The 144,179-nt window shown below is 44.9% G+C and overlaps 2 protein-coding genes across 5 annotated transcripts; both read left to right on the top strand.

Annotated features, from left to right (window-relative positions):
- Nucleotides 1-29,691: 29,691 nt before the first annotated feature.
- WLS (Wnt ligand secretion mediator) lies at nt 29,692-70,288 on the top strand. Its single transcript, XM_056532765.1, has 12 exons — nt 29,692-29,889; nt 44,491-44,766; nt 48,382-48,506; nt 49,414-49,575; nt 52,165-52,301; nt 54,102-54,270; nt 54,355-54,452; nt 56,636-56,699; nt 58,312-58,455; nt 61,563-61,646; nt 63,129-63,282; nt 69,731-70,288. Exons 1-12 carry the CDS (start codon nt 29,784-29,786, stop codon nt 69,838-69,840), a joined length of 1,629 nt encoding a protein of 542 aa, XP_056388740.1. The 5' UTR covers nt 29,692-29,783; the 3' UTR covers nt 69,841-70,288.
- Nucleotides 70,289-72,118: 1,830 nt separating this feature from the next.
- On the top strand, nt 72,119-91,305 carry DIRAS3 (DIRAS family GTPase 3). 4 transcript variants are annotated; one of them, XM_056532767.1, is made up of 2 exons: nt 72,119-72,209; nt 89,623-91,305. In XM_056532767.1, the coding sequence occupies exon 2, from the start codon at nt 89,719-89,721 to the stop codon at nt 90,313-90,315; it is 597 nt and encodes a 198-aa protein (XP_056388742.1). In that variant the 5' UTR covers nt 72,119-72,209; nt 89,623-89,718; the 3' UTR covers nt 90,316-91,305. The 4 variants fall into 4 exon arrangements, with proteins under 4 accessions (XP_056388742.1, XP_056388744.1, XP_056388743.1 ...); XM_056532769.1 differs by lacking the exon at nt 72,119-72,209 and adding an exon at nt 84,113-84,243; XM_056532768.1 differs by lacking the exon at nt 72,119-72,209 and adding an exon at nt 84,246-84,382.
- Nucleotides 91,306-144,179: the final 52,874 nt, after the last annotated feature.

Here is a 144,179-nt window from a genome sequence, read left to right on the forward strand (position 1 = left end):
GGCACAAACTACGTTGCGTAAAAATCACCAAGGAAAATCCTCAACAAATCCTCGGCAAAAACTGACACGCTGTAGATCTGACATCTCATAGTGCCGCCTTAAAGGGGTATTCCAGGAAAAAACTTTTTTATATATAGCGACTGGCTCCCGAAAGTTAAACAGATTTGTAAATGACTTCTATTAAAAAAATCTTACTCCTTTCAGTACTTATGAGCTTCTGAAGTTAAGGTTGTTCTTTTCTGTCTAAATCCTCTCTAATGACACCTGTCTCGGGAAATGCCCAGTTTAGAAGCAATTCCCCATAGCAAACCTCTTCTAAACTGGGCGGTTCCCGAGACACGTGTCATCAGAGAGGATTTAGACAGAAAAGAACAACCTTAACTTCAGAAGCTCATAAGTACTGAAAGGATTAAGATTTTTTAATAGAAGTAATTTACAAATCTGTTTAACTTTCTGGAGCCAGTTAATACCACACTGAATTGTTCATCTACATGTGGATAGATTTATGCAAACCTCATCCACATATATTATACTATACATTTTTGCAGATGTCTGATGCGAAATCTACTCAAAAAATCCACAACAACATGTGATCTTAGCCCTGAAGAGCAAAGGAAAGGAAAAACTCAGCCGGGACTCCTGACTCCAGGGAGTCAGACTCTCTCTACTAAACAGGTAAATATACATACAGTCATGGCCGTAAATGTTGGCACCCCTGAAATTTTTCAAGACAATGTATTTATCACAGAAAAGGATTGCAGTAACACATGTTTTGCTATACACATGTTTATTCCCTTTGTGTGTATTGGAACTAAACCAAAAAAGGGAGGAAAAAAAGCAAATTGGACATAATGTCACCAAACTCCAAAAATGGGCTGGACAAAATTATTGGCACCCTTTCAAAATTGTGGAAAAATAACATTGTTTAAAGCATGTGATGTTCCTTTATACTCACCTGGGGCAAGTAACAGGTGTGGGCTTCATAAAAATCACACCTGAAAGCGGATAAAAAGGAGAGAAGTTCACTTAGTCTTTGCGTTGTGTGTCTGTGTGTGCCACACTAAGCATGGACAACAGAAATAGGAGAAGAGAACTGTCTGAGGACTTGAGAATCAAAATTGTGAAAAAATATCAACAATCTCAAGGTTACAAGTCCATCTCCAAAGATCTAGATTTGCCTTTGTCCACAGTGTACAACATTATCAAGAAGTTTGCCACCTGTAGCTAATCTCCCTGGGTGTGGACGGAAGAAAAAATTTATGAAAGGTGTCAACGCAGGATAGTCTGGTTGATGGATAAGCAGCCCCAAACAAGTTCCAAAGATATTCAAGCTGTCCTGCAGGCTCAGGGAGCACCAGTGTCAGCGCGAACTATCCGTCAACATTTAAATGAAATGAAACGCTATGGAGGAGACCCAGGAGGACCCCACTATGGAGGAGACCCAGGAGGACCCCACTATGGAGGAGACCCAGGAGGACCCCACTATGGAGGAGACCCAGGAGGACCCCACTGCTGACACAGAGACATAAAAAAGCAAGACTACATTTTTCCAAAATTAACTTGAGTAACCAAAATCCTTCTGGGAAAATGTCTTGTAGACAGATGAGACCAAGATAGAGCTTTTTGGTAAAGCGCATCATTCTACTGTTTACCGAAAACGGAATGAGGCCTACAAAGAAAAGAACACAGTACCTACAGTGAAATATGGTGGAGGTCAATGATGTTTTGGGTTGTTTTGATGCCTCCGGCACTGGGGGCCTTGAATGTGTACAAGACATCATGAAATCTGACGATTACCAATGGATTTTGGGTCGCACTGTACAGCCCAGTGTCAGAAAGCTGGGTTTGCGTCCGAGATCTTGGGTCTTCCAGCAGGACAATGACCCCAAACATACGTCAAAAAACACCCAGAAATGGATGGCAACAAAGCGCTGGAGAGTTCTGAAGTGTCAGCAATGAGTCCAGATATAAATCCCATTGATCACCTGTGGAGAGATCTTAAAATTACTGTTGGGAAAAGGCGCCTTCCAATAAGTCATGGTCCAACATTCCGGCTGAGAGGTGTAAGAAGCTTATTGATGGTTTTAGGAAGTCACTGATTTCAGTTATTTTTTCCAAAGGGTGTGCAACCAAATATTAAGTTAAGGGTGCCAATAATTTTGTCCAGCCCATTTTTGGAGTTTGGTGACATTTTGTCCAATTTGCTTTTTTCCCCTCCTTTTTTGGTTTAGTTCCAATACACACAAAGGGAATAAACATGTGTATAGCAAAACATGTGTTACTGCAATCCTTTCCTGTGAGAAATACTTCATTTTCTAGAAAAATTTCAGGGGTGCCAACATTTACGGCCATGACTGTATATAGATATATATATATATCTGTATGTCAGTGTTTTTCAAACAGTGTAAAGTAAATAAGTGTATTTTTGATACCCAAATTTTTTTTAATAGATAAAATAAAGATAAAAGTTTTTTTTTAGTAAGTCTCAGTAATTCATGAGTGCCTATTGATCTATGTACGAGTGGAGGAGTGTTGTTTTCTTTTGTGAGTTTTAATTCCCTACAATTTTTTTCCACGGTATTTACTAAGGTTTCCCTATATTTTGCACTTTTCCCTTTTTTTTACACCTGCTCTGATCTGTCGGGTTTTCCTCAGCTCTAATCCACCACACTTTCTGTGGCAACCTTAGTAAATATGTTGTTTTTTTGTGAAAATGTCGGAGATACGCCCCCTTTTCGGCGACCTTGCCCACTTTTGCCAGCGGCAACGCCTCTTTTTCGGGTTTTCTCAGTAAAATGCTGAGTGAGGATGGGTTCACACTGATTTTACTGTACGGGAACTGGATCCGGCTGGGGGGAGTGAAACCGGGCGCTCCTGTATCCCAACTGGACCCAGCCCGTATTTAATTTCAATGAGCCGACCGGAGTGACCGGTGACTAATTTTTGCCCCGTATCTGGTTTTCTGACCGGACCTAAAACCGTGGTATGCCGCGGTTTTAGATATGGTCACAAAACCGTATACAGGGGAAAAATACAATACAGTACAGTAAAATTGTACTGTGAACCCAGCCATAGTCGGGTTTACAATAGTAAATCAGGGCCAATATGTCATAATTCCCATGGTCTCCAGGGGGCGTGGCTATGCTGCCGTGGGTGGGTGAATAGCATGGTGGAAAGGATTAACTGAATAGAAATACTATCCACCCACCCAATGCAGCATAGCTGTGCCCCCTTGGAGACCATGTGACTTATGACATAATGGCCCTGATTACCGATTGTAAACCCAACCTGTTTTGCCGGGTTGTGTGCCAGAATTTGGTGCATTGAGCCACAAATTGTTTTTGTGCCAGAATTTGCATCAGGATTTATGCCCAAAAAACACCCAACCAACTCTCCATTTTACTCAGATAACCTGAAAAAGGGGCGCAACTGCTGGGAAAGGGGGTGTGGTCAGCTAAATGGGGACATGTCCCCAAAATTTTCAGAAAATCCCAACATATTTACTAAGATTTCCACAGAAAATGTGGTGGATTTAAATTCTGGAAAACCCGACAGATCAGAGCAGTCAAAAAACAAAAAGCGTAGGGAACTAAAATCCACAAAAAAAACTCCACTCTTAGTAAATCAGGGCCATTGTCTCAGGCCGCAAAGAATGCTGGGAAAAGTCAACAGTAAAATAAATAGACTTGCACTACAGCGCTTCCAGGTGTCGGTTCTGTTCATGAAAATAGGATAAAGCTGCGCACGGAGGTAATAGAAGCAAATTACCCAGTATTATATCTTGGCATCATGGGCTCAAAAGTAAAAAAATAAATAAAATAATCCTGGAATACCCCTTTAATAAAACTGGTGCAAAAGAAAATCTGAGCAGTGATAAGGATGTATATTAGTTATACACCTCCCCTCCATCGATATCTGTATACTGCTGCTGCTATCTCTATGGGATCATGACATATAGTAGTTATACACCTCCCCTCCCAGCTCTATCTGTATACTGCTGCTGTCTCTATGGGATCATGATATATAGTAGTTATACACCTCCCCTCCATCGCTATCTGTATACTGCTGCTGCTATCTTTATGGGATCATGATATATAGTAGTTATACACCTCCCCTCCAGCTCTATCTGTATACTGCTGCTATCTCTATGGGATCAGGATATATAGTAGTTATACACCTCCCCCCCCCCTCCCAGCTCTATCTGTATACTGCTGCTATCTCTATGGGATCAGGATATATAGTAGTTATTCACCTCCCCTCCATCGCTATCTGTACACTGCTGCTGCTATCTCTATGGGATCATGATATATGGTAGTTATACACCTCCCCTCCAGCTCTATCTGTATACTGCTGCTGCTATCTATATGGGATCAGGATATATAGTAGTTATACACCCCCCCCCCTCCCAATTCTATCTGTATACTGCTGCTATCTCTATGGGATCAGGATATATAGTAGTTATACACCTCCCCTCTAGCTCTATCTGTAAACTGCTGCTATCTCTATGGGATCAGGATATATAGTAGTTATAAACTCCTCTCTAGCTCTATCTGTATACTGCTGCTATCTCTATGGGATCAGGATATATAGTAGTTATACACCTCCCCTCTAGCTCTATCTGTATACTGCTGCTATCTCTATGGGATCAGGATATATAGTAGTTATACACTCCCCTCTAGCTCTATCTGTATACTGCTGTTATCTCTATGGGATCAGGATATATAGTAGTTATACACCTCCCCTCTAGCTCTATCTGTATACTGCTGCTATCTCTATGGGATCAGGATATTTATAGTAGTCGAACACTTCCTTTTGCCCAAAGGCTGTCTGGGGGTTTGGAATACACTGATGTAAATGAAACTTCACCTGTTTCCCTCTCTTGAAATGTAAAGATATGGAAATGACTGTGGAACAGAATGTAAAAATAAAAAAATAAAAAAATTTGCTTTTCCCTCTAAGAAGCCCGAAGGGAAAAAAAAAATTAAGGGGGAAAAGAATTCTGAAGGATATTTTCTGTGCCCTTGTTCTGCCAGCCTGCAGGTAAAAACCAGTCATGACCGCGGCTCCGATGCCACAATAGGGACAGTCCGAGAAAAGCGACGTCCGTGTCCTAGTTCGTTCCGATACATCAAACCAAACTCCTCTGCCGTCTGAATCGCTTCCCTTTAGGGTTTCAAAAGAAAATCAGAATATATGTCGCATTAAAGCCCAGAATACGTAGCTCAATGTATTCCGTCTCAGCAGGAGATCTGGGGATTAATCAGGGTGAGTGCTGTGAATTTTAGAGAAAGCTTCTCCTTTCAGCTTCCCAGCGGGTGGTGGGGGATATAGCTACAGTACATGAAAGCAGACGCCTCAGATCTTCCCATCATTACTGCTGCATTCCTGCAGAGTCAATTGCACTTCTTTACTATCCTCTGCCACCCCCCCCCCCCCCCCCCCTCTCCTTAAATACACATCACCCATCTCCTCACCTCCTGCCTTGTGAGCTACAGATGTACATGTGGTAACCTTGGGGGATAAAGCCTTGTGGGGTGTACGGTAGTTAGGGTGTTGCTGTTCAGAATAATAAAGGGCGCTGTTAACCATTGTAACTCGTGACGCCAGGGTGAGGGTTAAATTCAGTAATCTTGATAGGCCTATTGCCACGCTTCCCAAGAGCAATAGGTGAATGTAGAATAAAGGATTGTCCACAACCACTGTTAACTGAAAACTTGCAGGAACTTTTACTGAAGAATTTCTGTACATGCAGCAGTAGTAACAGTCCAGATAACAGAGTCTCTATACATATAGCTTGAGCAGCGATTGACAGTTTGTTGGGATCAGATAAGCTCAATTTGGCTTCTCAGAGATTTTATAGCAGAGATCTGCTGAATTTAAGGGTGCGTTTAGGTCCAGTGATCTTGCGGGGAGTAGCGGGAATTGCTTAGTATAACCGCTTTGATATAGGCCGAGGCCGCAAGGCTTTGGCCTAGTAAATTGTCTTGTAAGCTGCGGAGGTCCTACCTCATCCAGAATCAGAAACCCAAGAGAGCGGTCAAGATGGCGCAGGTCCCTTATATGGGCAGGGGCCGGCCGTTTTGGATTGGTCAATAACAACTGTCACTCAACGCTACAGTGCATTGTGGGTGAACACGTCATGAGAACCACCAAAGGTCCTGTAGCAAAACCATAGAGTTCTAAACCTAATCACATGACCTGATCACATAGTCACTGAACGGGTAGGCAATTGAATATATACATATTTATACTTATATTTATATGAATTTCTATACAAATATAAACTAACTAAGGGGTGACAAGGGGATAACTATAGAAGAGGGACCCTAGGGACTCTGACTATGGGGACCTCTACAAAGGTACAGTATGAAATACGGTACCGGGACACCACATACAGCTGCTATGTTTTCGGATAATGCCAAACGTAAAGTCATCTGATAAAAAAGGCAACTGTATAGGACATAGACCATAAGGGCAAGGTCACAGAGGGACTGCGGAATGGGCTCTCCGCTGCGGCCAGGTAGCTCTGTGTGTCTGTTCATAGCGGCGAATTTCCTTCTGTGACTGCTGGCGGCACATTGGTTATTATTTTTTTCTACTGTGATGGCAGGGTCACACGGGGCAGCGGATGCGCCTTCACAGTAGAAAAAAATAAATAACCGATCCAGCACTGGTTGTTGATGCAGCTTTATTTCATGAAGTTACTAGCTGAGTACCCGGCGCTGCCCGGTTTTTCCTTCCTCATCCTTGTTGGGGAGGAAAATCAACAAAGGAGGAAGCTTTTGACTTCATATCCCGTCCTCATATCGCGTCCCCATATCCTGTCCTCTGGTGGGACTGATTTGTGATGAAGATATCGTAAGCTGAAAAGGGAGGGGATGTGGCTTTGTGGAAAAGGGTGTGATTTGCAAGCCAGACCAATGCACAAAAAGGGTAGAAAAGAAAAGGGGTGGGGCTTAAACAGCGAGCATGTCTTTGTGAGATTGGGTGTGGCTTGCAAGCCAGATTGACACATTCACCAGGAGATGCAGAGCGGAGCTTGTGGAGTAAGGTACTGGAAGTTCCATATACTTGCATGGGACTTGAAACAAAAACCCATCTTTTATATAAGGGTGTAGGTTAATTAAGGGTTAATTTAACTATCATATATTTTTATTTGACATATAAGTAATAGGTGACCAGGTATTATCAAAATATCTCCAACCGTACAGAAGTTATGCTGGAACATACATTTCCCATTGATTTGCATGGGACTTTAAACAAAAACCCCGAGCCTCACAAATGAGGGTAATTAACTGTTAAATTAACTTTCCTATATTTTAAGTGGACATATAAGTAACATGTGACCAAGTATTATCGAAATATCTCCAGCTGTCTGGAAGTTATGCAGTAACATATATTTCTCATAGACTTTTATGGGACTTTAAACAAAAACCCCGCCCCTGGCAAATGGGGGTGAGTAAGGGTTAAATTACCTACCCTATGTTTGTTGTTGACATATAAGTAACATGTGGCCAAGTTTCATGTTAATATCTTTAGCCGTTTGAACATGATTGTGGAACATACACACATACATACATACATACATACACACATACATACATACATACACACACAAACACATACAAACACATACACACATACATACACACACACATACATACACACATACATATACACACACATACATACATACACACATATATAAATACATACATACACACATACATATACACACACATACATACATACATACACACATATATAAATACATACATACACACATACATATACACACACATACATACATACACACATATATAAATACATACATACACACATACACATACACACACATACATATACACACACATACATATACACACATACATACACACACACACACACACACGCATACATACACACATACATACATACACACATACACACACACATACATACACACATTTACATACACACATACATACATACACTCATACATACATACACACATACACACCTGCATACACACATACATACATACACACACATACATACACACATACTTATACACACACACATACATACATACACACATACATACACTCATACACACATACATACATACACATACATACACACATACATACACACATACATACATACACACAAATACACAAATACACACACACATTTACATACACGCATACATACATACACTCATACACATACATACACACACATACATACACTCATACACACATACATACACACACATATATACATACACACATACACACATGCATACACACACACACATACATACACACACACATACATACACACATACATACACATACATACACACATACTTATGCACACACATACATACATACACACATACATACACACACTCATACACACGTACGTACGTCCGTACATACATACATACACACATACTTACACACATACACACACACATTTACATACACACACATACATACACTCATACATACATACACATACATACATACACACATACACACATGCATACACACACATACATACACACATACATAAACACACATACACATACATACATACATACACACATACACATGCACACACACACACATACATACACACACACACACATTTACATACACACATACACTCATACACACATACAAACACACATACATACATACACTCATACATACACACATACATACACTCATACACACACATACACACATACACACGTACGTACGTACGTACGTACGTACGTACATACACACATACACATACACATGCACACACACACATACATACATACACACACACATTTACATACACACACACACACATACATACACAGATACATACACACATACACACATACAAACACACACACATACATACAAACGCACATACATACACACACACATAACATATACACACATACATACATACGCACATACATACACACACACACATAGGGGAGTTTTATCAAAGTTGTCTTTGTCCCGCATCAATATAGACCAAACTACAGAGCATTAGTCCGGTCTATTGTGCGCCTAATTCACCAGAAGGCGCACGGCTCTTGACAAATTCTGTGCACAGACTTCGGGATCTATGCTTTAGACTGTATTTAAACCTGCTCCGGCATGGTCTGACATTTCGGCGTACTTTCAGCCAATGTGACTTGTCGCCAAAAAGTCGCTTTTGATAAATTCAGCACCAATGCATTTTTCTGTCTAAAATAGACTGGAATACATCATGTTCTAAAAATCCTCAAAAGCAAAAATCGCGAAAAAGTCACACATATTTAGACTGCGACTTTCTGTGCGACAAATTTAGACAGGAAAAAACAGTCTATATCCTTTGATAAATCTCCCCCATTGAGTTTTATATATATAGATAAGTGAACAGCAGACACGTCTCACAACATGGTTCCGATTTTGACGCATTTCGAGCACATGCGCTCTTTGTCAAGAGATGACGACCCAGAATACATTTCACCTTAAATATCCTCACTACAGGTGTAAAAGATTAAAAAATCACTAGTACAAAACCAAGTTAACATATATACCATCACATCTACCAGCTCATGTAGGGCCCATTCACACTATCCAATTGTCAAGCATAATTCCACTCGGAAATTCCAATGCAGCAGCCTCCCATGGTTTTTGATGGGATTCTCCTGCACCATTCATTTCTGGATTGTTCTTTCCGTAGAGGATTTTCTGCTGTGGGTATTCTAGGTTTTCTCACTCCTTCAAAAAAAAATAATCATTTTTTGGCATAATTCAATAAGGAACGGTGCCTGTTCGGGGCGGTCCTAGCGTTGGCTTGTTCTGCTGCCTGCTTCCCATACAATCTCCGCCTGAAGATACTGTAGAGTAAATGGCCCAGAAATTGTGGTAAAATAGATAAATTTTTACTCCAAAACAGAGAAGAAACAGCCAAAAATCACTATCTTCAGTGAAGGTGTATAACTACTATAGATCCTGATCTCATAGAGATAGCAGCAGTATACAGATAGAGCTAGAAGGGAGGTGTATAACTACTATTTATCCTGATAGCATAGAGATAGCAGCAGCAGTATACAGATAGAGCTAGAAGGGAGGTGTATAACTACTATTTATCCTGATAGCATAGAGATAGCAGCAGTATACAGATAGAGCCGGAGGGGAGGTGTATAACTACTATATATCCTGATCTCATAGAGATAGCAGCAGCAGTATACAGATAGAGCTGGAGGGGAGGTGTATAACTACTATAGATCCTGATCTCATAGAGATAGCAGCAGCAGTATACAGATAGAGCTAGAAGGGAGGTGTATAACTACTATTTATCCTGATAGCATAGAGATAGCAGCAGTATACAGATAGAGCAGGAGGGGAGGTGTATAACTACTATATATCTTGATCCCATAGAGATAGCAGCAGCAGTATACAGATAGAGGGAAGGCATATAACTACTATTTTTATCCTGATCCCATAGAGATAGCAGCAGTATACAGATAGAGCTGGAAGGGAGATGTATAACTACTGTATAACCTGATTCCATAGAAATAGCAGCAGCAGTATACAGATAGATCTGTAGTGGAATTGTATAATTACTATATATCCTTATCCCATAGAGATAGCAGCAGTATACAGATAGAGCTGGAGGGGAGGTGCATAACTACTATATATCCTGATCCCATAGAGATAGCAGCAGTATACAGATAGAGCTAGAGGGGAGGTGTTTAACTATTATATATCCTGATCCCATAGGGATAGCAGCAGCAGTATGAAGAGAGAGCTGGAGGGGAGGTATATAACTACTATATATCCTGATCTCATAGAGATAGCAGCAGTATACAGACAGAGCTGGAGCGGAGGTGTATAACTATTATATATCCTGATCCCATAGAGATAGCAGCAGCAGTACACAGATAGAGCTGGAGGGGAGGTGTATAACTATTATATATCCTGATCCCATAGAGATAGCAGCAGCAGTACACAGATAGAGCTGGAGGGGAGGTGCATAACTTCTAGATATCCTGATCCCATAGTGATAGTTGGTAACTGATAGCCAGGTAATTTTGGAAGTCAGGAGGATGTTACCTTTTGTGTCTGCACCCAATCAGGAGCACATCCCCTTCCATAGCTGTGATGAGCAGAGACCAACAATATGTGCTGGGGCCGGAACGTTATATTCCAGAAATGAGAGATGACGGCATTCTGCCAGCTACAACAATGCCCTTATAAAACATTTGGGAGATTGATAGGGCTATAACATTTATTAATTAATATCAAGGGCATCGCTGCACAGACCTTTCTCTTCTCTGTGACACTAATTCACTCTGGTTTTACTAATGTGGGTTCAGAAGTAGCAGAACAAACCATATCTCTTGGCTGCGTTCTGGCTGGAGATGAACCACAAAGCTCAGCAGTTTTATTTAAAGGGGAAAACATTTTTGTTATTTTTTTAAAAATCAACTGGTTCCAGAAAGTTATACAAATTTGTAAATGACTTCTATTAAACTTTTTTAATCCTTCCAGTACTTATCAGCTGCTGTATGCTCCATAGGAAGTTGTGTAGTTCTTTACAGTCTGACCACAGTGCTCTCTGCTGACACCTCTGTCCATGTCAGGAACTGTCCAGAGTAGGAATACATCCCCATCGCAAACCTATCCTTTTATGGACAGACTGGAAAGTTGCCAGACTGGAAAGAACTACACAACTTCCTATGGAGCATACAGCAGCTGATAAGTACTGGAAGGATTAAAAATCTTTAATAGAAGTAATTTACAAGTCTGGAGTACCCCTTTAAGTATTCAGGTCTTCTAAACCTGTGTGTAACTAAAGCTTCAATCTTGGACCTAAGATTAAAGTAATTCTAACCTAATGAATTTGGTTCATTTGGCCAACATGTTATGTGTATTAAGGGGGTACTCTTAGTTTCAAACTCTGGGTGCCGACTTCGGGGGTTGCCACACCCCCTGTGCCATGCCACCTCCTTCGTGACATCACACCACGCCCCCTCAATTGATGTCTATGGGAGGGGGCGTGGCAGCCACCACGCCCCCCTCCCATAGACATCAATTGAGGGGGCGGGGTGTGACATCACAAGGGGACGTGGCCATGACGTTGCGACCACTGCTCCAAGACTTCTGAACCGGATGTTTTAAAGGCTGGAGCATGGTAGTACCCCTTTAAGGGTACGTTCACACGTACGCAGATTTGATGCGCAGGATTTTCTGCTGCAGATTTCAATGTAAACTAAATGACTGAGCGCAGCTTCTAATCGGCAGTTACACATCCTGCGCATCAAATCTGCGCAGGAGCCTGTATGTATGAACATACCCTTAAAGTGGTACTCCGGTGGAAAACTTTTTTTTTTTTTTTTTATCAACTGGTGCCAGAATGTTAAACAGATTTGTAAATTACTTCTATTAAAAAAATCTTAATTCTTCCAGTACTTATTAGCTGCTGAATACTACAGAGGACATTCTTTTCTTTTTGGAACACAGAGCTCTCTGCTGACATCACGAGCACAGTGCTCTCTGCTGACATCTCTGTCCAATTTAAGAACTGTCCAGAGTAGGAGAAAATCCCCATAGCAAACATATGCTGCTCTGGACAGTTCCTAAAATGGACAGAGATGTCAGAAGAGAGCACTGTGCTTATGAAGTCAGCAGAGAGCTCTGTGTTCCAAACAGAAAATAATTTCCTCTGTAGTATTCAGCAGCTAATAAGTATTGGAAGGATTAAGATTTTTTTAATAGACGTCATTTACAAATCTGTTTAACTTTCTGGCACCGGTTGATTTAAAAAAAAAAAAAAGTTTTCCACCGGAGTACCCCTTTAAGACTCTATTCACACGTACAGTATTCTGCGCAGATTTGATGCACAGGATTTCAAGCTTAGTTCAGTCATCCAGTTTACATTAAAATCTGCAGCAGAAAATCATCTGTGCAGAATACTGTACGTGTGAATTGATCCTAAGAAAGCTTAAAGGGGTTATCCAGGAAAACATTTTTTTTTATATATATCAACTGGCTCCAGAAAGTTAAACAGATTTGTAAATTAAGAATAAATTGTATTTGTGTATCGGCGCACATAAAAGGAAATACAATTTATTCTTGAGCTTATTCTTTTTATTTGGGCCCCAGCCAGGACCCTTATTGTTGTATCTTGGCTGCCTAAAAGGGAACCGTCTCTGCGCCAGTGATTATATACTACAGGTTTGTAAATTACTTCTATAAAAAAAAATCTTAATCCTTTCAGTACTTATGAGCTTCTGAAGTTAAGGTTGTTCTTTTCTGTCTAAGTGCTCTCTGATGACACGTGTCTCAGGAACCGCCCAGTTTAGAAGCAAATCCCCATAGCAAACCTCTTCTAAACTGGGCGGTTCCCGAGAGCATGTGTCATCAGAGAGCACTTAGACAGAAAAGAACAACCTTAACTTCAGAAGCTCATAAGTACTGAAAGGATTAAGATTTTTTTTTAATAGAAGTAATTTACAAATCTGTTTAACTTTCTGGAGCCAGTTGAGATATATATATATATATATATATATATATATATATATATATATATAAAGTTTTTTCCTGGATAACCCCTTTAAAATGAAGGCTTTTTTTTTTCTTAAAAACAATTGCTCAAAAAATGCTAACACTTCTGTTTAAATAATGTCAGTAAAAACCTGAAACTGCCGATCGATCAGTAGACGGTTATCGTTTCCACGTTTTCTTTTTTTTTCATGAAAATCCCTTTTGCGGGTCTGTGTTCTCTGCAGTAAGTCGGTAATTATTCCCGTCGAGCTTATTGACTTGGAATATTCATGACTTAATTAAAAAGAGTCGGGACAGGACCCAGGCGTAACAAAGATACCCAGCGTAATTGGTCTGGTTGCTGTCAGTAGCGTTCGCAACAACAAGCTCCGCGACGCCAACTGCTGCTCATTAGCCAAAAAAAAATAAAAAATAAAACGCTGCCCTGTTTAATCAGAAATGATTATGTTCTCCGGTCCAGGCCAGCAGGGGGTTAAAGCTGGTGCTTCTAATCTAACAAAAGAGTCATTTTACAAGATGGCAAATGTTTGGCAGGAATTTACACGCTGTCCTCCCAAATACTGGACGGGATCCAAGTCAGCGGAATTCTCTCATCATCTGCAAAGTCCGGCCGGGAATGCTAAGAGACGCCGGAAAATTCTGTATTATGTGTATGGGTCACTTACCGGGACTGCGGCGGCGAAGACAGAACCAAAGGATGCCCTGCAAATAGGGTCGCCACATTTCTTGCAAAAAATAAATAAATACCGACCATGCTAATTTGCATAATTAATTATATATGCGTGACATCACAGGATACGAATATGTGGGGGGAAATTTTGTCCTATTCTGGCCCCTATAACTTTTTTCTTTTTTTCTTTTTTTTTTGCGCCCCGATCTGTAGTTTTTAACAGTGCCGTTTTTGTTTTGATGGGACTTTTTGATGTTTTTTTTTTTTTTTTATTAAATTAGGGAGTTGCAGTTAGTTACTTACTACAACTCCCAGCATGTCCTGATACAGCCTGTGGCTCAGCAGCTGTCCCAAACAAAAACTACAACTCCCAGCATGTTGGAGTATAAAGTAGTATATAGTATAGGACAGGTCAATGTTTCCCAACCAGGGGTGCCTCCAGCTGTAGCAAAACTACTACTCCCACTATGTTGGACTAAATAGAAGTATATAGTATAGGTCAGTGTTTCCCAACCAGGAGTGTCTCCAGCTGTTGCAAAAACTACAACTCCCAGTATGTTGGGCTATATAGTAGTATATAGTATAGGTCAGTGTTTCCCAACCAGGGGGCCTCCAGATGTAGCAAAACTACAACTCCCAGCATGTTGGGCTATATAGTAGTATATAGTATAGGTCAGTGTTTCCCAACCAGGGGTGCCTCCAGCTGTTGCAAAAACTACAACTCCCAGCATGTTGGACTATATAGTAGTATATAGAATAGGTCAGTGATTCCCAACCAGGGGTGTCTCCAGCTGTTGCAAAACTACAACTCCCAGCATGTTGGACTATATAGTAGTATATAGTATAGGTCAATGTTTCCCAACCAGGGGTGCCTCCAGCTGTTGCAAAAGTACAACTCCCAGTATGTTGGACTATATAGTAGCATGTAGTATAGGTCAGTGTTTCCCAACCAGGGGTGCCTCCAGCTGTTGCAAAAGTACAACTCCCAGTATGTTGGACTATATAGTAGCATGTGATATAGGTCAGTGTTTCCCAACCAGGGGTGCCTCCAGCTGTTGCAAAACTACAACTCCCAGTATGTTGGACTATATAGTAGTATATAGTATAGGTCAGTGTTTCCCAACCAGGGGTGCCTCCAGCTGTTGCAAAACTACAACTCCCAGCATGTTGGACTATATAGTAGTAAATAGTATAGGTCAATGTTTCCCAACCAGGGGTGCCTCCAGCTTTTGCAAAACTACAACTCCCAGCATGTTGGACTATATAGTAGTATATAGAATAGGTCAATGATTCCCAACCAGGGGTGCCTCCAGCTGTTGCAAAACTACAACTCCCAGCATGTTGGACTATATAGTAGTACATAGAATAGGTCAGTGATTCCCAACTAGGTGTGCCTCCAGCTGTTGCAAAACTACAACTTCCAGCGTGCCCGGACAGCCATTGGCTGTCCGGGCATGCTGGGAGTTGTAGTTTTGCAACAGCTGGAGGTGCTCTTGTTGGGAAACACTGGTATAGCATATGGTGCAACATTCCAGGAGTTGGAGGATTGGTTGGATAAATACCGGCAGGTTGGCAATCACTGCATACAGACCCGTTACATTATCTCATCTAGACATGAGGGATCCGCAGTAATGCCAGAATTTTTTTTTTTTTTTTTAATGATTTTTACATTTTTTTTAATTCACCCTTTAACTTTGCGCAGTCTTGGATGGATCCCCGGCTCTATATCCCAGAAGATGACTATAATGCTCGTCTGACATTGAACGACACATGAGCTTCACTGCAAAATTCTAATCGGTTTCTATTGTAATTTTTCGTACATAATTATGGGAGCAGCCATCTTGCCTAAGAGATATCCTTTACAACACACCTCCATGGAGCTGTCCCATTCGCATTAAAGGGGTACTCCGGTGGAAAACTTTTTTTTTTTTTAAATCAACTGGTGCCAGAAAGTTAAACAGATTTGTAAATTACTTCTATTAAAAAAATCTTAATCCTCCCAGTACTTATTAGCTGCTAAATACTACAGAGGAAATTCTTTTCTTTTTGGAACACAGAGCTCTCTGCTTACATCACGACCACAGTGCTCTCTTCTGACATCTCTGTCCATTTTAGGAACTGTCCAGAGCAGCATATGTTTTCTATGGGGATTTTCTCCTACTCTGGACAGTTCTTAAAATAGACAGAGATGTCAGCAGAGAGCACTGTGGTCGTGATGTCAGCAGAGAGCACTGTGTTTCAAAAAGAAAAGAATTTCCTCTCTAGTATTCAGCAGCTAATAAGTACTGGAAGGATTAAGATTTTTTAATAGAAGTAATTTACAAATCTGTTTAACTTTCTGGCACCAGTTGCTTAAAAAAATAAAAATAAATAAATACATTTTCCACCGGAGTACCCCATTAATGGTATAGGGTACTGGGCATGCTCTGTGACCACATTCCACAGGAAGTGGGAGGCTGAGCTGCGATCTTCATCTATTGTCTCCTCCATCTACTGGTGTCGCCTTGCACTATTATCCTGTAGACATCACTTTTCTGTAGCCTCCTCCTCCTTATCATCACAGACTGAACAGGAATTGGAAAACTACATCACCAAAAATTCCTAAAAAATATGATAAACATAAAAACTTCATTTAAAGGGGTACTCCGGTGGAAAACTTTATTTTTTTTATTTTTTTGTAATCAACTGGTGCCAGAAAGTTAAACAGATTTGTAAATGACTTCTATAAAAAAAAAAATCTTAATTCTTCCAGTACTTATCAGCTGCTGAAGTTGAGTTGTTCTTTTCTGTCTGACAAGAGTGCTCTCTACTGACACCTCTGTCTGTCTCCCAAATCCCCAGAGCAAACCTCTCCTGCTCTGGACAGTTCCTGAGACGAACAGAGGTGTCAGCAGAGAGCAATGTTGTCAGACAGAAAAGAACAACTCAAATTCAGGAGCTGATAAGTACTGGAAGGATTAAGATTATTTTTTTTTAAATAGAAGTAATTTTCAAATCAGTTTAACTTTCTGGAGCCAGTTGATATGAAAAAAAAAGTTTTTTTACTGGAATACCCCTTTAATGCTACAATCCCATTGTACATAGGTAAAGTTAATTATACCCGGCAATGAGTCGATGATATGGCGTTTGCCTCATTGGGATATTGTTGCTACAATCGTGTCATGCGGAGATTATATTGTGTCAGACCATATATATCCCAGACATGATGTCATTGCAGCATTGAGGAAACATTCATCAGTTCACTGAATCTCCACAATCTCCAGTCGTCCTTGCGATATACAATAGTTACTATGCTGAACTCACAGGAATCGGGGCTAAGCCTCACTATAAGCAAAGAACCTAAAGATCCAGCAGACCCCACCATTCAACCATAGTGATCTGGACTATACATATAATACCAATGCTGCATACCACAAGTCCCAGCAGTTCCTATGCTCCTGGTGGCTCCAGGGTTAGATAATAGCAGTATACAAGGAGGAATATTATCACCATATGTGTTGCCATTGTACTGTTACTGACCAAATCCAGTATACTGAGACCAATATTACCAGCAAACAAGGGACACATAATACCGCTACACCAGGACCACTACTATACTGAATAAACTCCATTATATACCGACTAATATTCCCCCATACAGTGACCATGTAGTGATAGATATGAGCACTTAACAGGCTCTGCAGACTATACAGGTGATCATACACAGGCCCCCTCTGTGCTCCTATATAAGGCCCCCTCTGTGCCCCTATATAGTAGTCAGGCCCCCTCTTTGCCCCTATATAGTAGTCAGGCCCCCTCTGTGCCCCTATATAGTAGTCAGGCTCCCCTATGTGCTCCTATATAGTAGTCAGGCCCCTCTGTGCCCCCATATAGTAGTCAGGCTCCCCTATGTGCTCCTATATAGTAGTCAGGCCCCCTCTGTGCCTCTTTATTGTAGACAGGCCCCCTCTGTGCCCCTATATAGCAGTCAGGCCCCCTCTGTGCCCCTATATAGTAGTCAGGCCCCCTCTGTGCCCCTATATAGTAGTCAGGCCCCCTCTGTGCCCCTATATAGTAGTCAGGCCCTCTCTGTGCCCCTATATAGTAGTCAGGCCTTCTCTGTGCTCCCACATAGTAGACAGGTCCCTTGTGTGCTCCTATATAGTATAAGGCCCCCTCTGTGCCCCTATATAGTAGTCAGTCCCTCTCTGTGCCCCAATATAGTAGTCAGTCCCCCTCTGTGCTCCTACATAGTAGTCACGCCCCCCCCCCCCTGTGCTCCTATATAGTAGTCAGACCCCCTCTGTGCTCCTATATAGTAGTCGGCCCCCTCTGTGTCCCTATATAGTAGTCATGCCCCCCTCTGTGCCCCTATATAGTAGTCATGCCCCCCTGTGCTCCTATATAGTAATCAGGCACCCTCTGTGCCCCTATATAGTAATCAGGCACCCTCTGTGCCCCTATATAGTAGTCAGGCCCCCTCTGTGCTCCTATATAGTAGTCGGACCCCTCTGTGCCCCTATATAGTAGTCGGCCCCCGCTGTGCTCCTATATAGTAGTCGGACCCCTCTGTGCCCCTATATAGTAGTCAGGCCCCCTCTGTGCTCCTATATAGTAGTCAGGCCCCCTCTGTGCCCCTATATAGTAGTCATGCCCCCCTCTGTGCCCCTATATAGTAGTCATGCCCCCCCTGTGCTCCTATATAGTAATCAGGCACCCTTTGTGCCCCTATATAGTAATCAGGCACCCTCTGTGCCCCTATATAGTAGTCAGGCCCCCTCTGTGCTCCTATATAGTAGTCGGACCCCTCTGTGCCCCTATATAGTAGTCGGCCCCCGCTGTGCTCCTATATAGTAGTCGGACCCCTCTGTGCCCCTATATAGTAGTCAGGCCCCCTCTGTGCTCCTATATAGTAGTCAGGCCCCCTCTGTGCCCCTATATAGTAGCCATGCCCCCCTCTGTGCCCCTATATAGTAGTCATGCCCCCCCCCTGTGCTCCTATATAGTAATCAGGCACCCTCTGTGCCCCTATATAGTAATCAGGCACCCTCTGTGCCCCTATATAGTAGTCAGGCCCCCTCTGTGCTCCTATATAGTAGTCGGACCCCTCTGTGCCCCTATATAGTAGTCGGCCCCCGCTGTGCTCCTATATAGTAGTCGGCCCCCTCGGTGCCCCTATATAGTAGTCGGACCCCTCTGTGCTCCTATATAGCAGTGAGGCCCCCTCTGTGCTCCTATATAGTAGTCCACCCCCCTCTATATATAGTATAAGGCCCCCTTTGTGCTCCTATATAGTAGTCAGGCCCCCTCTGTGCTCCTATATAGTATAAGGCCCCCTCTGTGCTCATATATAGTATAAGGCCCCCTCTGTGCTCATATATAGTATAAGGCCCCCTCTGTGCTCATATATAGTATAAGGCCCCCTCTGTGCTCATATATAGTATAAGGCCCCCTCTGTGCTCATTTATAGTATAAGGCCCCCTCTGTGCTCTCTTATATAGTATATGGCCCCCTCTGTGCGCTCTTATATAGTATAAGGCCCCCTCTGTGCTCTCTTATATAGTATAAGCCCCCCTCTGTGCTCATATATAGTATAAGGCCCCCTCTGTGCTCTCATATAATATATGGCCCCCTCTGTGTTCCCATATAATATAAGGCCCCCTCTGTGCTCATATATAGTATAAGGCCCCCTCTGTGCTCTTATATAGTATAAGGCCCCCTCTGTGCTCTCTTATATAGTATAAGGCCCCCTCTGTGCTAATATATAGTATAAGGCCCCCTCTGTGCTCATATATAGTATAAGGCCCCCTCTGTGCTCTTATATAGTATAAGGCCCCCTCTGTGCTCTCTTATATAGTATAAGGCCCCCTCTGTGCTAATATATAGTATAAGGCCCCCTCTGTGCTCATATATAGTATAAGGCCCCCTCTGTGCTCTTATATAGTATAAGGCCCCCTCTGTGCTCTTATATAGTATAAGGCCCCTCTGTGCTCATATATAGTATAAGGTCCCCTCTGTGCTCTTATATAGTATAAGGCCCCCTTTGTGCTCTTATATAGTAGTCAGGCCCCCTTTGTGCTCTTACATAGTATAAGGCCCCTCTGTGCTCCCATATAGTATACGGCCCCCTCTGTGTTCCCATAATGTAAAAGGCCCCCTCTGTGCTGCCATATAGTATACGGCCCCCTCTGTGTTCCCATATAGTATAAGGCCCCCTCTGTGCTCATATATAGTATATGGCCCCCTCTGTGCTCTTATATAGTATAAGGCCCCCTCTGTGCACCTATATAATATAAGGCCCCCTCTGTGCTCTTATATAGTATAAGGCCCCTCTGTGCTCCTATATAGTATAAGGCCCCCTCTGTGCTAATATATAGTATAAGGCCCCTCTGTGCTCATATATAGTATAAGGCCCCCTCTGTGCTCATATATAGTATAAGGCCCCCTCTGTGCTCATATATAGTATAAGGCCCCCTCTGTGCTCATATATAGTATAAGGCCCCCTCTGTGCTCATATATAGTATAAGGTCCCCTCTGTGCTCATATATAGTATAAGGCCCCCTCTGTGCTCATTTATAGTATAAGGCCCCCTCTGTGCTCTCTTATATAGTATATGGCCCCCTCTGTGCTCTCTTATATAGTATAAGGCCCCCTCTGTGCTCTCTTATATAGTATAAGGCCCCCTCTGTGCTCTCTTATATAGTATAAGGCCCCCTCTGTGCTCATATATAGTATAAGGCCCCCTCTGTGCTCTCATATAATATATGGCCCCCTCTGTGTTCCCATATAATATAAGGCCCCCTCTGTGCTCATATATAGTATAAGGCCCCCTCTGTGCTCATATATAGTATAAGGCCCCCTCTGTGCTCTTATATAGTATAAGGCCCCTTCTGTGCTCTTATATAGTATAAGGCCCCTCTGTGCTCATATATAGTATAAGGCCCCCTCTGTGCTCATATATAGTATAAGGCCCCCTCTGTGCTCTCTTATATAGTATAAGGCCCCCTCTGTACTCACATATTGTATAAGGCCCCCTCTGTGCTCTCTTATATAGTATAAGGCCCCCTCTGTGCTCTTATATAGTATAAGGCCCCCTCTGTGCTCTTATATAGTATAAGGCCCCCTCTGTGCTCATATATAGTATAAGGCCCCCTCTGTGCTCTCTTATATAGTATAAGGCCCCCTCTGTACTCACATATTGTATAAGGCCCCCTCTGTGCTCTCTTATATAGTATAAGGCCCCCTCTGTGCTCTCTTATATAGTATAAGGCCCCCTCTGTGCTCTTATATAGTGTAAGGCCCCTCTGTGCTCTTATATAGTATAAGGCCCCCTCTGTGCTCATATATAGTATAAGGCCCCCTCTGTGCTCTCTTATATAGTATAAGGCCCCCTCTGTGCTCTCTTATATAGTATAAGGCCCCCTCTGTGCTCTCTTATATAGTATAAGGCCCCCTCTGTGCTCTCTTATATAGTATAAGGCCCCCTCTGTGCTCTCTTATATAGTATAAGGCCCCCTCTGTGCTCTCTTATATAGTATAAGGCCCCCTCTGTGCTCTCTTATATAGTATAAGGCCCCCTCTGTGCTCTCTTATATAGTATAATGCCCCCTCTGTGCTCATATATAGTATAAGGCCCCCTCTGTGCTCTCTTATATAGTATAAGGCCCCCTCTGTACTCACATATTGTATAAGGCCCCCTCTGTGCTCTCTTATATAGTATAAGGCCCCCTCTGTGCTCTTATATAGTATAAGGCCCCTCTGTGCTCTTATATAGTATAAGGCCCCTCTGTGCTCATATATAATATAAGGCCCCCTCTGTGCTCTCTTATATAGTATATGGCCCCCTCTGTGTTCCCATATAATATAAGGCCCCCTCTGTGCTCATATATAGTATAAGGCCCCCTCTGTGCTCTTATATAGTATAAGGCCCCCTCTCTGCTCCTCTATAGTAGTCATGCCCCTCTGTGCTCATATATAGTATAAGGCCCATCTGTGCTCATATATAGTATAATGCCCCCTCTGTGCTCTCTTATATAGTATAAGGCCCCCTCTGTACTCACATATTGTATTAGGCCCCCTCTGTGCTCTCTTATATAGTATAAGGCCCCCTCTGTGCTCTCTTATATAGTATAAGGCCCCCTCTGTGCTCATATATAGTATAAGGCCCCTCTGTGCTCATATATAGTATAAGGCCCCCTCTGTGCTCATATATAGTATAAGGCCCCATCTGTGCTCTCTTATATAGTATAAGGCCCCCTCTGTGCTCTCTTATATAGTATAAGGCCCCCTCTGTGCTCTCTTATATAGTATAAGGCCCCCTCTGTGCTCTCTTATATAGTATAAGGCCCCCTCTGTGCTCATATATAGTATAAGGCCCCCTCTGTGCTCTCTTATATAGTATAAGGCCCCCTCTATACTCTCATATTGTATAAGCTCCCCCCATATGTGACAACATAAAAAAACAACCATGTCACTTCGCTCCCCCATAGCTCCTCTGTGTCCGATCGCTCCAATCCTGCACTGGTCTCCTCTCCTTCTCTCTGGCGTAAGCTCACGCCATAAGTCCCCGAAGCCCTGCATAACAGTGTACTTTAAATGGGCGCTCTCATTAAAACTAATTTTTGCTATTGCACTCCTTATGGTAAATAAAAAATATTTCTAATATACTTTGTTTAAAAAAATGAAGTTTTCTATGTTTTATTTGTGCTTAAAAAAGCTCAAGAGCACATTTCCCCCATCTTATACACAGACTTAGGACCGAGGTCCAAACACAAAGTGCAGCCTGGATTGCTGAGGGGGGGTGTCCAGCCAACAGCATATGGCAGTTAAGTGTGAGAGGAGCTATGATTGGATGAGGCTGGACACACCCCCCTCAGCACTCCAGGCTGCACTTCCTGTGTTTGGATCTCGGTCCTAAGTCTATGTATAAGATGGGGGAAAATGTGCTCTTGAGCTTTTTTAAGAACAAATAAAACATAGAAAACTTCTTTTTTTTTTTTTAAACAAAGTATATTAGAAATATTTTTTATTTACCATAAGGAGTGCAATATAGCAAAAAGGAGTTTCAATGAGAGTTACCATTTAACTCTGTGTACATCTTAAAGGTGCTTGCTCAGGCATCTGGAACACTTGTGCCAGAACCCCCCGCGGGGCACCCCCTTTCTTTTTCCACTTCCTGAACCGGCCCGATAGCTGGGCCTATTTTAAGGTAGGGACCTGGGGCAAAAAATCCTTCCGCCCCTTATGTTAATCATCCCTGGGAAGCTTCCAAAACAGTCAGGATGTACTACAAATGTCAGCGCTCCCTGCAACGGTAAAAATCAACAAAACTTGGAGGTTTTTTTTCTCCTACCTGAAAAACTGCCGAATTTTTGTTTAATTTCCATTATATTTATTGAACTGATCCCACGTGACAGCTAAAGTCACCGCCCTGCTGGTTGTTTAAGAAAACCGTCAGTCACCTTGTTAACCCCCCAACAGATGAGGCCGAGCTCTTATAACACAGAATTTCTGTATAACTCTACAGGGTGTAAAGATGACAAACGCAGACCCCAGACCTGTATAATACAGGATATAACTCAGGATCAGTACAGGATAAGTAATGTAATGTACGTACACAGTGACCTCACCAGCAGAATAGTGAGTACAGCTCTGGGGTATAATACAGGATATAACTCAGGATCAGTACAGGATAAGTAATGTAATGTACGTACACAGTGACCTCACCAGCAGAATAGTGAGTACAGCTCTGGGGTATAATACAGGATATAACTCAGGATCAGTACAGGATAAGTAATGTAATGTATGTACACAGTGACCTCACCAGCAGAATAGTGAGTACAGCTCTGGGGTATAATACAGGATATAACTCAGGATCAGTACAGGATAAGTAATGTAATGTATGTACACAGTGACCTCACCAGCAGAATAGTGAGTACAGCTCTGGAGTATAATACAGGATATAACTCAGGATCAGTACAGGATAAGTAATGTAATGTATGTATACAGTGACCTCACCAGCAGAATAGTGAGTACAGCTCTGGAGTATAATACAGGATATAACTCAGGATCAGTACAGGATCAGTAATGTAATGTATGTACACAATGACCTCTCCAGCAGAATAGTGAGTACAGCTCTGGAGTATAATACAGGATATAACTCAGGATCAGTACAGGATTAGTAATGTAATGTATGTACACAGTGACCTCACCAGCAGAATAGTGAGTACAGCTCTGGAATATAATACAGGATATAACGCAGGATCAGTACAGGATAAGTAATGTAATGTATGTACACAGTGATCTCACCAGCAGAATAGTGAGTACAGCTCTGGAGTATAAAACAGGATATAACTCAGGATCAGTACAGGATAAGTAATGTAATGTAAGTACACAATGACCTACATAGTGCTGGTCATCAGGTGTAGTGTAGAGGAGTGTGTTGGTCATCAGGTGTAGTGTAGAGGAGTGGGTACCGGTCATCAGGTGTAGTGTAGAGGAGTGGGTGCCGGTCATCAGGTGTAGTGTAGAGGAGTGTGTTGGTCATCAGGTGTAGTGTAGAGGAGTGGGTGCCGGTCATCAGGTGTAGTGTAGAGGAGTGGGTGCCGGTCATCAGGTGTAGTGTAGAGGAGTGGGTGCCGGTCATCAGGTGTAGTGTAAAGCAGTGGGTGCCGGTGTAGTATAGAGGAGTGGGTGCCGGTCATCAGGTGTAGTGTAGAGGAGTTGGTGCCGGTCATCAGGTGTAGTGTAGAGGAGTGGGTGCCAGTCATCAGGTGTAGTGTAGAGGAGTGGGTGCCGGTCATCAGGTGTAGTGTAGAGCAGTGGGTGCTGGTGTAGTGTAGAGGAGTGGGTGCCGGTCATCAGGTGTAGTGTAGAGGAGTGTGTGCCGGTCATCAGGTGTATTGTAGAGCAGTGGGTGTCGGTGTAGTATAGAGGAGTGTGTGCCGGTCATCAGGTGTAGTGTAGAGGAGTGGGTGCCGGTCATCAGGTGTAGTGTAGATGAGTGGGTGCCGGTCATCAGGTGTAGTGTAGAGAAGTGGGTGCCGGTCATCAGGTGTAGTGTAGAGGAGTGGGTGCCGGTCATCAGGTGTAGTGTAGAGGAGTGGGTGCCGGTCATCAGGTGTAGTGTAGAGGAGTGGGTGCCGGTCATCAGGTGTAGTGTAGAGGAGTGGGTGCCGGTCATCAGGTGTAGTGTAGAGGAGTGGGTGCCGGTCATCAGGTGTAGTATAGAGGAGTGGGTGCCGGTCATCAGGTGTAGTGTAGAGGAGTGGGTGCCGGTCATCAGGTGTAGTATAGAGAAGTGGGTGCCGGTCATCAGGTGTAGTGTAGAGGAGTGGGTGCCGGTCATCAGGTGTAGTGTAGAGAAGTGGGTGCCGGTCATTAGGTGTAGTGTAGAGGAGTGGGTGCCGGTCATCAGGTGTAGTGTAGAGGAGTGTGTGCCGGTCATCAGGTGTAGTGTAGAGGAGTGGGTGCCGGTCATCAGGTGTAGTGTAGAGGAGTGGGTGCCAGTCATCAGGTGTAGTATAGAGGAGTGGGTGCCGGTGTAGTGTAGAGGAGTGGGTGCCAGTCATCAGGTGTAGTATAGAGGAGTGGGTGCCGGTGTAGTGTAGAGGAGTGGGTGCCGGTGTAGTGTAGAGGAGTGGGTGCCGGTCATCAGGTGTAGTGTAGAGGAGTGGGTGCCGGTCATCAGGTGTAGTGTAGAGGAGTGGGTGCCAGTCATCAGGTGTAGTGTAGAGGAGTGGGTGCCGGTCATCAGGTGTAGTGTAGAGGAGTGGGTGCCGGTCATCAGGTGTAGTGTAGAGGAGTGGGTGCCGGTCATCAGGTGTAGTATAGAGGAGTGGGTGCCGGTCATCAGGTGTAGTGTAGAGGAGTGGGTGCCGGTCATCAGGTGTAGTGTAGAGAAGTGGGTGCCGGTCATTAGGTGTAGTGTAGAGGAGTGGGTGCCGGTCATCAGGTGTAGTGTAGAGGAGTGTGTGCCGGTCATCAGGTGTAGTGTAGAGGAGTGTGTGCCGGTCATCAGGTGTAGTGTAGAGGAGTGGGTGCCGGTGTAGTGTAGAGGAGTGGGTGCCGGTCATCAGGTGTAGTGTAGAGCAGTGGGTGCCGGTGTAGTATAGAGGAGTGGGTTCCGGTCATCAGGTGTAGAGTAGAGGAGTGGGTGCCGGTCATCAGGTGTAGTGTAGAGCAGTGGGTGCTGGTGTAGTATAGAGGAGTGGGTGCCGGTCATCAGGTGTAGTGTAGAGGAGTGGGTGCCGGTCATCAAGTGTAGTGTAGAGGAGTGGGTGCCGGTCATCAGGTGTAGTATAGAGGAGTGGGTGCCGGTCATCATGTGTAGTGTAGAGGAGTGGGTGCCGGTCATCAAGTGTAGTGTAGAGGAGTGGGTGCCGGTCATCAGGTGTAGTATAGAGGAGTGGGTGCCGGTCATCAGGTGTAGTGTAGAGGAGTGGGTGCCGGTCATCAGGTGTAGTGTAGAGGAGTGTGTGCCGGTCATCAGGTGTAGTATAGAGGAGTGGGTGCCGGTCATCAAGTGTAGTGTAGAGGAGTGGGTGCCGGTGTAGTGTAGAGGAGTGGGTGCCGGTCATCAGGTGTAGTGTAAAGCAGTGGGTGCCGGTGTAGTATAGAGGAGTGGGTGCCGGTGTAGTGTAGAGAAGTGGGTGCCGGTCATTAGGTGTAGTGTAGAGGAGTGGGTGCCGGTCATCAGGTGTAGTGTAGAGGAGTGGGTGCCGGTCATCAGGTGTAGTGTAGAGGAGTGGGTGCCAGTCATCAGGTGTAGTATAGAGGAGTGGGTGCCGGTGTAGTGTAGAGGAGTGGGTGCCAGTCATCAGGTGTAGTATAGAGGAGTGGGTGCCGGTGTAGTGTAGAGGAGTGAGTGCCGGTGTAGTGTAGAGGAGTGGGTGCCGGTCATCAGGTGTAGTGTAGAGGAGTGGGTGCCGGTCATCAGGTGTAGTGTAGAGGAGTGGGTGCCAGTCATCAGGTGTAGTGTAGAGGAGTGGGTGCCGGTCATCAGGTGTAGTGTAGAGGAGTGGGTGCCGGTCATCAGGTGTAGTGTAGAGGAGTGGGTGCCGGTCATCAGGTGTAGTATAGAGGAGTGGGTGCCGGTCATCAGGTGTAGTGTAGAGGAGTGGGTGCCGGTCATCAGGTGTAGTGTAGAGAAGTGGGTGCCGGTCATTAGGTGTAGTGTAGAGGAGTGGGTGCCGGTCATCAGGTGTAGTGTAGAGGAGTGGGTGCCGGTCATCAGGTGTAGTGTAGAGGAGTGGGTGCCGGTCATCAGGTGTAGTGTAGAGGAGTGGGTGCCGGTGTAGTGTAGAGGAGTGGGTGCCGGTCATCAGGTGTAGTGTAGAGCAGTGGGTGCCGGTGTAGTATAGAGGAGTGGGTTCCGGTCATCAGGTGTAGAGTAGAGGAGTGGGTGCCGGTCATCAGGTGTAGTGTAGAGCAGTGGGTGCTGGTGTAGTATAGAGGAGTGGGTGCCGGTCATCAGGTGTAGTGTAGAGGAGTGGGTGCTGGTCATCAAGTGTAGTGTAGAGGAGTGGGTGCCGGTCATCAGGTGTAGTATAGAGGAGTGGGTGCCGGTCATCATGTGTAGTGTAGAGGAGTGGGTGCCGGTCATCAAGTGTAGTGTAGAGGAGTGGGTGCCGGTCATCAGGTGTAGTATAGAGGAGTGGGTGCCGGTCATCAGGTGTAGTGTAGAGGAGTGGGTGCCGGTCATCAGGTGTAGTGTAGAGGAGTGTGTGCCGGTCATCAGGTGTAGTATAGAGGAGTGGGTGCCGGTCATCAAGTGTAGTGTAGAGGAGTGGGTGCCGGTGTAGTGTAGAGGAGTGGGTGCCGGTCATCAGGTGTAGTGTAAAGCAGTGTGTGCCGGTGTAGTATAGAGGAGTGGGTGCCGGTCATCAGGTGTAGTGTAGAGGAGTGGGTGCCGGTCATCAGGTGTAGTGTAGAGGAGTGGGTGCCGGTCATCAGGTGTAGTGTAGAGGAGTGTGTGCCGGTCATCAGGTGTAGTGTAGAGGAGTGTGTGCCGGTCATCAGGTGTAGTGTAGAGGAGTGTGTGCCGGTCATCAGGTGTAGTGTAGAGGAGTGGGTGCCGGTCATCAGGTGTAGTGTAGAGGAGTGGGTGCCAGTCATCAGGTGTAGTATAGAGGAGTGGGTGCCGGTCATCAGGTGTAGTGTAGAGGAGTGGGTGCCGGTCATCAGGTGTAGTGTAGAGGAGTGGGTGCCGGTCATCAGGTGTAGTGTAGATGAGTGGGTGCTGGTCATCAGGTGTAGTGTAGAGAAGTGGGTGCCGGTCATTAAGTGTAGTGTAGAGGAGTGGGTGCCGGTCATCAGGTGTAGTGTAGAGGAGTGGGTGCCGGTCATCAGGTGTAGTGTAGAGGAGTGGGTGCCGGTCATCAGGTGTAGTGTAGATGAGTGGGTGCCGGTCATCAGGTGTAGTGTAGAGAAGTGGGTGCCGGTCATTAGGTGTAGTGTAGAGGAGTGGGTGCCGGTCATCAGGTGTAGTGTAGAGGAGTGGGTGCCAGTCATCAGGTGTAGAATAGAGGAGTGGGTGCCGGTGTAGTGTAGAGGAGTGGGTGCCAGTCATCAGGTGTAGTATAGAGGAGTGGGTGCCGGTGTAGTGTAGAGGAGTGGGTGCCGGTGTAGTGTAGAGGAGTGGGTGCCGGGGTAGTGTAGAGGAGTGGGTGCCGGTCATCAGGTGTAGTGTAGAGAAGTGGGTGCCGGTCATCAGGTGTAGTGTAGAGGAGTGGGTGCCAGTCATCAGGTGTAGTATAGAGGAGTGGGTGCCGGTCATCAGGTGTAGTGTAGAGCAGTGGGTGTCGGTGTAGTATAGAGGAGTGTGTGCCGGTCATCAGGTGTAGTGTAGAGGAGTGGGTGCCGGTCATCAGGTGTAGTGTAGAGGAGTGTGTGCCGTCATCAGGTGTAGTATAGAGGAGTGGGTGCCAGTCATCAGGTGTAGTATAGAGGAGTGGGTGCCGGTGTAGTGTAGAGGAGTGGGTGCCGGTGTAGTGTAGAGGAGTGGGTGCCGGTCATCAGGTGTAGTGTAGAGGAGTGGGTGCCGGTCATTAGGTGTAGTGTAGAGGAGTGGGTGCCGGTCATCAGGTGTAGTGTAGAGGAGTGGGTGCCGGTCATCAGGTGTAGTGTAGAGGAGTGGGTGCCGGTCATTAAGTGTAGTGTAGAGGAGTGGGTGCCGGTCATCAGGTGTAGTGTAGAGGAGTGGGTGCCGGTCATCAGGTGTAGTGTAGAGGAGTGGGTGCCGGTCATCAGGTGTAGTGTAGAGGAGTGGGTGCCGGTCATCAGGTGTAGTGTAGATGAGTGGGTGCCGGTCATCAGGTGTAGTGTAGAGGAGTGGGTGCCGGTGTAGTGTAGAGGAGTGGGTGCCGGTGTAGGGTGCCGGTCATCAGGTGTAGTGTAGAGGATTGGGTCACCCCTCTGGTCACTGAGCGGCACTGCAGCAGCAGCAGCAGTAGAGCAGGCAGGGGAGGTGCAGTCTGAGCCCCATCACGTGATCCGGAGGCTGCGGCAGATAAATCTGGAGGCAGCAGAGCTGTGTGTGAGTCCGGACTCCCCAGGAATCTGCAGCCATGGCGGGGGCCATCATAGAGAACATGAGCACCAAGAAGCTGTGCCTGGTGGGGGGCATACTCCTCGTCTTCCAAGTGCTGGCGTTCCTGGTCGGGGGGCTGATCGGTGAGTGCTCGCTCCAAAACTTTTCTCCCTGTGCCCGCAGCCTGAGTGCTCGCTCCCTGCCCCCCAATCCTCACCCCCGGGGTCTCCTGTCCTCACCCCCGGGGTCTCCTGTCCTCTCCGATTATCTTCACCTTCTTTCCTCTGGATGTGATGCATATTTGGGGGCGCAGGGATCACTATTCTGGGTGCACCCACCCCCTTCGTCTTCTAAGGGTAGATCAGGAAGGGGTTAAAAGTGACAAAATGCAACTTAGGTAACTCTTTACACTTTCCAGGACTTGAGGTGTTAACCAGTGAAATTCATTTTGGACTTCATAGGGGAACAAAGTATCCCCTCCCCACCCCCTCCTCTTCTCCCCAAACTCCTCCCTGGCCGGCCTTTGTTGTCAGCTTCACACCCCAGGAAGGGTGGTCTGAGAACTCCCAAACTTTTAAAGGTCTGAACTTATTTGGGGGGGAGATAAATCCCTGCCCCTCCACCCGGATCACACTGCTACATTGTATCTTTTCTTTTCCTGCTGTAACTTCTATCCCTGCAATGGAACAGTTTGGAGTAAACGGTTAAATTAGTAAAAATCTGCTGTAAATGTAAATACTTTACATTTACAAATGATAAAAAATAAAAATAAAAAAAAAAGTAATTCACAAACCCCTTTTAAAAGGTATGAGAACAATTTTGGGTAAAAAAAAACAAATCCATGACTCATGTCAGTAAATGTGAAATTTCACAATAAGGGAGAGTTCAGACCTTCAGGTTTTTACACTTATTGCATCCAAAGCCAGGAACAGATCATCAATGTACAGTTATCCCCCAACTTACAATGGCCTCAACATACAATAGTTTCAACATACAATGGTCTTTTCTGGACCATCGTAACTTGAAACCAGACTCAACATACAATGTACAGACAGTCCAGATCTGTGAAACGTGTCAATGGCCGGAAGAACCGACCAATCAGAATGGACATTCACTGGTAAAACCCCTGTATTACTGAAGTGTATGCACTGACTGGTGTCTGGTAGCGCCCCCTACAGTACAGGGAGGTATTACATGTTCTGTACTCTTTACCTGTATTACTGAAGCGTATGCACTGACTGGTGTCTGGTAGCGCCCCCTACAGTACAGGGAGGTATTACATGTTCTGTACTCTTTACCTGTATTACTGAAGTGCATGCACTGACTGGTGTCTGGTAGTGCCCCCTACAGTACAGGGAGGTATTACATGTTCTGTACTCTTAACCTGTATTACTGAAGCGTATGCACTGACTGGTGTCTGGTAGCGCCCCCTACAGTACAGGGAGGTATTACATGTTCTGTACTCTTTACCTGTACCAGGATTAGCTGCTCCTTTGGACATCAGGTGAGGGCGGCTCCATTACTTTTTTAGGACATTGTGTACTCTACAGGACCCTGAAGAAGCTCCTGTCCTCTACATAGACCAGTGTTTCCCAAGCAGGGTGGCCCCAGATATTGCAAAACTACAACTCCCAGCATGCCCGGACAGCCAAAGGCTGTCCGGGCATGCTGGGAGTTGTAGTTTTGCAACAGCTGGAGGCTCCCTGCTTGGGGAAACACTGACATAGACATTGATTACAGCTCCCAGCAGATCTTTCTTACTTTTATATCTAAGAACTTACTTTATCTATATTAGTTATCTACTTATTTTTCTTTAATTCTCCCTTTTTTCCTATTTTTTTTTTTTTTTTGGATGACATTTTGGTGCCTTTAGAACCAATTACCAGGTTTCCATAGAGTTCTGGTCTCAACATACAATGGTCGTCCTGGAACCAATTAATATTGTAACTTGAGGGAACACTGTATAAGGGAAACATTAAGGAAGAGATCTATCAATCGGTGTCCGTGTGCAGCCACTAAACAGCTTTTTTTATTAATTTTTTTTTTCTGTTTTTGGCTCTGCTACGCAAAATGTATTAAAACTGCGCACAGACTTTGATAAATTTTTGCACAAATGAAAAATCCCCTCAGAACATTGCCAGAGGATGCCACTTTTCTATGACAAGGCAGAAATGAGATATATATATATATATATATATATATATATATATATATATATATATATATATATATTAATATAATATAATATAATATAATATAATATTCATATCATTACATTTTTTTCTGTTTGATATTTTTACGCCATTAAAAAAAACGCAGTTTATGAATCTCGTCCGCTGCATAGTCAACAATAAGGCACTGCATTTCACAGTCCCTTTTGCTAAAGTTGTCTATTTTGAAGACACAACATTTTTGTGCAAATACTCGCTGTACAAAAATAAATGCGCCAAATTACAGCCAATAAGTGTCAGGAATGCATTGATAGATCTTCTACTATCATATCTATTCCTGACTTTGTATTTAATTATTGCAATTGAAAACCTGAAGGTGTGAACATACATAACCTTAAGTATTTTATTTAATTTTTTTTCCATATAAACAAATAAAAAATGTTAAAACATTCTAAGGGTGCATGCACACCACGTTTTTGCTATACGGTTTAAAGTAAAAAAAAAAAAGTATGGTACTGTATAGAAAACCGTATGCATTGACTTAACATTGTAAACCGTATTTCAAATGCATCATCCGGTTTAGTCCGTTTTGCGTCTTATACTGTCTTTTTTTTATTTTTAATTTAAAAAAAAAAAAAAAAATTTTTTTTTTTTGTAATTTTTTTTTTTTACCCGTACCCAAAATTGTAGTCTACCACGTTTTTTGGTCCGGCTGGAAAACTGTATTAAACCATATACGTTTTTTTTTTTTTTTTTTTTCTTCTTTTTTATCATGGGAGTCAATGAGAACTGTATGTGCGTACGGTTCCATCCGGTTTTCACCGTACGGTTCTTGACTTTGCACAGTCTTTTTTTTTCTTTCTTGGAATTTCAATTAAACAAGTGGAAAATGTATTCAAAATGGAGTGAAAAGTAAAAAACGTATACATTTTCTTTTTTTCTTAAAATCCGTTTTTCATCAAAAAACCTGATACAGGAACTGTATTGCAAAAAAAAAAACGTGGTGTGCATGCACTGGATTGCAAGTGGTTGGATCTCTGCCTGGATTTTTTTTTTTTTTTTTTTTTTTTTTGAGCTCATCCAGATTAATTTCCGTCAACAAAGGGAGAGACTGAAGTGATTCATCTTGTCTTAACCAATTGTTGTCCTCAATTACTAAGGTAACTAGTGTCCTCCCCGGCCCTTCATCTCAAGGAGAATAGTATCAATTACTGCACTATACACAGGAAGCCTATTCTCTCTGCTTGGAAACTTTTATATGTGAAATCCGGAAATTATTTGGCCCGTCCCTGAGGCCTGAACATGGGGGGGGGGGGGGGGGGAGAAGAGAGAAAAAAATAAAATTGCAGAATAGAACGGTGTTTGTAGCTTGAACTTCTTCTGTTAACCCATTTTTTGCCAGGTTACAGCCTGTGCCAATGTGAAGCGCGAGCTGCTGCATTTGTCTTCAGCTGCCAAATCTTCAAATAGATTTGTGTTTTATACTACTATTCCCATCATGCACGCACCAGGCCTCGTGACAGTCGGTGTATTTCCACCAGGGTGCCTCCAGCTGTTGCCAAACTACAACTCCCAGCATGCCCGGACAGCCGTTGGCTGTCCGGGCATGCTGGGAGTTGTAGTTTGGCAACAGCTGGAGGCACCCTGGTGGAAATATACTGCTATGGGGCTGTGTGTTATGGATCTGTAATACAGTGCCCATAGACCTGTATAGCCATTGCATTTAATATTACAAAGGTTTACTTTTTTTAATCCCTATTTATAGAGGGAGAATATAAGGTACATTTTGGAGGTACCCTATGGCGGCACAGTTCGGTAATGGGGTGTACAGGAACTGCATACGGTGCCAGCACACAGCAGTGCCGTACAGTGCAACATCACAACTGCAGTTATGTGGATCCTTTTTTTATTTTTTATTTATTTATTATAATCCTATTAGTTATAGGCATTTTGCTCCAATACAATACCTGTATGTAGTATTATTATTATTATATTATGTGTTATCATAAAATATAATAATAATATTAATAAAATATTTTTATTATTAATAAAAATATTATATATTTTGTTTTTATTATTTTTTTATATTTTAGTTTGTATCTGTACTAGAGATGAGCGAACTTACAGTAAATTCGATTCGTCACGAATAGAGATGAGCGAACTTACAGTAAATTTGATTCGTCACGAACTTCTCGGCTCGGCAGTTGATGACTTTTCCTGCGTAAATTATTTCAGCCTTCAGGTGCTCCGGTGGGCTGGAAAAGGTGGATACATTCCTAGGAAAGAGTCTCCTTGGACTGTATCCGCCTTTTCCAGCGCATTGGATCACCGGAAAGCTGAACTAATTTATGCAGGATAAGACATCAACTGCCGAGCCGAGAAGTTCGTGACGAATCGAATTTACTGTAAGTTCGCTCATCTCTAATATTATTATAATATATTTTATTATTGTTATAAAATATAATAAAAAATATAAATATTAATATATTTTTTATTAATAATAAAAATATTATTATATTTTTATTAGTTTTTTTTCTTAATATTTTAGTTGTATCTGTACTATATTATCCTTCTATTATTTCTGTGCCTGCTCGTCTGTCTGTATAATTTGTGATCATTTGTAGACCTTTATCGGCTTAACTTTGTCTGGATGACTTTCATTGGTTTTAAGAATAAACAAATAAAATGACACCCTAGGGCAGTGTTTCCCAACCAAGGCGCCTTCAGCTGTTGCAAAACTACAACTCCCAGCATGCCCGACCAGCCAAAGGCATTCTCTCCGTTAGTGAATCTTGGCTTATGTGTTCTCTTTTTACATAATCCTCTTTGAATCCGCTGACTTCAGTCTCTTTCTGGTTGGTTTGAATCAATGGCAGCGGGGAGGAATTTGGCGCTGGGGTTTCGGAAAGAGAATGCAGAATTAAAGTTCACTTGTACCAGGATTGACCCTAAAGAGGGCGAGGTGCAGTGAATGGGTGCTGGGGCAGGATCGGGGGGGGGGTGTGGGTGGGGGGCGATGGATACCTTGGGCTATATCCAGGATGAAGTGTTCTTCAGAAAAGCTCAGTTACATTCCTAGAACAATGATTGAAGAGCCTCCCGAGTCAGACGGAGCTTTCTCAATCACAGTGGGGAAGGAAGCGCCATTCACTGCCCGAGGCAGACGGGAGAATTGGAAGCAGCCATCATCTGCTCATAGAGACGGGAACAAAACAGCCATTTACTGAAAACTCTACTAAAGTGGATACAGAGGAAGAGGCCAATGTGTGAAAGGGGATACTCTTCATAGTCATTTTTAAAAGCCTGCATGGTTTCCTTAGGTTGGTGTGGTTTTTTTTTATGCGGTTTGTGAGCCCCTCCATAGTGCACAGCTATTTCTCATTGTCTTCATTACAGGACAAGAGCTGAGCTGTCTGCCAGTAGTACACATACAGACTTCCTTTCCTATACTTGCCTGGCCAATTACAGAAAAGCACCTACTCCTCTCTGCTGAGCTGTGGCATGGTGCTCGTGAAGGTGCACTAGACGGAACAGGCTGGCACTGTTGCTGGGGAATGATTTATACAGTACACAATTAAAAGTGGCAAGGAAGAGTCGAAGGGGTTACTGATTCACAGACTTTGCAAGTGAGCAATTAAAAAAAAAAAAAATGTAGCATGGCACGGAAGGGGTTACTCTAAGCACTGAAATTATGCTGATATTTATTTTGACAAGCCACCTGTAGCCTAAAGAAGGGGATGGCAGGGGGAGATGCGCATTGTGGGATACAGAAGTAGGTATACTGGTATTTATACAAGGTAAAACTGCTCAGAACGTTTATGGGGGGTGAGAGATGAAGGGTAAACCCTTGCTTTACCTTTCAGGCACAGTGCGGGTCCTCTGGAGGAGGCTAACAGATTACAGATACACAGCCCAGTTTCTTAATCCTTCACATAGCATTAGCTAAATTATAGTTTCCAGCCTATGATATAGTTACTAGAGACAGACTAAGCTTTGTGACAAACAGAATGCAGCCCTTCTTTCTGGGCTATAGAGTAGCACATCTAGTGACTTACAAATATTCTAAATTGCATGGGGCAGTTTTTAAATGGCAGTGACATTATTCCGACCAATATTCTTACACATAGGAACAGTATTATAGTAGTTATATTCTTGTATATAGGGAGCAGTATTATAGTAGTTATATTCTTGTATATAGGAGACAGTATTATAGTAGTTATATTCTTGTATATAGGAGCAGTATTATAGTAGTTATATTCTTGTATATAGGAGCAGTATTATAGTAGTTATATTCTTGTGTATAGGAGCAGTATTATAGTAGTTATATTCTTGTATATTGTATATAGGAGCAGTATTATAGTAGTTATATTCTTGTATATAGGAGGCAGTATTATAGTAGATATATTCTTGTATATAGGAGCAGTATTATAGTAGTTATATTCTTGTATATAGGAGCAGTATTATAGTAGTTATATTCTTGTATATAGAAGCAGTATTATAGTGGTTATATTCTTGTATATAGGAGGCAGTATTATAGTAGATATATTCTTGTATATAGGAGCAGTATTATAGTAGTTATATTCTTGTATATAGGAGCAGTATTATAGTAGTTATATTCTTGTATATAGGAGCAGTATTATAGTAGATATATTCTTACACATAGGAACAGTATTATAGTAGTTATATTCTTGTATTATAGTAGTTATATTCTTGTATATAGGAGGCGGTATTATAGTAGTTATATTCTTGTATATAGGAGGCGGTATTATAGTAGTTATATTCTTGTATATAGGAGGCAGTATTATAGTAGTTATATTCTTGTATATAGGAGGCGGTATTATAGTAGTTCTTGTATATAGGAGGCGGTATTATAGTAGTTATATTCTTTTATATAGGAGCAGTATTACAGGAGTTATATTCTTGTATATAGGAGCAGTATTACAGTAGTGTGCATAGAGTAAGTATTTTAGATGTCGGCCAACCATCATCTCTCAATGCAAAATAGATTCATGCTCAATCAAGCAGTGTGTGCATGTATGTGAGAGGTATCGAGAGATAGCAATATATTTTAATAGGCAGGAATAAAGAGACAAAAAATGCCCAGAGACTCCTCCATATGAGTTAAAGTAGTGCAGTATTTGATGTTTTTTTGCAGATTACTAATATTTAAGAACCTGAGCGCATATATTATATTTATACTCCAGAGCTGCAATCATAATTCTGCACAGAGCTGAAATCTCCCAACATTCATCACATGCATAAGCTTGTGATATGTATCTTTCCACCAGATTCTAGACTGTCATCTGATGTTCGAGAAAGTAACTGCCTCCGTGCATTACAGAACCTTGGCTGGAGTATAATACAGGATATAACTCAGGATCAGTACAGGATAAGTAATGTAATGTATGTACACAGTGACCTCACCAGCAGAATAGTGAGTACAGCTCTGGAGTATAATACAAGATATAACTCAGGATCAGTACAGGATAAGTAATGTAATGTATGTACACAGTGACCTCACCAGCAGAATAGTGAGTACAGCTCTGGAGTACAATACAGGATATAACTCAGGATCAGTACAGGATAAGTAATGTATGTACACAGTGACCTCACCAGCAGAATAGTGAGTACAGCTCTGAAGTATAATACAAGATATAACTCAGGATCAGTACAGGATAAGTAATGTAATGTATGTACACAGTGACCTCACCAGCAGAATAGTGAGTACAGCTCTGAAGTATAATACAAGATAGGTCATCTGTGGCTCTATACTTTTATGTAGATTGTTTCTATGTAAACTGTAGAAATGTCCTTTAAGGTAATATAAGCACATGTCTGTGAATGCGGAAGGAAATATTAACGCTTTTTGTTATAGATTCCAATTGTATTAGAACATTAGTGTATTATGTGCAGTTTATTCCTGGTCATTTTGATTTCCCGTAATGATTTCCCGATGACAAGTATCTAACAGAGGAGTCATCTCTTCCTGTTCTACAATTGTTGCTAACCAACTAGGGTGCCTCCAGCTGTTGCAAAACTACAACTCCCAGCATGCCCGGACAGCCAACGGCTGTCCGGGCATGCTGGGAGTTGTAGTTTTGCAACAGCTGGAGGTACCCTCGTTGGGAAGTACTGCTCTAAGTGATTCAGTTCCCCCCCGACTCTCTAGTTCAGACATGTTGCATTTTGTATAACTCATCCCTTATGTTTAACCCAGTGTATCCCACCGAGCTGATGGCTCTAGCATTTCCATCACATTAGATCTGATTAACCCTTCTGCCCCCTTTTTGAAGTGAAGTCCATTCCAGTTTCCGTTGAGGAATGCTCTTTCATGTGGAGCGGAGGCAGCGCCGACCTGTTTCCTGGGCCTGGTGCACATGTTAGGACCTGCACCCAACTGCTACACGGTGTCTCTGAGAGCTGAACGTGTTTTACGCAGACGACCACAATGCCGAAACCTTAAATCGCTGAAATAGGATTAATGCACGAAAAGTTCATAGACCAAAAAAATATATTTTTTTTTTAAATAAAAGGCTGAGATTTTTTCTCTAAAGTGATGCACTGCTTCTATTCTAACTCCATCCTAATACAGTATATAAAGGGTAAGGTGTGAGGGTACATGCCCTCTCCAGCCCAAATGGATTAGGCTATAGTCGCAAAACAGTGTTTCCCAAACAGTGTGCCACCAGCTGTTGCAATACTACAACTCCCAGCATGCTCGAACAGCCTTTAGTGAATATCTTGGACCAATACTTATCTGTATATAGTGAATAGCTTAGGACGATACTTATCTGTATATAGTGAATATCTTAGGATAATACTTATCTGTATATAGTGAATAGCTTAGGATAATACTTATCTGTATATAGTGAATATCTTAGGATAATACTTATCTGTATATAGTGAATATCTTAGGATAATACTTATCTGTATATAGTGAATATCTTAGGCCGATACTTATCTGTATATAGTGAATATCTTAGGACAATACTTATCTGTATATAGTGAATATCTTAGGACAATACTTATCTGTATATAGTGAATATCTTAGGATAATACTTATCTGTATATAGTGAATATCTTAGGACAATACTTATCTGTATATAGTGAATATCTTAGGACAATACTTATCTGTATATAGTGAATATCTTAGGATAATACTTATCTGTATATAGTGAATATCTTAGGATAATACTTATCTGTATATAGTGAATAGCTTAGGACAATACTTATCTGTATATAGTGAATATCTTAGGATGATACTTATCTGTGTAGTGTCCCAGTACCGTATTGCATACTGTACCTAGTGTAGAGGTCCCCAAAGTCAGAGTAACTACGCTCAGGTAGGGTCCCCCAGGTGGGACAGCCCCTAGTCGCCTCTCCTAATTCTCTAATGTTAATACCTGTCTATATTTGATATAATGTATAGTACTTACCTTGTTTAGCGTTGCAGGACCTTCGGTCATGTGACCATGTTAATATCCTCTATTGTATGTTGTAGGACCTTGGGTCACATATTTTGCCCACAATCCTTTGTAATGGTGATTGACACAAGTATGGACCAATTAGCACTAGTCCAGCCCCTGCCCATATAAGGGAGCTGTAGACAATTATCGCTCTCTTGGGTTGCTGCTCTCGTGGATGCCAGACTAGCAGGACGGATCTGCGCAACTTGCAAAGGAACGCTAGGCCTGAAAACCTACCGGCCTCCGCTGAACTAAAACCATGAGTTCTAAACTACCCCCGCTAAAGCTAGCGTGACTGCTGGACCGCAACTAAATCCCCTAAATCCAGTGGAACAGCGCATAATACCTAAAGACTCTAAATTGCTAAAGTCCCAACCTTTGTCAATCTCCAAAGAAAGCAGTTGTATGTATAGAGACTGTTCCGTTTATGAAGTTTGCAGAAAAGTTAAAATTGTTTCAGAAAACTCTCCGGTTGTGGATATTCTATTATCTACCTCCCTATCGCTCTTGGGAAGGGTGGCAGTAGGACAAGCATTACTGAGGAGCCCTCACCCTGGCGTCTCGAATAGCAAGGGTTAACAAGCACCCTTTAATCACCGCACAGCTACACTCCCCATACCCTACTCCTCCAGGCTCACATCTGTATATAGTGAATAGCTTAGGCCAACGCTTATCTGTATATAGTGACTCTTAGGCCAACGCTTATTCACCATATACAGAGGAGTATCGTTTCAGATAATCCCTATATACAGATATCTTAGGCCATTGTATAGTGCAGTCTTTCTTAACCAGGGTCTTTTTATTTATTTATTTATTTATTTATTTTTTTTATTTTTTTTCACAAAAATAGCTATAACATTGCTTTCAAATTGGAGTCATATCTTTAGCAAAACGTATTGTATAAAAGTCTATGGAAAAGCAGCCGTCAATGCAGACACTGGGGGAATACTTATTTTATTTATTTAGACCGCACCAGATTTGTTTTAAAAGTGGGATGGTGCAAGTTTTCCTACAGAATTTTAATCTTTTCAAGCAGGTTGGCCTCAGGAAAAGGGGTGTGGGGCTTGCATTGCGCAAAAATTTCCAAAGTCTGTGCAAAAAAAATGTAATAAAAATTCTCAGGGGCTGTAAAGTTAGTGTAGTTCATAATAGTGTCTGTACCTGTGTGTGACGGTTTTCTCACAATTCTTAGTCATGGCGGTAAATGTTAGCACCCATGAAAGTTTTCAAGAAAATGAAGTATTTTCTCACAGAAAAGGATTGCAGTAACACATGTTTTGCTATACACATGTTTATTCCCTTTGTGTGTATTGGAACTAAACAAAAAAAAAGGGAGGGGGGGGGGGGGAAGCAAATTGGACATAATGTCATCAAACTCCAAAAAAATGGTCTGGACAAAATTATTGGCACCCTTTCAAAATTGTGGAAAAATAAGATTGTTTCCAGCATGTGATGATCCTTTATACTCACCTGGGGCAAATAACAGGTGTGGGCAATATAAAAATCACAACTGAAAGCAGATAAAAAGGAGAGAAGTTCACTTAGTCTTTGCATTGTGTGCCTGTGTGTGCCACACTAAGCATGGACAACAGAAAGAGGAGAAGAGAACGGTCTGAGGACTTGAGAACCAAAAAATGTGGAAGAATATCAACAATCTCAAGGTTACAAGTCCATCTCCAACTACATTTTGCCAAAATCCTTCTGGGAAAATGTCTTGTGGACAGATGAGACCAAGATAGAGATTTTTGGTAAAGCAAATCCTTCTACTGTTTACCGAAAACGGAATGAGGCCTACAAAGAAAAGAACACAGTACCTACAGTGGAATATGGTGGAGGTCAGTGATGTTTGGGGTTGTTTTGCTGCCTCTGGCACTGGGTGCCTTGAATGTGTACAAGACATCATGAAATCTGAGGATTACCAATGGAATTTGGGTCGCACTGTACGGCCCAGTGTCAGAAAGCTGGGTTTGTGTCCAAGATCTTGGGTCTTCCAGCAGGACAATGACTCCAAATATATGTAAAATAAAAAAAAAAGCCCCCAGAAATGGATGGTAACAAAGCGCTGGAGGGTTCTGAAGTGTCAGCAATGAGTCCAGATCTAAATCCCATTGATCACATGTGAAGAGATCTTATAATTACTGTTGGGAAAAGGCGCCTTCCAATAAGAGACCGGGAGCAGTTTGTAAAGGAAGAGTGGTCCAACATCCCGGCTGAGAGGTGTAAGAAGCTTATTGATGGTTATAGGAAGTGACTGATTTCAGATATTTTGTTTCCAAAGGGTGTGCGACCAAATATTAAGTTATGGGTGCAAATAATTTTGTCCAGACCATTTTTTGGAGTTTGGTGACATTATGTGCAATTTTTTTTTTTTCCCTTATTTTTTTTTATTTTTTATTTTTTTGTTCAGTTCCAATACACACAAAGGGAATAAACATGTGTATAGCAAAACATGTGTTACTGCAATCCTTTCCTGTGAGAAATACTTCATTTTCTTGATACAAGATGACTGTCTCAGATTTTTCCCAGGTTGCAATGCGGCTGATGACAGGGAGCCTGTCTGCTTCAATGGGTGGAGCAATCGCTCGGTGGGAGAGAGATCAATCTGCAACTAATGCAACAGCTGTAGGCACCCTGATTGAAAACCACAGTTTTTTTTGCATGGCTGCAGCTCATTTATGTTTCAATGGGTGGGGTGGCTGATGTGTGGGAGAGAGGAAAATGGAATTATGGGATCTGTTGGCAAAAGAGAACTCTGTGGGGGGGGGGGGGGGGAGAATCTGCAACTGGGCACCTTTTCTGCACTTCTGTATGGGGAAGATAAATTTAAATAAAAACCTATTTTATATAAAAAAAAAATAAAAATAAAAATTATTTGTGTATATACAGCAAATGTATATTTTAATGTGTCAGATGAACAAGTGTGGAGCAGGTGCTACTCTATATGTATGGCAGCATTTCCCAACCGGGGTGCCTCCAGCTGTAGCAAAACTACCCCTCCCAGCATGACGGCCTTCGGCTGCAAGAAAAATTGGCAGTTACCAGGAGTACAGTATGAGGTATATGGGAATTGTATTGCAGATCTACAAAACAGCCCAATAGAACCATCACTGACCCCTTTAGCTGTGTTTCTTAACCAGGGTGCCTCCAGCTGTTGCTATCTAGGCATGCTTGGAGTTGTAGTTTTGCACCGGTTGGGGAAACTCTAGGGTATGGGAATGTTAAAACGAGCCCTGGTTTACCTCCTGCCAAACTCCCCGCTGTGTAATTGAATGGTCCATGTCTTTTCCATGCTGTACAGGGGCATTGTGCCGGGCAGAGCCGCCTGCGCACAGGAGGGGGTAATTGAGCATAAAGCGGGCGGTTCGTATTGGACGGGCGATTCGGACACCGTATCTGCGCACTTGACACCCGGGAATTAATTGATGTAGACAGTCCTGAAAGGACTTTGTTCTCAGGGCCGACCCGGGGGCCGCTCTCCTATTAAACGCGTCCTCACTGTATTCTGAGCCTAAACTATTTGGCAGAACGGTTTTGCCCAGACATTGAAAGGGCCCAAAAAGTTGTGGCAAAAAGTCAGTAACTGGAGTTTGACTATAAGAACTTGGGGCGGCCATAAGTCTCCTCTGTGCCAGTGTTCATTCTGGGATAGATTTCTTTCCAAATGAAATTTAGTGGGGCACCCATTGTTTCTGCCATGGTAGTTGCCCGCTGTTTTGTCCTAACCTGGCATCTTTTTGTGTCATTCTAGTCTTTTTATCCCTCTGCAATTTGTAAAACTGCATGAACAGCCCTGGTATTCAATGTATGCACTACAAATCCCAGCATACTGTGGCACTGCAGCTTTTTTTTTTTTTTTTTTTTTATAACTAAAATTTTCTATTTTTTAAATCAACCAGTGCCAGAAAGTTCTACAGATTTGTAAATTACTTCTATATAAAAAATCTTTATCAGCTGCTGTATGCTCCAGAGGAAGTTGTGTACTTTCCAGTCTGACCACCGTGCTCTCTGTCAGTGCCAGGAACTGTCTGGAGCAGGAGAGGGTGGTCTGTGGTCAGACTGAAGAGAACTGTAGATAGAATTGCGTCACTCTCTGAGTGGAGAAGTGTTCCCAAGTAGGAGTCCCAATCCTTAAAGTAACAAAAATGAAGACTTGGTAGACTGTTTACTGTGAACACTTGGTTCCAAACCATTTTTGGATTGCTTAATAAAATTCACATTGATGTGATCACCGTAAAGAACTACACAACTTCCTGTGGAGCATACAGCAGCTAAGTACTGGAATGGTTAAAGGTTTTTATATTGAAATAATTCACAAATCTGTAGAACTTCCTGGCACCAATTGATTTGAAAACCTTTTCCCCTCTTGAATACCCCATTAAAGGGGTACTCCACTGGAAAACAGAGCATACAGCAGCTGATAAGTACTTGAAGAATTACGATGTGTGGTTTTTTAATAGAAGTAATTTACAAATCTGTTTAACTTTCTGCTTCAGGCACCCTGGTTGGGAAGCTCTGATCTTAGCCCTGGTCTCTGTATATGTACTATCATAAGGTCCAGCTATGGAGATCAGAGCGCTGCTATTCCTCTTCACGTTCTTCCGTTCTCAGGAGACCTTCTGATCCGTCAAACTACAAAAACCTTTTAGCACTTTGCACAGTGTTTGTTTTATGTCAATCTTTTAACACCCGAATAATAAGTTGACCCAGCTCCACCATTGCTGTACTGTATGCAGCCATAACATTTAGGGGGGAGGCTCCTGCTGGTGGCACTTTCATGCTTTTTGCCCCTTTCTTTCCTTTTTATTGGAATGACTGACTTTTCTGGCAGTGTTCCCTTACATTGCACTAGTAGGGACTACTTTTGCAATATTTCACTACCCATAAGAAGGGACCATGGAGCAGCCTAAGTAGACTTCCCTAATGGACCTAAAGGGTATGCACTAATCTGTGCATGATGAGAGTTGTAGTTTTGCAATAACTATTAAGTCAGATTGGTATGCACTGATTTATGGCATAAGGCCCCCCCCCCCCCCCCCCCGTGCCAGCTTATAAGGGCATCTAACGTTGTACATGTCTAAGTCTAATCTCTTTATTTTGTTCCTTCCAGCACCAAAGCCGACATCTTCCTACAACTTCTTAGCCATGAAGTGTGTCGACATACGGAAAGGTCACCACAGTGCCTCCAAATGGCTGCTTCCGTGGGGAAGGGAGCGCTGCGACAGCATCCGAAGCTTCGAGGAGGCCGCCAGCCGGCTTATTGAAGCCAATGACATCGTCTTCTCTGTGCACATCCCGTTCCAGGGCCAAGAGATGAGTCCTTGGTTCCAGTTCATGCTCATCATCCTGCAGCTGGACATCGCCTTCAAGCTAAACAACTACGTTGGTAAGTGCCGCCATTGCTTCTGTAGGCGATATGACCATGCACTGGTGTCCACCTGCCCTTCTCAGTTCTTATGCATTATTCTTAAGAGCATTTACCCCAGTCAGGCTTCCAGTCAGGGCCCAAAGAGAAGACTTGAGCCCCTGACATTCCACCTATAACTGACCATTATAGGATCTACACTGAATGGCCATTTTATTAGAAGTCACTGCCCTCTGACTGTTGTACCATCTCCTTATGGACATTAGACCCATAACCTTGTACCTCAGCATAAAACCACAGTGATCAGTTTCCTATGGATCAGTCTCCGAGATCCATATTGGATAGGAAAATCCAGTAAACTATGCGACTTGGAGCGAGGCCTGTAGTCATCGGGGCTAGACTAGACGGGGCCAGGATTTCAATGTGGACCTAGTGGAATTTCCCAAAGATAGAGAAAAATCATCCAGTGGATGGAAACAACTCATCCCTGAAATTGCGCACAACGCAACACTCCTTAGACCCATTGGCCTTGGAGTTGGCTATTTGCTGTTGTAGCCCATCTGTGCTAATAGAGAGGCAACATTTCCGAGGTAGTCACTGAGCACTGGAGAAACATGGCCTGGTGGGATTATTACACTTATATATGGAGAAACATGGCCTGGTCAGATGGATCCAGATCTCTGTGGAGAAACATGGCCTGGTCAGATGGATCCAGATCTCTGTGGAGATACATGGCCTGGTCAGATTATTACAGAATTCTGTACAAGGTCTTATAGATGTAAATTTTTGTGGAGGAACAGAGTCTGGAGGAATGGATTTAGAGCTCTGTGGAGAAACATGGCCTGTCAGATGCATCCAGATCTCTGTGGCACCATGCCAATGGCAGGGTCAGTAGTTGGCACAAGTAACCTGAATTGATGACCCCCGTCCTGTCACGTGTGAGCAGTTTAGACTGGTGGAGGAGGCACGGTGTGGGGAATGTTTCTTCCTTCTCTTAACTGGGTATTCTGACCATAGACATCTTATCCCCTATCCAAATGATATCTGAGCGCAGGGGGTCCTCCTGCAATCTCCGTGCAGCACCCACATTCTCTGCTGGGCTGCTGCTCCAGTCTCGGGAAAACTTTGTGTTTCCGAGACTGGAGATGTGACGCCACCCCCCCACCCCCCTCGATTCATATCTATGGGAGGGGGCATGGTGTGATGTCATGAGGAAGCGTGGCGTGACGTTAAGTCTTCAGTTTTAGAAACACAGAGGTTTCCTAGACTGGAGCAGCAGCCCAGCATAAAATGTGGGTGCTGCATGGAGATCGCAGGGGGTCCCAGCGGCGGTTCTCCTGCCATCAGTCATCTTATCCCCTATCCTTTTGGATAGGGGATATGTCTATAGCCAGAATACCCCTTTAATCCTTTAGACCTCTCTGAAACCAGGCCGAAGGGGCTCATCCAATGAGGAGGGTCCGGGGGTCCTATGCCCTGTTTAGGGCTCTAATAAAGGGCCTATTCAGTGTATATACCCTCATCACATGGGCACCATAAACACAAGGGGGAGATTTATCAAAACCTGTCCAGAGTAAAAGTTGCCCATAGCAACCAATCAGGTCGTTTCTTTCACTTTTAACAAGGCCTCTGCAAAATGAAAGAAGCGATCTGATTGGTTGCTATGGGCAACTCTGCAACACTTCCTCTGGACAGGTTTTGAGCTCTAGTATCTGTCCATGTTTATCTGGTGCTGGATGTCAACCAGGTTGGCCAGCAGTCACCATTAGATCCCAGTAAGGTTGTTACCCAGCTTTCCCTGCCATCTGAATTCACTGGGGTTTTTTTCTTTAGCTTTTGCAGATTGGGGCGGGGGTCATCCTGTGCCAGAATATGGAAATCTATCTTTGTCTATAAAGCACTTTTGGTGCTTAAGTAATTTTAGCCTCAGTCCTCTATTGTTTGGGCCGCCATGATTCCAGGAGTAACTTCTTTAAATAGAACGTTGCCTCATCTGAAATGACTGGTTCACTAGGGCGGCATTAAATGCGGAGTCTCAGTTATTCTGGATAAGCGCCAACAAAAACACCGCTGCTCACCACAGAATTATTGGGCTGCTACCTCAGGCCTGTTGTTCACTCTGACTACAAACCTTCCAGGTCCATAAAGCTTTATCACCGTACGAACTCTCTCATCATCCTCTTTAAGAGCTTTTCTTACTGTCTGTAAATGGAATCTTCTTGTTTACAATCAGGAATTGAAAACCTGGTCATATTTAATAGGTTATTCTGCCAAAGCAAAATTTGTCTCAGGGTATTTTTTGAATAATTCTTCAGCAAGACGTCTGTCACGCCCTTGCCAATAAGATGCTGTGCACACTAATGGAGGGGTAAGCTGCAGGACTTGCACTCTCCGCTTCGTGGTGGTGCTCTGTCACATACAGTAGTAGCAGTCCTTAACATCCAAAAAGAAATGAAAGACGGCAAACTTTATTCAATCTTCAGTGCATGAGACAGACAAGCAGCGGGGAGCTGACATAGGTGAACAGGGAACGACTCAATCAGCCACAGCTGTTTCCTGCGTAAGAACACACTTTATCAAGTTCTTGCTTATGCAGGAAACGGCTGTCGCTGATGGAGTTCGTCTATGTGCAGTTCCCCGCTGCGAACACTGGATGAGGTAGGACCTCCGCAACTTGCGGCTTCGGCCTACGCTAAAGACTGTGAGTCCTTACAATTCCCCACTAACTCTGCAAGATCACTGGACCTAAACCTACCCCTAAATCCAGCGGATCTATGCTACAAAATCCTCCTAAACTAAAGAGAACTTACCCGGTCCCAACCGTTGTCAATCGCTGCTTCAGCTGTATATAGACTCTGTTATCTGGACTGTTGTTACAGAAAATATTCAGTAAAGTTTTTATACAAGTTTTCAGTTAAGCACTGGTTGTGGACAATCCGTTATTCTGCACTCGCCTATCGCTCTTGGGAAGGGTGGTGATAGGCCCAACGTTACCTCAGCATTTAACCCTCACCCTGGCGTCACGAGTGACATGGGTTAATAAACCCCTGATACCTGCTGCCAAATGTTTAGGGCTTCCATTTCTACACAGTGCACTTTTCGGTAAAAATTATATAGATATAGATATAGATATATTGTAATTTTTACCGAAAAGTGCACTGTGTGATGAATCATTGCCCAGCAGGACCGTATTCAGCAAGAGATTGCTGGACACACTCCATTGCTATCTGACCGGTTGGACCTCTCTGTACTCTACCAGGAATATGCTCCTGATGACCAAATTTATCAAGACCAGATCAAGGACTTGCACAGAAGATACACTTACATACGTCGAACAAGACCAGATGGCAACTGAGAGATAGATAGATAGATAGATATGATTATATATATATATATATATATATATATATATATATATATATATATATATATTCTCTATCTATTACACACACATAAATATATATTTTAGTACTATACTGTAGGTCCGTTAAAATTACAAGGATACCCAATTTATGTAGGATTTGTATTTTTAAAAATGGTAATCTTCTGACCCCTACCTGTACGCCCTGCGTCCTTAACTGGTTGGTTGAATGAATACAATTTAAATATATTTAATTTTTTTTATTTTTCATTCAGAGGAAAATGCAATGGTGACTCTCGATGTGGCCATGGCATATCGAAATGAGATAAACGAACCGTGGACTGAGATTGCGCGTTCCGTAGAACAAAGGAAACTACAGTGCACGTTCCAGGCTGCTAAGGTGACTAGTTTGGGGGGGGGGGGGGGGGGTCTGTTATAGTGCTTCTAGATATAGTTTAAAGAATTTGGGTTCTTCAACTTGGGCCAAGAGCTATGCCAGAGTAACATGTGATGGGTTGATCAGACTACATTAAAGGGGTACTCCGCCCCTAGACATATTATCCCCTATCCAAAGGATAGGGGATAAGATGTCAGAGCGCCGGGGATCGCTGCTGCAGCGCCCCGCTATCATTAGTGCGCAGAGCGAATTCGCTCTGCACGTAATGACTGGCAATACAGGGGCCGGAGCAGCGTGACGTCACGGCTCCGCCCCTCGTGACGTCATGGCCCGCCCCCGTCAATACAAGTCTATGGGAAGATGGCATGAGGGGCGGAGCCATGACGTCACGCTGCTCCGGCCCCTGTATCGCCTGTCATTACACACAGAGCGAACTTGCTCTGCGCAGTAATGATGGCGGGGTGCTGCAGCAGCGATCCCCGGGGTCCCCAGCAGCGGGACCGCGGCGATCTAACATCTTATCCCTTATCCTTTGGATAGGGGATAAGATGCCAGGGGTGGAGTACCCCTTTAAGGGTTTGTAGTCTGTTACCATGGAGACGCATAGGTTTGTGTAAGCCAGTGTTTTTCAACCAGAATGCCTCCAGCTGTTGCCAAACTACAATTCCAAGCATGCCCGGACAGCCTTTGGCTGTCCGGGCATGCTTGGAGTTGTAGTTTTGTGACAGCTGGAGGCACCCTGGTTGAAAAAACACTGGCCAACAGTCCTATGTGTAACACAGTCCACCATGGTAACACTTTTCTGCTATCTTTCTGACTCCGATAGCCAGAATGTGTCAGACCATGCTGGGAGTTGTAGTTTGGCTGAAGAATATTCGTTTTTAAGGTCTCGTGTTCCTTTTTGTTCCAGACCGCAGACAACCAGGGCCGCTTTTACGAGTGCGACGTCCTGCCCCTCATCGAGCTGGGGAATGTGGCGCATAAATATTACCTGGTCAACATCCGCCTTCCCGTGAACGAGAGGAAGAAGATAAACGTGGGCATCGGGGAGATCAATGACCTGCATTTAGTGGTGAGAAATCCTATTTAATATTCCGAACGAATCCCGCGATGAGCTTTCAAAGGAGAATTAGACTGAAATATGAGCGGCCACGGACGCCGTTCCTTCCCGCATGATTCATTTTGTTGAGCGTAAAGATCCTTTTTATAGCTGAGCGATCGCCTCTTCTATCGCTTGGTAATCAGTGGGAAAGGCAAACAAAAAGAACCCAAAAAAAAGAACCCAAAAAAAAATGTTACGCGGCAAAAGATGGCAGTGTCGCCCTGCAGGAGTAGTATTGCATCCCGATAGTCGCACAAAATCCATCTCTGATCAGGGTTTATTTATTTATTTATTTTTTATTTTTTTTGCAACTAATGGGTCATGGTTGTAACCACTTGGGGTGTCGCAGTAGGACCCCATTTAATCTTATTTGCAATGCAGTGCGTCATGGTGATCTTTGGCCGCACGACTATGTCCCGGTCAAAGTTTCCATGCAGCCTTAGACTTGAGCTATTGGCCCTTTGTGCAAACTGGCAATGCAAATTTACACTTTTGATAAAATTGGTAAAACAAATTTAAAAGGTGCATGGGGGTCTGCAAAGTCTCCCCTGACTATAGATGTCAGGTGAGAGAATGATTGGCTTGGATTGTAACATGTCTTGTGGGGGGGGGTAGATATATTAATTTAATATTAAAGGGGTACTCCGGTGAAAACCTTTTTTTTCTTTTAAATAAACTGGTGGCAGAAAGTTAAACATATTTGTAAATTACTTCTAATAAAAAAATCTTAATCCTTCCAGTACTTATTAGCTGCTGAATGCTACAGAGGAAATTCCTTTCTTTTTGGAACACTGATGACATCACGAACACAGTGCTCTCTGCTGACATCTCTGTCCATTTTAGCAACCATGCATAGCAGATGTATGCTAAGGGCAGCATGGTGGCTCAGTGGTTAGCACTGCTGCCTTGCAGTGCTGGGGACTTGGGTTCAAATCCCACTAAGCACAACAATAAATAAAGCGTTATTATTATAATAATGTCAGCAGAGAGAACTGTGCTCGTGATGTCATCAGAGAGCATTCCAAAAAGAAAAGAATTTCCTCTGTAGTATTCAGCAGCTAATAAGTACAGGAAGGATGAAGATTTTTTAATAGAAGTAATTTACAAATATATGTTTAACTTTCTGCCACCAGTTGACTTAAAAGAAAAAAGGTTTTCACCGGAGTACCCCTTTAATAATATTATAATTTTATTTTAATATTAATATAATATAAAATTTATATAATATATTAATATAATATAATTGGACTAACAATATTTTGCAAAGACAAGCTTTCGGGAGTCCTTCCTTTCTTCGAGTCAAAAGCATGAAATGGGGGAAGACCCCCAAAGGCTTGTCTCTACAAAATACCGTTTAGTCCAATAAGATGAGTATCTCTTAAAATAACTCTGGAGACTCTTTGCTTTGAACTCTGCTTTGTGTAGTTCCTCTCTCTATTCCTCCTAGAAATGGGAATAAATTGACAACTGGGCGTTGCCATTCCTCTTGTCAGTAGGGTGTGTCCCCACATATTCACACTCTGTAAGCAGTGATTGGACAGTTTAGGGAAATGGTAACGTCCTGTTGTCCATCTAATCAAATTTTCAGGAGGAGCTACAGAGCTCTAGAAATTTTTTGTTTTGTTAGGAATGCTAGTATAGTCTAAAAATGATAGACAAAAGATACTCTTGAAGCTTTCCTATCAAAGGCCTAGGTCACATGTCCACTGGCCCTATTCCCAAGGTTTTTGGCATGCCAAAGGTCCGACTACCCCTTCCCCAGCATCACCAATCTAACTTAAGGGTACATTCACACCTACAGTATCTTCTGCTTATTTTGTGCAGCTGATTTTGCCACCCATTAACTACAATGGATAGCTAAATCAGATGCAGAAAATATGCAGCAAAAAATATACAGCAGATCCTGTACTTGAGAACGTACCCTTAAAGTGTACCTGTCTCCAACTAAAACTTTTGATATAATGCAGATAATAGCATTAGATGTATATTTGTAATATACATTGATTATAAAATGTGTATATTTTTGGGTGAAAAAAATTGCTGTCCCTGTAGCTATTGTCTGTGTGTGTCTCTATTAGGAGTCCAAAAACAGGAAGTGAGGGCAGGAGAAGCAGGGCTCTGTGCAGGCTCCTGGCTTGTCAATCATCCTGCTGTGTGAGCCAGAGGCATGTCATAGAGCCTCTGTGTACGGAGTCCCCCTCTTGTCCTCTGTGTACGGAGTCCCCCGCTTGTCCTCTGTGTACGGAGTCCCCCGCTTGTCCTCTGTGTACGGAGTCCCCCGCTTGTCCACCCTCACTTCCTGTATTTGGTCTCCTCATAGAGACACACAGGCAATAGCTGTAGGGACAAAAATATACACATTTTTCAACCCATGTATATTAAAAATATACATTATATAAACATTTTTGTTGATGACCGGTACGCTTTAAAAGGATTTTCACCAAAGACGAATGGCATATTGTGTAGACGACAGATGCCGCTCCTTCTCCAATCTTACGTAGAATAAAGCCTGGCACCGGGGGTACTATACTGTATAATTACTTTTTGTCCCTTGTTCAGACCATCTTCCAGAACGGAGGCTTTACCAAAGTGTGGTTTGCTATGAAGACGTTCCTGACCCCGAGCATATTGATCATTATGATCTGGTACTGGAGGAGGATAACCATGATGACTCGGCCCCCAGTCTTACTGGAAAAGTAAGGCCAATTACGTTTTTCTGGTTTCCAGGTTGTGTATGGGCTCTGAATGTATAGGAGTAACGTGTCTCGGGTGCGAAGGGGAATTGTATGGGGCAGATGTTGTAGCCCAGGGGCAAGGTGTTATTAACCCCTAAAATGTTTGTGGCACAAGGGCATGGTTTTCCTGGTAACCACCTTTAACGGTAGTACCGCTATCCCAATTTTAGGCAGCGCAATAATAGTCCAAGACCAAGTAACGGTAGCTTTACTGAGGTAGATGGAAATAGTCTTTACAGCTAGGCCAGGATCCCAGAGAGGTGACCAGTAACACAGAAAGATCTCGAAGCTTGCTGGGACTTGTAGTGACTGTGATAGACTTGAGTTCAGCCATGCAGACTATAATAGACTAGACTTTGGACTGGACTGGGTTGTAGATAGTGACAGCAGACATAGACTTGACTTACTGGAATGTGGCTGTAGGTGGCTTGAGGCCTCCAGATGTGCTGGACACCGGCTCTGAGACGTCTGGTCTTTACTGTATCTCAGCAGGAAGTGTGGTAGAAGAGATTGTAATGGCCGCCCCTCTTATAAAGGGGGCTGAGCCAGAAGCCCATAGGTCAAGCTGCAGGTTAGCTGGTGCTCTCTGGGTAACATAACAAATCATGTGGACACATGATCATGTGACAACCTAAAGGTCCTTTTATCCATAAAATACATAACACTATACCTTTTCATACATTTTACTTTGCGGGAGACACTGCAGGAGAGCCCCTAGGACACAAAGGGACTCAACCTGACAGGGCCTAAGTACTGTACGGGACTATATCCTTTACTGGGACATCACACGTGTGGTAAGCGTTGGGGTGTTGCGGTTCTGTATAATAAAGGGCGCTGTTAACCCTTGTCACTCGTGACACCAGGGTGAGACTTAAAACTCTGTAATGATGCTGGGCCTATCGCCACCCTTCCCAAGAGCGATAGGTGAGTGCAAAATAAATTGTCCACAGCAGTGCTGAACTCAAAACTTGCAGGAATCTTTACTGAAGATTTTCTGTACATGCAGCAACGGTAACAGTCCAGATAAGAGTCTTTACAAACAGCACAGCAGTGATTGACAGATGCTTAGGACCGGAAAGTTCCCTTTAGATTTTGAGGATTGTATTTGCATAGATCCGCTGGATTTAGGGGTTGGATTAGGTCCGGAGATCTTGCAAAGATAGCGGGGAATTGTAAGAACTATCCGTCACTAGCGCAGGCCGAGGCCGCAAGGCTTTGGGCCTAGTAATTTGTCTTGTAAGCTGCGGAGGTCCTACCTCGTCCAAAGTCAGCAACCCAAGAGAGCGACAATATGGTGCAGCTCCCTTATATGGGCAGGGGCTGGCCGTTTTGGATTGGTCCAATCAACAGTCACTCACCGTTACAATGGATTGTGGGTGATCACATGTCCAAAACCACCAAAGGTCCTTTAGCAAAAACCATAGAGTTCTGCAACCCGGTCACATGACCCGCAGGTCCTGCGACGCTAAAACAGTGAGTAATTCCATATACATTTATATAGATAGATAATATTTACAAATATTAAGTGACTAGGGGTCAAATGAGGAAAGCGAACCCCAACAGTCCTAGGGACTCTAATGTTGAGGACTAATTACCAAGGCACAGTATGAAATACGGTGTCTGGACACCACACATGCATAAAACTGAATGGCCTACATGTATGTGACTGCGGTGACAAGATGGCTTCCGTATTGACTGATTCAACATTCTGTCCCCATTGATCCTATTGAGTAATTCTTCCTTTTGTATTTGTTTCTACAGGGTTATCTTCGCCATGGGGATCTCCATGACCTTCATTAACATTCCAGTTGAATGGTTCTCCATTGGATATAACTGGACCTGGATGCTGCTGTTTGGAGATATCCGCCAAGGGATCTTTTACGTGATGCTGCTGTCCTTCTGGATCATCTTCTGTGGTGAACACATGATGGTACGGCTCAGGGACAGTCTCTCTTGGGCCTTCCTTATTCTTGGTGGGGTGTATGAAATCCTTACTCATTGTTCTGTGTTTTAGGACCAGTCTGAAAGGAATCGTATATCTGTCTACTGGAAGCAGGTTGTCCCCATCGCTTTTGGCTCCTGTTGTCTCTTCATCTTTGATATGTGTGAAAGGTAAAGGGTCACATTCTGCTCCTCATGGATTATGTAGATGCCAGCTGCCATATTAAAGGGGTTCTCCCTTGTTTATACAGTTTTTTTTTTTTGTTATTATGTTTGTGTGTTATGTGTGTATAAGTATGTGTTTTTTTTTTATTTATTTTTTTATGTGTGTTGTGATTATGTATATATGTATTTTCTTACCTTTTTGTGAAGATCCGGAAGCTGGCCCCTTTTTCAACCAGCGGCTTGCTGTGTAACCTTGGCCTCCGCCATGTTGTGTTCGGTAAGTGGGATGTCAGGGGGTGGGTTTCTGACGTCCGAGGCAAATCTTTTCTTCCTGTTTCTTCCGTGGCTCAGTGACGAATCTGCGGCCTCTTCCAGCGCATGCGCAGGTAGTTTGTTTGATTATTTTTTTCCCCCTAATTGACAAACTGTCTGCGGATGCGCGAGTATGCAAGTGCTACGCTAACAGCGTAGCGTACGTTAGGTCTACGCTAATGGCGTAGCTTCGCGCAAGTGCAGACAGTTTGTCAATTAGACAAAAAAAACTTTATTGGTGTTAAAAAAAAATATTATAAAATAAAACACTACCTGCGCATGCGCCGGAAGAGGCTGCAGATTCGTCGCTGAGCCACGGAAGAAACAGGAAGAAAAGATTTGTCTCGGACATCAGAGAAACGCACCCCCCCCCCCGACATCCCACTTGCCAAACACAACATGGCGGAGGCTGAGGTTACACAGCAAGCCGCTGGAAGAAAAAGGGCCAGCTTCCGGATCTTCACAAAAGGTAAGAAAATACATATATACATAATCACAACACACCAAAAAAAAAAAAAACATACTTATACACACATAACACACAAACATAATAACAAAAAACAGTATAAACAAGGGAGAACCCCTTTAAGTGGCCATAAGGGATTGGTCATTGGCACCATTAGAACGTGTACAGACATGTCAGTCTTGAATTACACAAATTTTGTCTTCTCCTGAAGGATTAACTGCCTCATACTAGTCAAACCAGTCTCCAAGAGGGCAGAGTTATTCTTAATGCCCCTCAGTATAGAGCGCTGGTTGGCTACATAGCAGACTGGGCTCAGCGGGTAATGATTTACACTGAAGAGACCCAGTTGGTATATGGAGATTTATGTCAGGTAATTCTTCATGGGAGTAAAGTATGCAAATTAGTTTCCTTCCCTCTGCATATTTGCTTATCTCTTTCCCATAAAGCATTGCCACTGATAACTTAAATGTGAGTCCGTATGCTCCCGACCAGAGATGGAAAGGGACAACTTTTCTGTAGCCATTACCTTAGCCCAGGAGTCGGCTGAAGTCAACAATCTGGTTCCCTTGCTAATTTCTGCTTGACATAGTGGTCCTCCACACATGCCAGAGGTCCCCATAATTCCTTAGGAGCTATAGAAGGAATTTACACCCAAAAAACCTGCTAGTTTTAGTTTTAAAGGGGTACTCCGGTGGAATTTTTTTTTCATTTTTTTTTTTTCAAGTCAACTAGTACCGGAAAGATAAACAGATTTGTAAATTACTTCTATTAAAAAATCTTAATCCTTCCAGGACAAAATAGCTGCTGAATACTACAGAGGAAATTCTTTTCTTTTTGGAACACAGAGCTCTCTGCTGACATCCCTAGCACAGTGCTCTCTGCTGACATTTCTGTCCATTTTAGGAGCTGTCCAGAGCAGCATATGTTTGCTATGGGGATTTTCCCCTACTCTGGACAGTTCTTAAAATGGACAGAGATGTCAGCAGAGAGCTCTGTGTTCCAAATTGAAAATAATTTCTTTTGTAGTATTATGTAGCTAATAAGTACTGGAAGGATTAAGATTTTTAAATAGAAGTAATTTACAAATCTGTTTAACTTTCTGGCACCAGTTGATTTAAAAAAAAAAAAAAAAAAAAGTGTTCCACCGGAGTACCCCTTTAAATAACATCACTACCATTTGTTGAGGTTAACGAGACAGACCGGTACACAACAAACCCAGCATGAGGACTGTGTACTCTTAATGAAAGGGGTTTTTAGTGCACATCATACTAGGTAATTGACATTTTTTTTTGTGGTGTGTGTGTGTGTGTGTGTGTGTGTGTGTTTTTTTATTTTATTTTTTGTCTTTAGAACATCTGTTTTCATGTTTCCCATTTTAATTTTCCTGATTTGTTGCTTGTCTTTCCCACAGGGGGGTGCAGCTGAAGAACCCATTCTATAGCATTTGGACCACAGATGTAGGCGCAGAGCTTGCTGTATCCTTCTTTTTTTTTTTTTTTTTTTTTTTTTTTTTTTTTTTTTTTTTTTTTTTTTATATATGGAGCCTTCAAGGTTTTCAACCCCAATAATGGATATTTTCTTGGATGACTTTACAGTGGTGCTAATTCAATTTCTCAGCGGGCCGCAAAATTTTGTTCCGCGGGCCGCAAATTGCCTGCGGGCCGGGAGTTTGAAACCCCTGGTTTACAGGGAACACATCCAAGTAGTGTGTAGGATTTGGGAACATTATATCTATCCCTCAACTTACAATGGCCTCAATATACAATAGTTTCGACATACAATGGTCTATTCTGGACCATTGTAACTTGAAACCAGACTCAACATACAATGTACAGACAATCCAGATCTGTGAAACGTGTCACAACTGGAGGAACTGACCAATCAGAATGGGCATTTTACTGGTAAATCACCTCTATTGCTGAAGTACAAGCACTGAATGGCTGTCTAGTAGCACCCCCTACAGTACATGGAGGAACTACAAGTTCCGTACTACTCCTTACCTGTGCCAGGGTTAGCTGCTCCTTTGGACACCAGGTAAGGGTGGCTCCATTTGGGACACTGCGTGTACTGTACAGGACCCTGAAGAAGCTCCTGTCCTCTACATAAACCATTGTTTCCCAACCAGGGTGCCTCCAGCTGTTTCAAAACTACAACTCCCAGCAGGCCCGGACAGCCAATAGAACCAATTCAGAACCAATTACCAGGTTTTCATAGAGTTCTGGTCTCAACATAGAATGGTTTCAACATACAATGGTCATCCTGGAACCAATTTAATATTGTAACTTGAGGAGGGACCAATAAATAAATATATATATATACACACACAGTGGTCCCTCAAGTTACAATATTAATTTGTTCCAGGACGACCATTGTATGTTGAGACCAGAACTCTATGGAAACCTGGTAATTGGTCCTGAAGCCACCAAAATGTCATCCAAAAAATAGGAAAAGGAGAGGGAGAGACAAATAACTTTTTTTTTTTTTTCATTCTATAATGTTTCCTGAAGAAGCCCTTATAAGAAAACCCATTACCTCCCGTAAAGCTTCTCCAGAGGGTTTTTGCGGACATTGCTGACGCTCCCTGGGGCCTAAAGAGAAAGTGACAATTCCGCCGCTAAATTCATACGAGTGTGAAAAACGTGGTTAATAATTTATTCCTGTTCTATCTCGCATGCAGGAACACAGATTTCATGTCAAGTTCTTGAGCATCAGAGTATTGAAGGGCGAAGCGCAGGGGAGCCGCGGTAATGGGGACAAATAGGGCCTAGGTTTCCAAAGTGTACACCTCCAGCTGTTGTAAAACTACAACTTCCAGCAGGCCCAGACAGCCAACGGCTGTCTGGGCCTGCTGGGAGTTGTAGTTTTGCAACAGCTGGAGGACCACTTTTTACAGGGGGTTGGAGGACTTCCTCCGCCAGACTAAATCTACAACTGCTTCCAGATGTATCTTCTTTATTTTTGTGCTCCAGAACTCGAGACTTTCGTGTCTTGCCTTGAAGCAATGCAGATCGTAGTTGTGCGCAGATGTTGTCCTGACTCAGAATTTAGTCACTGACCAAAATCTTTTCCCTTAATGGACGTTCTCAGATGGCTTTCATTATAGTGGCTGGGATCTGCGCCTGCCTGTACTTCTTATTCCTGTGCTTCATGGTGTATCAGGTCTTTAGGAACATCGGCGGGAAGCGGTCCAGTTTACCGGCAATGAGCAAGGCCCGCAGGCTGCACTATGAGGTGGGTGACGTCAGCCTGCCCCGCGGCGGGGGTCAGATCGGTACAAGACATCTGTCTGAACACAAACAAGGAAGTGCATTCAGAAGTCTGAAGAATGAAAGCCATGACCTCCTGTGGTCTCGTGGAATGCAAAAAATATCCTCGAGTAAACTGGAGGTCTACACGCCCAAAGCAAACATGTACGACGCTCTGGTTGCTTCGTCTTTTAGGTCAAACCCTCACACAAAAAAACACACCAAACCCTATGGTGGATAATAATAAAAATAATAATAATAAAAATATAAAAATAATACAAATATAATAATAATAATATAATATAAAAATAAAAATATAAAAAAATAAAATAAAAATAATAATATAAAAATAATTAATAATAATAATATAAAAATAATTAATGATAGTCTTCATAACAACGACGCAAAAACCTATTGAGACCTAGACATAGTTTGCAGCTTTAATGATATAAGATTCTTGGTATCCTATAACATGTCTTTACTGGAATTGTATTTTATTTATTTATTTATTTATTTTTTTTACCCTTGTTTCTATTGGGTTTTTCTCCTTTTCTTTCTTTTTTGCTGTATTAAAAAATTTTTTTTTATTGATAAAACAATAAATAAACAATTAAAAAAAATAAAAAAAAATAATAATATAATATAAATTAAATAAAAATAATTGTCTCCTTGGCCTGCTTCTTAAAGAGGGTCTAAGGGTCCGATTGGGTTGGGTCTGTTGCAAATGGTTACTGTTGGGTCCCAATGGCCATAATTCACTTGCCTGGGGCCAGTCAGTGAGCCGGTAGTTTTACAAGAATTTAGCAGAGAAAAAAAATTTGTGCTTGGCCCTTTTTTATTTTTTGTCTTCCTTCTGCTAAACTTGATGGAGCCCAACAGCAGTGTAAACGAGGCCTAACAGGGATTGTCCATGCTGGGACCCCCCTGGAGGAGAAACGGAACAGTCAGTGCTTAATTTTCCTGCAGCCCCCACCTCAGGTGAAACAAGGCATTACACCGTGCCCATACACATCAATGAATTATGGGGGAGATTTATAAACACCCATGTAGAGGAAGAGTGATCAGATCGCTTCTTTCATTTTTGACAGGCCTCATTAAAAATATAAGAATGGATCTGATTGGTTGCTATGGGCAACTGCACCACTCTCCCTCTACATGGGTGTTTATAAATCTCCCCCATAATTCATTGATGTGTCTGGGCACAGTGTAATGTACACAGGTTTTGATGAATCTTCCCCAATGTGTAATACAGGGCATCCAGACGACGTGCGCTATTGGTTGAGGTCCCCATTCTAAGGGAGGAGGATCCTGAACAGGAGACGCCTCACCACTCAGAATTCCCAAATGGGCCTCATTCACATGGCAGAATCCGTGGCAAAAATTCCGCCCATGAATTCGGTTGCAGCAGAGTTCCATTATTTTCAATGGTAGTCTGCTGCACCCTGCTCAAAGATACTTATTTTTGATTCCAGCCTCTGCAGAAAGAATTGACCGGTCGATTCGTTCTGCGGAATCCTCTTGGAAATACTTTGCCTTCTGAGGAGACTGCACGTTTCTGAGCGGTCCTAACGCTGGAATGTTCTGCCAATACCTGCGGAATGTCCACCCCGGAGTTTTCCAGGCAGACATTCTACTGTGTGAACTTACCCATAGGGTTTGTGAACTTGTCATTCCTTTTTATACAGTCATCAGGGTGGTCCCAGAAGTGCGTCTCTTCATGAATAGTTTAAGGGCTCGTTCACACTAGCCTATTTCCTTCCAAACTCAGTGTTTCCTGCTTCTTAAAATCCGCCGCTGCAGATCCTATTGACTTCAATGGTCTGTGGTGTATTTTCTCCAGTTTCTGAGGTCATGGCCACCAACAGGACCCAATGAGCTGCCCAGCACATTAAGGGTCACTTTCATTTGCAGTTGGCCATTGGTGTCCATAAGTTTATTTAAAACCTTCTATGTTTCACTGTTCATGGAAAATCTTTGCTAGGAATATAAAAAGTAGGGTCTTTTGGAGCCCCCAAGTGCACCACTAAACCAGCCAGTAACTAGGCCTGTTTCTAGATATTCATAGGTCTCCCTTAAATCCGCTTGGAATATTCTCGTGAGACAATCCCGGGCCGCAGTGCTGGAGATGTTACTGCACAACATTTCTGGGCTGATTGATTGATTTTGAGCTTTGTTACTGCATGGGAGACCTATAAATATTTATAAGCCGGCCTTCTTACAGGGGTGGGCGGGTGTAGCAATGCATTTGGGGTTGGGTAACATCCCTGTGCACCAAAGACTCTAACGTTCCTTCATTAAAAAGGAATATGCAGCTTAAAGGAGATATCCAGTGCTGGAAAAAGTATCCCCCTATCCTAAGGATAGGGGATAAGTTTCAGATCGCAGGGGTTCGACCGCTGCGCCCAATCCACCATGATATCCTGTACGTGGCCCCGGCATCCCGCGGGAAGGGGGGGGGGGGTGTTGACCACCGCAGATAGCGGGTGTCGACCACCGCATGAAGCGGTGCAGTTGCCCAATACAACTCTATGCTGCCTTCGGCAATCTCCGGCTCTGCCATAGCGCTGTATTGAGGGGCCATGTTGGCTGCCGCTTCGTGTAGTGGTTGACACCTGCTATCTGGCCAGCGAGCCGGAGCCCCGTACAGGAAATCGTGTGGGGGCCCCAGCGGTCTGACCACCGCAATCTGAAACTTATCCCCTGTCCTTAGGATAGGGGATACGTTTTTCAGCACTGGCCTACCCCTTTAAAGGCGCGAATAACCAATTTCAGTGGGTTAGTATGGGCTGTTCTGCTGACAGAATGCCTTCAATGGCCCATCACATCCAGACGTAAAGTTTTGTGCACTCATACAGCCGTTTTATCCCGGAGATCAAAAGAACTCTATGGTAGAAACTTTTTATTATTTGGAGGTAAAATGGCCATTGAGGTTAAAAAAAAATAAAAAATAAAAATAAAATAAAAATTCATATGTGCAGTTGCCCATAGCAACCAATGTTTGATAAATCGCCCTCGTTGTACACCCTGCCTACACAATGGCCATCTGATGTCTTGACGGTTCTTGTCCATTAACACTTTCTGTATATTTTGTAGGGGCTGATATTTAGGTTCAAGTTCCTGATGATCATCACCCTGGCCTGCGCCGCGCTGACAACTGTGTTCTTCATCACTACCCAGGTGAGCGGCTTATTGATCACCTTGTACCATGTTGTGGACCTTTTTAGAAACGTGGCTATAAGGGCCCATGTACACTGCGGACCATCTGCCGGGAGAAATTCTGGGTGAAGATTCCTTGTACAGCAGGCACCACTGTAATGAAGCGGGGCTGTGACCATGCAGACATGCGCCATCCCCACTGACAAGCAGTTCCTCGTGGTATTCAGCTGAAAGAATGAGCAGACTTATTTTTTGGGTGGAATTTGAAATTCGGCAGTGTGCACAATGTAACAGTATCCCAGTGAAGACAATAGAAGGCTGCTGTATCGGAATATTCACCTGGAATTCCTCTGGGTGGAAGTTCCATAGTGCGCATGGGGCCTTGGGGTCTATTCACACGGTGGAATTTTCGCTTGCGGAATTTAAAGGGGTACTTGCGGAATTTAATGTTAAAGGGGTACTCCCGGTGGAATTTTTATTTCTTTTTAAATTAACTTTGAGGCACCAGTTGAACAGATTTGTAAGCTATGTGGTGAATGAAGGGTCTGGTAATATTAACCCTTAATTGTCGTGATGCCAGGGTGTGGTTTGCTTAGTATGAGAGGTCCTGCCGCCAACCAGCCCACAAATGGCAGGGATAATAAACGGAATGTCCACAGCAGAATTTGAGATAACTGGAAACTTTTACTTGAACTTTTATGCAACAGTCTTTACAATGAAACCGTTTCTCTTGAGGTAACTGGGATGCAGGTTCCTCACAGGCTTTGCTGGGACTTGTAGTAATGAGCTTTATATAGGCCACCGTGCTGCTAATTATAAGATTTGAGTAGAATAGTAGTCACACAGGATTTGTAGGTTTGAGCTTTATAACTCACGGTTTTAGTGGCTGCTGGTTCTTTAGGCTTTGGCCTAGTTGTGATGAGATTGAAGACATGCTGATTGTGCTTCTTTAATGTCCAGGTCTCAAGAGTGCAGAAAAAAGAGTGAATTTAGTGATTACAGCCCTTTTATATAATAGGGGGCTGGACTAAGCTCATTGGCCAGCAAACCTGTAAGTCCTGAACCCAGTGAACTCTGGGTACATCACATGACCCAGGAAGGTCCTTAAACATATGTACATTCTCAATTGTAGATCACATGACCTGGGAAGGTCATATACATTTATTATACCTATACATTAAATAAGACATGTAAATACAATTGAGGTGACCAAGGGGGAAGCCCTCCAGGAGAACTTTCTGGCATCAGTTGATGATGATAATACAAAAAAAAAAGTTTCCACCGGAGTACCCCTTTAAATGAAAACACACTGTGAACTTAGACTAAACGACACCCATGGATCTCAGTTAGCGGTGGCCACAAGGGTGTAGCTCTAGCGTTAGGGTCTCCACAAATCCAGCCTGAAGTGTTCAGCTGCCGCACAGGATTGGTGGGTGTATGTGGCCATAGCTCCGTGCTGTGAGGTTTTTCTATTGCACTCAAGTAATGTTGTTTTATTCCCAGGTATCTGAAGGGAACTGGAAATGGGGCGACTACAATATAGAACTGAACAGCGCTTTCTTCACCGGCATCTATGGCATGTGGAACCTCTACGTCTTCGCTCTCATGTTCCTGTACGCGCCGTCCCACAAGAACTACGGAGATGATCAAACAAGTGGTAAGGGGGTGAAATGCGTCATAACAGGAGGGTTGAAGGATATGGACAATTTCCAACCAGTTTTTATGTATATATTATATAATATAAAAATATATTATATAAATAAAAACCTGAGTAGATGACTAGAGATGAGTGAACTTACAGTAAATTCGATTCGTCACGAACTTCTCGGCTCAGCAGTTGATGACTTATCCTGCGTAAAACTAGTTCAGCCTTCAAGGGGCTCCGGTGGGCTGGAAAAGGTGGATAAATTCCTAGGAAAAAGTCTCCTAGGACTGTATCCACCTTTTCCAGCCCACCGGAGCACCTGAAAGCTGAACTAATTTATGCAGGAAAAGTCATCAACTGCCGAGCCGAGAAGTTCGTGACGAATCGAATTTACTGTAAGTTCGCTCATCTCTATAGATGACGTCTATACAGATGTCCCGTGGTATCAGACAAATCCTCCCTGTCTGAGCTGGTGGCTTGTGGCAGCATGTTGGGCTGTAACTGGCATCTTGAATAGGACTTTCTTGTTGCATTTATTATCTCTACCCATGATAACTAATTTATCATTTTTTAATTTGTCATGCGGTAGAGCAGATTTTATCTTCTGCAGAGCAAGCGCATCTCTGCTGCCCTCTACCTGCCACTAAGGGATAGCATTCTGCCTATAAACTGTGAAGGCAGAAAGATGTGATACCACTGCAGGCAGAAGAATTGGCACTTAAAGGGGTACTCTGTCCAAAAGATAGAGGGGGGACCCCCACAATCTCTGATGCAGCACCCCAGACACTGAGCGAACTTCACTGCGTGCCGGATGACTGGCGATGCGAGGTGGAGGCTTGTGACGTCACGGTTGCGCCCCCTCAATGCAAGTCTATGGGAGGGACTTGACAGCAGACTCGCCCCCTCCCATAGACTTGCATTGAGGGGGCGTGGGCGTGACATCACTAGCGGGGCGTGGCCATAAGCTCACAAGCTTCCTCCGCTCTAAGTGAACGCCTGGTGCAGCAGGGAGATTGCAGGGGTCCCCAGGGGGGGAAATAGTTGTGAAATTCTACATTTTAATGTCCTAACCATATATAACATGCATTTTAATTTATGCATGCAATGTAAGGTATACAGCGAATGCATTGTTACATTGACATACTGTATACAGGAAGACTCAGAAGTACAGAAATCCCTATACAATGAATGTAGTCATTCTGTTAATGAACAGCTGGATGACCAAAGGACGACTACAGCTGTAGTAACAGCAATCACTGTTCGGGCCTCATTCAGCTTAAAAAAAAAATATATATTTTTTTTAAATAAAAATTTATTTATTTTTTTTAAACGCTGAAAAGCAAAGAGCGTCTTAAAGGGGTACTCCGCCCCTAGACATCTTATCTCCTATCCAAAGGATAGGGGATAAGATGTCAGATCGCCGCGGTCCCGCTGCTGGGGAGCCCCGGATCCCCGCCGCGGCACCACACTCATTACAGCACAGAGCGAGTTCGCTCTGCACGTAATGACAGGGGCCGGAGCATCGTTACGTCACGACTCCGCCCCTCGTGACATCACGGCCCGCCCCTTTCAATACAAGTCTATGGGAGGGGGTGTGGCGGTCATCACGCCCCCCTCCCATAGACTTTCATTAACGGGATGGGCCGTGATGTCACGAGGGGCGGAGCCATGACATCGTGCTGCTCCGTCCCCCGTATCGCCCGTCATTACGCACAGAGCGAACTCTCTCTGTGCTGTAATGAGAGTGGGGGTGCCGCAGCGGGGATCCCAGGGCTCCCCAGCAGCGGGACCACGGCGAGCTGATATCTTATCCCCTATCCTTTGGATAGGGGATAAGATGTCTAGGGGCGGAGTACCCCTTTAAAAGTAAGGAAACTCCCATATGAATTACTGGCAAATGGCTGTCCGAGCATGCTGGAAGTTGTAGTTTTCCAACAGCTGGAGGCACACTAGTTGGAAAACACTGAGTTACATGAACAAAAGGGGCAGTGTGAGCACAACTTTTTATAGTGAAATAGAACTGGAAAAACTTGAGCAATTAATTAATTTATTTTTCACAATTTTGCAACATGGGGGGAGAATTTGTAAGTTTGCCCACTAAAGAAGGCTGTGGGGTTAAAAAAAAAAAAAAAAAAAAAAAAAAAAAAAAAGTGTGTATGTATATATGTGTGTGTATATATATTATAATATATGATGTATATGTGTGTGTGTATGTATATGTGTGTATATATATATATATATATATATATATATATATATATATATATATATATATATATATATATATATATATTATAATAAAAAAAATTATATATTATTAAATAAACTTTGAGTGGAGTAGACTCGTGAATATATCGGCACTTTGAAGACCACTGATGTAGAGTGGTCTAGAGCAAACTGTGGCCCTCCAGATGTTGTAAAACTACAACTCCCAGCATGCCCGGACAGCCAACGGCTGTCCGGCATGCTGGGAATTGTAGTTTTGAAACATCTGGAGGGCCACAGTTTGAAGACCACTGATCTAGAGTCAGGTTTGCAAAAAATCACTGGAGATACACGAATGTTAAAAATTTGCAACTTTTTTTGTTTTGTTTAAAAAATATACACCAAAATGAAGACCAAATCTAATGATAAATTCCCCCTATAGGGGGAGATTTCTCAAAACCTGTCCAGAGGAAAAGTTTCTGAGTTGCCCCTAGCAACCAATCAGATCGCTTCTTTCATTTTGCAGAGGCCTTGTTAGAAATGAAAGCAGCGATCTGATTGGTTGCTATGGGCAACTGGGCAACTTTTCCTCTGGACAGGTTTTGAGAATTCCCCCCTCCCCCCCCCCCCCCCCCCCCCATAGTCTTTTTGCATCAAAAATAAGTTTAGAATGAATAGTGCGCTGCTACAAAAATACATGCATGGCATTGCTCCAATTGTAATGACGCCTCGCATAAAGACAACATGGTAATTATACTTAATTGAAGTCAATTGGGGCTTAGCACACATATCATTTGTATTACGGTAAATGGTGGGACCGCGGGGTGTAGGTGGAGGGGCAGGATGGTATTAACCCCAGGGGCAAGGTGTTATTAACCTCTACTGTTCGTGACGCCAGAGTGGGATATCTCCGCTATCCCAATGGCTAGGCAGTGAAATGAGTCCACGACTAGGTTGTAGTTTAACAGAGGCTTTACTGAGGTTGTTAAAGACTTTGGGATTCTGACAGAGCTGTAGAGAGTCTACCAGTAACAAGGAAAGGGCCCTGCAGCTTGCTGGGACTTGCAGTACTTTTGGGTCAGACTTCAATACAGCCACTCTAACTTACTAGAATTGTGTGGTGACCCACGGGTGTAAGGCTGGTCCACAGGTGTAGCGGTGTGAGTGGTGGGATCAGATGGTATTAACCCTGGGGGCAAGATGGTATTAACCCCTAGTGTTCTTGACGCCAGTGTGGTTTTAGGGTTCCGGAACACCACACGCCCGGCTTCTCGGCTATTCCAGTTGCCAATAGTGAAATGAGTCCACAACCAGTTATGGTCAAACGGAGGCTTTACTGAGTATAAGATAGATGGAATTCTCTTCACAGCAGGCTGTGTTCACATCACGTTTTTAAACTACGGTTCCCGCATACGTTTTCTATCAAAAACCGTATGGGGAAAAAAAAAACGGATGGAACAGTATGGGGGAAAAAGTAAACCCGTATGCGTTAAACAGTATACGGTTTTTAAAAATGCATACAGTTCCGTCCGTTTTTATTAAAAAAAAAAAAAAAAAAAAAAAGTTTTTGAAAATTCTGTCCATTTTTAATCTGAGGGGGTCTTGGATGGGGACTTTAGATTGCAAATGCGCATGTGCAAAGAAACGCATACGGTTTCGCCGTATGGAACCGTATACATGTGCGTTTCCCATTGACGTCCATGTTAAAAATAAATTAAATAAATTAAAAAAAAAAAAAAAACAGTTTTTAAACCAGAATCAAAACTGTGGTTGAACAAACACGGGTTGGAGTACTGTTGAAAACTGTATATTGCAAGCAAACCGTACGCATCAGGGTGCATACTGTTTGCAATTCTTTGCTTATGCATACCGTTTTCAATACCGTTCCATACATTTTCACTAATGCAAACGTAAGCGGGAACCGTAGTTGAAAAAAACATGATGTGAACCCAGCCTTAGGCCAGATTTCCCAGAGAGGTGGCCAGGACCCCGAAGGACCTCGCAGCTTGCTGGACCAATATACTTGTAATTAACTTGACTTGAGACAGGACTTCACTAGTTTTCAGTGACAGCAGACATAGACTTGAGACTTACTGGAATGACTGTAGCTTTTGGGATCTTCCAGATGCTGATCACTTGCCCTGTGATCTCTGGTGTTAACTGTTCCTCAGCAAAGATCATAAGAGTGAATAGTAATGGCCGCCCTGTTATATAGTGAGGGGGACTGGACTAAAGCCCATTGGTCAAGCTGCGGGTCTTAGGTTAAGCTGGTGCTCTCTGGGAGAACATGTGACAACAAATCATGTGACTGCATAACATAACATAACGTGACAGACTTACACAGTTCCTTGAGACCTCCCACAGGTCCTCTGCTCTGTCTATACATGAGACTGTCTAGGCATTAAAGTGATCTACACAACATTTCACTAGGGGTGAGCTGGATATACTCTTGGACTGTGCTAATACACAACATTCTGGAACAATGGGGAGACCCTGCAGGGTAGCCCCCAGGTCACTGAGGGACTCAACCTGACAGGGCCTAAAGATAGTACAGGACCATGTCCTGTACTGGGACATCACAATTGACTTGACTTTTTGGTAGAGACAGCAGACATAGATGAGATGACTTACTGACAATGTGGCTGGTGTGCAGGCTTTGTGGCCTCCAGGGGTACGGGACACAGGATCTGTGCTTTGCTCTTCCTCAGCAGAAAGAGAGAGAGAGATTGTAAAGGGCCGCCCCTCTTATAAAGGGGGGGGGGGGGGGGGGGGCTGAGCTAAAAGCCCATAGGTCAAGCTGCAGGTCATGTGCTTTACTGGTGCTCTCTGGGTAGCGTGATAATGTAACATCTCACAGGTCCTTTAGACAATTGCATTAGTCCTCCAAAGGTCTTTTATACTGACTATACATATAGTACAATAAGTAACATTAAAATAACAGCAGGGGAGACACTGCAGGAGAGCCCCCCAGGTCGCTGGGGGACTCAACCTGAGAGGGCCTAAGTGTAGTGCAGGACCATGTCATGTACTGGGACAATATATATATACTATGTATATATAGATGTCATGTACTGGGACAATATATATATTATTACATTACAGACCAAAGGTTTGGACATCTCCTTCAGAGTTTTCTTTATTTTGATGACTATGAATATTGTTAATTCAGTTTTGATGCTTTCAATGTGAATCAACACATGTGGAATTATAGACATAACAAAAATGTGTGAAACAACTGAAAATGTGTCATATTCTAGGGTCTTCAAAGTGGCCACCTTTTGCTTTGATTACTGCTTTGCACACTCTTGGATTCTCTTGATGAGCTTCAAGAGGTAGTCACCTGAAATGGTCTTCCAACAGTCTTGAAGGAGTTCCCAGAAATGCTTAGCACTTGTTGGCCCTTTTTGCATTCACTCTGCGGTCCAGCTCACCCCAAACCATCTGGATTGGGTTCAGGTCCGGTGACTGTGGAGGCCAGGTCATCTGGCGCAGCACCCATCACTCTCCTTCTTGGTCAAATAGCCCTTACACAGCCTGGAGGTGTTTGGGGTCATTGTCCTGTTGAAAAATAAATGATGGTCCAACTAAACGCAAACCGGATGGAATAGCATGCCGCTGCAAGATGCTGTGGTAGCCATGCTGGTTCAGTATGCCTTCAATTTTGAATAAATCCCCAACAGTGTCACCAGCAAAGCCCCCCCCCCCCCCCAACCATCACACCACCTCCTCCACACCAGCACACCTCCTCCTCCACACCAGCACACCTCCTCCTCCACACCAGCACACCTCCTCCTCCACACCAGCACACCTCCTCCTCCACACCAGCACACCTCCTCCTCCACACCAGCACACCTCCTCCTCCACACCAGCACACCTCCTCCTCCACACCAGCACACCTCCTCCTCCACACCAGCACACCTGTGAAGTGAAAACCATTTCAGGTGACTACCTCTTGAATCTCAACAAGAGAATGACAAGTGTGCAAAGCAGTAATCAAAGCAAAAGGTGGCTACTTAGAAGAACCTAGAATATGACAGATTTTCAGTTTTTTCACACTTTTGTTATGTCTAAAATTCCACATGTGTTAATTCATAGTTTTGATGCCTTTAGCCAAAGGGTGTCTGGGCATGCTGGGAGTTTTAGTTTTGCAACAGCTGGAGGCCCCTTGATTGGAAAACGCTGGGCTAAATCAAAGAGACAAAGAAAAGGACAAATTTTCCCATCATTACTATGTTCCGTTGCTCTTTTCCCGCAGGTGGAGCTGCCGTGAGTAGCGCTGAGGAGCTTCAGCTGACGACGACAATCACCCATGCGGATGGACCCACAGAACTCTACCGGCTGGCGGGCAAAGAGGCCCAGGAATAACCCAACCCCCCCCCACATGCGTTGATAGGGCAGGCTCCATGTAGACATTTTCTAGTTTTAATATCCCACTATTAAAATGTTGCATCCGATAGCCTTCCTTACATTTCTCCTATTTATAGCTGGATTTCTCGCTTAGAGGAGTGGCAGAACATTTATTGTAATGTAGCCTTTTTTTTATAAATATATATATATTATGTTGGTGCGGAGTGCTCACTTACACTGGTGGATTTACTACTATTTTTATTTTTTGTTGCTGCTGAATTTGTCCATCAGACCCCGGTATTGCATTTGCTCTGGGTTTCATTATTACTATTATGATTATTTTTATTTTTTTATATAGTGAAGGAGCAATTCACTGGGAACAATACTCACGATTTTACAAGCGTATACTGCCTCGTGTTCTTAAGCAATATCTGATAAGCAATAAAACATTCTTTTTGTATTTTTATGGTGTTTTTGTTTCTATTGTTACCTCCTTGAGCCACTAGGAGTTTGTTGCAGAAACAGAGCCTATTTTATTTTTTATATTTGCTATCACAGTTCCGCCAATGTAAGTGAATATCGCAATACCAGACACAACCTATGGGCAAGAGTGGCTTTGGAACAAAGTCTAAACACCTGATAGTCCCTTAAAGGGGTACTCTGCCCCTAGACCCAGTAAGTGCCTACTGCATTCGCCTGCGCTGGAAGACCTATGCATCGGTGAAATCTGCCTTATAAATGTGGCGCACGCTGTAGGCTGCGACTTTGCACATATCCTAGCAAAATCTACCAAAACCTTCCAGCTATTGTGAAAAATATCTTCCAGCACTGATGATATGTAAATCAGGGCATGCTGGGAGTTGTAGTTTTTTGCAACAGCTGTGGACCATTGATACAGTATGTTAGCCAATTATTTCTACTTATTTTGCAATTCGTTGTGTTGCTGCCATCTAGTGGTGATATAAAGTTATTACAGGACCCTTTTGTAACCGATAACTTTTTTTTTTTAGGTTCTGTTTGTATCACATTTATGAACAGTGCTAGAAATGTGCACCTGGAAAACTCCCAGCATGTACTATAAAGTATAATTCACCCATCGTATCAGACGAATGTCATTATGGCATACATCAGACTGTTATGAAGGTTGTTTGGAAGTCTATTAGAATACATCCTGTATTATACTCCAGAGCTGTACTCACTATTCTGCTGGTGAGGTCACTGTGTACATACATCACATTACTTATCCTGTACTGATCCTGAGTTATATCCTGTATTATACTCCAGAGCTGTACTCACTATTCTGCTGGTGAGGTCACTGTGTATATACATTACTTATCCTGTACTGATCCTGAGTTATATCCTGTATTATACCCCAGAGCTGCACTCACTATTCTGCTGGTGGGGTCACTGTGTACATACATTACATTACTTATCCTGTACTGATCCTGAGTTATATCCTGTATTATACTCCAGAGCTGTACTCACTATTCTGCTGGTGAGGTCACTGTGTACATACAAGAGGCCTCCCTGCTCCACTTGTTCTCTGCAGAAGGTTTAATAAATCTCCATTTTTTTTTCTGTAAAGTGACCCAACTTATTGTGGTAGATGAGAATGTGCGCAGACAATTTAAGCAGTTTACATGTGAAGGCTTTTTAGGCTCGGTACATACCACACTTGACAAGTAGGTGGCGCTATATAATTGGAGATGACATCTAACCTCAGTTAAAGGGGCTATATGGTGAAATGTTTTATTGTACTACTGTCCCCAGCATTCATTAACCCCTCCCTTTCTCTGCTCCCTCGAAGCCTCTGGTGTCAGGACACCCTGTCTCTGTCCGGTCTGCTTCCCATAGTCAGCCATGACCTGTGATTGGTGAGCAGCACTGTCAGGGCCGGCCTTAGGTGTTCAGGCGCCCTGTGCAAGCTAACCTTGAATATAATACTGCCACACATGCATACACATCATATATACATATACACCCCCTCTGTGTCCTCATCACCCCCAAAACCCCTGCCAAACCCCTCCTCATCACTACTATTACCCCCCCCCTGCACCTCTCAGTACCCCCATGCACCTCTCATTACTCCCATATGCCCCCCTGCACCTCATCACCCCCATAACCCCCCCATCACCTCTTATCACCTCCACAACCACCACCACCCCCTGCAAGTTTACTTACCCTGCCAGGGATTGATGCATCGGTGTGAGGCTGCTGCTCCTGTCACTGCACGGGGGAGGATGAAGAAGATCGCGCAGGACGTAGGCAGGGACAGGTCAGGTGATTGGAGTAGACATGCATGCCTGCGCGGGGGCACATGACGTCTCTACTACAATCAGCCCTTGGCCTGTCCGGTGTGAGGTGAAAAATTCAGGCCCTAGAAGGAGGTAAATGAATAGAAATGTGCGGGCCCCCCGGACTATGAGGCCATGGTCTTTGCGGGCACGGTGAGTGACAGTCGCAGTCACTCACTGACAAGCCAATTAAAAAATAAAAAGCGAGCTGTGTCGGCCGCCGGGCGCCCCTGTTGCTATGGCACCCTGTGAGGCCGCACACCTTGCACACCCCAAAGACCGGCCCTGAGCACTGTCAGGTTTCGTTTTTTTTTAGACAGGTTGGGGCCAGTAGTACACCAAAAATTTTCTACCAGATAATCCCTATAAGTGTTTATTTATTTATTTTTTTCATACAGCTTTCAGTTTGTTTATCTGGTAATGGTAAAATACATTTTTCTTTTACTTACAATTATTATTATTATAATTATTATTATTTTTACATGATGATCACGGTCAGATTTAATATACTTATCACTGCCCTAAACTGTCCTATAGATATAACCACATAGTTTAGGTCTCAGGATCTGTTTTACATCTCTATGGTTACAGACTACAAACAAACCCTGTCTAGTCTTGATCTTGTAGAAGACAGGGGGAGGGGAGCCTGCCAGAACTAAAGTTTTAAAGGGGTACTCTGGTGGGAAAAAAAAATGTTTTACATCAACTGGTGCCAGAAAGTTAAGTTAGACTTGTAAATTACTTCAATATAAAAATCTTAATTCTTCCAGTACTTTTCAGCTGCTGTATGCTCCAGAGGAAGTTGTGTAGTTCTTTCCAGTCTGACCAAAGTGCTCTCTGCTGACACCTCTGTCCGTGTCAAGAACTGTCCAGAGCAGGAGCAAATCCCCATAGCAAACCTCTCCTGCTCTGGACAGTTCCTGACATGGACAGAGGTGTCAGCAGAGAGCACTGTGGTCAGACTGGAAAGAACAACACAACTTCCTCTGGGGCATACAGCAGCTGATAAGTACTGGAAAGATTAAGATTTTTAAATAGAAGTAATTTACAAATCTGTATAACTTTCTGGCACCAGTTGATTTAAAAATAATAAAATAAAAATTGTACCCCTTTAATGACAATTGGGAAGATTTATCAAAATCTGTGCAGAGGAAAAGGTGATCAGTTGCCCATAGCAACCAATCAAATCACTTTGTTTATTTTTCAGGCTTTTTATAAAAAAAAAAAAAATTTTTTTTTTTTTAAATGATACGCACAATCTGGTTGCTATGGGTAACTGGTCAACTTTTGAACGATTATGAAAGTTGCTTTTTTAAAATGAAATAAAATAATGTAGACGTTGTAGAAACTAGAGCTGAAATACTGTGGTATACTATAGACCAGTGGTCTCCAACCTGCAGACCTCCAGATGTGGCAAAACTACAACTCCCAGCATGCCCGGAATGTCCGGGCATGCTGGGAGTTATAGTTTTGCCATATCTGGAGGTCCGCAGTTTGAAGACCACTGCTATAGACTTACACACACACATATACATATATATATATATATATATATATATATTTTCACAGGAGGTGGTTTGGATCGTTAGTGGATCCAACATGTCACCCAGCCTGAGGTAGGTGAGTGTTTAGGGACCCATCCGATAAGAGGCCACCTCCGCGTGGTGGATGGGGGACACGTTTTGATCAAAGAGTGCGCTAAGAGCCTCCATTTTGTTGACCAAGTGTGCTGCTGCCATTTTCTTTTTTTTACATATATATATATATACAAACGCACACATTGTAAAATACCAAATAATACCGCAATACGATCACTGAATACAAACCACTTTCATACAGTGCTCATATGGTGGAAGCACAACACAGGCTCTGCTGGCCATATAAGTGATTACAGTGCAGTTACCTTCACTACACAGACTGCTGGCCATATAAGTGATTACAGTGCAGTTACCTTCAGTGACTGCAGGGGGCATTGTCTCTGATCTGAGTCGTTCATGTTTTAGTTGCCCATAGCAACCAATCAGATCGCTTCTTTCATTTTGCAGAGGCCTTGTTGAAAATGAAAGAAGCGATCTGATTGGTTGCTATGGGCAACTGGGAAACTTTACCTCTGCACAGGTTTTGATAAATCTCCCCCCATAGGCTCCTCACTTTTACAGGAAATCTCTCTTACCTCTACACATAAAAACTTGTGAAGAGGAAAAAAGGGCCAGTTACCCATAGCAACCAATCAGATTGCTGCTTTCATTTTTGAAAAGGCCTCTGAGAAATGAAAGAAGCGATCTGATTGGTTGCTATCGGTAACTGGCCATCTTTTCCTCTTCACAAGTCTTGATGAATCTCCCCCCAAACATAATGCCCCTCACGCAGTAATAGTAACCCCGTCATTTCATACACAATACAATAACAGCGTTCCTGTGATTAATTTTTGGTCACTTGTCACAATTTGAACGCAACATTGCCAGTACCGACCGCAACGCACGTTGCTTCTGATTGGGACCTGTTTGCAACTTGTCCGCAATTTGGCTTTTTTTTTTTTACAACCATATTGCAACAACAATTTGCATGAATATATTGGTTGCACCGCTTTGATGTGATTTGTTGTTACGCAAGGCATTACGCTGTGTAGCCAAAGCTATACATTGGATAAGCTATTATTACGAGATCGGAGGGGGTCCGACAGCTGGCACCATGATAAAAGCCGCAGTGGCATTATCCCATTCAAGTACTTTGTGTGTGACCCCCTCCAGTACTTTATGTGTGAACCCCCTCCAGTACTTTGTGTGACCCCCTCCAGTACTTTATGTGTGACCCCCTCCAGTACTTTATGTGTGACCCCCTCCAGTACTTATGTGTGACCCCCTCCAGTACTTTATGTGTGACCCCCTCCAGTACTTTATGTGTGACCCCCTCCAGTACTTTATGTGTGACCCCCTCCAGTACTTATGTGTGACCCCCTCCAGTACTTATGTGTGACCCCCTCCAGTACTTATGTGTGACCCCCTCCAGTACTTTATGTGTGACCCCCTCCAGTACTTATGTGTGACCCCCTCCAGTACTTATGTGTGACCCCCTCCAGTACTTTGTGTGACTCCCTCCAGTACTTTGTGTGACCCCCTCCAGTACTTTGTGTGAACCCCCTCCAGTACTTTGTGTGACCCCCTCCAGTACTTATGTGTGACCCCCTCCAGTACTTTATGTGTGACCCCCTCCAGTACTTTATGTGTGACCCCCTCCAGTACTTTATGTGTGACCCCCTCCAGTACTTTGTGTGACCCCCTCCAGTACTTTATGTGTGACCCCCTCCAGTACTTTATGTGTGACCCCCTCCAGTACTTTATGTGTGACCCCCTCCAGTACTTTATGTGTGACCCCCTCCAGTACTTTGTGTGACCCCCTCCAGTACTTTATGTGTGACCCCCTCCAGTACTTTATGTGTGAACCCCCTCCAGTACTTTGTGTGACCCCCTCCAGTACTTATGTGTGACCCCCTCCAGTACTTTGTGTGACCCCCTCCAGTACTTATGTGTGACCCCCTCCAGTACTTTGTGTGACCCCCTCCAGTACTTTGTGTGACCCCCTCCAGTACTTATGTGTGACCCCCTCCAGTACTTTGTGTGACCCCCTCCAGTACTTATGTGTGACCCCCTCCAGTACTTTGTGTGACCCCCTCCAGTACTTTGTGTGACCCCCTCCAGTACTTATGTGTGACCCCCTCCAGTACTTTATGTGTGACCCCCTCCAGTACTGTGTGACCCCCTCCAGTACTTATGTGTGACCCCCTCCAGTACTGTGTGACCCCCTCCAGTACTTATGTGTGACCCCCTCCAGTACTTATGTGTGACCCCCTCCAGTACTTAAGTACTGGAGGGGGTCACACATAAGTACTGGAGGGGGTCACACATATGTGTGACCCCCTCCAGTACTTTATGTGTGACCCCCTCCAGTACTTTATGTGTGACCCCCTCCAGTACTTTATGTGTGACTCCCTCCAGTACTTTATGTGTGACCCCCTCCAGTACTGTGTGACCCCCTCCAGTACTTATGTGTGACCCCCTCCAGTACTTATGTGTGACCCCCTCCAGTACTGTGTGACCCCCTCCAGTACTTATGTGTGACCCCCTCCAGTACTTATGTGTGACCCCCTCCAGTACTTATGTGTGACCCCCTCCAGTACTTATGTGTGACCCCCTCCAGTACTTTATGTGTGACCCCCTCCAGTACTTTGTGTGACCCCCTCCAGTACTTTGTGTGACCCCCTCCAGTACTTATGTGTGACCCCCTCCAGTACTTATGTGTGACCCCCTCCAGTACTTTATGTGTGACCCCCTCCAGTACTTTGTGTGACCCCCTCCAGTACTTTGTGTGACCCCCTCCAGTACTTTGTGTGACCCCCTCCAGTACTTTGTGTGACCCCCTCCAGTACTTTGTGTGACCCCCTCCAGTACTTTGTGTGACCCCCTCCAGTACTTATGTGTGACCCCCTCCAGTACTTATGTGTGACCCCCTCCAGTACTTTGTGTGACCCCCTCCAGTACTTTGTGTGACCCCCTCCAGTACTTTGTGTGACCCCCTCCAGTACTTTGTGTGACCCCCTCCAGTACTTTGTGTGACCCCCTCCAGTACTTTGTGTGACCCCCTCCAGTACTTATGTGTGACCCCCTCCAGTACTTATGTGTGACCCCCTCCAGTACTTATGTGTGACCCCCTCCAGTACTTTATGTGTGACCCCCTCCAGTACTTTGTGTGACCCCCTCCAGTACTTTGTGTGACCCCCTCCAGTACTTTGTGTGACCCCCTCCAGTACTTATGTGTGACCCCCTCCAGTACTTATGTGTGAACCCCCTCCAGTACTTATGTGTGAACCCCCTCCAGTACTTTATGTGTGACCCCTCCAGTACTTTATGTGTGACCCCCTCCAGTACTTTATGTGTGACCCCCTCCAGTACTTTGTGTGACCCCCTCCAGTACTTATGTGTGACCCCCTCCAGTACTTATGTGTGACCCCCTCCAGTACTTTGTGTGACCCCCTCCAGTACTTATGTGTGACCCCCTCCAGTACTGTGTGACCCCCTCCAGTACTTTGTGTGTGACCCCCTCCAGTACTTTATGTGACCCCCTCCAGTACTTTATGTGTGACTCCCTCCAGTACTTTATGTGTGACCCCCTCCAGTACTTTATGTGTGACCCCCCTCCAGTACTTTATGTGACCCCCTCCAGTACTTTATGTGTGACCCCCTCCAGTACTTTATGTGACCCCCTCCAGTACTTTTTGTGTGACCCTCTCCAGTACTTTATGTGTAACCCCCCTCCAGTACTTTATATGTAACCCCTCCAATAATTTATGTGCCCCCTCCAGTACTTATGTGACCCCCTCCAATAATTTATGTGCCCCCTCCAGTACTTATGTGTGACCCCCTCCAGTACTTTGTGTGTAACCCCTCCAGTACTATCTGGGGCCCCTCATTTTAAAGCAATGTAAGTAAACCTCCTCTTCTCGTCTGGCGCAGTTTTCAGAACATTCATGTCACCCCGGATTTCTCTATTCGGTGAATTCATTAATAAATGATTAGGCTTCGCTCTGTCTTAACTATGAATATGTAAATCCTGAATCTAATTGGATCCTCCGAGGGGATGTGAGGAATCCAAGTTTGTTTGCAAAGGAATAAACATCAACAAGTTCCATGGAGGAAATATTCAGATTTCTCAGGGAAATGTTTTTTCAAACCGTACGTCTCCAGCTGTTGCAAAACTGCAACTCCCAGCATGCCTGGACAGCCTTTGGCTGTCCGGGCATGCTGGAAGTTGTAGTTTTGCTACAGCTGAAGACTCTCTGTTTGGGAAACACTGCTATAGAGTAAAAAGATAATGCTCTGTCTTCACCAAGCTCTTAAGCTCCCCCTAGTGGCAGCTGCAAGTAGCCAATATGTATATATAAATTATGTCTATTTAGTGGATTTGGAGCTCTGTATTTTGAAAATGAAGCAGCTTATAGAGCAGTGTTTCCTAACCAGTGTTCCTCCAGCTGTTGGCTGTCCGGGCATGCTGGGAATTGTAGTTTTGCAGCAGAAAACACTCATAAAGCTTTTGCAAAACTATATTATACAACCCATCTCTGCTACTTTATTAAAGCTTAGTTCTAATAGGTTCGTAAAACTCAGCTCTGCTACATCTGTAAAAGGCATATTTGATACATTAATAAAACATTTGTAAAATAAATCTACATAGAATTTGGCTCTGTAAATGTATCAAGTAGTGCTGAGCATGAATATTCAAAATGCGAATTTTTACCGCAAATATCGCCACTTCGTGAATATTTATAGTGATATATATCCGTAATGACGAATATTAAAGTTTTTTTTTTTTTTTGCGAATATATGTGAATATGCAAATTTTCAAACATTGGCACTTCTAGTCAGAGGACACAGATTTATTCCTTCTTTTAGGTGAAAGATATAATTGCGCATGCACTTTTTATTATGAATTTTCGCATGAAAAAAAGAGAACAAGCATAGCGAATGAGCGAATATAGGACAAATATCCGTCCATTTATTCGCTAAATATTGCGAATTCGAATATGTCCCCTGCCGCTCATCACTTGTATCAAGTCTATAGCTCGTATTTCAAACAGTGTGCCTCCAGCTCTTGCAAAACTATAACTCCTAGCATGCCAACGGTTGTCTGAGTTACAGTTTTGCAACAGCTGGAGGCATCCTGGTTGGGAAATACTGTTATAAAGTAAAAGGATAATGCTCTGTCTTCATCAAGCTCTTGAGCTCCCCCTAGTGGTGGCTGCAGGTAACCAGCATGTGATATATGATGTCTATGCAGTGGATTTGGAGTAGATTATAGAGCAGTGTTTCCCACCCAGTGTTCCTCCAGTTGTTGCAAAACCACAACTACCAGCATGCCCGGACAGCCAAAGACTGCCTGGGCATGCTGGGAGTTGTTCTTTCACGACAGCTGGAGGCACCCTTTTTGGGAAGCTGCATCGTACAACCCATCTCTGCCACTATTGTAAAACACTGTTCATAAAACATCTCTAAAACATAACATACCTGAAAGTATCAAGTCTATAGCTCAGTGTTTTTCCGACAGTGTGCCTCCAGCTGTTGCAAAACTACAACTCCCAGCATGCACGGACAGCCTTTGGCTGTCCGGGCATGTTGGGAGTTGTAGTTATGCAACAGCTGGAGGCACCCTGGTTGGCAAACACTGCTCTAGTTCCTAACCTCCCACATTATGGTCTCTATACGGCACATTCCCATCTCCTCCATTTGCCGTATACAATGCCGTCACCCACGTCGTTATGTTTCCATGGACCGATTAACCAAGTAATCACTTCCTATACTGGAGCAATAAACATTAGGAGCAGATGCATAGGCTCTATATATAGAAGCACCTTGCACGGCGATGACATCATGGCGGACGTGCTCCTCTTACACACGGAATCTGACATTTGGCTCATGTAAATACAGCTGGGGCAGATCAAACAGAGGAGTAGATAGGGTCCAAGAGTGGAAGGCATCTGTATTGTTCCGGCTGACGTGTTACGGGGGGTTGTGACGTACTGTAGATTTACAGTGGGAATTATTCTGGGGGGGGTTCCTAGGCTCCTGGTGGTACAGAAGGGAGCAATATTACTATAGGTGGGCGGTGTGGAGGCCTAATGGTTTATCATAATGATTAAATGATTATTAACTGCGCTATCTCACTCAGAAAATTATACTTCTATACAGTGTATGACCGTATAGTGTATGTGTTCTCTACAGCTCCAAACATTGTCTGACACACAAATGGCTCTTCAGCTGTCGCACAACTACAACTCTCATTGTGTCCAGATAGTCCTTGGTATGCCGGGAATTATAGTTTTGCAATAGCAAAGTTGAGGAACACTGGTATCTGGTCTGGAACTGCCCATAACCTGCCCAATACCATCCCTACAGTGATCATGGTGGGGGCAGCATCATGTCTGGGGGAAACCAGGCTCTGCCCATCACCTGCCCAATACCATCCCTACAGTGATCATGGTGGGGGCAGCATCATGTCTGGAGGAAACCAGGTACTGCCCATCACCTGCCCAATACCATCCCTACAGTGATCATTGTGGGGGCGGCATCATGTCTGGAGGAAACCAGGTACTGCCCATCACCTGCCCAATACCATCCCTACAGTGATCATGGTGGGGGCAGCATCATGTCTGGGGGAAACCAGGCACTGCCCATCACCTGCCCAATACCATCCCTACAGTGATCATGGTGGGGGCAGCATCATGTCTGGGGGAAACCAGGCACTGCCCATCACCTGCCCAATACCATCCCTACAGTGATCATGGTGGGGGCAGCATCATGTCTGGGGGAAACCAGGCTCTGCCCATCTCCTGCCCAATACCATCCCTACAGTGATCATGGTGGGGGCAGCATCATGTGTGGGGGAAACCAGGCACTGCCCATCACCTGCCCAATACCATCCCTACAGTGATCATGGTGGGGGCAGCATCATGTCTGGAGGAAACCAAGCACTGCCCATCACCTGCCCAATACCATCCCTACAGTGATCATGGTGGGGGCAGCATCATGTCTGGGGGAAACCAGGCTCTGCCCATCACCTGCCCAATACCATCCCTACAGTGATCATAGTGGGGCAGCATCATGTCTGGGGGAAACCAGGCACTGCCCATCACCTGCCCAATACCATCCCTACAGTGATCATGGTGGGGGCAGCATCATGTCTGGGGGAAACCAGGCACTGCCCATCACCTGCCCAATACCATCCCTACAGTGATCATGGTGGGGGCAGCATCATGTCTGGAGGAAACCAGGTACTGCCCATCACCTGCCCAATACCGTCCCTACAGTGATCATGGTGGGGGCAGCATCATGTCTGGGGGAAACCAGGCACTGCCCATCACCTGCCCAATACCATCCCTACAGTGATCATGGTGGGGGCAGCATCATGTCTGGAGGAAACCAGGTACTGCCCATCACCTGCCCAATACCGTCCCTACAGTGATCATGGTGGGGGCAGCATCATGTCTGGGGGAAACCAGGCACTGCCCATCACCTGCCCAATACCATCCCCACAGTGATCATGGTGGGGGCAGCATCATGTCTGGGGGAAACCAAGCACTGCCCATCACCTGCCCAATACCATCCCTACAGTGATCATGGTGGGGGCAGCATCATGTCTGGGGAAACCAGGTACTGCCCATCACCTGCCCAAAACCATCCCTACAGTGATCATGGTGGGGGCAGCATCATGTCTGGGGGAAACCAGGCACTGCCCATCACCTGCCCAATACCATCCCTACAGTGATCATGGTGGGGGCAGCATCATGTCTGGAGGAAACCAGGCACTGCCCATCACCTGCCCAATACCATCCATACAGTGATCATGGTGGGGGCAGCATCATGTCTGGGGGAAACCAGGCACTGCCCATCACCTGCCCAATACCATCCCCACAGTGATCATGGTGGGGGCAGCATCATGTCTGGGGGAAACCAGGCACTGCCCATCACCTGCCCAATACCATCCCCACAGTGATCATGGTGGGGGCAGCATCATGTCTGGAGGAAACCAGGTACTGCCCATCACCTGCCCAATACCATCCCTACAGTGATCATGGTGGGGGCAGCATCATGTCGGGAGGAAACCAGAAACTGCCCATCACCTGCCCAATACCATTCCTACAGTGATCATGGTGGGGGCAGCATCATGTCGGGAGGAAACCAGGTACTGCCCATCACCTGCCCAATACCATCTCTACAGTGATCATGGTGGGAGGATTAAAGAAAAATAAGTAGATAAGTAATACAGATAAAGCAAATCCTTACACATAAAAGTAAGAAAGATCTGCTGGGAGCTGTAAATCACTGTCTTTTTCAGTGTTTCCCAAAGAGGGTGCCTCCAGCTGTTGCAAAACTACAACTCCCAGCATTCCCAGACAGCCGAAGGCTGTCCGAGCATGCTGGGAGTTGTAGTTTTGCAACAGCTGGAGGCTCCCTCTTTGGGAAACACTGGTCTATGTAGAGGACAGGAGCTTCATCAGGGTCCTGTACAGAACACGCAGTGTCCTAAAAAAGTAACATGGAGCCGCCCTCACCTGATGTCCAAAGGAGCAGCTAACCCTGGGACAGGTAAAGAGTGCAGAACATGTAATACCTCCCTGTACTGTAGGGGGCGCTACCAGACACCAGTCAGTGCATACACTTCAGTAATACAGGTAAAGAGTACAGAACATGTAATACCTCCCTGTACTGTAGGGGGCGCTACCAGACACCAGTCACTGCATACACTTCAGTAATACAGGTAAAGAGTACAGAACATGTAATATCTCCCTGTACTGTAGGGGTTGCTACCAGACACCAGTCAGTGCATACACTTCAGTAATACAGGTAAAGAGTACAGAACATGTAATACCTCCCTGTACTGTAGGGGGCGCTACCAGACACCAGTCAGTGCATACACTTCAGTAATACAGGTAAAGAGTGCAGAACATGTAATACCTCCCTGTACTGTAGGAGGCGCTACCAGACACCAGTCAGTGCATACACTTCAGTAATACAGGTAAAGTGTACAGAACATGTAATACCTCCCTGTACTGTAGGAGGCGCTGCCAGAAACCAGTCAGTGCCTGCACTTTAGGAATACAGGGGTTTTACCAGTGAAATATCCATTCTGATTGGTCGGTTCTTCCAGCCAATGACACGTTTTGCAGATTCCATGGCATTGTATGTTGAGTCTGGTTTCTAGTTACAATGGTCCAGAAAAGACCATTGTATGTTGAAACTATTGTATGTTGAGGCCAGGTTGAGGGATCACTGTATCTGCTATTTAAAATGGACTCATGACGGGGGCTGTTTCACTTTTTAATATAGCATGTGTCCCCAAAGGAGTCACTAGGTAACTGCTTTTGGCCATAGAAGGAATGGGGTCTGCTGCTCCTGTATATGTCAACATCCAGTTTTTGGTGGGGGGCCCGATAGATACGATTAATGGCGGCAGGAACATGGTGTGTTCTTGAAGGAAAACTGTCACATGTTTGCTCCCGCACTAACCCCGGGTACTGTTGGATAGTGCGGGAGACACCGATTCCTATGATCCCTGCCTTGGCTGGATCCGTCCGGCCGTTCGCCCGCAATCCGACAAAGGTAGGGATCATAGGAATCAGCGTCTCCCGCACGATCCATCAGTACCTGTGGTTAGTGCGGGAGCAAACATGTGACAGTTTTTTAACCTTAGCCATGCGTACAGTGGAGGACCCCAATGGTGGACGAACCAGATCTCTGCCGACATAGTAATTAGAGATGAGCGAACTTACAGTATATTCAATTCGTCACAAACTTCTCGGCTCGGCAGTTGATGACTTTTCCTGCATAAATTAGTTCAGCTTTCAGGTGCTCCCGTGGGCTGGAAAAAGTGGATACAGTCCTAGGAGACTCTTTTCTAGGACTGTATCCACCTTTTCCAGCCCATCGGACCACCGGAAAGCTGAACTAAATTTATGCAGGATAAGTCATCAACTGCCGAGCCGAGAAGTTCGTGACGAATCGAATTTACTGTAAATTCGCTCATCTCTAATAGTAATAGTAGAGTAATAATACAGTAACAGCATACGGCCTTGTTTTGCAGTGTCTCAGGTATTGCGCTCTTAAAGGTCACCTTTAGGTTATTCCTTTGTCATGGAAAAACCACTTAGTCATGTCACCTGCCTCCCATCTTCTATGGCCCAGGTGGTGCACAGGGGGGGGGGGGGGCGGTTGCCTATCCCAGATGTGCCTATACAAATAGAGGAACAACAAGCCTCCTCGGGCCCCAGGGACCACCAAGGCTTGCGTTTCCACAAAGAGCACTACCGCATTAACCCGCTACCTAATGCAAGTCATCCTCCAGCGCTGTGCTCCCACCCTCTCCAGCACTCACGTGGTTAATCCAATTTTCCTTTCTGCAGCTGCATGAATGGGATGTTCCACTTCGCTAAAACATGAATGAAACCCGGGGGGGGGGGGGGAATCTATTCAGCGACGCGCACTTGTCGTAGCAGTCTGCAGGTGTGACAACAGTGACCGCCGTTATTCTACCTGGATGGCGTCGGGTCCTGTAGGTCATGGTTCATCTATAGGATGAGGTGGGTAACTAAGGGGTCTACGCTTGGGTTCTCGGATACGGTTCCCCCTATACGGGGCCTGTGAGATGGTGTGGTCCCTCACTGGTCTTTGTAGGTACCACCTTGCAGTTTGTATTCCGGCACCCAGCGACCTCTCCAGGTAAGTGACAACGTGCGTTGCATGGATGGTGGGTGAAGCTGGAGGGGTTGTGTTCTTCTACCAGACCATGGAGGTTGGCATATGTCGGGGGGGGTCTACACAATAGGGGTCTCTATAATCCCTGACGTCTCTGCAGGGTGGATGTTTATACTACAGGGATACAGCGTGGTTACAATGTAATACAGATTTAATACATGTGGTTGGCCTTTCGAAGTTGTACAGCAGTTGGCATGGTGTCTTATCAGTGCGATAGGTGACACCGACCAAGACAGACAATGATACCGACCAAGACAGACAATGATACCGACCAAGACAGACAATGATACCGACCAAGACAGACAATGATACCGACCAAGACAGACAATGATACCGACCAAGACAGACAATAGGATGAGTAACACTATAAAGTCTAGGTGGTCTCCAGCTGTTGCAAAACTACAACCCCCAGCATGCCCGGACAGCCAACGGCTGTCCGGGCATGCTGGGGGTTGTAGTTTTGCAACAGTTTGGAGATCACTGCTAATATAAGGTTTCTATGACCTGCAATGATGCAATGCCATAAGTTGACCTCCATCAGTTTCATCCCTAATGGGAACCATCGGGTCCAGTTGCACCAATGCATGGCTGACGTGATGCTGCCAATCGTTGCAACAAGGTTGCACTTTAATGCTGCAGTAAAGCCGGCTTTAAGTTAAGATCACATGGGATCAACATGCACTGTGGCACCAAAATTTGCATAGCAGGGGTAAACCTAGTGGCCCTTGTGCCCCTGGCGTCGTGCTGTATCGGCACCCGTTACCCCAACCCCACCAAAAAATATTTTAATCTTCCATACGGAAGCCTGGAAAATCGAAAGACATCCCCCGGTGTGTACCCTAGGCTCAAACTGATGTGGGGGGGGGGCATTCATATATTGCTGCAGATTTTATGATCCATTGAAGTCAACACATAGCGAAATTGGCTGCAGAAAATCTGCAGAAAAATATATGAATGTGTGAATTTACTCATATTATTGATTTTTATTTTTTTGGGTGGATGGTTTGCAGATTTTTATTAAGGTGTGTGGTGGGGGGGGGGTTTGGTTATCAAAACCTGTATAGAGGAAAAGTTGTGCTGTTGCCCAAAGCAACCGATCAGATTGCTTCTTTCATGTATCTGAGATACATGATGTGGATTATGTTTCGGAAAATCCCCTGCATTTTTATCATGTGACTCAACAATGATTTTTGTGTTTAAAAAAAATAATCTGTCAATCATTTGAAGTGTAAGGCTATGTTCACATGTAGTAATTTCTGTGCTAAATGCCGCATTAGAATTCCGCACAAAGGTTCCGCAGCAGCAGAGTCTTGTTGAATTCAATGGGATTCTGCTGCGATTTGTGAATGGCGGAATTTCCTCGCCACATGTTTCTGGCACGGAAATTCAGATTTCTGTGTCTGCAGAAAGAATGAACCTGTCCATTCTTTATGCAGACTCCACACAGAATGCATAGCCATCTATGAGACGGCGCATTTCCGTGCTGTCCTACGAATGTCCGCACGGAGACAAGGGGTACTCCGCCCCTAGACATCTTATCCCCTTTCCAAAGGATAGGGGGTAAGATGTCTGATCGTGGGGGTTCCGACAATGGGGGGGGGATGGGCGATCTTGGCTGCGGCACCCCAGACATCAGATCCAAGGAACGAACTTCACTCCGTGCCGGATGACTGGCGATGCGAGACGGAGGCTCGTGACGTCATGATCACACCCCGCTCGTTACGTCACGGCCATGCCCCCTCAATGCAAGTCTTTGGGAGGGGGCGTGATGGCTGTCACGCCCCCTCCCGTATACTTGCATTGAGGGGGCGTGGCCGCAACGTCACAAGTCTCCAGCGCTGAACCCGACGCTCTAAACGAATGCCGGGTGCAGCACCAGAGGGAGGACCCCCACATTCAGACATCTAATCTCCTATCCTTTGGACAGGGGATAAGATGTCTAGGGGCGGAGTACCCCTTTAAGGTCCATCAGGACAAAGCCGGCCATATGTATAATGCAGATGATCAATCCTGCTTCGTATTTTTCATATAACCGGTCCAAACGTTATTGTGCCGGAGTAAACTGATAGATCAGAAATCTAGATGATTATATAAAATTCTAAATGGCATTTTTCACCAGTTTTCCACTCTGCGGGCTACATCCCAAATTTTAAGTTGTCCCCGAGTTAGTGGGTGTAGACTAGTTCACTATGCACACCTAGAAGAGGGAATCCTGCTCCCCCATATCCTTATAGCACGCCCACAGAAGCAGCAGCAGCAGCAGCATGTATGACATTATAGAGAAGTATAAGCATCAAAGCTTACACTGGGTGTGTGGTGCAGGGCAGATGCTGTTACCCTAGGGGCAGATGGCATTAACTCCTTATATTCTTGATGCCAGGGCGTGGTTTAGCTTATAACCACCCGAAGGTATACCGCTGGATCCTGGGCTAGGAACGGGGGCAATAAAGACTGTGACGCCAATTTATGGACAACGGTAGCTTTACTGAGGGTAGACAGATGGTAAAGTCTATACAGTTCAGCCAGGACCCAAGGAGGTGACCAGTGACGCAGAGACCTTAAGGGCTTGCTGGGACTTGTAGTAGGATTGGACAATTGAATGCAGACCACGCTGACTCATAAAGCTGTGACTTTATCTTACTTGACTTGATGGCGGCTGCAGGACTGGACTTTGTGGCTTCCAACTCTGGACACACACACTAGGTGACTGCACTGGACCTCAGCCGGAGAGAGAGAAGCTCCACCCAAGGGTTATATGGGGGAGACTAGCAAGGAGCCCATAGGTCACTCTTGGGGTCACCTGGTCACTGGTACCTCCTGGGTAACAATCACATGACATATCACATGGTATAACTCTCAAAGCAACATTACATTTTATAACACTTTACATGGTAAAAGATATTTACAATGGGGATACAAGTGCAGGGGCCTTGGGGACACTGAAAGAGGCTGCCGGACAGGACAGCAGGAGCGGGGTAACACCTCCCGTACTGGGCCACCTCAGATCAGTACTGTTCTATTATGTCTTCCATGCTGTCACATAGCATGGGGCTACACTAACACTCACTAGAAGCAGCAGCATGGAGGATATTATAGAGCAGCACTAAGATGTATAAGCTGTGACCTCAGCATTGAGGAATACCTAACACTGGGTCAATGGGATTCTGCTACACCGTGGATACTAGAGAATTTCAGCGGTGGAGCCTTCTGCCGCTGTTATTTCTCTGCTGAAAGAATGACCTTAAGGCTACGTTCAGATGAGTGGATCCGCTTGGTACCTAAGGCTGATTTTTCAGTCACAGAAATTTCTGCTACAAATCATGCACATGTGAATTCCCTCTTAGGGTAGGACAGTGTTTCCCAACCAGCTTTTGCAACAGCTGGAGGCACCCTGGTTAGGAAACACTGGGGTAGGGCCCCACACTGCAGATATTATTCAGAAGAAAATGAGCCAAAGGCAGAAGTGGATCCAACTGGAAGAGCAAACACCTTACTTAAGAAAATCTGCAAATGTCTATTACTTCTATGTAAAAATCTTAAAGGGGTTATCCAGGAATAGAAAAACAGAGCAAATTACTTTCAAAAACAGCTCCATGTCTGTCCCCAGGTTGTGTGTGGTATTACAACTTGGCTTCATTCATTTCAATGGAGCAGAGCTACAGAACCACACCGAACCTGGAGACAAATTGGGAGCTGTTTTTTTTAAATTTATTTATTTTTTAAAGAAATTAGCTCTGTTTGTCTATTCCTGGATTACCCGTTTAATCATTCCTGTACATATCAGCTGCTGTGTGCTCCAGAGGAAGTTGTGTAGTTCTTTCCAGTCTGACCACAGTGCTCTCTGCTGACACCTCTGTCCATGTCAGGAACTGTCCAGAGCAGGAGAGGTTTGCTATGGGGATTTGCTCCTATTCTGGACAGTTACTGACATGGACAGAGGTGTCAGCAGAGAGCACTGTGGTCAGACTGCAAAGAATTACACAACTTCCTCTGGAGCATTAAAGGGGTATTCCCACCCTAGACATCTTATCCCCTATCCAAAGGATAAGATGTCTTACCGCGGGGGTCCCGCCGCTGGGGACCCCCGCAATGTTGCATGCGGCACCCACCTGTTTCTTGTCCGGAAGCGCTGGAGGGTCTCGGTCGCGACCACTGGAACGGAAGCCCGTGACGGTCAGGACTCCGCCCCCGTATGACGTCACGCTCCGTCCCCTCAAAGCAAGTCTATGGGAGGGGGCGTGACGGACGTCACGCCCCCTCCCATAGACTTGCATTGAGGGGACAGGGCGTGACGTCACACGGGGATCGAGTCCTGACCGTCACGGGCTTCCGTTCCAGTGGTCGCGACCGAGACCCTCCAGCGCTTCCGGACAAGAAACAGGTGGGTCCCACATGCAAGATTGCGGGGGTCCCCAGCGGCGGGACCCCCGCGGTAAGACATATTATCCCCTATGCTTTGGATAGGGGATAAGATGTCTAGGGTGGGAGTACCCCTTTAAGCAGCTGATAAGTACTGGAAGGATTTAGATAATTATATAGAAATTGTTTACAAATCTGAATAACTTTCTGGCACCTGTTGATTAGAAAATGTTGTCTTTTACCGGAGTACCCCTTAATGTCTTCAGTAAATCACAGTAAAAAATAAAACCAAAATGATCAGGAACTCCTAATAAATGACCCTCTGACTTCCCGATCCGTCTTCCTCCTCGGCTGATAGTGAATCGTACACCGATACAAACACTAGATGGCACTAGGCCTCTAATCTTGCCCGTGGTATTCAAAACCAATATTAAAAATATATATATATATATATATATATGGAGAAGGGAGGGAGCTCCTGATTCCATCCGGCTGAGCCGTCTGTGAGAGATGTAGTAATCAAACCTCCTCCAGACCGCAGGAAGACGAGGAGACAACACAGTGCTCAGGCAAGGTAAGGTCCCTGTCCTCCGTCTGGCACGTCCACCCTCGTGTAGAGCGGCCGTCATTGAGGATCCGTCCGTAGATGTAATTATCTGATAATCTGGTCCTGTCGCATCCTGACTCGTGCGCTTCCACTCTCTTAGGATTGTACTATCGCCTGGAGATCTGACTGATCTCATCCCGTAGATCCGATCTTGTGCCTCTTACGTTTGTTCTATTGTCTTTCCACAATATCACATCTTCTCAAGATTGACTTAACTGTTTGCAATGTTCTTCAACAGGTGTCCATGTTGTCTCGGCATGTAACGGCTGCCTGTCTCTGCCTGTCTACCCGAAGCCTTCTGCACCCTTAGAGCCGACTCCTCCTTGAAAGCAAGATGCCAGAGCAAAGCAACGACTACCGGGTGGTCGTCTTCGGGGCGGCGGGAGTTGGCAAAAGTTCCCTGGTCCTACGTTTCGTCCGGGGAACTTTTCGAGAAACCTACATCCCCACCATAGAAGATACCTACAGGCAGGTGATCAGCTGCGATAAGAACATCTGCACTCTACAGATCACAGACACCACCGGGAGCCACCAGTTCCCCGCCATGCAGCGGCTGTCCATCTCAAAGGGTCACGCTTTCATCTTGGTCTACTCAGTCACCAGCAAACAGTCCATGGAGGAGCTAAAGCCCATCTACGACCAGATCTGTCAGATCAAAGGGGACACGCAGAACATTCCCATCATGTTGGTCGGCAACAAGAGCGACGAGTCTCTGAGGGAGGTCCAGGCCTCCGAAGGGGACAGCCTGGCCAACAAGTGGAAGTGTTCCTTCATGGAGACCTCCGCCAAACTCAACTACAACGTCCAGGAGTTGTTCCAAGAACTTTTAAACTTGGAGAAGCGGAGAGCCGTGAGCCTTCAGGTGGCCGGAAAGAAGTCCCGGCAGCAGAAAAAGAAAGAGAAGCTGAAAGGGAAATGTTCTATAATGTGAGGAGTCCTCCTACTGGGGGCATATGAAGACTTTCTCGGACACTAAAATACAAAGGGGTTCCCTTTTAGGTTGGACTGCTCTGGCGGGAAAGTGGTGCCAAGACTTTACGGCATCGTCGCGGTTACTACAGCAACAGTGCGTTTTTATTTTGTTTTTCAGCGGTGCCCCGCATGTTCTTCACGCTTTGGTGGGGAGATTAATCAAAACCGGTATAGAGGGGGGGGAAGTGGAGCCATTGCCCATAGCAACCAATCAGATCCCTTCTTTCATTTTTCAAAGGCCTTTCTTTTTAAAAATGAAAGTAGTAATCTGGTTGCTATGGGCAACTGCTCTGCCTCTGTACAGGTTGTGATAGATCTTCCCCCTTTGTTCTTTCTGAAGTGAATTTTTGTTTTCCCATCCGACCACGAGCTCGGTCGTGGCGGCGAAGGGTTACGGCCGCGACAGTATCCGCGACGGGAGGTTTGTTGGGGGACGACTGACAGCAGACTACACAGGAGGACAGTATTTTGTGTAACTCTTGCATGCCGGGGCGACTATGGAAGGGATATGATATGATATGGAACTGATATGCCGCTGTAAATTAAAATTGTATTCATGCGTTCAGCTTTTTGTGTTTTTTTATTTATTTTTTTCCCAGTGTTTTTATGTGTTGCATATTGTCCTTAAAGCGACAACCAAAATGATTGTGAGATAAGCAGCATCCAAAAGGGTTTAAACCAGTGTTCCCCAACCAGGGTGCCCCCAGCTGTTGCAAAACTACAACCCTGAAGGTAACTGCACTGTAATCACTTATATGGCCGGCAGAGTCTGTGTAGTGAAGGTAACTGCACTGTAATCACTTATATGGCCAGCAGAGCCTGTGTAGTGCTTCCACCATATGAGCACTGTATGAAAGTTGTTTGTATTCAGTAATAGTATTGCGGTATTATTTGGTATAAGTCTATAGCAGTGGTCTTCAACCTGCGGACCTCCAGATGTGGCAAAACTACAACTCCCAGCATGCCCGGACAGCCGTTGGCTGTCCGGGCATGCTGGGAGTTTTAGTTTTGCCACAGCTAGAGGCACCCTGGTGGGGAAATCTCATTGTTGAAATGGAAAGCCTGCCCAGAATTCGGCAGGCACTTGTTGCAATCATCCGTACGTGCAAAATAAAATAGACAGGAATATTTTTGGCGCCGCTTATACCTGGAAACAAAGATTGGGGAGAGTTAAAAAATAAATAAATCTAATGCAGTGTTTTCCAACAGGGTGCATCCAGCTGTTGCAAAACTACAACTCCCAGAATGCCTGAACAACATGCTGAGAATTGTAGTTCTGCAACAGCTGGAGGCACCCTGGTTGGAAAATACTGATTTTATGTACCGTATATACTCGAGTATAAGCCGACCCGAAAATAAGCCGAGGCCCCTAATTTCACCCCAAAAACCCAGGAAAAGTTATTGACTCGACTATAGGCCTAGGGTGGGAAATACATCATCCCCCCCCCCCCCCCATGTCATCATCCCCCCCCTGTCATCATCCAGACCCCTGGCATTAACACCCCTTCATCATCACCGCCTGTCAATCCCTTCTCAGTGGTCTTCAACCTGCGGACCTCCAGATGTTTCAAAGCAACAACTCCCAGCATGCCCGGACAGCCGATGTCCGGGTATGCTGGGAGTTGTAGTTTTGCAACATCTGGAGGTCCGCAGGTTGAAGACCACTGATAAGGGATTGACAGGTGGAGATGGACGGCCGGGACCATCCCCTCACAGCTAAAGCCAAAAAACGTTTTTTTGTTCACTCGAGTATAAGCCGAGGGGGGCGTTTTCAGCACGAAAAATCGTGCTGAAAAACTAGGCTTATACTCGAGTATATATGGTATATGGCCACCAGAAGTTGATGCTTTACCATACTGTATGATGACCCAGAACTGGAATAATGAAACAAATATTTAGGGGCTTATTGTTATTTATTTTTAATTTTTTGTGCTGCTGTTGTTCTGTTAGTATAATATAATGTTTTAATAGATTTAAGCATAAATTCCAAAAAGTAAATTATAAAATTGTTCTCCTATTTCTTGTCCTAGCACAGTGTTTCCCAACCAGAATGCCTCCAGCTGTGGCAAAACTACAGCTCGCAGACAGCCTGACAGTTGTAGTTTTGCAACAGCTGGAGGCACGCTTTTTTTGAAAAAAACACTGCCCTATCCACAGAATAGGGAATATGTAGCATAAATGGGAGAGAAACCTCTTCCCCCTTTCTTGGCTAGAAAATATTTCCAAAATGCACGGATCCCATTTCCACAGGTATAGGTATGAGGAAGATCCTATGAGAAAAAAATTGATCCAGCAAGGAAATGGCAGAAAAAAAAGTTATTAGGGATCATTTACACGACAATATTTACTTCTTTTCATGACCAAGTAATTTGAAGCAGATTTAAGCAGAATTTACATTGGTTTCAATGGAAGGACCTGTTGATGATGATGATTTTCTGCTCACACAGAAATGTCAATTCTTAAAGGGATACTCCACTGCCCGAACGCTTGGATCGGGGGTCACGACATCATGGCCACGCCCCTCATGCCACACACTCCCTCCCATAGACTTGCATTGAGGGGGCAGGACGTGACGTCATGAGGGGACGTGGCTGTGACCTCACAACCCCCGCCTCCCGCACCCTGTGTTCTATATTAACGACGGGTGCTGCACAGAAATCACGGGGAGTCCCAGTGGCGAGACCCCCCCCCCCCCCACGATCAGACATTGGATAGGGGATAAGATGTGTAGGGGCGGAGTTCCCCTTTAAAGCAGAGAATAATCCTTGTCGGGTCCTTCCATTGACATCAATGTACATTTTCCTTGAATCTGCTTCGAAATTCTTGTGGGCCGTGGTTTTTACATGAGAAGTAGAGGAAATTAATTGAGAAAATTCTGCAGTGTGAATGGACCCTTAAAGGGGTAGTCCAGTGGTGAAAAACTTATCCCCTATCCTAAGGATAGGGGATAAGTTTGAGATCGCGGGGGGTCCGACCGCTGGGGCCCCCTGCGATCTCTCTGTACGGGGGCCAGGCTCTCCGGCCAGATAGCGGGTGTCGACCTCCGCACGAAGCGGCGGCTGACACGTCCCCTCAATACATCTCTATGGCAGAGCCGGAGATTGCAGAAGGCAGCGCTTCGGCTCTGCCATAGAGTTGTATTGAGGGGGCGTGTCAGCCGCTGCTTAGTGCGGAGGTCAACATGCCCCCTTCCCGTGGGCTGTTGGGGCTCCGTACAGGAGATCGCAGGGGGCCCCAGCGGTCGGACCCCCAGCGATCTCAAACTTATCCCCTATCCTTAGGATAGGGGATTAGTTGTTCACCACTGGGTTCACCACTGGACTACTCCTTTAATTTATTTGAAAATCAACAGACCCCTAGAACCAACATGTTTTAAGCCATGACTAAGGGTGCAGCTGCACCAGAAACATGTTGGTTCTAGGGGTCTGGTGATTTTTCCAGTTTAGCCCTTTGTAATATTTTTATTCTGCCATCTCCTTACTGGATCAAATTTTTTTCCTTTTGGATCTTCATAGGGAATGTGTTTGATTAAGAGGGATCGGAACCTCCATGAACTCCAGAACGGGGCCCATCCTGTCCCCACCTTCTGAGACGTACTAATTCCGGCAGTGACGGCCCACTTAGTCAATCGCTGGCTGCAGAATGCCATGCCTCAGTCAGTGATTGGCAGAGTGAGCTGTGGGCTGTAGCGCTCAGACAGGCCTCATTCTGGAATTTGCAGGGGGTCAGAGCCCCCCCATTTAGACACTTGGAGGGAGATTTAACAAAACTTGTGCAAATGAAAAGTTGAATAGTTGTCCATAGCAACCAATTGGATTGCTTCTTTCACTTTCGAAAAGGCCTCTGAAAGATGAAAGAAGCGATCTGATTGGTTGCTATGGGCAACTGTTCAACTTTTCCTCTGCACAGGTTTTGATGAATCTTCCCCTTATTCCCTATCCTGTGGATAGGAGATACATTTTTCATACCTGGGGAAAACCCCTTCAGGGTGCGTTCCCACCTGGCGTATAATTCACGCCGCGCAAAATTTACGGCAGCAGCGGGAAATACGCTGCGTATTCCTCGCTCATTATACACACAGGGCTTTCCGGAGGCAGCCCTGTGTGTGCAGTGAGTTTTGGAGGCGGGGCTGTGACGCGCAGCTCCGCCTCCACAACTCACTGCACACATAGGGCTGCTGCCGGAAAGCCCTGTGTGTATAGTGAACGAGGAATACACAGCGTATTTCCCGCTGCTGCCGTAAATTTTGCGCTGCGTATACGTGAGGTGGGAACTCACTCTTAAATGGGATGATTAGAAAAACGCTGTCTTTTTATGGACGAATACATATTAATTTGTTCTATATTACATTCCAAATTAATTGTTGAAATGTTGTCTAATTCTTTGAAAAATCCCAATAAAAATCACGTCCGTCCGATGGGGAAAAAAAATGGCTCAATTTATTTATTTTTCTTCCAGAAACAGTGCCATCCCTGTCCATAGGTCGTGTCTGGTATTGCAGCTCAGTCAGAGGCATAACTTTTAGCTTCTGGGCCCTGATGCTAAATCTGTAATAGGGCCCCATGTGCCAATTATAACACTGATCTCTTAGGGTGCAGATGTGCTTTGGGGGCCCCCTTAGACACCAGGGCCCAAGTGCGACTGCTACCTCAGCCACACCCCCCTCCCATAGACTTGCATTGAAGGGGGCAGGACGTAACGTCATGAGGGGACGTGGCCGTGACCTCACAACCCCCGCCTCCCGCCCCTAAGCTAAGCTTTATTGAGAATGGGACATAACGGACACAACTTGGCGGAATCGCTTTTAAAAGTAACCAACTTTGTTCTAATTCTTGTACTGTCACTAATTATTTAGATCAGTGATTTTCAACCAGGGTGCCTCCAGCTGTTGCTAAACAACTCCCAGCTGCAAGACCGGCTACAAGAAAAAGGACTTGAGTTCACTTTGCTAGACCCTATGTAGAGATCAGTGTTTCCCAACCAGGGTGCCTCCAGCTGTTGCAAAACTACAACTCCCAGCATGTCTGGACAGCCGAAGGCTGTCCAGGCATGCTGGAGTTGTAGTTTTGCAACAGCTGGAGGCACCCTGGTTGGGAAACACTGCCTTAATAAGACATTACTGCAGTGTTTCCCAACCAGGGTGCCTCCAGCTGTTGCAAAACTACATCTCCCAGCTGCAAGAAAAAGGACTTGAGTTCACTTTGCTAGACCCCATGTAGAGATCAATGTTTCCCAACCAGGGTGCCTCCAGCTGTTGCAAAACTACAAATCCCAGCATGTCTGGACAGCCGAAGGCTGTCCAGGCATGCTGGAGTTGTAGTTTTGCAACAGCTGGAGGCACCCTGGTTGGGAAACACTGCCTTAATAAGACATTACAGCAGTGTTTACCAACCAGGGTGCCTCCAGCTGTTGCAAAACTACATCTCCCAGCATGTCCAGACAGCCTTCGGCTGTCTGGGCATGCTGGGAGTTGTAGTTTTGCAACAGTTGAGGGCACCCTGGTTGGAAAAAACACTGATTTAGATACTGTATCTAATTTTGTTGGTTCAATGGGAGATTTTTTTCCAACACAATGGCTGCGCTTCCGCCTCCGAATCTTTATGGCTCATGTGCACTAGTATTAGAAATGGGAAGGGGGAAACATGGCTGCCTCCTCCATCCAAAAAATAGCGCACACTTCTATTAGTTTTTTTTCGTATTCTGCAATTGTGATATTAGACAGAAGACTATCAAGAAAAATAAAATATTGCATTTTATTTATTGTTAGATTTTCTTAGATTGTTTTGAATGTAGGTATAATGCTCCTTTTAATAATTTACCTACCCGGTTCTGTTCCTGCTCACAGAAGTGGGAAACCTGTTTGGCCTTTTAATACTGTTCTCTAGTGAAAGGCGTTTTTGGAATCATATAAAGATTGGTGAGTTTTTAGCTGTAGAATGACTCTGGCACTAATAACTAGAATGACTCACACCCTGACAGCTAATGTGTCCTGCAGCACGAAGCCAGAGACGAGGAAAAACGCGTACGGAAAAAGGACTTACTGTGTCTGCTATCAATGTTATGGGGGCAACGTGCTCAAAAAAGAGAGCAATTTACAGCAATTTGCTGCCTATTGTTAAGAATATAACTACTATAATACTGCTCCTATATACAAGAATATAACTACTATAATACTGCTCCTATATACAAGAATATAATTACTATAATACTGCTCCTATATACAAGAATATAACTACTATAATACTGCTCCTATATACAAGAATACAACTACTATAATACTGCTCCTATATACAAGAATATAACTACTATAATACTGCTCCTATATACAAGAATATAACTACTATAATACTGCCTCCTATGTACTAGAATATAACTACTATAATACTGCTCCTATATACAAGAATATAACTACTATAATACTGCTCCTATATACAAGAATATAACTGCTATAATACTGCCTCCTATATACAAAAATATAACTGCTATAATACTGCCTCCTATATACGAGAATATATCTACTATAATACTGCTCCTATATACAAGAATATAACTACTATAATACTGCTCCTATATACAAGAATATAACTACTATAATACTGTCCTCTATATACAAGAATATAACTACTATAATACTGCCCCTATATACAAGAATATAACTACTATAATACTGCCCCCTATATACAAGAATATAACTACTATAATACTGCCCCCTATATACAAGAATATAACTACTATAATACTGCTCCTATATACAAGAATACAACTACTATAATACTGCCTCCAATATATAAGAATATAACTACTATAATACTGCTCCTATAGACAAGAATATAACTACTATAATACTGCTCCTATATACAAGAATATAACTACTATAATACTGCCTCCTATATACAAGAATATAACTACTATAATACTGCCCCCTATATACAAGAATATAACTACTATAATACTGCCCCCTATATACAAGAATATAACTACTATAATACTGCTCCTATATACAAGAATATAACTACTATAATACTGCTCCTATATACAAGAATATAACTGCTATAATACTGCCCCCTATATACAAGAATATAACTACTATAATACTGCTCCAATATACAAGTATATAACTACTATAATACTGCCCCCTATATACAAGAATATAACTACTATAATACTGCTCCTATATACAAGAATATAACTACTATAATACTGCTCCTATATACAAGAATATAACTACTATAATACTGCTCCTATATACAAGAATATAACTACTATAATACTGCTCCTATATACAAGAATATATCTACTATAATACTGCTCCTATATACAAGTATATAACTACTATAATACTGTCTCCTATATACAGGAATATAACTACTATAATACTGCTCCTATATACAAGAATATAACTACTATAATACTGCCTCCTATATATAAGAATATAACTACTATAATACTGCTCCTATATGTTCTATAGGACATTGTTCTCACATTGTAATTACTGATTGTCTTACCAAGTGTTTGTCTAGAAGTGATCCCGTAGAGCCTGTGACGGTGTAATATACAGGATATCTACGGTTTTTTAAGCAAAGCGATCACCTACAGGGCCGAAAAAGAGCTGAGGGCACAGAAACTGGGTTATTTCATTGGCGATAAATCACATTTATTCCACTATAGTTCACTGTCACAAAGATGTATTACCCACGCTGCTCCCTGGTAATGGCTTCTGTAAGACTCCTTATAGTTATGTATTATGGCGCCATTTCACAGCCCGTATACTACTAATATGCCCTGATATCCTGTAAACAAGGCAGATTACATTTTCTTTTGCAGATTATCATGTACAGATTTATAGTTATAGGTTGTATATCCAATAAAATAGTGTGATACAACAAACCATGGAAAATAATGGAGTGCAAGTAATAATGCTGGTCCAGACACAACGGGGAAACCAATATATATATATAGATAGATATATATATATATATATATATATATATATATATATATATACATACATACACACATACACACAGTGTTTCTACCTAAACCTAATATTGGGGGAGTACTGCCTGCCACCCAGCTTTCTCATCTGTCTGGTAAAGCAGACATATTGGAGCTCTTTGGGAAAGCTGGGTGGCACGCATACTGTCTATCTCTCCTGATCCACCCATGACCACTTCTGGTGATGGACATTTTGTTTCGAACGCTGTGTACGGGCTGCGGTGGTTGTGATGTCACGCCACACCCCCACCCATAGACTTGCATTGAGGGGGCAGGGTGACAACACGACCCCCGCAGCTCAAACAAAATGTTCTGAACACTGGGGCAGCGGAGTACCCCTTTAAGCTGCAGGTGGGCAGGTGGGGTTTGTTTAATTTTGGCCCCTTCTCATTGCCCCTCTTAGAGATTATGGTAGCAACATCTGAAATATCAATTGCTTTGCTGTTTTTTGTGGATATAATCCCAGTCCCTCCTTACACAGTTGTGGGTTTGTATTAGATGCAGCCAGAAGTTTTGGGTGTCATCTCATTTCCTTCTTTCTTCTGCATATTCTCTCTCTCTCTCCATGCTTGCTGAGGGGGCGGGCTTTTGTAGTGTGATGTCAGAGCTGTGCTGTGCGGTCAGAGCCAATCAGACGTCTCCCCTGCAGCTCCACCTCATTACACTGAATAAGACATCCTGCAGTTGCATCCCCCTCCTCTCCCCATTCTCCCTGTTTCCGATTTACTGCTTTACACTAGAAATAATTTTTGGGGTGTCTCTCCTAATATATATTATAATTTTATTCTTATTCACATTCCTCCACAGCACGACCACTATTATCCAGGACTCGAGTCTCCGGCAGGACCCTAGAAGTATGTTTACCCCTCCCTCCACCTCCTCTCCATACCGGCCTTCTAGTTGGTGATGGTTAAGGACCTTTGATGATGTCACCATTCAGTGACCAATTACATGTTGGGGGCGGAGCTCAGTAGTGCATGATAGGAGAAATGGTGGCTGAGGGACCTTTGGTGATGCTGTGGAGGAGGCGGAGCTGAGTTTCACAATGTTTTTATTGAATTTTATAAACATAAGAAATGTAACATATAACATATAACAGGAGGCGGAGCTGAGCAGGAGTGGGGATCACATGAGGAGGGGGTTTGTTACAGTGTGTCACCCCAGTAGTAAGGAGATTAAATGGGAAGGCTGTTTGTTACAGTGTGTCACCCCAGTAGTAAGGTGATTACATGAGGAGGAGGTTTGTTATAGTGTGTCACCCCAGTAGTAAGAAGATTAAATGGGAAGGCTGTTTGTTACAGTGTGTCACCCCAGTAGTAAGGAGATTACATGAGGAGGAGGTTTGTTACAGTGTGTCACCCCAGTAGTAAAAAGATTACATGAGGAGGGGGGTTGTTACAGTGTGTCACCCCAGTAATAAGGTGGGGTGTGTCAAAGGGCGGAGTCAAAATTAGCTTTTGTCTAGGGGTGCAAAAATCATTGCACCAGCTCTGAGTCCACTTATACTTTAAAGTAATTTTTTTGCCTTTTACTTTTACATGATAAACTCAGTTTCCTTCTTTCTGAGATAATCCAGGGATCAGTACAATCCTCATAACAAGACACAGTCCACCTGACAGCCAAATGAAAAGGAATATCTGAGACGCCGCAGGATTGATCATTGATTTATCTACGTGAGAAATATCTGATCTGAATATTCTCTCTGAAGTATAAAATATCCATTCACTGTGAAAGATAAATGCCAAATAAAAGGGAATGCCACCTGTGCCTTTAAGAAGATGAAAGGTGTTGCAATCGCGCAGCGGACCCCCATGTCCTGGGAGATATCTGAACAGACAAGACACAGACCTATTAATAACGCGGTCCCTCTGGATATCCTTGCAGGGCCGTCTCCAGGGTAAGGAACGTTGGGCAATTGCTGTAGGAGCTCAGTGGAGAGAAGCTTCACCAGTCACGAACATGCAGAATTTATAATATATATATATATGTGGTGTCCCGGCACCGTATTTCATACCGTGCCTTGGTGGGGGTGGGGGGTCCCCAAAGTCAGAGTCCCTAGGACTGTGGGGGTCTGCTTCCCTAGTTAGCCCCTAGTCACCCCTTAGTAAGTTGATATTTATAAATATTGTCATTGTAAATATGCATATTTCATTACTCACTTGTTTGGTGTCGCAGGACCTTGGGTCATGTGACCCGTTACTCAGAACTCTATGGTATGTTGAAGGACCTTAGGTGGTTCTTAAGTCACGTGTTATCCCACAATGCCGTGTAATGGTGAGTGACAGTTGTTATGGACCAATCCAAAACCACTCAGCCCCTGCCTAAATAAGGGAGCTGCGGCCATTAATCTCTCTCTTGTTCCTGCGCTGCCAAGCAAGCAGAATCTCTTGGGTTGCTGTCACTGAATGAGGTAGGACCTCCGCAATTTACAAGTACATTTACTAGGCCAAAGTCTTGCGGCCTCGGCCTATACCACAGAGGTTATATATCTACAATTCCCCGCTATTCTCCGCAAGATCACTGGACCTAAACGCACCCCTAAATCCAGCAGATCTATGCAACAGAATCTTCCTAAAGATTGAGCTTATCTGATCCCAACCAACTGTCAATCGCTGCTCAACTACAAATAGACTTTGTTATCTGGACTGTTATTGCTATTGCCTGCTACAGAAAATCTTCAGTAAAAGTTCCTGCAAGTTTTCAGTTAAACAGTGGTTGTGGACAATCTATTTATTACGCATTCACCTATCGCTCTTGAGAAGGATGGCGATAGGCCCAGCATCATTACAGTATTTAACCCTCACCCTGGCGTCATGAGTGACAAGGGTTAATAGTGCCCTTTATTTTCCAGAACAGCAACACCACAACTACCCTACAAACCCCTGAGGCATACCACATATATATATACATATATATATATATATATATATATATATATATATGTGTGTGTGTGTGTGTGGTGAGCTTGTGGGGATGTAGGGTAGGAAGGGTGTAGATGTGCAGTGATGAAAGGGTGTTGGATTAACCCTTAACTGTCGTGATGCCAGGGTGCGGGTTCTTCCTCTATATGTATATATCCTACCGCCACCCGTCCCAGGAACGATAGGGAGGAATAAAGGATTGTCCACAACCGGAGGTTTAGTAAACTGGAAATAACTTTACTGCAACTTTTATGCAGGTTAACAGTAGTAACAGTCTTTACAGAGGATTGTAAACAGTCTTTACAGAGAACCGGACTTTAGGTTCCTCACAGTTGGTTGGGACCTCGTAGGGAATAAGCTCTGAGGCTTGCTTTACGCTGTCCCACTGAATTTAGGGTTTAGTTTAGGTTCCGTAGTCACGTAGATTTTCGATTGTGTTTAGTTGAACTCACGGTTTGGTATTCGGCTGAAGTGAGCAGGCTTCAGGCCTAGATTTGTCTTGCAGGTATACAAGGAACTCCTCTCTCTCTGCTAATCCGGAACCCAAGAAAGCATGGGGAGAAGAGAGAGATCATCGGATACAGCGCCCTTATATGGCAAGGGGGCAGGCTCATAGCTTATTGGTTCCCACCAACTGTCAGTCCTTTCACAAAGCATTGTGGTACATCATGTGACCCACTCACATGACCTGGAAGGTCCTTAAGCTTAACCTAACAGTAGGCTTAGTAGTTATGTGACCTAAAGTCCTGGAAGTACTATATATATATATATCTATTTTATATACAAATTATATACATCAAACACATAAAATTAAAGAAGGAAGAGGTGACAAGGGGTTATCCCACTAGGAGGATCCTACCGGTATGCAGGAACTCTGACTTTGGGAACTTAGCACACAAGGTACGGTACAACGTACGGTACCGGGACACCACATATATATATATATATGTATATATATATTACTGTGGTGAGAGTGCTGGAAGGGCAGATGTTGTTAACCCTTAGGGCAGATGGTATTAAACCTTAGTAATCGTGACGCCAGGGCGTGGTTATCCTCTATACCACCCGAGGTATGGCCGCTGGTTCCTGGGCCAGGCGCGGGGCAAATGATCATAACAAAGCAAGGTTACGGAACAACACCACTTTACTGAAGCAGACAGGATGTCAACGTCTTTACAGCTCAGTTCAGGAGAACTCCTGAACTGGGCCACCACATTACTATATTTCTATGCACAGGCTTATTTTTTTTTAAGGCACACTTGGCTCTGTGCGCACTACTACTAAGAAAGCTTGGTGTATACCAGTGGTCTCAAACTGTGGCCCTCCGGACGTTGCAAAACTTCAACTCCCAGCATGCCCGGACAGCCATTGGCTGTCCGGGCATGCTGGGAGTTGAAGTTTTGCAACATCTAGAGGGCCACAGTTTGGACCACTGGTGTATACACAGGGAGAAGCTCCTGGCATATATTCTAATGTTGTGGCCACCTTGGGTGTTGTATGCTGGCTAGAATAATGGTGACAGACAAACAGTTTGTGACGCCAGGGCAGCGTTAACCTCCACGCTCCAAGGTAGTAGCTTCCTGGGCTAAGTGCTGGGATAATAACAACCACAGATGCAGGGTTACAGAAACTACTAATCTTTACTCAGGAAATTGCAACAGTATACCGGAACAGTTCAAACAATAGTGCAACATTTATGTGACTTTATGTCACTATGTGACTTGTAGTCTTTGCTAACTATCTGACTTCTTACTTGCTGTATTATAATTAGACTGTACTGACTTGGGTTGTTTAACTGATAGGAGACTTAGGAGCTGACAGACACTGGTTTTACTCTCCACCTGGAAATCCTGAAGTAGGGCTAATAACCACACTTCCAAATGCAATGGTGTCCGCTCACCTCCGGAGCCAAATCTCCGACACACCTGTGCTGTCACGGACCCGCCGGTCCCGCCCCGGCTTTAACAGCGTATGGAAAGGAAGGATTGTCCGGCACCAGGTATGCTCTAAAAGATTGCTTTTTATTCATGCCATAGCAAGGAAACAGACATCACAGGACTGTAGTAATCTGACGCGTTTCGCTCTCTCTTGAGCTACGTTTAAGCTCAAGAGAGAGCGAAACGCGTCAGATTACTACAGTCCTGTGATGTCTGTTTCCTTGCTATGGCATGAATAAAAAGCAATCTTTTAGAGCATACCTGGTGCCGGACAATCCTTCCTTTCCCTAACCACCAGACTTCACCTATTTGGACCAGAGTTGCTCGAGGCTTTCTATCTCCTGCTTTCCTTCCGGAACTTGACTTGCCTGAACTTGAATTGCACAGTACAAGGTCTGGTCGGCTGGATCCTAGGAAGGTTGCTGTCGCTCTGGAACAGATGCTGCAACTGGATCTTCTTAGGCCTATCCTCATTTGGTGAGGTAAAGGTCCACAGCAGAGGTCTAATGGTGATCTCCACCTTCCTCTCCTCTCTCTCTAGAACTAACTCCACCTAGTCTAGCAGACTTTGGGGAGGCAGGGCCGGAGTCCTGGTTGGCTAAAGCAAGCATGAGATTCCCTTGGCATCCTCTTGCACAGATAGGGTATCTCCTTAGGACCCAGTAAGACATAAAAGTGCATAGACAATATAATACAATACATTAAAGGGGTACTCCGGCCCTATGACATCTTATCCCCTATCCAAATGTGGTGTCCCGGTACGGTATTGCATACCGTACCTTGGTTAGGGGTCCCCAAAGTCAGAGTTCCCAGTAACTGTAGGGTTCCGCTTCTTTAGTCATCCCCTAGTCACCCCTCAAATAGTTAATATTCTAGTAAATAATATGTAAATGCTGTATATTATATGTATGCTTAACTTCATAGCCTCGCAGGACCTTAGGTCATGTGATTCGGGTTAGTACTCTGGTAGGTAAAAGGACCTTTGGAGGTTCATGGGTTAGGTGATTACCCATAATCCTTTGTAAAGCTGATTGACAGATGGTGTGGACCAATCCTAAAACGGCCAGCCCCTGCCCATATAAGGGAGCTGCAGCCAATGGACGCTCTCTTGGGCTGCTGACACTTCATGAGGACTGACCTCCGCAACTTACAACGACTGCTACTAGGCCAAAGCCTGCCGGCCTTGACCTGAAACGAAACAGTGAGTTCTTACAACTACCCCGCTTATGCTAGTGAGACCTCTGGACCTAAACATACCCCTAAATCCAGCGGATCTATGCTTACAAAATCCTACTAATCTATAGAACTTACAAAAGTCCCAACCATACGTCAATCTCAGCTGCGCTGTACATAGACTTTGTTATAAAGGCTGTTCCTGTTATCCCATGTTACAGAAAATCTTCAGTAAAGTTTCCGAAAGTTTTCAGCAAAGCTCTGGTTGTGGACATTGCATTTATTCTACATCTCCCTATCGCTTTTGGGAAGGGTGGCGATAGGCCAAGCATCACAGCATTAACCCTCATCCTGGCGTCACGACTGACTAGAGTTAATTATACCCGTGATATACCTCACAGCAACACCCCAACTGCCATACACCCCCCCCCAAGGCACCACACAAAGGATAGGAGATAAGATGTCTGAACGTGGGGCAATATCTCATGCAGCACCCACCTGTCTTAGCTACACAAAGCGATGATCGCTCTGTGTCTGAAGCCTCGCGACCATGGGGCCAGAGTATAGTGACATCACAACTCTGCCCCCTTGTGACATCACGCCCCGCCTCCTCAATGCAATTCTATGGGAGGGGCGTGACAGCTTTGGATAGGGGATAAGATGTCTTAGGGCCGGAGTACCCCTTTAAATCATACATTAAACTTGAGTAGTGGGCCCGGAGCAAACATATTATGTAACATCCACCTAACTGAACAGGAAGATAGGTGTGTTCCACACTGGGACACCACCCTAAACCTATCAATTCACCCGAAAGAGGCCAAAAGAGTGTCCTATGTGGTCTGGTTGTTATCACCTGGTAGTAGTCACATTTATAGAAAAATACAATGTAATAGGCAATGGGTGTTGACCGGTTTGGGCCATGTCTGGAAGTGGAGCCTTAGTATCCTCTAGGTCAGTGGTCTCCAAACTGTGGACCTCCAGCATGCTGGGAGCAGGTTTGCAATAGCTAGAGGTCCACAGTTTGGAGGTCCACAGGAGACTACTAGTATACTCTAGTTCCAGCCATGGCCCAAATCAATTTGTAGCACAGTAGGTCAACACCCGTTGTCTGTTACATTGTGTTTTGTTGGACTTCTACTGTTAGAGAGCTGGGAGTTCTTGTTTTACATCAGCTTTACGGCTAGGGGTTGGAGACCAATGTCTTAGACCAAGGTAAAATAGCCTAAAAATAAGTGAATAAGAATGAACAGCCAAGACATACACAGCACCCCATAGCAGAAGTCAGAAAGGGCTCAAAAGTGAAAAACATTTAAATAGTTTTAATAATAATTTGACTAAATTAGTTTTGTTGCATTCAGAAATATCTTAACTACTAACATTTTGTTAGAATTTATTTTTCTGGCGTCCTTGGTTCCAGGGCACTTTACATTTGATAAGGGTTAAAATAAGGTGCGGATGAGGGGAGAGCACAGGCGGAGGTCTTGTGAGGATCGGAAATTATGCGAGCGGCGGTAGTGACAGGTTGTGGACGGCTTTTTATGTTGTGGTGAACAGTTTGAATTTGTTGGGCAATGGGATTGAAGGGATTGGCAGAGGGGAGAGGTAGAGGAGAAGCGAGGGGGGAGGTGGATTAGTTGGGCAGAAGAGTTGAGGATGTATTGGTGGTGGCCCAGTACCGGATGGTGTTACCCCGTACCTTTCTTCTGCCCTGTCAGAGTCCCTTTATGTCCCCAGGGCCCCCTGCAGTGTTATCCCCCATGTATATCTGCCCTAAATTGCACCCCCGCATGCCACAACTTTTGGCGTCACGAACAGGATACGGGTGTGTGCCATATGCCACAAGTACTCCCCACAAGTCTGAACTGTGTCCAATACTGTTTACAAAAATCACATGACGATGCAACAGAAATTTGCTGCAGAGAAGTGTACGGGACTGTTGTCATTGAAAAGTGTTTTACTTGTGGTGCTTGTGAAATAGAGGGGGAGGTGAAGGAAAGATTGTTGGTACCTGAAAGAGTTAAAGTGGCCCCCGTTTCCTGTGCGCAAGCGGTCGCAGCTCCGCCCGATCAGTCCCAGCGGTGATGCCTCTTCAGTGTTGCATGGAGGAACGAAAGATCCGCCCTATGTTGCACAGGGGAATACTTTACCAGCCGGACAGAAACAGGAAGTTCCCTGGGTGCAGCCATATTGGAGGTTCTGGTGGCTGCGTCTGGCTCTGCTGTATATTACCTGACACCCGCTGCAGCGCAGACTCTGCAAGTACCTGTGGGCGTCAGTATCCAGTCTCCGGTGTTGGTAACTTGCCACTTTAACCCCCAGTGCCCAACAGTATTACAGGTTACCTGCAAAATAGAGGGGGAGCACCCCCCTACCCCCCCCCCCCCCCACCCCCCAGAGCAAAGACTAAGCCGCTGCTGCACCTCCAGCAGCATCTTAAAGTCACAGCACACTCAATTCTTCTTAAAGTGAAGGCACACTCAAAAGTCTACAAGATGTCAGCACCCAGCTCTCCAGATCAACCACTTCATCTCCAACAGTGGGATCATCTGCTGCCCCAGTGGCCGGAATGATACCAGTCCTGCCTGCAGTCCACATCAACAACCTGGGTGTTCCAGCATCAGCACCGGTATTCATTGGGAACCCTGTCTTCCCTATCTGCAATGGAGACCCTTTCACCCTGAGGAATTTCCAGGAATGAATCCAGAGTTTGTTTGTCTTTCACTCTTTCCCTCCTAATCAACAGGTGCTATTGCTCACAGGACAACTACAGAGGTCAGCACTAGAGGAAATCTGCACCTGGCCCGCCTCCGAGAAGGCGACTGTAGAGCAGATCTTTGAAGGGCTGTACCAGGTATTTGAGTCACATTCTCCATCAGAGGTACGTCTCCGAATGTATGAAAGGCGACAAGAAGCAAGGTGAGACTTTAAGAGCTTATGCCGTAGTCCTGCAGAATGCCCTAGAGACTTTCCAAAAACTAGATGGTATAACCCCCGAGCAGGGGAACAAGGTGTTAATGGACAGATTTATTGATGGGGCTCATAATAAGTGGGACAAAGCCCGATTGAGAATGTTAGCAGTCCAAAACCCCAGTCTGTCCTTCCCCACTTTTAAGAGACTGGCTATACAAGTGATTGAGTCTGGAACTGAGTTAGAGGAAGTTTGTACCCCTGTCCCAGAGCCACTAGGGACGGTAGCTAGACCCGTACCACCACCATCACCGGCCCCCGCCCCAGTATCAGCTGCTATGCCAGTCACCACAGCCTCTGACCTACAAAGTGTTAAGCAGGACAGTGAACAGTTGACTAAGGCTGTGAAGGAGCTTACCGCCCCGGCCACTCCACCTTACCGTGAACAGCCCCCACATAGAAAATCTGTCCCCGCTCCTGCTCCCTGCAATTTCAACCCTCCGCCCAATAGGCCCTCGGGGACTCAAATACCCTTTTGTACCTATTGTAATAAACCAGGACATTGGAAAATGCAGTGCTGGGATTTAAACGGATTTCCCCTGAGGTCGTGGACTGGCCTTCAGGAAAACAGTTATCAGGTCCAATCCCCGAACGATACCTAAAATTGTTTTTTATAAGCACTGGGATGCTAGTTTATTGTGTGAGCCTGATGATGTTAACTTTAGAGTAGTGGCGGGTAACGGGCAACCAATACCCAGACATGGATACTGGGAGCCAACCATTCAGTTGGGAGAGCATGTACTTAGAGGGCAGGGAGTTATTGTAACTAATGTGTCAGATAAGGGATCTGCTGAGTTCAAATTGGGGATGAACATTATGAAAAGCTGTTTTGTTGAAATATTAGATGCCTTGCATGCCTCTCTTCCCCATATGTCCCCTTCAGGCGAGCGGGCTGCGCAGCACCACTTGGAAGTTGAAATCTGCAGCGTGTGAGTACAAGACATCAGGTAGGTGACCTTGCAACCTAACACAGAGACCATCATCTGGTGCCAAGCACGTCCTAGATTAAGGAACAAGGACTATCAAGCCCTGCTGGAGCCTATGCAACTGGAAGATCATCCCCTTGTCCGAGCTGCGAGAAGCCTTGTCACTGTCACCAGTGTGAAAGTCCCAGTCTGATGCTGTTACTGAATACACCCCAGTCGCCCAGCTGTATCTCATAGAGTCAAGGGACATCCTAAAAGAACGCAAGGTGGCCCGACAGCGTGCGGCCCAAGTGGCTGAAGGATCCGGCGCAAGTACTCCTGAGCCCTGGTGGTAGGAGATTATACTACCCCAAGGGATCAAGTCAAGGGAGTCATCAACGTCACCAAAAAGTACCACGAGGATTTTAGTAAACATCCCACAGACTTTGGACATACGGTGATTATCCAACACACAATCCTCACCAGCGACAGCCACCCCATTAAAGAAAGACACCGCCCGGTTGTGCCAGGCATGTATCAGACTGTCAAAAAGATGCTGGCCGATATGAAAGAGGCAGACATCATTCAAGAGAGTCAGAGTCCCTGGGCGGCACCCCTTGTTCTGGTCAAGAAGAAAGAAGGAACTATCTGCTTTTGTGATGACTACAGGAAGTTGAACAATGTCACACATAAGGACGCTTATCCTCTACCCAGAATCGAAGAGTCACTCACAGCCCTAGGGTTGGCTGCTTACTTCTCCACCCTGGACTTAACCAGCAGATATTGGCAAATGCCTATGGCCATGGAGGACCGAGAGAAGACCACCTTTGTGACACAGATGGGACTGTTCGAGTTTAAAAGTATGCCGTTTGGGCTATGTAATACCCCTGCTACGTTCCAGCATCTGGTGGAATGGTGCCTGGGCCATCTGAATTTCAAAAGTGTCCTATTGTACCTGGACAATGTCATTGTGTATTCCAAGTCCTACCAAGAGCACCTCAGTCATCTGTCAGACATCTTCCAAGTCCTGATCAAACATGGGTTGAAGATTAAGCCGTCGAAGTGTCATATGCTTAACCCCCAGGTACACTGCCTAGGTCATGTTGTCAGCGCCGAGGGAGTCCAGCCCAATCCTGAAAAGTGGAGGTTGTCAAGAATTGGCCTGCCCCGCGCACGGTGAAGGATGTCCGAAGCTTCCTGGGATTTGCCGACTACCACCGTCGCTTCATTCCCCACTTCGCCCAGATTGCAGAACCCCTCACAGCTCTCCTGCGGGGGAACAGCAAAGGAGAACTACAGTGTAAGACTACCTGTTGAATGGTCCGAAGAGCAAGAGACAGTGTTCCGAGCTCTTAAACATCTGCTGACAGAACCACCCATCCTGGCGTATCCAGACTACAGTCAGCTGTTCCGGCCATATACTGATGCTAGCTTCAAAGGTCTGGGAGCTGTCCTGTCCTAAGTGCAAGAAGAGCCAGAGTGTGTGATGGCTAAGCCAGTCGTAACCTGAGAGGAGCAGAAAAAAAGAATGCAAACTACAGCTCCTTCAAGCTGGAGCTTCTCGTCCTTGTACGGGCTGGGACCAAAAAGTTTATGGACTACTTGGCTGCCACGCTATTCACTGTCTACACAGATAATAACCCATTGGCCCATCTGAATACGGCGAAGTTGGGTGCCATCGAGCAGCATTGGGCCTCAAGATTGGCCAATTACAATTTCACCATCAAGTACAGGAGCAGCAAGTCAAAGACGAGTGGGAAGATGTGGAGATGCCCCCATTTTACCAGAAGTTCATGAATCAGAATGTTGTGACTGCCCTTGAGAAAGGTGAACCCAGGTCCGAGAAGGTCCAAGAAGACTTATACACCTGGAAGACAATACAAGACGAAAGTCGAGTCATGGGGGATCTGTTGGACTACCTTCTGACGAAAAAGGTACCAACCCGTCTACGCCGCTCCAAGTGTGCCTACGAGTTGAAACATCTGTGGCGACATAGGAAGCGACTGTTCGAGCACAAGGGACTATTGTACCGAAATTCTTTGGATCCGGTCTCTGGGGATCGACTTCATCAGATTCTGGTTCCCTGAAGAGAAGCGGCGATGATCCTCAACACATATCATGATCAGTCGGGACACTTTGGAGTCCACAAGGCCGAAGCTACTGTCAGACGAAGATTCTACTGGATTGGAATGTGGAAACAACATTGAAAAAGAGTGTAGCTATTCCAAAACACTCTGCAGCATCACCGGACCTAATTTAACAAATTCAGGTCCGCAACAACTGCCAGTCACTAAGCAACCAAAGGACTGTTTTGTATGAGACTGTTACTGTGCCGTGGATATTGCAAGCACTTCAGTAAAGTTGTTCACATTCAAGTTAAATCTCTTTGTGGACCTTCAGTCATTTCATGCACCTATCGTTACTGGGAAGGGCGGCGATAGGCCGGAACTTTTATTTAGCATAATAGCCCTCAGCCTGGGGTCACAAACTCTCGGGTTTTAAACATTAACCCCTCATATACCGTTACCATACCACCACTACCATACACCCCCCAAGGGCTACCACATAACCATCATGCCTCACCCCTCCAGCTAGGTGACAAAGTCTGGCTGCAGAAGTTTCCGAGAACTCATAAACTGGACTCTGTCTGGGAGAAAGAACCATACACAGTGACGGCCGTACCCTATCCAGACTCTGACGTGTACAAGGTACAAAAACTCGGGTACAAGTCAGCCTGCAGTTTTCTGTATCTCGCCAAACCGGGACCGGTTCAACCAATCTTAGTCGCAACACCAGTCCCAGTCCTGTCACCGTGGATGCCAGTCTATACCTCAATCTCCAGATCACCTGTCTCACCAATGTCTCTGCCAACAAGTCCAACTCCTGCCAGTCCAGAACAGCTACCTACTCTAGAATTCGACAAAAGAGAACCTGCTCCAACTCAAGTTGCATCAAGAGCTCCCGAAGAAGTAGGTGTTCCTGATTCTCAAGAAGTGGTGCTGCGTAGGTCCCAACGGTCCACGCAAGGCCAAATCCCGGCCAGGTATAAAGACTAAAGTACCATATAAAGTTATGTACTACACCTAGTCCACTGACTCCACGATATTAGGGCTGATTATCCATTCATGTCCCCTCCCATAGACTTGCATTGAGGAGCGTGGCCGTGATGTCACAAGGGGGCATGGCCGACCCCCGCAGCGCAAAAACAGCGTTCGGAATATTTACTTCCAAAGCTGGCCAGTGGATTACCCCTTTAAAGCCACGAGATTCAATGATCTGTCCCAAGTCAAGGATATAGAAGACTAGGGGCCCCAGGATAGAGCATTGGGGGACTCCAATAGTGAGAAGGCGAGGGGAGGAGGAGGGGTGTGAGTGAGGGACACCGAATGTTCGGCTGGTGAGGACTGAGGAGATCCAGGTGAGGGCTAAATTTGTGACACCTAGGGATTAGGTGTCACAAATACTACTGGGGTGACACACTGTAACAAACCTCCTCCCCATGTAATCCCCTTACTACAGGGGTGACACACTGTAACAAACCCCCTCCCCATGTAATCCCCTTACTACTGGGGTGACACACTGTAACAAACCTCCTCCCCATGTAATCCCCTTACTACAGGGGTGACACACTGTAACAAACCCCCTCCCCATGTAATCCCCTTACTACTGTAACAGGGAAAGTGGTGCTGGCTATGAGCGGGTGGTCCTTAAGCTATCTGGCTAAGTTTCTTGTGGCGGGCAGAGCAGCGCCCCCCTCGTACAGACTCAAAGTTTACAAAGCTTAAAGCTTTCCACATTTTTGTTTATAATTTTTCAAAAGTACAGTAAAAAAATAAGCTCTGTCGACGAAAAAATAAAAAAATTGATTGTTCTTAAAAGTCGAGGAGGAAGAATAGTAATACAGTGGTCCCTCAAGTTACAATATTAATTGGTTCCAGGACGACCATTGTATGTTGAAACCATTGTATGTTGAGACCAGAACTCTATGGAAACCTGGTAATTATTTCTAAAGCCATCAAAATGTCATCCAAAAATAGGAAAAAGTGAGGATTAAAGAAAAATAAGTAGATAACTAATATAGATAAAGCAAATCCTTACATATAAAAGTAATAAAGATCTGTTGGGAGCTGTAAATCACTGTCTATGTGTGTGTTTCCCAAGCAGGGAGCCTCCAGCTGTTGCAAAACTACAACTCCCAGCATGCCCGGACAGCCAAAGGCTGTCCGGGCATGCTGGGAGTTGTAGTTTTGCAACAGCTGAGGGCACCCTGCTTGGGAAACACTGGTCTATGTAGAGGACAGGAGCTTCTTCGGGGTCCTGTACAGTACATGCAATGTCCTAAAAAAGTAACATGGAGCCGCCCTCACCTGGTGTCCAAAGGAGCAGTTAACCCTGGTACAGGTAAAGAGTACAGAACATGTAATACCTCCCTGTACTGTAGGAGGCGCTATCAGACTCCAGTCAGTGCATGCACTTCAGTAATACAGGTAAAGAATACAGAACATGTAATACCTCCCTGTACTCCAGTCAGTGCATGCACTTCAGTAATACAGGTAAAGAGTACAGAACATGTAATACCTCCCTGTACTGTAGGGGGCGCTACCAGACACCAGTCAGTGCATACACTTCAGTAATGCAGGGGTTTTACCGGTGAATGCCCATGCCCGTTCTTCCAGCCATTGACACCTTTCGTATATCTGGACTGTCTGTACATTGTATGTTGAGTCTGGTTTCAACTTATGATGGTCCAGAAAAGACCATTGTATGTTGAAACTATTGTATGTTGAGGCCGTTGTAAGTTGAGGGATCACTGTAATTAGGAGTTATAAAAGAAACGTCCGTCTATGATTCAGTGATAACCGCGTCACAATGACGATTGTCACCTCCGCCTGCTTCCACCCTCCCGGTGCAGAGATAGCGGCTCGTCTCACAATTCACATCTGCTCACACATGAGGACAGAGCGGGACATGGACGTGTATGTGGGCTGACAAAGATATATAGATAGACACATAAAGCCTGGAGTGGCTGAGTCATCCCACTGGTGGAAAGGCCATGAATTCAGAAGGATAATGGAGGCTCCTTGTAGAGCCCGTAACGCAGGCCAGTAATGGAGGTTTGATGTGGAGCCATGAGAATGGGAAGGACCATTCTTTCATCCTTACTCACCTTACATGCACAATGTGGTTTACAGCATTGTATCTGGGCTTCGTGTTCCTTCCATAATGCCATAAAGGCCTCCACAATGATATACTACTTGGAGCGTGATCGCATACAAGATGTCCAAAATGGCCATGTCACACACATTGTAGAGGGAAACTGAAACATTATGATTTGCTGTGGAGGAGAAAACCCATGAACCCTGTCACATAGTAAAATCATAAATAAAGTCATAAAATGTTTTGCAATAAAATTGGGTGTATTTTAGGAACGAGATTTAGAATAAGGGGGTGAAAAAGGAGACAGAAAATGGCGCTCTGATAGTGTAGTAAGTTTAGATGATATAGGTGTACGGAAGAAGGCAGAAATACCGCTCACCTTGTTACGTTGTGCTAATGGCAGGCACAACTCTGAGTTGCGCTTCAAGTAGGTTGCGGCACGGTCCAGGAGCCGCCGATCGTCGGTACCGCTGGCAACGGTCAAGAACGTAGCTGGAGGCAGGTTGCGGAAACCCCTGTCGGGGGTGATCCCAAAATTGTGACTTACGGGATCGGCGCTAAACGGGATGTTGAAGTTTTCACAGGCTGTTTACTGTGAAAAACATTTTTTCATTTACCAGAGTATAATTCATACAGAGGCAAATTGGTTTACACGGATAGCTGAGGTAGCAGGACAACGCGTTTCGAGAGGGGATTCCTCTCTTCGTCAGGTCCCTCAGGGACCTGATGAAGAGAGGAATCCCCTCTCGAAACACGTTGTCCTTTTTTTTTATTTACCAGAGTATAATTCATACAGAGGCAAATTGGTTTACACAGATAGCTGAGGTAGCAGGACAACGCGTTTCGAGAGGGGATGCCTCTCTTCGTCGGGTCCCTGAGGACGCGTTGTCCTGCTACCTCAGCTATCTGTGTAAACCAATTTGTTTCTGCATGAATTTTAAATAAAAAAAAGTTATTCACAGTAAGCTGCCTGCGAAAAATTCTTTAACATCCCGGTGAAGCACCGATCCCGCAAGTCAGAATTTTGGGATCACCCCCGTCAGGGGTTCCCACAACCTGCCTCCAGGAATGAGATTTAGACACTTTTTTTTATATATGTCATTTTATTTTGAGATGCCCAATGGGTCATCCCATAATCTTATCTGGATGTGATCACAACCTGCAGTGGCCACTAGTGGAGAAATGTGGTATTACAAGGCACTCAGGGTTGGTCCATGAGTGAAATGCTACCTGTAAAAAAAAAAAAAAGAAAGATCACCGTGCCCGATCACAGGAACGCCATAATTTATTAGTTTAGACAATTGTGCATACAGCGATTCTACAAAGGTTTATTATAATTTTTTATTTTTACAGTGTTATTTGAAAAATGGAAGAAAGGGATGTGATTTAAACTTTTATGGGAGGGGGACATAAAGCATTTTTTAATTTTTAACAAATTTTTTGGCCCCCTTGGGACCTCTCATAAGCCACCAGTAGATGGCTTACATGATCTATGTTTTCGGTGCTCGATTGCTAAGGACTGCCTAAGGCAGCCTTAAGCAATTGCCGATCCGCAGAGCATCGGAAAAGACGGGTAAGTCCCTGTTCTTCCCCAGCAGCCCATCTGCACCCCGGGATTACATGACAGAGTGTGTGCCGGTTTTGTATATTCTGGGCCAGCCTCTTATATTTGTGGCTCACAGTTTGCACATTAAATTAGACACAAAGGGGGGTATTTACAAATAATGGCTGTAGTATGTGTTTTTTGTGTACTGCACCAAATGTACAAAAAGGCACAAGTTGGGTTCTAAATTTGGCGCAATTTCAGAAATGAGTCATTTGTGTGAATTTACCCAGGGCTGGTGCAAGGATTTTTGTCACCCTAGGCCAAAGCTAATTTTGCCGCCCCTTGACTGCGCCCATTATCTCCACCCTTTGACACACCCCATCTTACTACTGGGGTGACAAGCTGTAACAAATCTCCTTCTCATGTAAGCACCCTACTACTGGGGTTACACGCTGTAACAGGGAAAGTGGTGCTGACTGTGAGCGGGTGGTTCATAAGCTAGTTGGCTAAGTTTCTTGTGGCAGGCAGAACAGCGCCCCTCTTAGAGGTGATTCCTTGTGTGTTACTGCAGGCAGTTTAGTAGTTTCATTGTGAATGTCCTTAATTTTATATCTTTTCATGAGCCCATAGGGTTATAAATCCTATGAGGGGAAGGGGGCGTATCCCTCCTTGTGGTGGTGGGAGGGGGCGTGTCCCTACCTTGTGGTGGTGGGAGGGGGCGTGTCCCTACCTTGTGGTGGTGGGAGGGGGAGTTTCCATACCTTGTTGTGATGGGATGGGATTGGTGCATCTGCTCATGCAACCTTGTCCATAAATTATCTCTTGTCCATGACTTATGGACAAGCCTGAGGCTGCTGCAGGACTGGTCAGTGTCCCAGTAGGTATAAGGACCCCTAGTGGTGGGATTCTGATAAGCCATTTTCTTGAAAAACTACAAGAAAATTGTGAAACAAACATATTACAAAAGGTGTCTAATTTGCATCTGTAAAAACTCAGTAATTTTTATTTTAAAGTAATAATTTGGATAAATATGTAAACAAGTACGGTTTGTAAACTTAACTGTACCAAAAATCCAGACTTTTAAACGTGTCCATCCTAACCATATTGAAAAATGTCTACAAATAAATAAATAAAATAAACAGTTATATTTTTTTAAGAAAAAAAAATTATTTATATTTCAAAAAACATGGTGATCTACTTATATTAATGAGTCATTTCAACTAATGTATGTAATATGTGTTTTTTATGCCACTTTTTTAATGGTGGTGATTTGCGCCCTTTTAAAAGGGGTTGCGACAAATTTTTTGACTTTTAAAAAAAAGTAACATTTTCATAAATTCCTGCCCACTACAAAAAACCTGACTCAAAACCCACATACCACAGCCAAACAGGAATGTGTGTATATGAATAGTCGCAAAACAAAACACACTGTGCCAAAATATTGCGACAATTTTACCCAAGAAAACAAGAGTAAAATGCTTCATAAATATCCCCACAAAATATATATATAAAAAACACCAGATGAAAAGGCAAATGAGTGAATTAAAGACTTGGGCTCCTTGTGCAACATCCATAGCTCTTTCGTCCCCTCAGACACCAGGACGTGAGTAAGATTGGCGACTCTGCACCCCCTATAGCCACATCATACAGAAGGCGCAGAATACAGAACAGGCTTTATCCAATGCAAATTGCAAGAATCTGTAGAGTACGGTCTAATAGCTTGATAGAATGTCTGGCTGTCAGTGGGAGCGTGATCCGCCGGCTTTCTCCCTTCATCACAGCATATCCTAGTGCGTGGGCTGGAGGATGCCGACCGCGGAGAGAGCGCACAACACGCAGAGCACGCCAAATATAATGATCTTTATTGTGGAATCCCCGGGGGAAATCATATTTATATAAACTAATATAAAAGATGCTTAAAGGGGTTATCCGGGAAAACACTTTTTTTTATATCTCAACTGGCTTTTTATATCTCAACTTGTATTAAAAAATCTTAATCCTTTCAGTACTTATGAGCTTCTGAAGTTAAGGTTGTTCTTTTCTGTCTATGTGCTCTCTGATGACACGTGTCTCGGAAACCGCCCAGTTTAGAAGAGGTTTGCTATGGGGATTTGCTTCTAAACTGGGCGTTTCCTGAGACGAGTGTCATCAGAGAGCACTTAGACAGAAAAGAACAACCTTAACTTCAGAAGCTCATAAGTACTGAAAGGATTAAGAATTTTTTTTAATAGAAGTAATTTACAAATCTGTTTAACTTTCTGGAGCCAGTTGATATATAAAAAATATTTTTTTCCTGGATAACCCCTTTAATGTTATGGTCCTCTATATTAAAGGGTAACTCCGATCCCTGCGGATATCAACATCAGAGCTGCAGTATGTGAGGCAGTGTTTCCCAACCAGGGTGCCTCCAGCTGTTGCAAAACTACAACTTGAAGCTTGCCCACCTCTGGGAGAAACAAAATTACAGATGAAGCCTGCAGAGCAGAAACCTGCTGAAAAATACCCGATAATGTCCAGAAATAGTGCTGCTCCTCATGTAAACACACCTGACAGCTTATCCTGAAAGTCTCCTGAAATGTTAGATATGTTTTAAAGGGGTTCTCCACCATAAGGTGATTTTAGTAAGTACCTGTCATACAGTAATGGACATCAATGATACCTTGTTTGTAAGTGTGCGGTCACTTTTCTCCCTCCCACACATCAGCCACCTTACCCACTGAAACACACCTGTGCTGCCTTCAATACAATAGACCAGTGTTTTCTGACCAGGGTGCCTCCAGCTGATGCAAAACTACAGTTCCAGCGGTCACTCCACCCTTTGAAGTAAAGACAGGCTCCCTCTAAACACCTGATTAGTGATGTAATGTCTCGGGCCGCACTGCAACCTGGGAAAACCTGAGACAACACAAAAAACACCTTGGGGCAAAAATCACAGAAGAACTACGAGACCACCATAAAACACAGGTACAGACACTATATTATGAACTTCACTAACTTTAGAGCCCCTGTAGCATAGTCAAATAAAAAAAAATACGGAATACCCCTTTAAGGAAAAGTTGAGTTCTTATCTTTCATTCACAAATATATCCAGTGGAACAGTTACATTTGGAAAGGTAACCACGGCAACCTTTCCTTTCAGATACTAAGAAACGTGCTGAATTCTATTAGCCACATGAATGTCTGGCATAAACGTATTGCTTCCAATTGCGGCACGGCTGCCGCCATGTGTAAACGAATGAGAGATATCAATGTAATCTCCTCCCGACACCTGTTCTGTATACAGAATAGAGTGGGAAGAACGAGAGACGTCCTGGACAATTGAGACGTCTTCCCCGAAAATAAAACCCTCGGCAATGATGCGACTATCAGACGCCCACACATTCTGAATCTTCTGACATTGATCGTCCCAGGGCTTCCTGCCTCATTGTCATGATGTATGTAGCCATCGAACCCCCCCCCCCCCCCCGCATGATACAGGACCATAATACATGACGTGATGTCTTGAGGGGGCGGAGCTATGACGTCACGAGCTCCCAGCCCCAGCTCTAAGCATTCAGAACATTTTGTTCCAAACGCTGAGCAGCAGAGTATCCCTTTAAAGACGCCGACCGGAGTCAGATAGTGACTCCGGTTGGTAAATTTTTGCCCTGTTGTAATGTCCGTTTATTTGTTTTTGTATTTTTCTGTTTAGGTGTGTATTCACACACTAGTTTATTCAAAGAAGTTTGCTATTCCACCTGGATAGGGAATAGTTAATGCTCTGAGTGATTGAGAAGTTGGGTGGAGTTATTTAGCCAGAGTAATCCTGCATTCTAGTGCTGGTTATTAGTTTAATGCCACCATGTCTGTTTGTGCAATACACTTCCATGTCTGCTTAAGCTTGCACCTTGTATTTATCTTGTGATATTATCTGAGTTTTAGCCAAGGTTAAATAGTCTTGTTCACTGTAGCTTTTAGTCTGTGTTACATTTGTCGGTTTTAGGATTATGTCTGTTTAGCTTTGTCTGTGTTCACTGTGTCTGAGTCTTGCTCGTTACCTGTGCCCTGTATATTTATATCTTGATTGGTTTTCTGGAGTCTATTTAGACTCATCCGGTTCAAGTCTTGTATGTTGAGAAATATCCTGTCTAGTATCCTGACCAGTGTCAGGTGTTTGGTGTTCTTGTAACCTTTTTTATGAAGTCCAGTTTTGTATGTTCTGTTTTCCAGTGTGAACAGTGTTCTATGTTTCCTGTTCAGTTTTAGTGTTTTGGCTCTCAGTTCTTCCGCTATCCCCTTCATCTCCTGGATTGTGCTGTATACTCATATCATGCCTAGTCTTGTTCATTCTTATCATGTCTGCCGTTTATCTTATATCTGGTTTTGTGAACTGTTTGTTAATTCACTATATTCTGTTCTGTTTGTGAGTTTTATTCTGCATTGTTAGTATTTTTATTCTGTCTGATATATCTGGATGTCGAGTAGTTTTCCGTTTCTGGCCTGTGACCGACTATGTTTATTATTTGTTTTTTGCCACTGCACTTTAGCGCAGGAAGGGACCGGCTCCCAGTTGTTGACTCACCGTTTAGGGTGAGTGGGAAAGTAGGCAAGTTTTAAGGTCAGTTTAGAGCTCATTCTCCCTGTCCCCCCGGTCGGTCCTTGACACCCGTATCCGGTTTTGCTGCCGATCTAAAAACCTTCGTATAAAGGTTTGCATGTAGATAGACTATGGATGTTGTGACTAAAGGGAACTCCGTTGGAAAACTATTTTTTTAACCAACTGGTGCCAGAAAGTTAAACAGATTTGTAAATGACTTCTATTAAAAAATCTTAATCCTTCCAGTACTTATCAGCTGCTGTATGCTCCACAGGAAGTTAAATTATTTTCTGTCTGACTACAGTGCTCTCTGCTGACACCTCTGTCCATATCAGGAACTCTCCAGAGCAGGAGAGGTTTCCTATGAGGATTTGCTCCTGCTCTTGAAAGTTCCTGAGACAGACAGATGTGTCAGCAGAGAGCACTGTGGTCAGACTGGAAAGAAATTTTAAAAGAAAATAACTTCCTGTGGAGCATACAGCAGCTGATAAGTACTGGAAGGGTTAAGATATTTTAACTAGAAATAATTTACAAATCTGTTTAACTTTCTGGTACCAGTTGATTTAAAAAAAAAATGTTTTTCACCGGAGTACCCCTTTAAGGACAGAGTTTGTGACGCCAGAAGTGTTAACTAACCACCACACTCCAAGGATAAAGCAGTTGTCTGTGCCAAGCATCAGGTAAAGAAATGCCTCCAATGCAAAGTTAGGGGAACCACTTGCAGCTTTACTTAGGAATCACGGACAGATGTTACGAGTACAGTTCATTATTAATGTGATTTAGCTGAAGGAAGAAGTAAAGAATCACAGTTACTTTTTTGGGACTTGTAGTCCTTCGCGACTAAGATTTGACTTCACTAGCCTGAACTTGAAGTGGACGACTTGACTGAGCTAGCCTTGACGTGACTAGAGTGGACTGACTGAGACTTGACTAAGTTAGACATGACTTGAGACAAAGTAGGAATCAGTTATTTGAGAGAAAGTAGGTGGCTGCCACTGGCCTAGACTTTCACACACAGGTTTCCTGGTTAGTGTTTACCAGCCAGGGTAAACTTATATGGACAGGAGTTGCCGGAGGCTTTCACTCACATTATCTTTTGATTGCTATGGAGCCTGACGGCTCTCTTGGCACTTGTCCCCACAGCTGACTTGAACTTGACAGACAACCTCGTCAGCGGGATCAGTGGGCGGGAGAACAACCACTCTAGAAAGGGTAGACTAAAAGAAAAACATGGAACCTGTCCCCATTAGAGGTATGGGGCATGTATACTACTGAGACGCTTCACATTGCTCTGACTGGACTCAGGCCCTGATTGGCCAAAGTGCTTATGTTAACCCTTTACATGAGAGTGAAAATTACTAATGCTTTAAAGGGGTAATCCGGTGGGAAAAAACATTTTTTAATCAATTGGTGGCAGAAAGTTAATCAGATTTGTGAATTACTTCTATTTTAAAATCTTGAGCCTTCCAGTACTTATCAACTGTATACTACAGAGGAAGTATTATCCTGAGCAGGATAGATTTGCTATGGGGATTTGCTCCTGCTCTAGACAGTTCCTGACATGGAGAGAGGGGTCAGAGAGCAATGTGGTCAGACTGAAAAGAACTATGCCACTTCCGCTGTAGCATACAGCAACTGATAAAGTACTGGAAGGATTAAGAGTTTTTAAATAGAAGTAATTTACAAATCTGTTTAACTTTCTGGTACCAGTTGATGTTGAAAAAAAATGTTTCCCACCGGAGTATCCCTTTAAACAAGCAAAATCACATTAGAATACATTATACAACACATGACATTAAACCCTGGAGTTGTGGGCCGGAGCAGACGCATGAAAGTGACATGTACCTGACAGGGAAGGTAGACAGGTATGTATCGCACCAGGACACCACATTTCATTTATATATATATATATATATATATATATATATATATATATATATATATACAGGGTGGTGAGTTACGGAAACTACTTTAACTTTACTCAGGGTCTTGCAGGATAAACAGTCCAATATTTAATGCATTGTTCGCTGAAGGATGCTTTAGGAATCACAGATGCTTTTAGGCAATATAGAATTTGTAGTCCTTGCTGACTAGCTTCTTGCTTGGCTGAAATATTCTTTAGACTGTGCTTTGTAGCTTGAATAAGACTGAGGAGCTAACAAAAAATGACTGTGCTTTTCACTTGTGAATCCTGTGCTTGGGCTTAATGCCAGGGTGAACTGGTATGGACCGGAGTTGCCGGAGGCTTTCTCTCTCATATACTTATCTTTTGCAAATGGGGCCCGTTGGCTCATTTCTCTCTTCTTCCCACTGCAGACTTCAACTTGAATGGACAGACTTGCTGGACGACCTGGTCGACGGGATCCTGTAAAGTGTGTTATCTCTTAGGAAAAGATTGATGCAGCAGCTGGGTACCTTAGACTCCGGCACCCCGAAACCAACCAAGCAAGGAGAGGTAGATTGCCCTCCAATACTAGGGGGTGGAGACCCCTGCACGGATTCGTTAGTAGGTGGTTTAGGGCCTCTATCGTCATCCCCAGAAGCAGGGGAAACCACGGCTGAGTCGGCCACCACGGGGTGATCAACATTACCGTCGCCCTCTGAGTCATTATCTGGAGAAGGACTCTGGTGATCACCAAGAAGGGAGGGAATGCATAGTGCGTCCCTTCCGGCCACCGTTGACAGAAAGCGTCTACCGCCGACGCCTACGGATCCGGCCTCCAACTGTAGAACCAAGGTAACTGGTGGTTGAGGCGAAATGCAAAAAGATCCGTGTGTAACGGACCCCAAAGATCTCGCAGTGCCAGGAAAACTGACCGATCCAGCGTCCAGTCGCTGGAGTCGACCAAATAACGGGAGTTCCAGTCTGCCACGGAGTTGGATACTTCTGGAATATATTCCGCAATAGGAATAAGGTCGCGGGACAGGCAGAAATGCCAGAAGTCAGACGCGATGTCCGCAAGTACTCTAGACTTCGAACCCCCAAGGCGGTTGATATATTGAACCACCGCCACATTGTCCATGCGTAAAAGTACTCAACAATTGGACTCCCGTGTTAGGAAACTCCTGACAGCGAAGAATGCTGCCAACAGTTCCAAAGCGTTGATATGGAGAAGAGACTCTTCTTCTGACCATATCCCGCCTGTGGATTGCTGACCGCAGCGGGCCCCCCAGCCTTGCCTGCTCGCGTCTGACTCTATGATTACGTCCGGGCAGGAGTTGAAAATGGTCTTGCCATTCCACTCGACAGCATGGCGGAGCCACCAACGTAATTCTTCCACCAACTCCGGACAAAGGGTTACTTCGTCCGCATAACGTAAACCCTGCCGAAGATGCAGGGTCTTGAGTTGTTGGAGGGCCCGATAATGAAGCCGACAATAAGCTGACTATGCGAGCGATCACCCTCAAAGATACTTGACCCTTGCGTAAGACAGCCCTGATTTCTTTGCGAATCAGGGCCAGTTTGGCTTTGGGTAAACATAGGACAGCTCTTCTGGTGTCCACCAGAAACCCCAAGAACTCCATCTCCTGAGCTGGAGACAGAACGGATTTCTTGCGGTTTATGAGGAAACCTAGTTCCTCAAACAGAGATACTGTCCAATGACAGTGTAGTCTGGCTAGTTCTCTGGAGCGGGACATGATGAGTAGGTCGTCCAGATAAATTATCAGACGCACTCTTCTGCTCCGGAGAGCTGCCACCACGGCTTTCATCAATTTTGTGAAACACCAGGGGGCTGATGATAGACCGAATGGAAGGCAAGTGAATTGCCACAGACGGTTCCCCCATTGAAACCTTAAGAAAGGTTGGGAAGCTTGATGCATTGGCACGGTGAGGTAAGCATCTTTTAGGTCCACCTTCACTAGCCAATCTCCGGGACATAGGAGGTCGCGTAAAAGATGGATGCCTTCCATCTTTAAGTGACGGTACGTCACATGTTAGTTTAGATTTCGCAGGTTTATTACAGGGCGATAGCCGCCATCCTTCTTCTTGACCAAGAAGAGGTTGCTTATGAACCTGGGAGTCAAGGGGTCGACCTCTTGAACCGCTTGTTTGTGTAAGAGTTCTTGGAGTTCTCTGTTTATCAGGGATCCGCTACTGTGTTCAGTACCCAGACGTCTGCAGTAATCATGGACCAGACGTGGGTAAAATACCTCAACTTGCCCCCCACCAATGTATGTGGAAGATGTGGAGAATTTGTACTCACCAGCTGACGGCCGAGAACGGGGGTATCCTCTACCTCCTCAACCTCTCCACGGTCTTCCCCGGGGTGGAAAGAAGGGGGCGGGTTGTGCCACAGGTACGGTATACTGTGGCTGTGGTGGAACGTAGGGTGGAACAGTAGGTCTGGCATAGGGCCTGTAAAAGTTGCCTTGGCCTCGTCCTCTGCCGGCCTAGTTAAAAACCTTGCCCCCATTGGATTTCTTTAGCGAGTTTTGGGCTTTGTCGAGGCCTTTGAATAAGCCAACGAACGTGTTAATATTCTTTAGAAGGTCGTCACCGAAAAGTAAACCCTCAGCCGAGGGACCAGGTTTGTTTTCGGCGGGATGAGAAAGCTGGGGTTCCAGCTTCATTAATATGGACCTTCTCCGTTCGACTGAACAGGTAGTATTGGCCGTACCTAAAAGACAAATGGCACGCTGTGCCCATCCCCGGAGCTGGGCTAAGTCCACGGGGTCACTAGATGAAGCTGCCTGTTCAGACAAATTGAGTATTTTTGTCAGAGGTCCCATCAGATCTAAGATCCTATCTTGGATTGTCTTAATAGACCTCTCTATCACTTTCTTTGAATATTTGCCAGCTCTGGACAAATATTTCATCAGTATGGGGTCCACTTCTGGCATATTGGCCACTTTCTTGGCTATAAAGGGACGGGGACATTCCGACCTTAATTTATTTCTGTTCACCCGGTCCAGAACTCAATATAATTCGCCACTTGGGTCAAGGGGGCCCAATCCCCTGACCGGGGGTGGGATATGGTGTCCGGATTGAAGAAGGGTTGCCCCAACGTATCTAGGATGGCTTCTCCTGATACCTCCGGATCGGCGTCATTATGTCCGCCATGATGCCCGCATCATTAATGTCAGACTCAGAGTCCGCGTCCTCCGGCTCTTCAGACCCATCAGCTGACTCATCCGACGTGTCGAACAAGTCAGGCTTAGTCCGCCTGGTGGATCTATGCCTCTTATTGGAATACTCCCCGAGGCCAGGGGGTCGCACAGAGTCATTCTGTATTGATGCGGGTTGACAGGTCATGGTGGGTCCTGTTGGATGCATTAATTGTACTTCCCCTGCCGGGGAGTCGAGGGGCACGGTGACGTGCTTGCGTTTGCAGAGAGCCTGGCCTGGCTTAGTTATTTCTCCAGAAGTGGCAGGCATCTCTTGAGCAGATGCAGAGGCCAGGGCCGCCTGCACAGATTTATTTATGAGGTCCTGTATCTGCGAGGCAGAAAAGAACTGTGGAGCCTCAGGGGTTAACAAATCCCCTGCCATCACAGACTGAGAGCTTTCTCCAGCCATGATAATTCCCACTGATAAAGGAAGGTAAAATCTAGAGAGCTTTATAATAGCTCAGTACCACTGTAGAGAGCTTTATGGTAGCTCAGTTAATACTAACAGGTAGCAGCTAGTAAGGTATGTTACCCCAGTTAAAGGGGTAGTCCAGTGGTGAAAAACTTATCCCCTATCCTAAGGGTAGGGGATAAGTTTGAGATCGCGGGGGTCCGACCGCTGGGGCCCCCTGCGATCTCTCTGTACAGGGCCCCGGCTCTCAGGCCAGATAGCGGGTGTCGACCCCCGCACGAAGCGGCGGCCGACACGCCCCCTCAATTCATCTCAATGGCAGAGCCGGAGATTTCCGAAGGCAGCGCTTCGGCTCTGCCATAGAGTTGTATTGAGGGGGCGTGTCGGCCGCCGCTTCGTGCGGAGGTCGACACGCCCCCTTCCCGCGGGCTCTCGGGGCTCCGTACAGGAGATCGCAGGGGGCCCCAGCGGTCGGACCCCCCGCGATCTGCAACTTATCCCCTATTCTTAAGATAGGGGATAAGTTGTTCACTACTGAGTCACCACTGGACTACTCCTTTAAGGTTATCCCCACTAAAGACAGTCAAAGAGATAAATCCCTGCAAACGGATGATAGGAGGTATATATATAACTAGAAGGAAGGCAACCAGAAAGGTAAGCTACCTGAAAAACACTTCTAATGAAGACCGCGTATGCTCCTGACCTGCTCTCTCACCGCTCGCAGCCGAATGGCGAAGGTGAGAGGAGGAGCGGTGAAGCCCTGACTCTCAGGACCGAAATCTCGAGAGAGCGAAGTGATAGGGCGGCCGCCGAGCACAACGCGCATCGATAGGTTAGTTGACAAGAGGAGGACACGCCTCCTCCCCCTCCTTTCCCTCAGCGCACGGGAGCTTGCGGCAGGAAGAAGGTGAAGACGTGAATAAGAAGAAGATGGTGCCGGGTAAGTGAAGGGGAGGGAGGGGGATGGGAGCGGCGCTGAGTACCGATATGGTACGCTTAGCCGGACTCGGACGTCGTGTCGGGAACCGCGATCCGAACCGGAGATCCGAACCAAGGCCCAAGGAATAAGAATAACAATACTAGTAAAGAAATACTGAATAAAAAAGTACAGATTTACTAAGTCTAATAGACTAATACAATATGAACCAGAAAGAAGTACTGAGTAAATCAGTACAGAAGAACTAGATACACAGACGAAAAGGATAAACTGAAAAGAGAATTAAAGAACAGAACACACAGAAAGAATTAAAGATTCACAAATCTCAGTAATACTTATCACTCAACTGACTGCCAAGAGCAGAAAGAACGAGGACGAGTGGTTCCAGACAGACCTTTATATATGAGCCAGTCGGGCTAGGAGGGGTGAAGAGGATCACAAAGGCTGCTGGGAGATGTAGTCCAAAAAGTTTTTCTTTGAAATATACGTTATGAATGGTTTTTTTAAAAATTTCTGCTATGGGCATTAAAAAAAAAGATTTAATGCAAGATATGAGCCTCCTGTCTGATATATAACTCAGGATCAGTACAGGATAAGTAATGTAATGTATGTACACAGTGACCTCACCAGCAGAATAGTGAGTACAGATCTGGAGTATAATACAGGATATAACTCAGGATCAGTACAGGATAAGTAATGTAATATATGTACACAGTGACCTCACCAGCAGAATAGTGAGTACAGCTCTGGAGTATAATACAGGATATAACTCAGGATCAGTACAGGATAAGTAATGTAATGTATATACACAGTGACCTCACCAGCAGAATAGTGAGTACAGCTCTGGAGTATAATACAGGATATAACTCAGCATCAGTACAGGATCAGTAATGTAATGTATGTACACAGTGACCTCACCAGCAGAATAGTGAGTACAGCTCTGGGGTATAATACAGGATATAACTCAGGATCAGTACAGGATAATTAATGTAAAGGATGTACACAGTGACCTCACCAGCAGAATAGTGAGTACAGCTCTGGAGTATAATTCAGGATATAACTCAGGATCAGTACAGGATAAGTAATGTAATGCATGTATACAGTGACCTCACCAGCAGAATAGTGAGTACAGCTCTGGGGTATAATACAGGATATAACTCAGGATCAGTACAGGATAATTAATGTAAAGGATGTACACAGTGACCTCACCAGCAGAATAGTGAGTACAGCTCTGGAGAGAGGGTGTGTTCTGCTGAGCTCCAGAGTTTCCCAGAGAAGCAGTGATTTTCTTCCACCCCTCCCCAGGTGTGTGGCAGACACCTGGGTAGGTTTTCCTGCTATGGAGCCCCGGGAAGCTGGGGCTTCATCTTGCACTCCCCGTTCTCGGCTGGCGGGGTGTGCAAAGGAAAATGCAACAGCCAGTAGTCAGGATGGGGTGAGGAGATCCACCAGGGTCCACAGCCATGTGGGGCCCCCTCCCCCGACCTCAGCTGGGAGCTGCAAAGCTTCCAGCAGAAGCTCATCCAGGCAGCGGAGTGGAAAGGCATCTGTTTCCTCAGAACCCCAGCAATGGGGGGTAAAGGGGCCCAGAGAATCCCTGGCCAGCTTTGGGTCCAGAATCCAGGCCAAGATGGCTCAGTATGAACAGCTCGGCAAACAACTAAGAGGCCTCAGAGAGGAGCTGAAGTTTGCAAGTTACCAAGCAAACAATGCAGCAAAGACCAAGAGGGCAGCATTTTCCACCAAGGTGAGAGCTCTGAAGAAACAGGTGGATGAGATTGTGAGGCTGAGATCGGACATTGTGGAGGGAGGTGGTATACTCAGCGAGAGACTTGTGAACAAGGATCGTTTCTCCGGCATGAAGGTCTCAGGACAAGTGAGTAACCAAGATGACTGCCAGAGTGAGGAGGAGGAGATGGAGGGAGGTGAGGAGGGGGATGTGAGTGAGGGGGATATGGATACTGGACCTGTGTGTACCACCACCACTGTTACCCCAGACCCCCCACTTACCCTCAGTGAGGACTATGTAAACCCGGCTCAGGTGGCCTTACCTCCCTCCAGTGAGGAGGAGGATGATGATGATGACGGCAGTGACTGCAGTGATGGCAGCGGCTTGGCAGATGGGGGTCTCCTGCGGGCAATTGTTATGCAGGAGTCCCCCACCCGTCTGGAAAACTTTTCCTTTGGGGATGATTTGGGCCCAGAGGAGAAGGGAAAGAAGAAGAAAGGAAAGGGCAAGAAGAGGAAGAAGACACAAGGAGTTAAGTTTGTCTTTTCTCCCTTCCAGCAGTCTGGGTCGGCTGAAAAGTCGGTTCAGGGTGCTGGGTCCCCCAATCTGCCAGACCCCGTTTCTGTAGTGGAGCGGGGCCAGCATGGGGGATACAGTAGTGCACCCAAAATCGCCGCGGGTGCTATAGAAAAAAAAGGGCACCCTCCTGTGAGGGTTGAGGGTGTCCAGGCACCGGAAAATGGCGGCAGATTCACCCGTTCGGGGTGCGGTCCCCTGGTTAAAGTGGGCGGTACAGGTCCTGGCACTGCAGGGCACTCTCCTGTGAGGGGGGGGAGTGTCCGGGTGCCGGACCTTGTTGGTTCAGGGGGCGGTCCCCTAGATGGCGTGGTTGGTACTGGTTCTGGCGCCAGGGGGCACTCCACTATAAAGGGGGAGGTTCCCTGCACATCAGCTGTAGCGGGAGTTAGTCCGGAGGGACAGTCTTTTTGCGAGGGGGCGTGGCCACCCATGTCAGAGGCGGAGCCTGTGTCTGCACCCCAAGACACAGGAAGAAAGAACTATGCAGCACAAATCCTGAAACCGGCAACCCTTAAACATGAAGCAAAAGACCCAGCCAGCCCAGTCTGTAACACACCAAGGGAGAGTGAACGCAAGAGTGAAAGTGAAAGGAAAAATGTGAATAAAAATGGTAATGTGCAGAATGTGAGTTATGGTGGTGTGCATGGGAGGAGTTGTAGTAGCAGTGTGGATGAGGGGGGTGCAAGCGGAGTGCAAGATAGGGGTGCAAGTAGTGTGCAAGAGAGGGGTACAAGAGGAGTGCAAGAGAGGGGTGCAAGAGGAGTGCAAGAGAGGGGTGCTAGTGAAATACAGGTAAGGAGTGGTAGTGGAATGGCAGAGAGAGGTGTTATGGCTGATGATTCTGTTAAGAGTAAGGGTCCAGGTTTGGCCTCTGGGTCAGTTCCTGGTTCGACTGCCCCCCCGGTAGTGACTGCTTCTCCCAGAAGCTATGCCAGCGTCACTGCCGGGGGATCAGGGGGATCCCCATCTCCGTCTGGCTCTGGGGGTCACTTGCAACAGCGCCTCCTGGAGGCTCTACGTAGAGGAGACAGGTCAATCCATGTAGAGGGGAGGGGTGAGGTTGACCTGTCTTTTTGGATAGAAAGACATGGCTTAGGCGCCTTCCGAGAACAAAATGGGGAGGTGGTCTGGTCCCTCCCGACATCCGGGCAGGAAAGTGGCCGTAGGAATGTGGTCCGTTTAGTGTGGAGGGGCGAAGATGCGTGTCCGCCTCGGGGTAAGGTGGTTGAGCTCCTCCTCCGGATGGAATTCAGGGCAAGTGACATCTTTGCCCTGATCCACCCCTATGGTACTTCCGAGTTTGACATTAGCTTTGTTCGGCCAGAGGGTTTGGAACTTTTCTGGTCGAATTATGAGGTGGTGAAAAGCGAGCCCGGCTGGCGGGATTTCGCCGTAAAGGCGATATCCCGTCAGAATCTGGCCAAGAAAGTGACCGTTTTGACACGTAACGAGTCACTATCTTGCTATGACATTATGACCTGGCTTAGCCGATATGGGGATGTGACGGACATGCCAAAAAAAAACTATGACGAACATGGGATCTGGTCTGGGGCCTGGACGTTTTCCGTCAAACTGAAGCGTTCGGGGAGCACTGTTGCCCACATCCCATCAGCTGCTTTCCTTGGGAGAGACAGAATCCAAGTTTTCTACCAGGGGCAGCCCAAGGTCTGTCACAGGTGCGGCAGCCCCACCCACTTTAGCGCAGCCTGTACCGTGCAGGTCTGTGCACTGTGCGGTGGGGTAGGTCATCTTGCCGCATCCTGTAGGCAGATCAGGTGTCATCTGTGTGGTGTCTTAGGACACCCTTTCAGCCGTTGTCCTAGCGCCTTTGCCCGTGCGACGGTCACCTTGGCTGGGGAGAGCAGTAATGTTGCCTCAGCTGGGGAGGGCACGAGTGCGGGTGAAGGTGCAACAGGGTCAGTGAAGAGGAAAAGTCCCGCCAAGCTGAGGCGGGAGGCTAATCGGAGAAGGAGCAGGGAACTGGAGAGTTCCCATGTGGCAGGGGTAGCTTCTGACCCTGCTCCAGAGGTTAGTCCTGAAACTGCTGAGACCCTGGGGGAGAATGTGCTGGATGAGGAAATGGGGAGAATCTGTAAAGAAGAGGGCAGCAAGGCCAATCTTTCCGATTCCTCCCACTGTGAAAGTGTGGATGAGGAGGGTGAAGAGCGGCCAAAAAAGAAGGGCAGTAAAGGGAGAAAGAAGAGGTCGGAGCCCTCTAGTCCCCGTGCTGCAGACCAGGTCCCAAGCGGAAGCTTACCTGCCCCCCCTCTGATTGATCTGTCTAACCGGTTCTCTGTCCTTGAAGACATCTCCTCCCCCTCCTTGGAGGGGGGGGGTCAGGGATGGGGTGCCTGAAGTGGGGGAGCCTCCAGGGGGAACTGGGCCCTGTCCTGATGGGGCAATTTCCTCAGGGGATGGGGCCAAATCGGAGCCAGGCGGAGATGGGGATTCTAAAATGGACCAGTCAGAGTCTAAAAAACGGTCCAAAGAGAAGGAAGCCTCCTCATCTGGGGATGAGGGGGTAAAGAAGAAACAAAAATGAGGGGGTTAGGGCCATCTATCTCAATCACCCATGATGGCGGCACTCACCCCATTGACGCTGGCATCTATTAACTGTGCCAGTATAAAGTCTGATACGGCTAGATTCGCAGCCTTTGATTTTCTCGGCCGTGTTGAAGCCGATATTTTGTATCTGCAGGAGACCAGGTTGTCAGATCTAGCCTCTCTGGTAAAAGCCAGGAGAGAGTGGAGGCGTGGCCCCTCCCACTGGTCTCTTGCGGCTGAGCCGTATAGTGGGGTGGCGGTCCTTTTTACCGCTCCTGTTGAATGCAGACGGGTTATTGAGTTAGAAATGGGGAGGTGCCTGATCTTAGATGTCCTCATGAAGGGGCAAGAGCTCCGGCTTATTAACATCTACGCCCCACAAACCAAGTGGGGACGAAAAGATCTCTTTATGAGGATTAAGCCCTTTCTTTTTACAAGCCGACAGGTGATCTTTGGAGGGGATTTCAATACTGTCACGAGATCCCAAGATAGGAGAGGCTCCAATGATCGGTTGGCTTATGATAGCATAGCCCTCAATAGTATAGTTAGGGAAGCTCGCCTAGAGGATGCCCACATCCGGAGCCCCTCAGGCCACGCGGGTTTCACCTATCATCGAGGTAGCTGCAGGTCTAGAATAGACAGGTTTTATTTGAAGGAGGAAGCTGTCTCTTCTGCAGTGTCCGTGGTTGAGGTGGAGTTCTCCGATCACTGTATGATTTTGTTTTCCTTGAATGTTTCAGAGACCCCTCGGATGGGTAAAGGTTATTGGAAGCTGAATTCGTCCCTCCTGGAGGAAGCGGAGATAAGACAGTCCTTTGAGGATTTTCTTCAGAGTCAGGTACCTTTACTGGGCCTATGTAGTAGTAAGTCAGAGTGGTGGGAGATGTTCAAGAAGCGGGTTGCGGGGTTCTTCCGCCAGCTCTCGAGCCTCAGGTCCCTGAATAGGTATCGCCTGTATCAGGGACTGAGGAGGAAACTCGAGCTTCTCGTCTCGACTGGAGGTAGCCGGGAGGATATCTCCAGAGTGAAGTCCTTGCTGATGAGGTGTCAGTACGATAGGCACGCATCTTTGGTTTTTGAGAGGGATTTCGGGAAGTACCGCTCGCCCGACCCTTACAGAAACTGTAAGATGTCAGTGAGTAGTAAAGTCATTTCAGGACTGATTGATAGTACAGGATCTCTGAATCGGTCCAGATCAGGGATCTTGGAGGTCGTCAGATCCTTCTACTCGCATCTCTTGGGAAGGAAGGATCTAGATCGAGACGGGATGTCGGCTTTCCTGGCTGAAACCTTTCCTGAGCCAGGGGTAGACCCCTCTCTTGATGTTTTGGCAGAAGAAATCAGGGAAGAGGAAGTGAGACTGGCGATTGAGGGGCTTGCCCCCAAGAAGTCACCAGGTCCGGATGGCTTAACATCCGAGTGGTACAAGACCTTTAAGGAGTCTTTAGCTCCCCTCTTGACTGAGGTATTCAATGAGTGTCTCTCCTCGGGCACTCTGCCGAAGTCAATGAGGAGGTCAGCCCTGATTCTTCTCTCAAAGGGTAAAGATCCCAGCCATATTGAGAATTGGAGGCCCATAGCTCTTCTCAATACGGACAGGAAGCTTCTGGCCAAGATACTGTTTAATCGGCTGGTGAAGTTTGCTCCCCGGCTCCTTTCGGGGGCCCAGCACTGCTCTGTTCCAGGCCGAAGCACCTTAAGTGCTGTTCTCGGTGTCCGGGAGGCAGTGGAGCGGAGTAGTGCAGGTCTCTGGAAGGGGTACTTGCTGTCCCTGGATCAGGCCAAAGCATTTGATCGGGTGAACCACGAGTACCTCTGGTCCGTCCTCCTGAGATATGGCTTACCGTGTGCTTTTATTAATTGGCTTAAGACCTTATATGCAGGGGCAGAGAGTTTCCCACTGGTGAACGGGTGGTCTGGCCGCTCTTTTGAGGTGGGGTCTGGAGTCCGTCAGGGTTGTCCTTTGAGCCCGCTTTTATACGTGTTCGCAATTGATCCCTTCGTCCGGAGGGTAGATTGTGGGCCGTTGGCGGGAGTCGGGATGAGTCTGGCGGAGCTGGATGTTGCCCAGAGAGTGGTGGCGTACGCTGATGATGTCACCATTTTCGTGTCCTCGAGAGAGGAGGTCGATGTGGTGATGTCGGAGGTGGAACGCTACTCGGAGGCATCCGGGTCTAAGATCAACCGGGATAAGTGTGAAAGTCTCTGGCTGGGAGGGGGAGATCCCACTTTTGATCTCCCGGACACCCTCCCAGGGCCCCAAGACTCAGCAAAAATTCTGGGCATCACATTCGGCCAGGATGATTATCCCACCAAAAACTGGGACAGTAAGCTACAGGATGCCACTCATAGGGTGGATCAGTGGAAGGGTTTGTCTATGACCCTCAGGGAAAGGGTACACCTGATCAAATCGTACCTGCTCCCCTTGTTTATCTATCTGGGCAGTGTATGTATCTTGCCAGATGCCTACTACACTAGGATCTACAGCCTGTTTTTCCAACTGTTATGGGGGAACAGGATGAACCTAGTCAAGAGAGAGGTTACGTACCGCACGAGGAGACTAGGGGGTTTATCTATGGTAAACCCTGTGGTGTTCTTAACAAACACCTTCTTGAAAGCCAACATCTCAAACCTCTGGTCAGAGAGGGCTCCTCCGTGGGTACTCTCCTGCAGGGAATGGTTTCGGCCTTTCTTCCAGGAATGGGAGACAGGAGGGCAAGTGAAGGACCTCCGTACGCCCCATGGGCATCTTCCGGCTTACGCTACCCCGACTCTGAAGGCGATACGTCGGTGGGGTCTGGGAGTGTGGGAGATCAGGACCCAGTCAAGGCAGTTCCTTGACAAACGGGTTCTGTTGACCCACTTCCAGAAGCCTCTGGCGCTCAGGGACTGCCCAGGTCGGGATCTGAGGGTGGGGTTGTATCTCTTAAATATGAAAAGGATCCCCCAGAAGTTTTGGGACTTGGCCTGGCGCTGCTTTCAGGGGAAGCTATATGTGAGGGACAATTTGAAGTGTAGGAGATCTGATGACCGGGGATGTCCCCGAGAAGAGTGCGGGGACATGCTGGAAAGCATGGACCATTTCCTGCTTCATTGTCCCTTTAATATAAGGGTCTACAACCGGGTGGGTGCTTCCATTGGCTGGAGTCAACTTGCCGGCCTTACCTATCCAGAGTGGGCTTATGGGGCATTCAGGATCCTGGGTGGCCGAGATCGGGGCACTTTGTTTTTAGTCAGCTTAGTGGTTAGATACTACACGTGGAATGCACGGTGTTTAGTGTCTACACAGCGCAAAGTCCTCTCCGAGGTGGAGGTCTGTAGGAATATCACCGGTGACCTCGGGAAGATCAGGTCTTTGGAGTATGGCAGTCTTGGTACCAGTAGGGCTTCTCTCCTATGGAGAGGGTTTTCTTTTGATGTGCCCTAGGTACTAGACCTTTTGGGTAGAGTACCCTTGTTTTTGTTAGGGACAGTGATATAGGGACAGGGTTAGGGTGATAGTAGGGTCAGTTTATTTTTAGGGATAATGGTAGGGTGAGAGGTAGGGTGCAGTTAGGGAAAGAATATACATTTTGTATGTATCAGGATTGCCATCCTTCTTCCTGGTGGTGGGCTAATGCATGTGCACCCTAGCTTTTTGTTTTGTTTTCAGATGCTATGGTTATGAAGGGCTTACAGGCACCGAACTTGGGCCTAAAGTGGGTTTTATTGTTTGCTTATGTATGTTAAAGCTGGTTATGGTTAAATTGGTTGGGAGGAGTTCTAGGTTGGGAGGGTATATTTGTGGGTGGTGGTGGTCTTTTCTTTTGGTGGCCCTGGCATGGGTCAGTGGACTGGACATTGAGGACTATGAACTGTATGGAAAAAACTCTGACCCATGTACAGGAGGTTGGGTGGTGTGGGTGAAGGGTCAGTTTAGTGTAGAGTGTTCTTTTATATTTGTAGGTGTGTTTTCTGTTTATAGGTGTATATAGTTTGTGTATAGTATTGTACATAGTAGTGTATATAGTCAGTTATGTATATAGTATGTATAATGTATGTTATATTATTATAAAAAAAAAAAAAAAAAAAATTTAATTTATTTTTTTTATTTTTTAAGTATATAGTATTTTAGTAGAGATAGACATGGCAGTCGAACCAGTTTTATTTTTGTAGTAATGTTTCTTTAGTATCCCGTTGTGGATTTATTTTCTTTGGTTTATATATGTAGTATGTAGTAAAGATGTGTGTAAGCATGTGTGTATTGTGTTTTCTGTGATATTTTCCCGAGTTTGGGTATTTTGAGTTGAATTTAATTTATTTATTTATTTATTTTATTTTATTTTTTTGTTTCTTGGTTAAATGTAGTTAATATATTGATATATATGTGTGCATGTGTGAGTGTGGTATAGTGTTATTATTATTATTATTATTATTAAAAAAAAAAAAAAAAAAAAAACATGGTGTGCAGTGTGAGTGCTTGTTGTGTTTTCTATGTATGATTTTTCCCGAGTTTGGGTGTTTTGAGTTAAAGCGAAATAGTGCTATATTTATGTTTCTTATGAGTGTGTTGTTTGGCTATGAAAGGTGTAATTATAATATTTCTAGTCCTAGTAGGAAAGCTGGGCTGGCCGGTTAGGCAGGATTTTTGTTCTTTTATTTAAATGTAAAGTTTGGGTTTATGTTATTTCATGTTGTTGTTTTCCGTTATGGCAAAGTTGTGCTGGTTTATGTTTTGTTATGATTTATATTTTTCTAATAAAAGATTTACAGGATATAACCCAGGATCAGTACAGGATAAGTAATGTAATGTATGTACACAGTGACCTCACCAGCAGAATAGTGAGTACAGCTCTGGAGTATAATACAGGATATAACTCAGGATCAGTACAGGATAAGTAATGTAATGTATGTACACAGTGATCTCACCAGCAGAATAGTGAGTACAGCTCTGGAGTATAATACAGGATATAACCCAGGATCAGTACAGGATAAGTAATGTAATGTATGTACACAGTGACCTCACCAGCAGAATAGTGAGTACAGCTCTGGAGTATAATACAGGATATAACTCAGGATCAGTACCATACATACAAATATAATAACTTGTGGATTAATTATCTATATAAGCAGTAAAGTGATGATTTTAAGGTGAATATTTGCCTTCAAGTAACTCTTCTAATGAGATCTACAAGGAGTTATTGTGATCAGGTCTGTCGCAGATGTAATAGAAGGTTCCAATAATAATCTGTCTGGAGGAGACACAATATAACACAATTCACCATAATAAGGATGACAGAAAGAAAACATCGAGATTTCCTAGCAACACTTTGTCCTTAGGTGTTTCCTTCATATCCACCCAAGATCTGCACGATCTTAGTGAGCTCCCCGGGGGGAAGATAATTGCTCCGACATTTACTCCGAGCCAAACAGAACCTCAATAGATCCGCGGCTCAGAGAGAATTCCACTATAGACTGGTGCAATGGAGTCTGGACATGGAGACATATCTGGGTAGTTTACTCCTATTTGCCTAAGGACATCTATCTATCTATCTATCTATCTCATATCTATCTATCTATCTCATATCTATCTATCTCATATCTATCTCATATCTATCTATCTCATATCTATCTATCTCATATCTATCTCATATCTATCTATCTATCTCATATCTATCTCATATCTATCTATCTCATATCTATCTATCTCATATCTATCTATCTCATATCTATCTATCTATCTATCTCATATCTATCTATCTCATATCTATCTATCTCATATCTATCTATCTCATATCTATCTCATATCTATCCATCTCATATCTATCCATCTATCTCATATCTATCTATCTCATATCTATCTATCTATCTATCTATCTCATATCTATCTATCTATCTCATATCTATCTAGGATTTTTGCCACCTTAGGCGAAAGCTAATTTTGCCACCTCTTGACCCCGCCCATTGGTTCCACCCTTTGGCACGCCCCACCTTACTACTGGGGTGACACACTGTAGCAAACCTCCTCCTCATGGGGCGGATGTATGGAGGGGCGTGCGATGTCAGGACCTGCCTGTCTGGCCTCCGAGGTGGCACTGTGCTAAGGAATGCAGATTATTTTGGTACGGGGGGGGGGGGGGGGGGGGGCTATGGGGTTGTGACGGTGGTTCTGGCTGGGCGGGTGCTTCAGATTAGCGGCGGGTGCTTTGGATGCTGGCTGACTACTAACTTTCTTGCCACGGGCAGAGTGGCGCCCCCATCAAGAAGGCGCTCTAGGCGGCTGCCTATTTTGCCTAAAGGTAGAACAAGCCCTGACCACCACCACCACCATTATTACCTAAACGTGTCTTACTACAAATACAGTGACCCCCCAACATACGATCACTCTCAGAGACCATCACATGTTGAAGGCAGCATCAACATACGATGCTTTTGTATGTCGGGGCCATCGCATAAACGGCTATCCGGCAGCGCAGACTGCTTCAGCTCCCACCGGATAGCCGTTTACGGTGCCCCGTGTGGTCCGCTGACGATCACTTACCTGTCCTCGGGGCTCAGGCGCGTCCTCTTCGGGATCCCCTGCATCGTCGGCGCTCTCCATCAGCGTCATCACGTCGCTGCGCACGTCGTCCCGTCATCCAATAGGAGCGGCGTGCGTAGCGACGTGATGGCGGCGACGAAAAGCGAGGATGCCGGGGAAACAGAGTCTTTTCCAGAGCGTCGGGGACACCCCGGGGACGCGGCGACAGCGATGGACGGCGACATCCAGGGCAGTGGTGACGAGCGGTGACGGTCCGGAGCGGCAGGGCCAGGTGAGTATAACCTACAATACCAGTGGTCTTCAACCTGCAGACCTCCAGATGTTGCAAAACTACAACTCCCAGCATGCCCGGACAGCCGTTGGCTGTCCGGGCATGCTGGGTGTTGTAGTTTTGCAACATCTGGAGGTCCGCAGGTTGTAGACCACTGTCCTATACTTTACATTGCACGGATCCCTCAACATACCATGGTTTCAACAAACGATGGTCCATTTGGAACGGATTACCATCGTATGTTGAGGGACCACTGTACTAACTTTCTTGCAGCGGGCAGAGCGGCGCCCCCATCAAGACGACGCTCTAGGCGGCTGCCTATTTTGCCTATAGGTAGAACCGCCCCTGACCACCACCACCACCACCACCATTATTACCTAAACGTGTCTTCCTACAAATGTAACACATCCCAATATTACACATGTGACTACTGAAGCCTTTTGCGCGCTCAGATTTCTGCTCCCCTGTAAGTTTTAACCCCTTGTAAGTCACAATCATCATCAGTAGCGGCTGAGGCGACTCCGAACCTCCGGCCTTGTTTTCTGTCTCGCTTCTTTCTCTACCCACGTGAACCTGAAGTATCACCCGTTGCCTGGAGATTTATATATTTTTTCTCTGTTCCTCTTACACAATGCAATTAATGACATCCCCAGAGTCAGACGTGGAATGGCACGCACGCCGCAAAAATGCATCTAATGCGATCATCTATAGCCGAGCAAGAGGATCTGCGAGGAGAATAAGCGTCTGAATTGGCCATTAACTCCTTAGTGGCCTCGTGGACAAACCCGTCCGCGGCCATTCTCCACCCAATGTCCATGGATAGAATGAATCGCATCCACATTTACCTGCTAGGGTAGTGTTTTCCATCCAGTGTGCCTCCAGATGTTAATAATAATAATAATAATAATCATTTTATTTATATAGCGCCTACAGATTCCGCAGCGCTTACAATTATGGGGTACAAACAAAGACAAGTTGCTGTTGCAAAACTACAACTCCCAGAATGGCCGGACAGCCAACGGCTGTCCGGCCATGCTGGGATTTGTAGTTTTGCAACAGCTGGAGGCACATTGGTTGGGAAACTCCGGTCTAGTTAACCCCTTAAGGACCGGAGGTTTTTCCGTTTTTGCATTTTCGTTTTTTGCTCCTTGCCTTTAAAAAATCATAACTCTTTCAAATTTACACCTAAAAATCCATATGATGGCTTATTTTTTGCGCCACCAATTCTACTTTGTAATGACGTCAGTCATTTTGCCCAAAAATCTATGGTGAAGCGGGAAAAAAAATCATTGTGCGACAAAATTGAAAAAAAAATGCTGTTTTGTAACTTTTGGGGGCTTCCGTTTCTACGTAGTACATTTTTCGGTAAAAATGACACCTGATATGTATTCTGTAGGTCCATACGATTAAAATGATACCCTACTTATATAGGTTTGATTTTGTCGGACTTCTGGAAAAAATCATAACTACATGCAGGAAAATTAATACGTTTAAAATTGTCATCTTCTGACCCCTATAACTTTTTTATTTTTCCGTGTATGGGGCGGTATGAGGGCTCATTTTTTGCGCCGTGATCTGAAGTTTTTAACGGTACCATTTTTGCATTGATAGGACTTATTGATCACTTTTTATTCATTTTTAAATGATATAAAAAGTGACCAAAAATGCACTATTTTGGACTTTGGAATTTTTTTGCGCGCACGCCATTGACCGTGCGGTTTAATTAATGATATATTTTTATAATTCGGACATTTCCGCACGCGGTGATACCACATATGTTTATTTTTATTTTTATTTACACTGTGTTTTTTTTTTTATTGGAAAAGGGGGGTGATTCAAACTTTTAATAGGGGAGGAGTTAAATGATGTTTATTCACTTTTTTTTTTCACTTTTTTTTTGCAGTGTTATAGGTCCCATAGGGACCTATAACACTGCACACACTGATCTTCTATGTTGATCACTGGTTTCTCATAAGAAACCAGTGATCAACGATTCTGCCGGATGACTGCTCATGCCTGGATCTCAGGCACTGAGCAGTCATTCGGCGATCGGACAGCGAGGAGGCAGGTAGGGGCCCTCCCGCTGTCCTGTCAGCTGTTCGGGATGCCGCGATTTCACCGCGGCTATCCCGAACAGCCCACTGAGCTAGCCGGGATGCTTTCGGTTTCACTTTAGACGCGGCGTTCAACTTTGAACGCCGCGTCTAAAGGGTTAATAGCGCGCGGCACAGCGATCAATGCCGCGCGCTATTAGCCACGGGTCCCGGCCGTTGTTAGAGGCCGGGCCCGACCCGCTATGACGCGGGGCCACGCCGTGGCCCCGCGTTATAGATCGGGAGTGGACACATGACGTTCCAGTACGTCATGTGTCCTTAAGGGGTTAAAGGGGTTATCCAGGAAAAAAAACTTTTTTTTTTTTACACATCAACTGGCTCCAGAATGTTAAACAGATTTGTAAATTACTTCTATTAAAAAATCTTAATCCTTCCAGTATTTATGAGCTTCTGAAGTTAAGGTTGTTCTTTTCTGTCTAAGTGCTCTCTGATGATACGTGTCTCGGGAACCGCCCAGTTTAGAAGAGGTTTGCTATGGGGATTTGCTTCTAAACTGGGCGGTTCCCGAGACACGTGTCATTAGAGAGCACTTAGACAGAAAAGAACAACCTCAACTTCAGAAGCTCATAAGTACTGAAAGGATTAAGATTTTTTTAATAGAGGTCATTTACAAATCTGTTTAACTTTCTGGAGCCAGTTGATATATGAAAAAAGTTTTTTCCTGGAATACCCCTTTAATTAGCAGGAGAAATAAAATACTTAAAGGGGTACTCCGGAGAAATCTCTGTAAAAAACTTAAAGGGGTACTCCGGAGAAAACTATATATATTTTTTTTTTTAAATCAACTGGTGCCAGAAAGTTATGTAGATTTGAAAACTACTTCTATTTAAAAATCTTAATCCTTCCAGTACCTATCAGCTGCTGTATGCTCCACAGGAAGTTATTTTCTTTTTCAATTTCTTTCCTGTCTGACCACAGTGCTCTCTGCTGCCACCTCTGTCCATGTCAGGAACTGTCCGGAGCAGGAAAGGTTTGCTACGGGGATTTGCTCCTGCTCTGGACAGTTCCTGACATGGACAGAGGTGGCAGCAGAAAGCACTGTGGTCAGACAGAAAATACATTTTAAAAGAAAAGAACTTCCTGTGGAGCATACAGCAGCTGATAAGTACTGGAAGGATTAAGATTTTTAAATGGAAGTCATTTACAAATCTGCATAACTTTCTGGCACCAGTTGAATTAAAAAAAACAAAAATTGCTTTTCAACTGAGTACCCCTTTAGCTTATTCCCTATACACAGAATAGGGGATAGGTAGCTGATCGCAGGGGGGGCGTCTGGCCGAAAATTGTCACTCCCATGGGAACGAATGGAGCATGTGCCGTCTACCGGTGAATGACACGCCCTTCTAATTGAGGGCGCTGGGGTCCCAACATGGGGGCCCAAGCAGTCAGACCCCCCGCGATCAGCTACTTATCCCCTATCCTGTGGATAGGGGATAAGTTACTTTATTTAGGAGTACCCCTTTTAAAAAAACAACACCCAAACAATACTTATGCCATACACATTAAATTAAATGGGTACTCTGAAAGCAAAACAAAAATTTGTAAATTACTTCTATATAAAAATCTTAATCCTTCCAGTACTTATCAGCTGCTGTATGCCCCAGAGGAAGTTGTGTAGTTCTTTCCTGTCTGACCACAGTGCTCTCTGCTGCCACCTCTGTACTGTCTGGAACTGTCCAGAGCAGGAGGGGTTTGCTATTGGGATCTTCTCCTGCTCTGGACATGCTGGGAGTTGTAGTTTTGCAACAGCTGGAGGCACCCTGTTTGGAAAACACTGCTATATGCAACGCGATGAATAATACTGCCCCCCCCCCCCTTAGGACAAGTATATGGAGCCGATAGAGTTCACCTTTTATTCCATAATCCGTTCCACTAGAGCCTATTGTATTGCGCGGTCACATGACCCTGACGCGAGAATCGTCCTTTCTATAGTGTTTCTCCTATTGACAGAAATAAAAATATTTCCAGCGTATAAAAGGAACATATTGCTCTCAGGCCTTGGGTGGATCATCGGCTATTCATAAGAATAATCCACCAGGAGTCCTTGAGATATTTCTGTCCATGGATAACGTCTATCATGTGACGCACGGTACAAGTCGCCGCTATCTCTGTCTCGGTACAATATATTGCGGTTTTATTTCTGTGCATGAAAAGCTGAAAGTGGAGATCTTTGTTTTATCCGACCATAATGGGCCAGATGGCCACCGGCCTTGGCTGCCGAACGTGATGATCTGCTGCACCATTAGAGGAGAAAAGCGTCGGGAGTTTATTTTTTAATTATTTTTTTAATGGGAGCTCTTAGACCGTTTCACAAACCACAGCTTTAGACGCCATTACGGTAAAGACTGTGATTTCAGAAACGTTTTACCGTACTGACCCACCCAACGGGATAGAAGCTGTAGTTTAGAAACAACTATAGAGTCACTTCTAAGAATCACTGCTCTATAGCAACTTCATTCTAAAGAGCCCCAACCCTGACTCCAAGTTTTTTTTTTTGCCTTTTATTTGCCCGTTTCATGTACACTTGCCATTACTACATCTACAGCACTATCTGATTCATTCCAGCACAGCTGCATCTAGTTAAGCACCTTCTCTCTCAGCTCTATCTGTATACTGCTGCTATCTCTATGGGATCATAATATGTAGTAGTCATACACATCCCCTCCAGCTCTATCTGTATATTGTTGCTATGTTTTTGGGATCAGGATATATAGTGGTTATACACCTCCTTTCTCAGCTCTATCTGTATACTGCTGCTGCTGCTATCTCTATGGGATCAGGATATATAGTAGTTATACACCTCCCCTCCAGCTATATCTGTATACTGCTGCTGCTATCTCTATGGGATCAGGATATATAGTAGATATACACTTCTCCTCCAGCTCTATCTGTATACTGCTGCTATCTCTATGGGATCAGGATAAATAGTAGATATACACCTCTCCTCCAGCTCTATCAATATACTGCTGCTATCTCTATGGGATTAGGATATATAGTATGGAAGAAAGGAATTGTCCAGCGCTGGGCTTGCGGATAAAAGCTTGTTCTTTATTTGGAAAATACACAGAAATCACTTGACAGAGGACAACGTCTGACGCGTTTCGCGTGCGAAACGCGCCAGACGTTGTCCTCTGTCAAGTGATTTCTGTGTATTTTCCAAATAAAGAACAAGCTTTTATCCACAAGTCCAGTGCTGGACAATTCCTTTCTTCCATAGTTTACAAGGCCGAGTGCGGGACCGGCGTGTCCGTGCGCAGGTGTAGTGAAATTGGCCGGTGTAGAGAGCGATACTGGAAATTTGCTACTTTAGGATATATAGTAGTTACATCCCTCTTTGTCCAGCTCTATCTGTATACTGCTGCTACCTTTATGGGATCAGGATATATATTAGTTATATTCCTTCCCTCAGCTCCATCTATATACTGCTACTTCTATCTCTATGGCATCAGGCTAGATCTCAGGCTCTGTTTAAATCTGTTAGTAATAAATGGATGAAAAAAGTGGAGGTAGCGCCAGCAGCGTCAGGACGGCGCCCAGAGGAGAGTCCGTAGAGTAATGCAGAGGTATAGGAGAAAAAAGCTGCGATGGCGCTCCCAAGGAAATAACCCGAAGTCGTGGGTATTAGTGAAAAATAAATAAATAAATAATTTATTCTTACAGCATAAGAAATCAAAGAAAATAATAATAATAAATATAAAGCAAGACGCGTTTCGGGAGTCACAGCTCCCTTTATCAATTGCAGGTGGTTGCTGTATGGCAAGGTGACAGGTATACGTGTTTAAATACATAAAAAATGGCGCCAAAACCAGGTGAGCTGGTGACGTCATGTGGGGTAGATGCCGGGGCCAGGTAAGGGCCGGGCATTAAAGACCTATATAATAAAACATACTCAATGAAGGAGCATGAAAACCACATAAAACATGTAAACAATGTAAAAAAGCATAGGTATAGTCTTTTACAGGAATATTTGGATGTTCAAACTGAACCGCGAGAAATGTCCGTGGTGGCGACCAATCAGTAAGCTGCCGGCGTTCGTGGGACCAATCAGGAGGCAGTAGGAGGAGGCTGTCATCACTGTGCAGTGTTGCCGCTGTGAGGAATGAATGGAGACGAGCCTCTTGAAGCTGATTGGCCGCTTGTTGCGAGAAGGTGAAGAGGTGGCCAATCAGGAGCGAGCCGTACATGGCCGTGTACAGTTACGCTGTCATAGGGGAACACAGGCCGTATGGGGATGTAGTCCAAAGATGTGTAAGGGGATAGTGGGCGGGATGCTGATTGGCTGTCCGTGATGTTAGGTGAGCCAATCAGAGGGGGGACGTATTGCAAGTCTTTGCCACTGATGGCGGTAGAAAAAAGTTCAAAAGTGTCAGCCAATCACTGCTGGACCGGTCCGGGTGGCGGCCAATCAGAATGAAGACGTGTATATCCTCT

This window comes from Hyla sarda, chromosome 7 (genome assembly GCF_029499605.1).
Source record: "Hyla sarda isolate aHylSar1 chromosome 7, aHylSar1.hap1, whole genome shotgun sequence".
Lineage (NCBI taxonomy): Eukaryota > Metazoa > Chordata > Amphibia > Anura > Hylidae > Hyla > Hyla sarda.

What these genes read in the sequence shown, in the direction of transcription:
- DIRAS3 (XM_056532767.1), top strand. Translation starts at nt 89,719, where the DNA reads ATGCCAGAGCAAAGCAACGACTACCGGGTGGTCGTCTTCGGGGCGGCG.
- WLS (XM_056532765.1), top strand. Translation starts at nt 29,784, where the DNA reads ATGGCGGGGGCCATCATAGAGAACATGAGCACCAAGAAGCTGTGCCTG. An exon ending in TCAATGACCTGCATTTAGTG is followed by an intron (nt 49,576 to 52,164) that starts GTGAGAAATCCT and finishes TCCCTTGTTCAG; the next exon opens with ACCATCTTCCAGAACGGAGG. An exon ending in CGGAGATGATCAAACAAGTG is followed by an intron (nt 63,283 to 69,730) that starts GTAAGGGGGTGA and finishes CTTTTCCCGCAG; the next exon opens with GTGGAGCTGCCGTGAGTAGC.